Source organism: Anarrhichthys ocellatus, unplaced genomic scaffold, assembly GCF_004355925.1.
Source record: "Anarrhichthys ocellatus isolate YVR2014 unplaced genomic scaffold, GSC_Weel_1.0 scaffold97, whole genome shotgun sequence".
NCBI classification, from domain to species: domain Eukaryota; kingdom Metazoa; phylum Chordata; class Actinopteri; order Perciformes; family Anarhichadidae; genus Anarrhichthys; species Anarrhichthys ocellatus.
The window spans coordinates 357,779-472,087 of NW_022280127.1; the positions used below are offsets into that span (position 1 = coordinate 357,779).

The 114,309-nt window shown below is 41.8% G+C and overlaps 5 protein-coding genes across 15 annotated transcripts in view; 4 read left to right on the forward strand and 1 right to left on the reverse strand.

Moving 5' to 3' along the window:
* The window catches only part of LOC116399024 (multidrug resistance-associated protein 9-like), a 20,315-nt gene extending 3,034 nt beyond the window's left edge, over positions 1 to 17,281 (forward strand). Inside the window, exons 5-31 of the mRNA XM_031875853.1 lie at positions 103 to 250; positions 660 to 896; positions 3,292 to 3,465; positions 3,770 to 3,917; positions 4,375 to 4,523; positions 4,663 to 4,770; positions 5,258 to 5,452; positions 5,541 to 5,612; positions 5,845 to 5,969; positions 6,092 to 6,164; positions 6,837 to 7,040; positions 7,391 to 7,525; positions 7,813 to 7,909; positions 8,448 to 8,498; positions 8,768 to 8,860; positions 8,973 to 9,076; positions 9,667 to 9,849; positions 10,173 to 10,399; positions 10,569 to 10,706; positions 11,375 to 11,564; positions 11,669 to 11,758; positions 13,808 to 13,997; positions 14,424 to 14,583; positions 14,706 to 14,784; positions 15,367 to 15,480; positions 16,872 to 17,036; positions 17,118 to 17,281. Of these exons, the coding sequence (XP_031731713.1) occupies positions 103 to 250; positions 660 to 896; positions 3,292 to 3,465; positions 3,770 to 3,917; positions 4,375 to 4,523; positions 4,663 to 4,770; positions 5,258 to 5,452; positions 5,541 to 5,612; positions 5,845 to 5,969; positions 6,092 to 6,164; positions 6,837 to 7,040; positions 7,391 to 7,525; positions 7,813 to 7,909; positions 8,448 to 8,498; positions 8,768 to 8,860; positions 8,973 to 9,076; positions 9,667 to 9,849; positions 10,173 to 10,399; positions 10,569 to 10,706; positions 11,375 to 11,564; positions 11,669 to 11,758; positions 13,808 to 13,997; positions 14,424 to 14,583; positions 14,706 to 14,784; positions 15,367 to 15,480; positions 16,872 to 17,036; positions 17,118 to 17,210 (3,742 nt within the window). The 3' untranslated portion in view covers positions 17,211 to 17,281. The remainder of the gene's footprint in view (positions 1 to 102; positions 251 to 659; positions 897 to 3,291; positions 3,466 to 3,769; positions 3,918 to 4,374; positions 4,524 to 4,662; positions 4,771 to 5,257; positions 5,453 to 5,540; positions 5,613 to 5,844; positions 5,970 to 6,091; positions 6,165 to 6,836; positions 7,041 to 7,390; positions 7,526 to 7,812; positions 7,910 to 8,447; positions 8,499 to 8,767; positions 8,861 to 8,972; positions 9,077 to 9,666; positions 9,850 to 10,172; positions 10,400 to 10,568; positions 10,707 to 11,374; positions 11,565 to 11,668; positions 11,759 to 13,807; positions 13,998 to 14,423; positions 14,584 to 14,705; positions 14,785 to 15,366; positions 15,481 to 16,871; positions 17,037 to 17,117) is intronic.
* A 2,370-nt stretch (positions 17,282 to 19,651) lies between these two features.
* On the forward strand, positions 19,652 to 23,448 carry cyb561a3a (cytochrome b561 family, member A3a). Of its 5 annotated transcripts, none has more exons than XM_031875830.1 (7): positions 19,652 to 19,667; positions 20,216 to 20,354; positions 21,284 to 21,488; positions 22,373 to 22,581; positions 22,694 to 22,848; positions 22,943 to 23,105; positions 23,200 to 23,448. In XM_031875830.1, exons 2-7 carry the CDS (start codon positions 20,223 to 20,225, stop codon positions 23,224 to 23,226), a joined length of 891 nt encoding a protein of 296 aa, XP_031731690.1. In that variant the 5' UTR covers positions 19,652 to 19,667; positions 20,216 to 20,222; the 3' UTR covers positions 23,227 to 23,448. The 5 variants fall into 5 exon arrangements, with proteins under 5 accessions (XP_031731690.1, XP_031731688.1, XP_031731689.1 ...); XM_031875828.1 differs by lacking the exon at positions 19,652 to 19,667 and adding an exon at positions 19,679 to 20,096; XM_031875829.1 differs by lacking the exon at positions 19,652 to 19,667 and adding an exon at positions 19,679 to 20,002.
* Positions 23,449 to 28,525: 5,077 nt separating this feature from the next.
* loxl2b (lysyl oxidase-like 2b) lies at positions 28,526 to 62,280 on the forward strand. 2 transcript variants are annotated; one of them, XM_031875832.1, is made up of 14 exons: positions 28,526 to 28,607; positions 31,343 to 31,702; positions 32,609 to 32,784; positions 42,840 to 43,051; positions 46,090 to 46,306; positions 49,552 to 49,735; positions 52,101 to 52,252; positions 52,994 to 53,161; positions 55,927 to 56,092; positions 56,799 to 57,039; positions 58,925 to 59,040; positions 60,291 to 60,427; positions 60,533 to 60,644; positions 62,029 to 62,280. In XM_031875832.1, the coding sequence occupies exons 1-14, from the start codon at positions 28,544 to 28,546 to the stop codon at positions 62,097 to 62,099; spliced, it is 2,376 nt and encodes a 791-aa protein (XP_031731692.1). In that variant the 5' UTR covers positions 28,526 to 28,543; the 3' UTR covers positions 62,100 to 62,280. The 2 variants fall into 2 exon arrangements, with proteins under 2 accessions (XP_031731692.1, XP_031731693.1); XM_031875833.1 differs by lacking the exon at positions 62,029 to 62,280 and adding an exon at positions 60,857 to 61,180.
* Positions 62,281 to 75,654: 13,374 nt separating this feature from the next.
* Positions 75,655 to 92,622, reverse strand: LOC116399017 (golgin subfamily A member 7-like). Of its 6 annotated transcripts, none has more exons than XR_004213797.1 (8): positions 92,547 to 92,610; positions 92,413 to 92,466; positions 91,427 to 91,552; positions 88,226 to 88,378; positions 85,448 to 85,549; positions 83,363 to 83,415; positions 82,396 to 82,456; positions 75,655 to 77,888 (listed from the first exon to the last, which is right to left on the reverse strand). XR_004213797.1 is itself a non-coding variant. In XM_031875838.1 (7 exons), exons 1-6 carry the CDS (start codon positions 92,553 to 92,555, stop codon positions 83,374 to 83,376), a joined length of 486 nt encoding a protein of 161 aa, XP_031731698.1. In that variant the 5' UTR covers positions 92,556 to 92,610; the 3' UTR covers positions 75,656 to 77,888; positions 83,363 to 83,373. The 6 variants fall into 6 exon arrangements, 4 of the variants coding, with proteins under 4 accessions (XP_031731698.1, XP_031731699.1, XP_031731697.1 ...); XR_004213798.1 differs by having other exon boundaries at positions 83,354 to 83,415; XM_031875838.1 differs by lacking the exon at positions 82,396 to 82,456 and having other exon boundaries at positions 75,656 to 77,888.
* A 19,366-nt stretch (positions 92,623 to 111,988) lies between these two features.
* sfrp1a (secreted frizzled-related protein 1a) overlaps positions 111,989 to 114,309 on the forward strand; it is a 10,330-nt gene continuing 8,009 nt past the window's right edge. The window contains exon 1 of the mRNA XM_031875856.1: positions 111,989 to 112,811. Within this exon, the coding sequence (XP_031731716.1) occupies positions 112,289 to 112,811 (523 nt within the window). The 5' untranslated portion in view covers positions 111,989 to 112,288. The remainder of the gene's footprint in view (positions 112,812 to 114,309) is intronic.

Here is a 114,309-nt window from a genome sequence, read left to right on the forward strand (position 1 = left end):
TGTGTGTGTGTGTGTGTGTGTGTGTGTGTGTGTGTGTGTGTGTGTGTCACTGTTTTACTTGATTCATAATTTAATATGGTGAATATTGTGTGTTGTACACAGACTCCACAGACTTTGGGAGGAAGAGGTTGCAAAGGTGGGCCTGGAGAAGGCCTCTCTGGTCCGAGTAATCCTTCGCTTTCAAAGAACCAGGCTGATTCTCTCAGTCACTGTTGGTGTCCTTGCCATGGTGGCAGCATTTCTGGGCCCGGTAATTACATTTGAAGCTAAATATCAGGACCAGTACCAGTGCCTCCTCTATTGGATACCAGATCCAGGAGCCTTTTCTGAAGTTTTTCCTAATATCACATTCACTGTAAATGTGGTGGAAGAAGTATTCAGATATTTTTCTTAAGTAAAAGTGCAAGTATACCACTGTAAAATACTCCACTACAAGTAAAATAACTGCGTTCAAAACTTTACTTGGTTAAAATACCAGAAATAATCAGCTAAATTTACTTAAAGTATGAAAAGTAGAACTTCTCATTATGCAGAAAAATGGTCAAGAAATGCAATTAAAGGCTTTATGGGTGACATCACAAAGGTTTTATGACACAAATGTAATGGTTGTTCAATAATTAATGCTCTTTTGTGTGTTACAAACATCTCTGTCCTCTCAGGCTGTTCTGGTCTATGAGATCCTGAACTATAATGAGGACCCAGGGAAGTTCACAGTATCCTACGGTGTTGGTCTGTCCTTCGCTTTGTTCGCCACTGAGTTCTCCAAAGCCCTCCTGTTATCCTTGATGTGGGCGTTGAACCTGCGCACTGCAGTCAGACTGAAGGGAGCCTTCTCTTCAGTGGCCTTTCAGAAAGTCATCTCTCTGCGGGTTCACAGCGGCATTTCAATGGGAGAGGTAGGGTTCCTGCATTTCTCTAGGAAAGCGATCTCATACACCAAAATCTCTTTGCCCATCGTTTGAGAGATCTTCTTACTCTTGGTGAACTGTAGAAAGTAGTGTAAAAAAATATATATTTTCAATATACCTTATGTCTGTTTTAGATTTGTGGAGTTTAACATTTAAACTGGGGTCAGTCCAGGTCAAAAAGTTTTTTTTAATATGTATTTTTAATGTGGACATACATCAAGTGCACATGTAGTTGGTGTCACAGGGGACAACTGCATAATGCCCTTCTTGAATATATATACAGTATATATATTTCTTTTCATCTAACATTTTAGTCAATATTATTGCATTTTTAGGGTTCTAGCTCCAAAGGGATTCCCTGTGAGCTGGAAATGGCAAGAAATAGAAACTTGGCCAAAGAAATCTGACTTCGGCCACATGGTGGCGCAGTAATGTGCCAACACACAAAAAAGGCTGCGAACTTTCGCCATCAAGTCAGATTGATTTAAAATTTGACACACTCTGACCATATAAGTTCGCCCACTACATTTTTCTCCATTTGGAATTTTTGAAACATACATTTTTGTCATCTCCTCCTTAAATGTAGATCTGATTGCTACCAAATTGTCTGTGAATCAATATTGGACCAAGCTAAACAAAATGATCAAAACCTTGTTGATATATTATAAAGCTTTCAAGGTATTGACCAATGAACTTCCAGGGGTCCTGCCTCACCACATTTATATACCTAACTCAACAATTGTTTGGCCAATCATCTTGCAGGGTGTATCTACAACAGTACCTGAAATAAGTTTCAGTCGAATTGACCACTAGGTAGCGCTTCAAATACAATAGATGAGTGTGGCACAACCCAAATTGGTCTATAAATCAGAAACTGTTTGTCTAATCAATACAAAACTTGCAGGCTATGTTTCATGACAATGTTAAACCACGTGTGTGAAAATGTTTCAAAATCACTCAATAGAGGGCGAGACTAGTTTTTAACATGTGCATGGGGGCAAATTTGGTCATAAATCGAAGATAGTTAGTCCAAACATCACCAAACTTGCTGGATATTTTTGATTAACCTGTTGAAACATGGTCATGTGTAAAAAGAAAATATGGCTAGTGGGACTTTTAGTGTGAAATACTGAAAGGCTGCATACATGGTCATGATGAAACAAGTGCGTGATTGGTTTCACTTTGTCTTTAAACAAGATTAAACCAGCTGAATTGACTTTGCTCTACTTTTTGAAGCCTATTACCCAGTCCCCTGGAACCTGGAATGGCCCCTGACAATATACTGTATGTTCTGTAGCATGAGCGGGAAAGAGGGGCAGGCTCGCACCTAACACGGTGGTAAATCTGTCGGTAATCCGACCAACCTTAGTGGGTTTTAGTGTCCCACAGAGGTGTCAGAAAAATACCTTCGGCCTTTTATCTCACCCCGTAGCTGAATCGTTTGGATTTCGGAATTATTGTCTTTCTGAGAATCTTGTACGGCTGCACCCTAGGCGCTCTCAGTAGGATGCAACCCTAAAAAACCCAGTATGAATAGTTACAGTATATCGATCGTCTATACTTTACTATTGCCTATTTTAAGTTTCTCACTATTTTTGACTAACACTGCCAAGTCTTCACCCAGGGAACTTACCTTAAGTTCATAGGGTCACCTGTGTATCACACGTTTCATGGACAGGGGAAGAGGGTTAAATTATTCTAAAGAATCAGAGTACTTAGTTTGGATCCTAGTCACTTACAAATGGTAAGGCTGTGGTTTAATTAAAGTCACGTACCACAATTTGAATTCAATGAAATGGTCTCAGTGCTACAATAGCTAATGCGGACAATCCTGCTGTTTACCGGCTCTCTGTCAGCTCTCGCTGTGTTTTTTTTCATTTTTTTTCCATGCCGGCTTCTGATAGCAGAAGCATCTTCCAGTCACCCCTAAGGGTGTAAGACCTTTAAGCCTAGTGTTCTTCTAATAGAAGTGTGATCTGGTCTCTATGCTGGAACCGGCTCTTCTTCTGATAGCAGAGGCGTCTTCCAGTCACCTCTCGGGGTGAAGACTGAGTTCCCTCAGTTATGCTGCTGCTTTTATGCTGGTCTGAGACTAGTACCTCCCCTGGTTTCATACGTCACTCACACACGTGTCATCCTGTTTTAAGGGCAAACACAGGATGTAAGGATCATACAAGGCTTGAGTTTCTATTTTATATAAGGCGTCTATGCAGTTTCTATCATGAAATAAAACAGGTTATATGTTGTAATAGTTATACTTTTATGCTTTCATACTTTTCTACAATCTTCTTACAGTTCTCACCATTAGTTCAAGCAACTTGCCTTGGCAAAGTGATCTTGGCAAATGTAGATTACAGTCTCTCTCCCCTTCTCTCCCATCCAGATGATTGGTGTTTTGACCAACGATGGCCACACATTATTCGAGGCAGTAGTGTTGGGGAGCTTCATGGTGCCCATCCCAATGCTCTTTATTGTGTGTATTGTCTATGCCTGCTACATTCTGGGCTACACCGCACTGACTGGAGTCTGCACCTACCTCATCTTCATCCCAGTACAGGTCTGTACATTGGAAACCGCACAAACAGTTATTAATTCGACATTTTTTCATGAGCAGTGTAAAATAAATGGATTCAGATTTAATCGAGCCACATCACAATCGGAGCTAAAAAGAGGTACTGCAATAATCAAAGGTTATAAACAAAAATGCATTTTATCTAGTAGTTGGCAAATATTTAAAGCTTTCTAACTAATTAATTTTAACTAATTTAGCCATCAACGTGGACAACACTAACATATCTGTATTTGCTCTTTTGTGGCTTGTTTACAATTGACACAAAGATTCATATTTTTTCTGCTTTCAGTATGGCGTTGGCAAACTACTTAAAACACTCAGATTGAATACTGTACTGATAAACAACAGCCGTGTTTGCACAATGAATGAGATTATCAACAGTATCAAGCTCATCAAGATGTACGCCTGGGAAGATTCCTTTGAAAAGAAGATCACAGGTATGAAGTTAGAGAGACTTTGTCATCCGGTCAAACATGTTTTTAACCTTTCTTGAATATCAAATATCATGTTAATCATTTATACAGTCCTTTTGTATAAACACAAACCCAATCTTGAAAGTCGCGTGTGCTACTTTCCATGGAGCAAAACGGGGAAGTTCAAGGGAAATTATGTGCACCTTTTACAGTAATCTGGATCTTGTTTTGTATTCGTTTTTGATAAAAACAAATCACATAGCCATGCTGCCAGAGGCACCAGAGGCTGAAAATGAGGCTGCCACATACACTCCACCTTCTACTGATATAGAACGAGCTGCTTATATATGCAAAACAGGAATCTATGGTTGAGCTCCCATATGCCCTTGCCTCCACCTTTTGGTGTCAGCTAATATAAGTAGAAGTAAAGTTTATAAACAACTGAAATTGTTCCCCAAACATGTGATGCTGTCTCTCTTAGGCTTCCGGAAAAATGAGATGAAAGAACTGCAGAAGGTCGGTTACGTCCAGAACGCCAATATCAGCATCGTCGGCATCATCCCCACCCTGGCCACCATTCTCACCTTCATTGTACACACTTCGTTGAGCTTGAACCTCAACACAACTGATGTGAGTACTGCTGCAGTGCAGTACAACAACCATTGCCATCATGCCCATATGTGTGATTTACATGGTTGATATTGTACTGATGTATTGAAAATAAATGTCAGTGTTGTATAGTGTGATCATCATTCTTTTTAATGGACAGGCCTTCACCACCATCACCATCTTCAACTCCTTGAGGTTCTGCATGTCTCTTATGCCTATGTCTGCGAAGACCCTGGCTGAGGCTGCTGTTTCACTAAAACGACTGAGGGTAAACTCCTCTCTTTTTGTCCTGCTCAGCTGGCAACGGTATTCATTATTACTCTGATCTTGCATAAAGTCATCTTGCTGTGATGTCATCCAGCCATACGAACTGCAAGATTGTGCCTTCTGGTGATGATAGATAATGATTTGTAAATATGGCCTCCCCCACCAAAGCTCATAATCTGAAGACTAACATGACATAGTTTTTATTTTATCATTATTCATTTCAAACATTAACAGCTTGCATGGAGTTTTAACATGCACACCAACCTGCAGTGCAAACTTCACACTTGCCTTTAATCTCTAAAATATGAAAATTTGTATTGTTACCACATTGTTTTTCCATTTTCATTGTTATTGGAGCTATCTTCTTTGCTACAACTTCATTGCCAGCTTTCATTGTTTGTTGCTGTTGTGGAACAAGTTCACACTTAAAATCAAATTATTACAGTTTAAAAAAAAAAGCTTATAAATGCAATGTTTGGCTATTTCAGAAAATATTGCTGATCCACAATCCAGAGCCCTACCTGATCCAGAGAGAAGACAGTGATTCAGCCGTAGTGATGAAAAATGCAACACTTTCCTGGAACAAACGAGCCAACCAGCCAGACTCTCTACCCATCATCTCAGTTATTGGGGAGACTGAAACCTTGTCAACCCTGAAAAACATCTCCTTCACACTGCCTAAGGTGTGTTTTACGACTGGTGAGAATATATAAGGTGATCTAGATAGGGTTAAAGGTTAAACCCAAACTCTCTCTGTGTTATCTCCTGAAGGGCAACCTGCTTGGAATCTGTGGGAATGTGGGGAGTGGAAAGACGTCACTGATTTCCAGCATTTTGGAACAGGTTGGCGCCTCCTTTTGTCTTTTTTGTTCTTTATTCTCTTTTACAATCCCTGCAAGTTCCTGACATAATGTTTGACGTTTCTATCGGCTGTTGATTTTTACCATTTTATTACCACTCTGTTACAGTTATGTAAAAATGATGGTCCTTATTTACATTTCGATAAACCAGATCTAACTGATGCCATGTAACGAACAGGTTTCCGCATGGTGGTCTGCTCACTTTTATATTTTAGATGCACCTTCAGCAGGGCTCCCTCACAGCTGATGGGACGTTTGCCTACGTTGCCCAGCAGGCCTGGATATTTCATGGGACTGTTCAAGAAAACATCCTGATGGGAGAACCTCTTGACCAGTTCAAGTATGTAATCATTTAAGTTAACTGAATTAAATATTCAAATCTCATCTTTAAAATGGCTCACCTGAATACACTATACGCCGCTGTCTCTTGACATTAAGGTAACTGATTGTCTTCCTCCACAGATACAACAGAGTTGTGGATGTCTGCAGTCTCAGAGCTGACCTGGATATCCTCCCATATGGTGATCAAACTGAGGTGAGGGCCTTCTGCTGTACTTAAAACTCCCCGAGCTGAATGTTTGTTTTGCTTTTGAATGATTTCTTACAAGCTGAGTGGAACTTTTAACACTAACACCCTCTGAAGAGGGGTAGGAAACTCCTTGCGGACATTAGCATTAACAAAAGATGGAATGAGGTAAACATTAGTTGGTATCAATCAATAATTCACTTCACTTTTCTTTCTTTGAACAATTGTTTTGTACAGCATTGAATTTCCCAAAAAATTACTACAAACTGTCAAATGTTATTTTTCACTGTCTACTATTGCAATTCATTCATGAAACCGAAAATAAAACCAGATGTTCAGTGAGACAGGAACAATCATCTACTGTGCAAAGTACAGTCATTTTACAAAAAAAGTATTGCATGATGTAAATAAATGGTATGTTGAAGTCTGAGTCAGAACTAAACAATTACAAGTTGAATACTAGACCTATTCATTTAGGTTTGAGTTTAGCATATCCAAATTTGCGACACAATTTGGGATCAGTTCCAAGTCTGACGGATGTTTCTGACTTAATCTTAAACTGTGATTAGTTTTATTTCTCCTATATTGTAAGTTAGTAAAAGGGAAAAGCAGATTTTGTAATGTACCATATCGTGACGTGTTGTCGGCGATCTTATCAGCTTTCTGCTGTTTTGTTGGCAGATCGGAGAGCGAGGGCTGAATCTGTCAGGGGGGCAGAAGCAGAGGATCAGTCTAGCCAGAGCTGTCTACTCCAATAAGGACATCTTCCTCCTTGACGATCCACTATCTGCTGTTGATGCCCATGTGGGGAAACACATCTTTGAGGAATGCATTAAGAAAGAGCTCCATGGAAAATCCATCATACTGATTACACACCAGCTCCAGGTAGACACAGCTTTATTCTTTAGCAGATAGTGAATCCTAAATAGCTTAATATTAAGAATTACATTTCTCAATTCAATTTGCATACTTGTTTAAAACACATAAAAAAATGATTTGAAGATCCATCCTATTGTGGTGAACCCCAAAGTAACAGCAAATCAAACACCAGTAAGTGGTTTCTGATTTCTGATTGCAGCCATTAGTACAGCATCGTGAATTGTACACCACAAGATAAGAGCGTCTGCCAAGTGTCATATATGTCAACACGTGCTGTTTAGACTACGTTAGGTAGAACCCGGGCCACAGTGCTGAGATGGTTTGTTGACATGGTTGTCCTCACTTGTGTCTGTCAGTATCTGGAGTTCTGTGATGACATTATACTTTTGGATGATGGCGAGGTGCAGGAGGCTGGAAACCACCAGGACCTAATGAAAGCCAATGCACGCTATGCTCAGCTCATCAGCAACTACCAGATGGAACAGCCCGAGGTAAACACGGAAATCTACAGTACAAAACTTTAATGTACTATAGCTTTTTTGTCTTTCCTCCATGTTTTAATAGCTGCGAAACCTTACACCGGTTCTTTATTGGGTTTTAGCTTAAAAACATTAAACCGATGCACGTAAGCTGTAAACTAAAAGTGTCAGAGGTTTATAGGAGGCAGAACCATGTCTTCGACTAGTTAACGATTCATCATTTACTTTAGGGTGGAAGTGAGTTGTCGTCAACTTGTCCAGACTCAGCAATATCACTGCGCTTTTGCTTTGTCATTCAGACTCCGAATGAGGAGGAGGAAGTGTCTCCCCAAGACGCTGCCCAGCTGAGGGATATTGAGCTAAGAGAAAGCACTGACAGTGGGTTAGTGAACCCAGGTATGGAATCAAGAAAACATGTTTGTTTTTTTCATCTAAAATAGTTGATATGGGATCATTTTAGATGCCGCAATTCATCACTTAAGTTAAATTTTAACGAAAACAAGGCTGGAGATTATCATAGAGTTTAGTACAAAGACAACCTGGAGGTGTTGCACGTTATTGTCTGAAAGCAATTTAGAGAGCATCAGCAGTTGGGGATATTCTATACAATTCTGCTTTACTTTTAGCACAATTCATTGTGGACCAAAGTGCCATTCGTGTCAATACATAACAAGGAGGAGGTAAAAGGTAGCCAGCTGTCCATCGAGGTAACAAAGGGACCTTGGTCGACAAAAGAAAGGATAATGAACTTTGTCAAAGCTCTGTAAAACAATAGAAGACAGGGCAACAAATCTACAATCCTGACTGTTAATATACTCTATCATTGTTTTATTTGGGCATGTGTGTCCTTATTACGGTCTACAGCATAAAGATGACAGATATTTCTTCTGTCATTTTATTGATATCTCCCTTCCACATCTGTGTTCTCTTTCAGCATTTGATATGTCGCTTGAAATGGACAATGGAATGACAACTAACCAAAGATGTAAGTCTGGAAAACGTATTCAATAATAACTCTGACGTCAGTGAAGTTCAGATCCAACACATCCAGTCTCTGCAAGCATGTCGGACTCATTTGGTTCCATTTTAATGTGGGAACGTGAAAGACAAAGGATGTGTGCGTTAAGTGGCCAGAAGGGCCGGCACAGCTTCTCTCTCAAGATCGTTCTTGTTTTTCCCCATTTATTCCCATATTTCAACAATCATCACATCTCTCCCCTTCCTACAGTGGTTTTCACTTTTCTTCCTCTTAAGCACCTGTCAATGATCAGCTGGTCAGTCAGGAGTCCACCACAGAAGGTGTCGTCTCTTGGAGAGTCTACCAGCAATACTGCAAGGCAGCTGGAGGTTTGAACACCGAAAACACACACACACAAATGCATTGTCATGATATATGCAATAATACACAATTTACACATGGACAACCTGGTTGATGATGTTTGATGTGACTGTGCTGCAGGCTACACAGTAAGCTTCCTTACCATCCTCAACTACTTCCTGATGATTGGATCCACAGCCTTCAGCAACTGGTGGCTCAGCTTCTGGCTGGGGCAGGGTGACGGGGTGAGAACCATATCTCTCTCTCACATACATACATACATACATACATACACACACACCCCTGGTTTCATTTGAATGTGTTTTCAGTAAGTGTGTGACTTCCCACAGCTGGAAACAATAAAGATTATTTCATGCTCCAATGGGCATGTTTTATGGAAAGTCTGAGGGTTGTGAATAGGTCACTTCACAGAGTGTCTGTTTTACCTTTTCCAAAACCGACAATCCAACAGCCACACACTTTTTTTCACATAGTTGGTCAGATGTGCACAGATGTTGGTATTGCTGCATATCTCTGCAAATTATTTTACCTCACATAACTTCACTGTCTGTGTTTACGGCTGAACCAAACTGGCTTTGTCTATATTGGCAGCGATAGAGGCGGTGTGCTTATATTGAACAGATAGAACTTAACTGTATAACTGTAGTAAACTGTGCTAAATATGTGAAACATTTTATTTCCACATATCTGCACCAATTGTTGACGATTGTATTCACAATAGTATAAAAAACATTCAAAAAAAATATGTTGCGTTGATAAATTGTCTCTCTGGACCTGGTTTCCACTAACATCATATATTTTCTGTTTTTTTAAGTCATCCAATAACACAACCTCAAACCAAGGAGACGTCTCACAAAATCCTCACCTGCGCTTCTACCAAATTATTTATGCTGTGATGGTGGTCGTCATGGTGACACTTGCCGTCATCAAATGCTTCTCCTTAACTTGGGTGACCTTGAATGCGGCCACCAAACTCCACGACACCATGTTCAAGAAGGTACTGTTGGATGCACGATCCAGAGAGCAGAATGGATATTGGATATTTCATAACCATCGTCTGGGCCATGGATTCTTGCCCAAAACCTCAGTCAGATCAATTAGTGAGACAGACTAGACTAACATATTCAATTAAACAACCCCTCTGGCCCTGTCCTCACTCTGCTACTAGAGGATGGAGAGGAGGGATGGGAGCTTAACAAGGGGATGCATTTTGGTCATTTTATGAACAAAGGCAATGCCATCCTCCCTCATCACCCTCAAATTAACTACTCCCTATAAATATACGTTTATGATGACGTTTTTTTTGTTTTCCTTTCTCAGATCTTCTCCAGTCCCATGAGTTTCTTTGACACGACGCCAACAGGACGCATTCTCAATCGCTTCTCCAAAGATCAAGAGGAGGTGGACACAGTGCTTCCCCTCAACATAGACAATTTCTTCCAGTATACTCTGCTGGTCACCTTCACCATCATCACCATCTCAGCAGTCTTCCCCCCGATGCTGGCAGCTGTGGTTTTCATAGGAGCTTTGTTCAGCCTCATTCTTTTGTGAGTTGATACCAGTTTAAACATGAAAAAAATGATTTGTATGGGTACTTTTGGAAAATAGGATGGTAGCAATTCACAATCATTTAAATTGTTGCACGTCTTAAAAGCAGGTTCAGTACAAGAGTTCTTTAAAGGCAAACTAAATATATCACTTGTGATTCATCGACAGTATCTTCCAGAGGAGTATCCGTCAGATGAAGAGGATGGAGAATGTCAGTCGTTCTCCCTGCATCTCTCTCACCACCTCGACCCTACAGGGCCTCAGCACCATCCATGCCTACAACATAAGAGACAGACACATAAGACTGTAAGATAGCAAAGTTCCTCGACATGACTCAACTGTGTGGCTCCTCATATTGCTGTTTGCAGTGTTGTCGGGGTGACAATTTGGACACAACTTAAAATGTATCCTGATGTAATTCTTTTGATGCACAATTTTAAATCATAGTGTATTAGAATTCCCATAGTTCTAATACATTAGAGAGTTCGAGTAATGCGTTGTAAAAACTGTTATAATGCATTATAACCTGATTTTAAGTTACCCTATGAGGTCATTGTTGGCTTTCAGTAAAGTGAAGAAAATAGCATTAAATCTATGACAGAACAACAAACAAAACGTTGGGAATTTTTTCACTTACATCTCCAAAGTTTCGGGCCAAAACGCAAAGTTTGTTGTTGTAGTGCCACCTACTGATCAAATCGCACCACAATTCACACTGCATTCCCTTGGGTCCCCAGCAGTACAACCGCCAAGTTTGAAGTAGATCAAATCAACAGTTCTCGAGATAAGCAAAGGACAGTCACTCATAGAGTTTCCTTGCTTTATCGTTAGATGCAGTGCAAAAGTAGCAGGTGATGTTTCAGTCAGAGTCTCTAAACCTGGTCTGCGTTTTAAATGCTGCGTTACGGATCATTGGGGATGAGGCGGTACAGTATGAATGTTCACAAACCTGCATGTTCTTTATCACATTGTAGGTTCAAGTCACTGAATGACATCAACTCCAACCACTATTTATTGTTTTACTCTGGAACACGTTGGCTCTCCGTCTGCCTGGACTCCATGGCTTCAACCATGATCTTGTTAGTATCTCTGTTCGTAGTGCTCAGCAGTAATGACTTCATCAGTCCGTCTTTGAAAGGCTTGGCCTTGTCCTACACAATACAGGTGAATTTGTAACAGAAATTGAATGAATCTTTGGTTTATTTTTGTAAAAATACACTGAAAGCAACTGCAACGTGTGTATTTAAAGATGTTGATGTGTTGTCCAGCTGACAGGCATTGTTCAGTATACAGTGAGGCTGGCGACGGAGGTGGAGGTTAGATTCAACTCGGTGGAGCGGCTTCAGGAATACATCACGGTCAGACTCTAAACTTCTCTGCCTCTGAAAAATAATGATACCAGGGTAGGAAATTTACATATTTTTTGTCCCTGACTGAAATCCAGGGGCATTTTCAAAAAATTGGGGGACTTTTTGAAACTTGTGAAATAACATTTAACCTTTGTTCAAAATAATAAATATACTTATTTAGGCTTACAGTATATGAGCAATTGTCATAAAATGGCAATAATAAGACTATTAGCAGTAGTCTACAGATCCAAAGTGTTTTCTTAGATTTTTTTTTTAACAAAAAACAAACTTGAATCAGACAATCATATTCAATTTTATTCTTATTTCTTTGTGGTTATTTATTGTTATTATTAAATGTTTTAAACAACTATTAACAATTATTAAGTCAACGATGCCTTGATTACATATAAATCAGTCATTGTATGGAATTATTGAGAAAAAATATTTTTGTAGCACCTCAAATATTGTGATATTACCCATTTTTGTCCTGAACTTATGCATTAGTCCTTGTGTGGAATTTTTGAGAAAAACATTTTTATAGCACCTTAAAAATTTAAAAAATGTGCCATTTGAAGGTACAAATTCAGTTCAGAGTTTTTACTTAGTAAAATATCTTAATTGACTGTCAGTCAAGTATTATTCATTTCCAGCAACCCTCAAATCAAACAAAGACACTTTACACACAATTTAGGTGTATTTTCCCTTTAACTCACGAGATGCAGGTAGCATGTTTTATACTTAATGTGAATATAATTCATTTAATCTAATTTCCATTATGCAATATGTATACTTTGTTGGCATCTTATTCTGAAAACCGGATGTTCGTCTGAAGAAACCGGATGTTGTCTCACGTTAATCTTTCCGTTAACTTTCAAAGTCCTTCGCTCGCTCCCGATCTGTGCCGTTTGAATGCGTTTACCGTGGATTTCAGCATATAGGTGCACTAAAATTTAAGTGTCTGCTGAGTTGACCGCAGTCACAGGTCTGATTAAGAAGCGCTCCATTTTTTTATTTGTTTAGAAAGTTCGGGGGCATTTTTTGCCCCTCTCCTAGTGATATCAGGGGCAAAACTATATTTCTTAGGGGCAGTTTTGCCCTTTGCCCTCGTGTATTTCCGACGCTGAATGATACACATACCAGTGACGGGCCGTGCATTTTATACCTGGGCCTTCATTGCTGTCCTGCAGCTGAAACATCTCCTAATAAATCCGTTCAGCCATTGAGTGTTAAAAAAACAAAGCCAGGTAAAAAATATAAAAATCTACACCAAGCAAAATGCAAAAAAATGTCATTTCTTCCATATCTTTCAATTTGAACTCTCACTACTCCGACTAAGCTTTGCTGGCTACTTTAAGTTTCGTTTCACGATAGTCACGTGCTCGCCCACTGACCAATCACAGCACACGCTGCACCTCACTTCAGAGCTGCACCTGGAAACTGAGCTGCATGTAATGCTGACGTAGTTATAGGCCAGCTAGCAGGCTCTGACACGTCAAAGAATACGCCCAACATGTCAAACTATAGATCTGATTGGTTGAACACTCTGACAATCAACAATATCGTCCCCATTCACTTAAACTGCACATGGATTCACTTGTGAGTCTGCAGGCCTCGGGCCTCTCTTCTTACCTAGAGACACAGAGGTGAAATCTGATTGGATAAAAGCTCTACTTAAAACAAGCTGCACTGGAAGCAGAGCAACTGAGGAAGACAGTAGCTGTGCAATGAGAAAATAAGACAATGGGAAAAATATTTTTATTAATTAAAATACATTTAGTGTATTTAAGAAAAATTATTAAATTATAAAATAGCTATAACTTTGTGATTCTGTTTAGGCCAGCAGAGAAGGCCCTGACGGCCCACCACTGCTGTATACACAGGCTGCGTGACACCTACCAACAATCCATCCATTTTTTTACTGGTCTTCTTGAAACTGTCCATTAAACTACTCGAGGACAACAGTTTCTAAAGCTAATAGTTTCTCTTCTATGAAGTAAATTTTTCTCTGACACACTACCTTTCCCCTCCCTCAAAGTAATTGTTGTTTATTGTGTACAGGGTTGTACGTCTGAGGCCCCCAGGCAAATAAAGGAGGCCCAAGTCCCAGAGGATTGGCCGAAGAGCGGAACCATCACCTTCCAGGACTATAAGATGAGGTACCGAGAAAATACACCCATTGTCCTGAACGGACTCGATTTCTTCATCCGAGCTGGAGAGAAGCTGGGCATTGTGGGAAGGACAGGCTCTGGTAAAACCTTGACTCCAGCAGTTTTTACTCATAACTTTGTTTTTCATGCAGGTTGAGTTTGGTGTAAATGGACAATTCAGAAAATGTCAAGATGACTCAGACATATTCAAATGATTTGATTGAAGGAAACTATCACTAATTATCAGATTTTAATTTTGAACAGTCCTAAATTTCAATACGTCATATCATATAATAAGCAACATATATGCAATACAATAAATCACAAAACTTATAGTCTATATTGATCATAATATATCTTCTACAACGCAAATGCTGATCGCCCAGTTTAATAGCGTCTTTGGATTTAGATGTGTAAATGAAAGAACTTACTTGGATTAGAGTGTTGACTTGTAGAGACATGGCTGTAGGGTCCTAAGGGGACCTGCCTCTGTAAACCATTAGGGTTACTGTTCTTTGTTTCTGTAGGGAAGTCCTCTCTAGGCGTGGCTTTGTTCAGGCTGGTGGAGCCAGCATCAGGGACCATCCTGATAGATGGCGTGGACATTACGACCATTGGTCTGCAGGATCTGCGCAGCAAATTGTCTATCATTCCCCAGGATCCTGTGCTATTCATTGGAACGGTCAGGTAACCTAAGCTAACCCCTAACTCCATAGAGCTTTCTGTTTACACACAGGTACACACTGCTCTCACTGTGGTGGGTTAGTCACTGGCTCGCCAACTGTGATAGTGCATGTCCTTTCCTCCAGGTACAACTTAGACCCCTTCAATAACTTCAATGATGAGGAGATCTGGGCAGCGCTGGAGAAGACCTACATGAAGGACTCTGTATGTTCGCTGGACAATATGAAGCACATTAACAGTTTCATTAGAGAGTGTAATCAGTTATCCAGACTAAATCTTTTTAGCTAGCGTGCAGCGATTTCTTCTCGCATATCTTGAAGTGAAATGTTATCTGACCAGATAGTACCTGTCTCAGTGGTGTATTGATGTTATTGAACCCTTATTTTCAAATGTATTATGAACCGTAGCATTGGTGGAAAAGTATTCAATTCTTTACTTAAGTAAAAGTAGCAATACCACACTGTGAAAATACTCACAAGTAAAGTCACTGTATGTAAGATCTTACTTGAGTTTAAGTACTGAAGTGTTATGAGCTTTGTGTACTTAATGTATCAAAGTAAAAGTGCACAGTAGGAAAATGCACCGTGAGTGTTACACCATGATATCATTTGATTATTATTGCCGATGCAGTAATGTGTAAGTAGCAATTTTTAGTTGTTAGCTTTGACTATTTTACAAACTTAGGGTTTTTATATCATTATTTGATCATAGTCAGTATAGGTTACTCTTAGAGTTGGTAGAAGCAGACGTATAAGTGGTTCTATGAGTATTGTTTTGTTTCCTTAGATCTCCAGACTGGAGGGCAAACTACAGGCAACAGTGCTGGAGAATGGAGAGAACTTCTCTGTAGGAGAGAGACAACTCATATGTATGGCTAGAGCACTACTACGCAACTCCAAGGTTTGTACATTAATTTCTGTTATTCTGATTTCTTGCTACTTACACACTTCCCAACTTTTCAGCTGCTGAACAGCCACTGGATTACTACTGCCACATATCTGTCATGGTTTTGTCCCGATTAGCTGATCAGCGGGCTTTAACAGCTGTAGAGACTTCTGATGGAGTTTGTCTGCACACAGGATCACTGTACTAAGGCAAACCTATGTTTGTTTTTTTGTATGTTGACCTATTCAGACCACACTATATTCACACTAGTTCTCAATATGCAGATGTCATGTATGTGAGTTTCAAACATTTAGATATATTGAAACAAATGGATATAGTTGATGGTGCTATTATGATAAATCAAACTCCAACAACCCCCTTGAACGAGAGGCATAAATAAGACACACAGCTATCATCACTGCCAGAGCAGCAGTGTTTCCTCTCTGTAGCCTGTTGCCTGTTTGAATAACTGCATTCTGTATTTTTTTATGTCTTCTGTGTCCTGCTTATAAGCGCAGAATCGTTTTCTACAGGCAGAATGCATTTGTATATTTATTCATTATGTGCGTCTGTATTCATTGATATTCTGATCGTGAAGCGATTATCAAATAACCTAAAATATGATTATGGTGTCTCTTGAACACTGGAAAGAATTTATTGGGCCAAATGTTTCGGGGAAATTAAAAAATATGTAACTTATTAAACCTGACAATCGGTAATATCAGCCTTACACAACTGAATGAAATGAAAACAAAAGATGTAAAAAGTTTTCCTTGCTGACAGAAGGTCTCTCCTGCTCTCTGACTTCAATTGTATCCATCATAAAAGTTATTGAGGGAAATAACGGATCATAAAAAGACAAATCTTTCTAAAAAAATGAAAAAAAGTTGCTTATGGTGCTTTTGTTGTTTAGACCTACAATTAACATATATTTTAACTAGATGGTGAAAAATGAACCAAATCAAATATATGACTTGAGTTTAATCTGTGATTTCACTTGGCTATGAAATGTCAGTAATGTTAAGAAATATCAGATCAGTCCGATTGGTTGAAGCGTCCAATAAAATAACTGTTGAAAAATAAGGGGCCGTGTCGGCCCTTAAAACACTTCTGTGAAGGCTGCTCTTCCTCGCTCATGGCTCCTCAGATAACCATCCTCGCTCCTCGGTTGAAGCGAGGATTGCAGAGTGAGGAAAAGACAAATAAGACACTTAAGATGTACCAATAGTCCTGTCTTCTCATTATTGGTTGTCGTTTCGTCTTTCATTCCTTCCTTGTTGCATGGTGTACCTGTCTGCCAGACCACCTGCTTTATTTGGACTCTGAAAGCCATTTCAATAAAATCATTGAATTGTTCCCGCTGCCTCATCTGCGACTGCGTTTGGGTCCTTCCCCTGCTCCAACAGATCATTCTTTTGGATGAGGCAACAGCGTCCATCGATGCAGAGACAGACTCCTTGATCCAGACCACCATCAAAGAAGCCTTTCAGGACTGCACCATGCTCACCATCGCCCATCGTATCAACACAGTGATGCACGCAGATCGTATTCTGGTCATGGACAACGGAGAGGTTTGAAAGATTAAAAAAAAGATAAAGATAAAGTTTATGTGCTTCTAAACCTACACTAACAGTAAGTGATTTGTCCGACAGGTGGCTGAGTTTGACCATCCAGATGTGCTGAAGCAAAGACCAGACTCTCTGTTCTCCTCACTCCTCGCAGCTGCTAACACTGTGAACACCTGAACCACAGAGGCCCTGTGGCACCACTACACACTAAAAACTGTAACATAATAATATTCATTTCCCACTTTCATCAGTCCTGTCACATGTAATCTGGACCAGTCTGACTTTATGTGACTGAGCAGCAGAGAAGGGGTCCAACATTCATGGAGAAAGACACGATTTTTGTTTTTCACCTTACACACTGTGTAAATATGGATGTATTTATCTCCACTGTCTGCTGAAGCAAATGCATGGACAATCTTTTTTATAGGAGCGGATTTAAATGTATTTTTAAAACATTATTCACTTTTTTCACTGCCACTTTGCAAAGCTTCTGTGTGAAGTTTCAGTCTGCTGGGTGACTATGCACTATGCAATTTTTAATAAAATCTTTTAAAAGAATTTCACACACATGGGCATCAAAATCTAAGCAGTGTCTTATGAGGAACAGTGTTGTCTTTTCTGTGAGATGCAGTTAAGGCATGACATTTCTTTCATCTGCGGTTACTATGTTTTAATGACGAGGCCCGTCCTTAGCCTGCTTTTACAATCCCTCTATTTCTCCATTTTCACGCAAACCACTCACAATATAAATGATGAGGATGCACAATATACAGATGAAAATATATAATCTTTACACATGAAAATTCAAAAGGATGCCTCACTTAAAATCACTTCACAAGTAAGCCTCTTTCTTATTGTATAGAAATCCAATATAGGGAGAATGTTGAAGAATACTTGTGTAAAATAGCTTCAAATTGGTTTCAAGACACTTCTGCTTCTGTCTTTCACAGTTGTGTGCGATCCTTGTTGCAGGCAGGTGTGTTCTCTGCATCGTAAAACACATCAAAACTGGGATTGAATCAAATTCCCTGTTTAACTGTACTGCTGAGGACATGGAAGGACAGCCTTCACTCTGCTAGCACCCTGTGGGAGGATCTTCACTCTTCATGCAGAATTTTCGGATTGAAAAGTAGCTAATCTCGTTCTTGTCGTAGACAAATGACTGGAATCCCACAGATTTACACATTTGGCTCAAGGAGCCGCAGAGCGACATGAACTCCAACCAAGTGCTCCATTAGACTACATGTTAAATCTGCCCACTCATTTCTCAAAGAAAGCAGACGGTACCAGTTTTGCATATTGCGCTGGAGCTCATATTTTTAACACCACAAACATAAAAACACATCTCTGCGTTTGCCAGAGTCTTATCTCTCTCACAGTATCCATATTTTATTGATTAGTCTCATGGTTTTGGTATAAAGGGCTGTTTGACAGGTAGTTTTGTTGAAAATCACTGTTCACTCGAATCTCTCTTAATTAGCCTCTAACACACAGGTGCTCCAATCACCAACATGCACCCAAGCACACAGGTGTTTATATGACCTCATTAGTGATGTTGATAAACACACAGAGGCACTGACACACACGCATGATTTAGAGATATACGTGATGCAGCTCAGCCAATCAAATATGGGTATTCTGATAAGTTTCCTGATTCGAGTGACATTTACACACACCGCGACACAAGAGGGAGAGACGAGGAAAGACATCGCAGAGCAGGACAATAGTTATGTAAGCTGTAAAAGATAAAACATAAGACAATCTCCAAATGAGAAAGTTTACCAGAGAGACCAGAGTCTCTCTCTCTCTCTCTCTCTCTCTCTCTCTCTCTCTCTCTCTCTCTCTGACTTTACTATTACTACTTCTTCTACTACTACTGTTATATTAAATACTATGCCTACTACTACTTCTTCTACTTACTAATACTACTACTGCTACTACAAATATCACTACTGCTACAACTAGTACTTATTCTAATGCTACTAATACTTCCAATAATACTTCTACTACAACTACAACAAATATCACTACCACTGACATTTTTTTTAAGCTACAGAAACCGTTCGAATATCAAAATGTTCAGCTCTTTCAGGAGAGTGGTGATATGACTTCATATTTGTAATCTTTAAACTTTTTGAAATATTAAGCTTTTTGCAATTTTCTTTTGAACGGGATCTCTATGGAGGAAATCTTCAAATCCTGTTAAACTACTTTAACTTTCAAAGTCTTCTTCTCATACTTTCAGCTACAGACACTTGAGACATTTCAACTGGAAGGGTTTTCAGCAGTGCAGTTTAAATGCTTTCAGGCTTCAACATTTGTCAAACAGGTAGTCTCCCATTTCTGTACTTTCAGCAATGTTTATGCAATTAATTTCAGCTTTCAGCATTCCAATGCATTTTCAGCAGGAAATGCATTTTCTAGTTTTGATGCTTTTAATGGTTTTACGTGAAGCACTTTGAATTACCTTGTTGTTGAAATGTGCTTTACAAATAAACTTGCCTTGCCTTACATTGTTCCGTTCAAACGTAGAATCATCACGATTAGATAGCGTCGGGGGCGACGGGTGTGCTGGTGACAAATAAAACCACATTTCCCATAAGGCCTTGCGCTGTCAATAAGGAAATGGCTTAGGTAAACATCTCTTGAATTATTCCGACTGTTTGTGTACATGCTAGCAGCAGCGTTAGCTACGCAACTTGGGACGTGTACGTACGTACACCAGACTTCGTTTAAAAAACATGCTAATTAAAAATATCGCCGTATCGTGAATTACCGTCACGTTAACGTATACTGTAGCAATGACACTGTTTAATACGCTGTACTTCAGAAACGTCAGAATGTAAATTGCTGACGTTGAAATAGTTCGCTGGATACGTGAAGAATACACCAACGCTGAAGGTGTAACCTGCCCTTTGAGTCACGAGACGTCTCCCTTTGCCAGAAAGCGATTGTTTTTTTCCACTGAGGTTTTTGCTGCACTAACTTGGTCACTTTGTCACTTTTGGAAAGTCTGCAAAAAAAGTGTTCACTCCACTTTAAACTTAACAAACCTTTCATAATGTCAGTTTGTTTGGCTGGAGCAGATAATGTGTTTGTTGTTGTTTGTTTGCCGGATGCTTCTAATGACTACACCCAAACTGATAAATGGATCCCACTTTCACTCTCCATCTTATTTATAGGCAGCAGATGCAGCAGGCTGGCCCCTCATCTCCCAGCTGTTCCTCCACCTCTGACTGCTTCCCCCTCAGCAACACAGCTGAATGTGGAAGTGAGCATTCAGTAGAACCAGAGAAACACGAAGTGAGAGCAGCTGGAGCTGTGAGTATCTGTTAAACAGTAACCAGATGAAAGCCAATAACTTCTGTTCAGTAGAGTAGGAAGTCTTGTCAGTGTCAGAGCAGCGGTGGACCAGGTAAGAAGTCCAGCACTACTGCATATTTCTTATGACAATGACATGTCTGTCATATGATACAAGTGTTGGTTTGGTGTGATTATAAATAGTGTCGGTCAAAGGAAATAAGAAACTTTCAACAATTTTAAACCACTTTTATTGCAGTTTAGCGTGTTTCCAATGGATAAGTTGAGATTGTTAAAAGTAATTTAAGTACATTTTCATATTGTTTCTTATTTCTGCCATTCTTTTAACTTAGTGAACGTTCAATGATGGCAGTTAGCTGCTGCATGTGTCCATTGCAGCTGTTTAAAGAGTGAGCAAGGAGGGTTAGCGTTGGATTTGATTGAAAAGTGTTGTTCACACATATTTCCATTGTTTCAACAGCCTGACAATGTGTAAATGTGATGAAGGAATCTGTCATGTACTGAAATTGCTGTTGTAACAATGACTACATGTGACCTTGATGTCTTCAGTAAAGAAAAAGAAAGTTCAGTCTTAAAGGGATAGTTTGGATCTGTTGCATGAGGAAGGCTACTTATCTGGTCAGTAAGCCCCCAGCTTGGAGAAGAAACAATATCAGTTTACGTGTGTGCTATATTTAGAATGTTTTCACCGCTTTACCTTGCCGTCAGACAGGCATTTCCCTTCGGGGAGCTGAAACTGTAATGTCCATCTGCAGCCCTTCTTCAAAACATCCAAACTAACCCTTTAAATGGAGACATTCAGGAATCCTTTGACCTGCAAATGACCAAATCAGTGCTTTCCTGGGCGATGTCACTCTGACCGTGTAAACCGCTTCAGTGCAGCGCCACCCTATCTGTTCTGATGTTACTACTTCTTCTTCTTGGTTCAGCCGACAGGTCTCAGCAGGATGTGGTCCATCGTGAGCTTCTACATATGCTACCTGCTGTGCCTGGGCCTGAGCCTGGCCTGTGTGGTGTGCGTGTGTTTGTGGAACAGCCAGTGGCGGGGCGGCTTTGCCTGGGACAGCTCGGCGCTGCAGTTCAACTGGCACCCGGTCCTGATGGTAACGGGCCTGATTGTGCTGTACGGCAACGGTGGGTACCGTGTTTTTTTTTTTTTGTTTTACGTTTTGGATGAAACTGTTTTATTTCTGTTTCTCACTTCTATTGTACCTTGTGTGACAGTCCGCCTTTATCAAGATAATTACACACTACAGGCTTCAAAGACACCTAGTGTATAATTAAATGCATCATTTCAGTCTCATACATGTGGGCTCTTCTGCTTTAAGTGCCACACCTCAGTGATTGAAGTCACTGTTTTTGTTTCATCTAATGTTTAATTTGATGGAATGAAAGAAGACGCCTTTCAGCAATAAATCTCCACCAAGGTACATTGTATTCTAGTGATGGCTAATGTTTGTTTCTGTCTTGAGTTCTGTGAGCAATACAAGGTAGACAGTTCACACTTTTGCTCAGTGAAATCACATTAGATTTGTATCAGGGTGACTGTACAGTGCACACATAGGGCAGCGCCTCTGGATATTAAATGGTGTCGAAGGTATGTCAAAAACTGAGGCAGAAGTGATATAAATGTCAGTAAATACTTATTTACTGACATTACACACACGTCATCATGTTGGCCATGTCTGAGTCCACCAGTTCTGTTTGCAGTTTGTTTTGTTCATAAACACACAAATGACACTACAGACATTGCTTCATACAATATTAAATATTGTTAACATCAACGTTCAGTACCTGGTATGAGTTAATCTCCTAAAAACACCAGCTCCTACATCTCCCATAATGCAACAATGCCCATGTGTTTCAAACTCCATGCCTCCAGTTTGTAATACAGACGATCAAAACATTTGTCTTCAGGCCAAAAGCACGTGAACCTAAATGCCTTTATAACCAATAGACATTAACTGGAGTGTACGAATGACTTCAGCATGTTGTCTGTCGTTGCCTCCTCCCTACAGGAGCTGTGTTGTACCGCGTCCCCCTGACCTGGGGTCAGAATAAACTCCCCTGGAAACTGTTGCACGCCACAGTGATGCTCCTCGCCCTGATCCTGTCCGTCGTGGGGCTCTGTGCTGTGTTCGACTTCCACAATACCAAAAAGATCCCCAACCTCTACTCTCTGCACAGCTGGATTGGAATCGCTGCCACAGCTCTTTTCGCCATACAGGTAGACTTGACACGCAGAAACTGAAATCGTTGCATTTGTCAAGTTGATTACGGTGGGCATGGTCTTTGTTTTTGTTCACTGTATCTGTGGACGTCTGTCCCTTTCGGTCCAGTGGGTGGTGGGTATGGCGGGCTTCCTCCTGCCCTGCTCCCCCATGTCACTGCGTGCTCTCCTGAAGCCTGTCCATGTGTGGATGGGAGGCAGCATCCTGTGGCTCAGCATCGCCGCCTGCATCTCCGGAATCAATGAGAAACTCTTCTTTGTTCTGTGAGTGCCATATTTTGGAGTTACTTTTTTTAAATCAATATTTTCCCTTAAGATATAATGATAAAATTGCCCTCTTGTACGTATTTTTCCACAGCCAAGGCAGTGCAAATCAGGCTTATGCTGCCCTTCCACCGGAGGCCGTGTTTGCAAATGTATTAGGAGTTCTGATCGTAGCCTTCGGCCTGGTGGTCCTTAAGATTTTGTCCAACCATGAATGGCAGCGACCAGAATCTAGGCCCGAGGATCTGGCTTACACGGTGAGAATATCAGCAGTTGATACGCAATAAAAGAGATTAGAGGATTTATTTGAATGAAGTATTTAATAATCGTCCATATCTCCTCTCTCCACAGCCACTGCTTCAAGAAGAAAATGAGTGAAGTGAATTTTAGAAATGCTCACCGCAAACCCGTCCATGCAAAATCAGTTTAACCATCACAGGTCACAATTACCTTTAACAATCCAGAAGATCTACTTTGAATGTACAAGCAGCTGAACACTGATAATTATCTGTGTTTGTTTTGGGTGTAAATATTTATTTGAAATTATATATGAAATTGTTTTTTCTCCAAAGAGTAAAATAAAGTGTGCTTTGCCAAAACAATCTCCTCGTGCACTGTTAAATCTCTTGCTAGCCAGCTGAGAGAACCTTGAGGGTATGAAACTGAAAAATGTTTGCCACAATTGCACTCCAACTTAAAAAAACCCCCATAAATGCTTAGATTTAATTGTCATCAAATTCAATTTAATCACAGAATTTTTTTTTTTTATTACATCACAGGATGTAAAAAAGAGAGTTTAATCATTTCAATAATTTAGAAAGGAAATTTGGTTGAACTGATGTCTGATGGAGCATAAAGCAACGTTAGCGTTATAGCGATATTCAGTTGGTTGCAATCTGCAACCATGTCGCTGCTGACAAATCGCACTGAGATGGCACACTCCCTTCCTATGCTGTATTTTTTGGTGGCAGTAAAAACGTTGTTTTTGAAAGGCGAACGCCAACAAATATGGATTGAAGCAGAATATTTTGCTGGATAAAAACATGTTGTGAATTTAGGAAATGATTACATTTCTCTTTTTGGATCACACGAGTCAGACACAACCCTTTGCAAGCACCACTGGAATCTAATTCTACTAATAGTATAATACTAATAATATCAGTGTAGCCTGATCTTTATCTGTAACTGTGCAAAATACCAGGTTTAAACTAAATGAATACTGAATGATGACGTGGTATTTTTTTGTAAATATAAATTATTTGTCCGAGTTTGCAATAACAATGTGAAGTCTTACACAAATCCGGAAATTTAAAATGTATGTTGTCATTTTATGTAAAGGTTTCCATCTTTGTGCTTCAACTCAACTCTTCCATGCAGACTTCTGTTGAGACTGTAAACAATGATACCGCTGATCTCATCCTCTCAAGACGTCTTGTAGTGTTTTCCCTCAATGACACGTTTTTAACTTTTAGCTGAAGTTAAAAAGGGAACGAGACATACATAACAGTTAGCCATAGCTGTGATTTGGCTGATACTCTTCCCAGACATTCTGGTCCACCACAGAGAGGCTGGCCAAACATTGCTGTAACAGTTGACCTTCATAACAAATACCTGCTGAAGTACTTTATTTGCCAAAACCACAAAAGACAGAAGTAGAGAAACCCCCCGAGGGAAGTCCGCGGTGAATGTGTACGGCACAGGGCTCAACGAAGAGTTGTGTGAGTGAAACCGGCGAAACGCATAAGACAGAGTGACAGCAGGACACCATTGAGTGAAGACTCAGAGCTCCCATTCTAATGGGAAGCGGTGGGGAGGTCTGGTGCTCGGTTGTAACCTTGCAGGACTGAGGGTGACTTATAACCTATGTGTTGATTCTACAAATGTCTTCATTGAAGGAATAGATTGAGATTTTGTGAAATGCGCATGCTTTTTTGCAGAGTTAGACGAGAACATTTATAACACAGGAGCGTATCTGTGTTCCCAGGGTTCTATGCTGCTTGGGGGTTCCCCAGCTTAATATGACACATTTAGGATACTTTTCAAGGGATTTGATGTTGTCGGCAGTGTTTTTTCTCTAGGTCAAATGTTCAGTGTATATTTACCTAGCTCAATAAGTTAACAAAAGCCCTAGTGATGTGTTAATGCTTAAACCTGTAATCTCAAATTTGCGACGGATTTTTACCATTCAAACTGCATTTGAAACGTACATCTCCCTGAACTGAGGAAATAGCCCTTACTGTTCTATTACAGTGTATGATTATATGATAACATACGACCCTGGACACATAGTGATGACCCCGATGCCACTCTTGTGTCTGTACGGTAAATCTCAAGCTAACCCTGGTTCTGTCCAAAGATGAAAAGATAATGAGCCTTCATAGCACCACTAAATCTCATTTATTAACACATGGTATCAATTCTGTACTTGCAGTCTTGCTTTGCGCTAATGCAAATGTCAGCATGCTAACAAGCGCACAATGCTGAAGTTCAGCAGGTTTATTATTTTCCATATTCACCATTTTATGCTGAGTTCACACTATGAGCGACACAGCAACAGGCTACAAGTCATTGTTTTAAGGCCGGAGACATGAAGCTACAAACTGACGCCCAACACTTACACTGTGTGACGGGCTTGTTGCTCAACAATCAATGTTGACCAGGTCTCAACAGTGCTCCAATGAAGCGACAAAGCGTCAACCAATCATATGTTTTTGTTTAGCCCTGTTCAGCCCTGTTCATCCAAGAGAAATGTCGTTAGTGTATTTCACGACATAACGACGTCACCAAGCGCTTGCGCAAGACTTCAACGGCGACTCGCCGACAGCGTATCTGGCCACACTTGGCCCTTTTGTTGCTTTTGTTGCTCATAGTGTGAACATAGCATTAGTTTAGTGTGTTGTTAGCATGCCAACATTTCCTTATTAGAGCAGATGCTGATCTAAAGTATCAGATAAATTAAAACCACAACTTGTCTTTTTAAACTGTGTTTTTTGTACAAATTGAACAAATGTAATGAAATGTGTTCATTTGTGAACTTTAGAGATGTGTATAAATATACATACATGGAATCAGGACAACAGGCCTTTAAGTGACATTGCTAGTAATCCTGATTATAATAGCTGTGACATTGAAAGGCAAAGATGTAATTCGTATTTGTCTCACTTGTTCCCCTTGACAGTCAAAGCCGCACTCTGGGTTGTGCGACAACTCAGCTGTGCAGAAATGAAAGAGGGGAAGATGAAGTGAGTTCACGGGCCATTGATCATGATCGAGTCACTGCTCCATGTGTCGTCGTTGTCTCAGTAACGAAAGAACCGGCAGCAGCAGTGCAGTAAAGTGGAGGAGCACATGACCAGCAGATGCCACCAGCACTGCAACGACAGCTATAGATGGTCGAACCTATACCTCGTGAAAGACTCGATAAGTTTTCGAGAAGTCACACAACAAAACCAAAATGTGAGAAATGTGAGTTCAAGACACTTCACATGACTGTTTTGGAGGCCACAAATATGGTGAGAACACAGAATCCAACCGTGTCGTATCATATCAAATCTTGGAAGAGAACATAATGATGATCATTATGAGACATGAACGAATCAGATTATACATGATGTGGAACATCAGCTGACGTTTTGTTATACTTGTCAGCCACAAAGTTTGCAACATTACTGGAAGAAACAATGTCCCACAAGGTGGCAGCAGAGTAGAGTTCTGTCCAGGGAAGCGTTTCAACACTTTCAGGATTTATGCTGCACACTGATGCGTGTTGAATTATACGTCACAAACAAATTGTGTCAACGTGTGCCAAATGAAGAACAGATGAGTGGGCAAATATTCTCCAACACGTCACAGGTCAAAGTTGCCTTCATGTACTTGCGGAAATATAGTTGAGGTCAAATGCATGAGAGGGTGGTATATATAATAAAGAATACCTGCAGAGATGTGACGTAATTGCAGACAATTTGTTAATAATGTTACTATTTACTAATGTATTGCACCACATGTACAATAATTATAACAGCACATTTTCATAATTAAGCCTGAGAGACATTTTCAAGTACAGCAGAGCTCTGTGACATTAATTTCTTAAACGAGGCAGAAGCCAAAATAAGAACACACAATAATTAGTTTATTATCTTCCAGCCGTTTGGTTCCAGCCAAAAGCACTTGAGAATCCAACGGAGCACATTCAGTGTTTTATTGTGAGTTTAGCAATGCAGTGCAACAGTTTAAAGAGCACAAATCATACTCCTACTTTGTTTTCCTTGCGCGCCCCCATGTATTGTAAACTGATGACCCCGAAATGTAACCAATAATCAAATAGTTTAGGTGTTGTTTGTTGTTGTGTTTAATTTGAGGCCTGAAACTTGTCCAGCTAAACCTCAGCACACTAGACTAATATTTCAACCTGTTGCGCAGCAGAAACAAGCTGCTCTACACATTCATATGGCGCACTATTAGCATTCATTTGGAGTTGTATTCTTGACAACCTGATAAAACCTCATTTTGGGTGCCACTATTTCCTTTAGATATGTGGCTCTTTAGCTTGTTTTGTCCACCATGCTAGCTGCTAACTTTGCCTGTCGTGCTTGCTGTTGCTGGGCCGTTACTGTAACCTACAGTGGGGTTCATCGGGGCTTCTCTGCTCAAAACAGCAGCTCGCTGCAGTGGAAACCCAACTAGATTTTGTCAGTGTGTACGTAACGTTAACGCTAGTTTCTTTAGCCTTCAGGTTAATGTTGGCTGTAAGAATTCTTTGCTTCAGTTCACTGAAGCGTTTGCATGCGTTGATGGTCGTCAGAGCGGCTCCGGGCTGTCACAATATACACACGATTATCGCGGGGCAAACGATTTCACGGTAACGATATCATCACATCATAGAAAACTAATGCCCGGGCAAAATATTACATCAGATTTTCACTACATGATTGTCATGGCCTCAATATGAATGATTTACGATATTATGGCAATAGTTATATCAAATTTGATCAAATAAATAAAATAATAACATCAATGAAACTCATCTTTAACTTTGTTTATTGTATGTTTTGTCTCTTACACGTACACTCAAAATACACGTGTAGGGAGGCGGAGTCTGTTCATTACTGTACAAAAGTGGGATTCAAGAGCCTCTGGAATAGGCCTATTTACACTGTCATATGTGTATTGTTACCATGATATCAATATTTCACTTTTTTAAAACATCATGGTTATCGTGAATACCAAATAAAAGTCATTACAAGCAAATACATGAATAGTATTATTTTTGTAGTTCCACCATTTTTGTGTAAGCTAAAGAGACAACTAATGACGACCCCAAACTGGGTCGGTTTATCATACATATGCTTACATATTATCTACTGAAATCACATTCTGCCCAGTACTTTTCCATTAAATAGATGCTCTCCCATCGCCCCATTTCTTCATGGTAGTTCAACAATCGCCTCGGCGTTGTTACCAATGTTTACGACAGTCTTTGAAGGCAGCACGGTCGCCCCTCAATAAATCAGCTCATAATAATGCCATCAGAGAGTGTGTTCACGGTCGGATCCGCTATATTTCCACGTCCCGGGCCATCTGCGGTGAGGTCATCGTTAAGGTGGGCGTCAGTGGGCGGGGCCACCGCCCCTCCAGTCCCGCAGCTGCAGCTTTTGCAGGAGAAAGAGTGAAAGTTTAGAGAGAAGGGGAGAAGCAGATGACTTCAGGTTTTTGTTCTGCAGCCTGCAAAAAAAATCGCAGCCCGAGGAGGGACACGGAAAGTAAGTTCAACTAGAGCTAAAAGCACGTGAGAGTTACCTCAACAATGTACCACTCAGAGCTTAAAGCCTTTGTTTTTAAAGAATGTCTGATGGTCAGTTATCATGTTGTCCTGCGATGATGCTGCCGTTTGCATCGTGTGTGACTGTTAGTGGTTATATATATCATGCTTTAAAGTTGTGCCCTGTCTTTCTAAAGTCTGTCCTCGGTAGATCTGAGCTACAATTACAGAAACAGACTGTTTTATTTAAGTTTTTTTTACATAATTTTAGACATGTGGGTAGTTCACAGTGCATTACGTTTGATCACAGTACATAGATACTTACAGTAGCTTTTAGTCAATTAACCAATTAGTCGATTGTCAGAAAATGAATTGGAAGCTCAGACAACTTCTGAAGATGTCACCTGAGCCTCTGGAACTTTTAATGAGCTTTTTTTTTTAAATTTCATTCAATTGACTAAACGATGAAAAGATTAGTCTGAACATATCCAGGGTTAATGAAAATAATCTACATGATTGGAAAGAAACATAGGCCTCTTTTTCTACACATATCTACATGCACCTATACAATAAATATGAATCAGGCCGTTTTCTTTGTTTCTTTTAAAATGTTTTAAAAAATGACTGTCTTAAAATCCCAGCCCTGCTCTTTGTGTCTACTTGCAGTGAAGCGCTTCAGATTCTTATAAACTGACATTTTGACCTTTTAAATCGTCCCCTCCAGCAGGAGGTGGGACTCATGTTAACTGACTTCCATGAAGGTGAAAGCCGTTTGTGCATACGACCCAAAAGCCATTCTGGCCTTCCTCACAGCACGATGCCTCTGACATCAAGTCATTTTGAAAGCATTTGTTGCAAAATATCCTCATGAGCACAACTTCTTCAAAAAACATCTGGTCAGTGTTTCTTAAGAGAAAGGCAGTAGAGGTTTCAGATTTCCAGGTTCTCTGGTTCCGGGAAGATCTTGAGATTGTGTTTTGTGCAGAATGTGAAAAGGGGAGCCAGAACATCCTGGATACGTTTTCTCTGTTTAGATTCGATGTTGCTCAGCGGCTGCAGCTTTGTCCAATCCTAATGCTTTCTTTATGTCAACTCATTTCACACAAGAAAAATTATGAAAGGGATCTTTTTCTTTTTTACGATCAGAAAGTTTGGTTCTGTAAGCATCGCCTGAATGAACCTCAGTTTATATGTATACTGCCCATGTTTCCTCTAATGAAAATATCGCTGTTAGGACCGACACATTGTAAGCGGACCCAGAGGCTGTGGGCTCAGTTCCATCTGTTCATTCTGTAATGTGTGTGTGTGTGTGTGTGTGTGTGTGCGCTGTTTCCAGCTTGTGTAAGCACTGCCACGTTACTATGAGGAAAGTAGAAACCCTGCAGTTGAAGGATCATCTGTTTCCTTGCCAGATGTTTTGACACAAAAGCGCAAGATTTGGAGCTTGTGATGTTAAACATGTAGTGGTCGTGGAAACACAGCTGTTGATGAGTCTGTGGATGGTTTCAGTTGTGTTCCGAGTCACGTTTTGTCCGACCATGGGCTCGTGGTTGTGTCAGTCAGTCTGGCTTTGAATTGTGATTTACTCTTAGACGCGGGGGCCTGTAGCCATAAATCATGTGTTTTTCTGTTGGAGTTTGTCATTACGTCACCCTGCAGCTCTGTTTCAGGCTTGAGTCCAGCTCTTCTTGGACTAATTTTCTGAAGTTATCGCAGAGACAACTAACGAATGATTAGCTCTTGAGACACATTCATTCGGACACAGTCATTTTCACAGAATAGTTGTGCAGCTTTTTCCACATCGTAGCATTAATATTTAGCCACTTTATTCCATCTATTGACACATCACAATAGTAATTCAAGCCATAGCAAGTTTTGAAAATGTTTCTATTTGCTGTTGTAAAGACGAAGGTGTCCTTTGTCATGTGAAAAATCCTGTGCTGCATATGGACGTAATACCTTTAGAATTTTTATGTTTTTTGAAAAAGTATTAAAAAAGAATACCGTTCATTTGTGGACAGTGCCCTTAATTGACTGCAAAAGAAGTAATCTTATTTATTCAGTCTCCAAAACAATAATAAAAGTAAAGATAATTAATTTAAAGCTGCTATAAACACCTTTTCACCACGTGGTGGCAGTGGCTTCAGCTAAAAATGCAACATTGACATATGTGTGAAGCTGTCCAAACATGTTAGCAAACTAATGGATTTTTACACAACTAGTAGAGCAACATTAGCAACTTGGAGTTGTTTAATTAACTTCATATATTCACTCTCCTTTTAGCTCTGTGGTCTCCACCAACTTCTATGGCAAATATCTTGATTCTAAATGCTAGTTGCTAACTTCGTCGTCTGTTTGGCGCAGGGTGAGAAGCATACAGTAGGTTTATCAGAGCCTTTTCATTAAAAACAGTTGCCTGCGGAGAGAGGGAACCAAAAAAACATTTACAGGCCAAAACCAACGCAATGAGCTGATAGACGCTAAAACGGGAACAGCAGAGTCGGGTGATGATTTTTAAGGGGGGTTGTCGCTACAAGTGACCTCTTTCATCCTACACATCGACATTTAATCTGTTGTCAGTATGAAAACATGGTTTAGTGCAGCTTTAATATTCCATGTGGAACAACAACATGGCGAGAAGTCCCTTCCCATACTTATTCTTCAGTCTGATTCCTCTCTAATAAACTATTGTGAAGAACCATCTGAATTTAATGAATGCTTTTCTCTTTTCATCAGTTCCGGTCAAAATGCCGACCACCCTGTGTCCGCCCTGCTGCACTGTCGTTCTGTTAGTGCTAATACAGCTGGCTCTTGCCCAGTACGAACACCTCGGCTACCCGCCGGGCTTCCCTGACCCGGAACAGGAGCAGTACAGCGCCCCCCAGCTGACGCCGGACACGCCCAGGATCCAGCTCCGCTTGGCGGGGGACAAGAGGAAACACAACGAGGGTCGCGTGGAGGTTTTCTACAACGCTGAATGGGGCACTGTCTGTGATGACGACTTCACTATCCACGCCGCTCAGGTGGTGTGCAGGGAGCTGGGCTACCTGGAAGCCACCTCATGGTCACCTTCTTCAAAATATGGGAAAGGACAAGGTAGGTAAAGGAACACACTGTTTTGTCAATGTTTGTCCTCTTGTCGGGTTGGAAACATTCAGTGTGCAACATGTTCTACCTCCACAATCTTCAAACTCGGCAGCTTGGTCAGTGACTCTACGCTTCAAACTATGACGGTCCATGTACCCGTCTACCGTCAGTTTTGTTTGTGTCAATTTCCCCTCTTAAGATGCATGCACTGTCTTTCTAAAGAAAATTTGGTTAGGTTTATGAAAAGATAGTAGTTTGGGTTCAAACATGTTTGTTACATAGGTAAGTAGGCTATGTTGCGTAAGCTCTGTTACCTAAACAACATAATCAAGTTCTGTAATGTGCGTAACTCTAAATATGTCCATGTTGACTTTAGGTTTCACACGGGACACGGACACCTGTCTCCCGGGCTAAAGTCTGCTTGTGTTGTGTCTTTTGTAAGTGACGTGAAAACGTCACGTATCGTCAACTTAAAATAAGTCCACACTGACTTTTTGGTTTCACTTGACTTCCTGCTTTTCTCCCGCCATGACACTGGCCTCATAGAGCATCATAGTTTGATGCGTAACCTCTGACCAAGCTGCCCTATTTGAGGGGAGTGGACTGCAACATGTTACGTTCTCTAACAAATATCGTCATATTCCTCACAATAAAAATGGATACCATTACATTTTTAATACAAGGCCAACACTGACTGAACATGCAGTATATTGAAGGAACCCATATGCATCATCTTTCAATGTAGGACTCATTTGTACTGCTATGCAATGGAAACTGCTTCACAGTAAATGCCTCACCACTTGTAGAAACCAGGTTTGCCTTCAAAAGAAATCCATTTCTCCATTGTTTCCACTACCAAAGGGATGAAATTCCTCCCCATGAAAGCACCGACCGATTTCTCTTTTGTCTCTTCAGGACCCATCTGGTTCGACAATCTCCACTGCACAGGCAAAGAAAAGACCTTGGCACTGTGTCCCTCCAATGGAATCGGCGTTTCAGACTGCAAACACAGTGAAGACGTGGGCGTGGTGTGCAGCGACAAGAGAATACCGGGTTTTAAATTTGTTAACACCCTCCCCAACCATGTCGAGGTAAACTCACTCACTCCATCAATCACTTCTTTCGCTTCGAGGCTTCGTGAACCTTTTGTAAAACTTCTGTTGTTTTTCATTTACATTTACTGTCTGCCCAAAGGACATGTGTTTGTTGACACCTTAAGCTTTATTTACATGGAATGTAAATCATACATTCCATACATTACAATATATATGAACACCGGAAGTCTCATAAACCCTGTTCATACTTGGAATGCGCAACATAACTGCCTTCTTCTATCTGTTTTGGTAATGGCGTTTTGTCTTTCAGAGGGAGTCTGTTACTGTACATCAATCTTAGTTATGGCTGTATTCAGGCAGGGCCGTTATGGAAGAAGTCACAATGCACATTATATATTGAGCACCTGGTGTACAACAGGGAGCAGTGGCACAGCTGGAGAGCACCATTTTACTGCACTATTTATCAAAAAGTTTTCTCTCACAGGCTGTTATCAGTGATTGATTTCCAAACTTATTTTGCTGTTGAAGCCCAAATGAATGAACATTTACTGCATTCATCATGCATCTCATCATCTTTATAATTTATTGTAGAATTGTGCTCTCCGTGTCATATTGGTTGTGACAGACAGATTAAAACAGAATGTCCTCACCTTTAGAGACTGGTATAGGTCACGTTCCAAAACCGCTGGATGCTACGTTTCCCACGATACAACTTAACAGGGACTTTTCTAGCGTGGTCAACCAGACCCCCACTTTGTTACACTTTCTATGACAATCCCTAGACTCAAGATGACCCTGATGACATCACTCAGGATTTTCTTTCAGACTTGACAAATGTCCTCCAGAGTTTTCAGTAAACGGTATACAATTGTACAATGACTAAACCCCCTTTAAGTAATACATTACCTAGGTGTTGGCTGGAAACAGCTCCGTACACTTAAAGCCAATCACCCAAAGTGACTCTGGTTTAATAACCTTTCTGAATGGCCTGCTGTGTGTCACTGCAGGCAGTGTGTCAGTGAAAGTGAAGTTAAACTGGTAATTATTAGGTGTTGCACTCATAACTGTCAGAGTCGTCCGTCCGGACCCTTCCAAAGGGTCCGGTGAGCATCGCTCTCCGGGCCGGCCAATAAGCTCCGTCCTAATTGCCACCAAAAGCAGAGCGCTATCGCTCTGCTCGCTGTGCAGGGCTCATGGATCCACATTCCAACGTTATGAGCAAACTGCAAACCAGAACTAACTCTCTCTCTCGCTCTGACCCACTCCTCTACTTCTTTAAAAAATAATAAAGCATTTTTCATAAGGCACTCAAAACATGCGCTGACATCCTAGCAGAGTTTTTTTTTGTTCAAAAGCAACTGTTCGGATTTAGACGTTGTTCTGGTTGGCTTGAATTGAAAAACTAGCAATTGAGTCCCGGAGCTTGTCAGCTATAATCGTTCTTTCACAATAACAAGGTATCAAATGACAATGAGAAAACAATGTGGGTTTTTCATAGTGACATCACATGAATCTGCAGCGTCTCTCTACTTCACCGAGATTTATAGTGAGTTTAAGCTCGTTGCTCGTTGTTGTCTGGCACACGACTGGGCATCGAGATGCTGCTGCTATCGTCGCTGACGTCCTGGCTTTGTTGAGTCAGATATGGTGGAAACAAGCTGTCTGAGAGCACCCAGAGCTCTACCTCATATTTGTAGAGGCCCCAAAATGTACCATCATCTGTGGTTCGCCATATGTGTATCTATGGTATGAAGAATAACGTCGCTGCAGTACTCATGGCTATTCCGAGTGCTGATTGAGCAGACACAACGTTAGTCGAAGCCTTGCAGTAATCATCCAAACTTCGTTCCGAAAAACAAGCATTTTAAAAGTTGTTTGCTTGTCGTCTTGCAGCCGGAACTATCAAAGATTCCGATTTTTTTTACAAATCAGTATTATTATGTAGTTATTTCGGCATCCTTTTTATCCCTTTTTTTGCAAATTTATTTTAAATTTTAAATTACAGCAAATGCAAATTCAACCCCTGCCTGTAAATGATGTGTAAAATCTGTGGAGCTGCCCTCTAAAGCTGCATTGTGGGAGGGGATACCTCCAGCCGGCTTCCTGCACACAGGTTTACAGAGACAAATGGTAAAGATTATGATTCTCCAGGGAGCTCGACTGGAGAGGTCTAGACGTCTAGAGTCGAGCGAGAATAGTAGCTGAAAAAAAACATTTTCCATTCACTGAGAGAAGTCTGGCCTTATCAAATGGAAGTGGTAGTGACTCACCCCCACTCATTCCGGCGCGTAATAGCAGCCATGACGACATGTTGCTGTACGGCATGATTAGGACTTTCAGTGTGGTTAGGAGTCTGCACGTAGAGGCACCGCTGCCCTCTCAGGTGATGGCGACCTCAGTACAACAGCCAGCCAGTCCACCACAGAGGAAATACCCGGAGGGTGAGCTAAGAGGGAGGTGAAACATGAACCTCTTGCAGGCACGTGTTGCTGACCTTTGACATGTGTGTTCAGATTCCTCTCTGTGACTGCTTTGTCTTCTCACATTGTTGAAATGTCGAGTTTTTTTTTACCGACTTGTAAACTTTCAGGAAACAAACATCTCATTCCATGAATTCGTTCGGTTGTGTTTAAAGGGGTTCATGTGTTTTGCATGGACTCCAGCGACTGCATATTCAGCATCGCGTCTGTTGGCTGCACAGCAAACAGCGTTCAGTGCTGCGTCTCTGGAATACTGACAGTCACATCTCTCCACTGTTTATTTGTGTGTTCCTGTAAGGGCTCGAGGAAGTCTGCCGCCTCGCCTCAACATTTCGGTTTACGCAGAAATGGCTACAGAGGTCCGACCTGTTATCGTGCACATGCATTACATTCCATTACATTCCACTTCAAACCAATTTCAACATGAAGAAACTCAGGGCTCGTGAAATGTGATGTTTGGCAGTGCCCGTGTCCTCGCTGGTCCTGCAGGCCGCCGCATTTATCCAAATTATGTGAAAAGCGATGCAGTCAGATTTCTCAACCTGATTTATTCAAGTCCACTACTCAGAAAGGGACAAAAACAGCAGTTAGAAATGTCTGCGAAGCGGCCTGTGAAAGAGGAAGATTCGTAGTCATTTGACTTTATGTGGAAATGTTAACTGGTGTGGAGACTGACTTCACAAGGGAGCATTATAGAACTGTCTGTCGGCCGTGGAGAAAGGCTGGAGAGTTGTAATTAGGGCTCAGTATTGTAATCTTTCTAGCTTTTTTTTGGTGCAAACGTCCTCAATTATAAATCATCAAAAGCTTTTGAAAATGGGACGTAATGTTGGGCTCTCACACAGTCTTCTCACTTTATAAAGACATCTGCACTGTGAAATACTGTTTATTAGTAACTTTCACACATTAGTTTGACTTTCACTGGGGAAAACTTCTATTTTTTAACAGTGTCCTCTTATTGTCCAGCTGACATGATTATTCATCAACTGCTTTTATAATCAAATAATCGTTAGCAAACGAGCGTTACCTGGCTCTGGCGTCCGATCGGCATCGATATTCTTGTCTTTGTCTTATATCGTAATGAACTGAATACCTTTATGTTTTTTTATTGGACAAAACAAACGATTTTGATGCCTTCACCTCGGGCTGTAGGACCTTGCGTAGCATAGCATCATTAACATGTTTCCACTTTTTAATGATCAAAAAGATCGAGAAAGAAATTGCAGGATTATTTCAAAAGGAAAAAAAATTGTCAATAGTTACAGCCTTTCATATGAGAGTAACCTTCAGTTATTACTGTGCACTAATATATTACAGCCATATTATTAGGGCTAAAGCTGCTTATTTAATTTTGTATTCGTCCCTCGCAAGGCGTAAGATAATGCGTTCGGTTGTGTGTCTGTGTCTGTCCACAGCTTATCTTGCACACTACTTGACCTATCAAGCCTAATAGATTTTGTGCACATTTATGAATATGCTCAAGGACTTCTCTAGGATGCGTTGATTCAATTTTTAAATTACCAATTTTATTGTTTTATACCGTCATCGACTGAGGACGCAAGTGATCAACAACTGCTTCACTAGCAAAAAAGCATTTCCTGAAAACATGACCTGCCTAGTCTGTTGCCGGCCACATTTTCTGCCTTTGTAGTGGTTCAAAGACTGACATTGATGGAAAAGTTTGGTCTCATTTTGAACCCGGACGACCAGATTAGTTCCATACCCGATATGTTATGATCCACTTAAGTTATAGGCTTGAAACAAGATGAATAAATCCCCATTATTGTTGTCTTGGCTGCCAAGAGTAGCAATTTGGTGAGATTCAAGTGTTTTGGAAGGGAGAGACTCACCTGGCTGAGATCTGCACTCTATTGATTCCGCTTTTTGATTTTTATATTGTTATTTGTGGCCAGAGTTGTAAATACAATGTTATTTAATTATCCTTTTTATTAATGTATTTCTTTCATTTCTGGGTCATTGCATCAATACTGCAAACATTTCGTCCACATTTGTAAGATGGCACAAAGACCGGTTCATTACAATCATTTGCGAGGTTGATAGATACATAGAGTCCCCACTTCTAGACTAGATCCGGAACTCTCCTCTCTTTTTGCATTTTTCATCTTCACTTTTTTCTTCTTTTCTTCTCTCATGCTCCCTCCTTCCTCTCTCTCTGCTGCTCGCCCTCTCATAAGTAGATTACAAGCAGCCATGAAATCACCCCAAGCAGAGTTTACAGCTCCCATTTTCCCCTCTTTAGTCATTTTTTCCCTCCGAGGCCTTAAGGTCAAATCTTTCACTTTCCTCCCTGTACATCTCCAACGATGTTGCGGTAGGGTGCCGTAAATTGCCTTGTCAGCCCGTCATCACATTCACGCTATGAACGTGGATTAATACACGTCTTCCCTTTGTGTCACAACCTTACAATGGTTTTAACTGTTTAATTGTTTCACACATACTGTAGCTGTTGATGCTTCTGCGGCTATGTAAAAGCTTTCGCCCCCAGGCATCACATTCCCACAGTGCAACGCGGGCGGATGTTTAGCCTCTGGAGACTCTAAAATGAAGTGCTCCGTCTGACTTTAGTGTGAGTGGAGGATCTCTCTCCGGGCAGAGCAATTGCTTTCACAGACAATATCATTATTTTATGTTTAAGACAAACAGGCATCAATGTCATAGGAAGTATGCCTTTAATTATTCTGTCTGTTAATGTTTTTCTAGCCATGTGCAGAAGGGATTCGTCTAATTTAATCGGCTGTGTTGTTGAAGCTATGTCGTCTGCTAGTTCTTTCTTTGGCTCTTCTCCACAGCTGTTCCTTTCTTCTCTCTGTCACAATGTGTAACATGTGTCACATGTGCTGACAGAAAATAACACTTGTTATCTGGCCAGTGTTTACGGTTCAACTCAATTTTAAAACTAAGCATGAAAGTTTATTCTTGACCTTAGAAATAGGATTTTGACAAAACAATCCCAACTCAAGGACAACTCACAAGCTTTTTGTGGAGCTTTCAAACATCACATGGTCATTATAAAGACCAGACCAACTAGAGAACTTAGCAAACTCCATCCGAAGAAGGTTGTGTTGTATGGTTATACGCTATGTGCAAAAAGTTAGTAAGTGGACATTGAGAGAGGTTTTTTTAGCTGCTAGTGAGGCTCTAGTAGTGGTAATGTCAGTTGGTCCATACTGAAATATTTCATTCACTTTTGAATTCATTGCATAGATTTTTTTGTACAGACAGTCATGTTCCCTAAAGACTTGACTTTTCCTCTTTTGTCAGCATGAAATTGACATTTGTAAGTTTGACTGTAATGTTTCGTCGACCGTTGGATGGATTGCCATGACATTTGGAAAAGACGTGTATGTGCCCCTGTTTTAATTTTTCCACTTTTCATTTTGCGTAATTGTTTTGCGTAAGACTTAGATTTGTCCAATACCCTGGTTTACAACAAAGTACCTGCAAAACTTCTAATTAGCAAGTGTTAGCATGCTAACAAGCTAAAACTAACAGTGTGAATGTCATGTTGTTCTTATACATCAGTGCCAACTGTGTGTGCACAAGGGTTTTGTGTTTCTGCTCTGTATGGACCAACTGAAAACCTTCCGCATATCTCACCTGCTATAACTTTACATACAGTACAGAGGAGCAAATGACCAATGAGTCTAAACTGCTGTTGTGTATTTAATAGGTTTGTCACCCTGTCATCTTTGTCGGCTCTAATAATGATTTACTTTGTCAACAGACAAAAGTGCAAAGAATGTTTACTTTGAAATACAAAATGAGACTAGCAGTACCGCCAGCCAGATCCCTGAATCCACTCCCAAGTGTGTCTTTGATTTCCACAAGTTTTTTTGTCACTTCAGCTTCAATGCCAGATGAAAGTAGTTTATTTCCATTCAATCATTGTCCTTGTAATTTACGCTCCAGTTCGGGGTTTTTAATGACTTTGTGAAACATCTGCTTTCAGTTTGTTGACAAAAGCTCTTTTAATGGATTTTAAAGGAGGAACTGCACACTACGGACATCCTGCATTCTCTAAACACTATCTCTGAAAACATGTTATCCTCAATTTGCATTGCAGCTGGTCTGTTTTCCCTTCTTGAAGTCCAGATAGGGACAGCAGACGTGCCTGAAAAAGGCTGCGGCTCATTGGAACTCTCAGAAAGAGACGTGCAACTAAATATCACACTGCATGTGAACCCAGCGTCGTGGTATTTTGCTGTGGATGTGAGGTGATTTCTGCTGGCAGAGAGACTTGTTCAGGTCCTCTATTGGAACCATATGTTCCATGCACTTTATTTGTTCTGGCAAACGCAGTCTTGACTCCGCTGTGGACTGTAGAGGAAACGCGTACTATCTCACTAAAAACTATGGCATACTGGGTTTACTCTTCTTCTAGTAGTCACAGATGACTGTGGGCAATATAAAGTAACTGAAACAATAGTCCATAACTATGCAGGGTATTTGAATATTGTTTTTGTGAATTATGTCGTGGTTTTTATCCCAAGTGACTTGTTGGGAGTGAGAAACAAATGACTGGGACTTATTATTATTGTTATTGGGCCTTTGGCCATCCCCCTTTTTCAGAGACTTTTCAGCCCCCTTTGTCAGAGACCTCTAACAACAGTATGAGTATAATGGAAAAGGGTTTCTTTTAAGGTGTAAAACAAACCCTTTTATAATTCCAACTGAGAGGAAACATGAATAGTCAAAGAAACAATGTGCTGTAGAAGATAATCCACATTGTCAATGGAGACCACGGTGCAGTAACTATTTTCTGTTAAAGAAATACTAACTTCAGCTAACTACAAGCCAATGACGACAGCTCAAGGACTTAGCAAATAGCCAATAAAATTGCTGCGGGGCAACAGGCGTCAGCCCACTTGGTATCAAATACAAATATAAATAATAACAGCAGCAACCAAAGATCTTTTTATGTCTTGCATTAATCCAGAATTGTATTAATTTCCAAGTGCTACTGAAACCACACCTTTTCTGCTTCCCTGCAGCAGGTCGGGCTTTGCCCCACTTGGCCCCAACTGACCTGTCGCCTCTAATTACATGACCATGAGTGTAGTGGTGTAATTAGTCTTCCAAATCGAGGAATTTAGGCTTAAAGCATTGGTAATAGAAAAATATGTATCACAACCTCAAAGTAGCCTCTGTAAAAAGGAAACTGAGTTTGAGATTGAGGCCCCTTAACCACTCCGGTCCAACTCATCCCACTAATGGCTTTTCCATCTCTGCCACTTTTCCTCCTGGACAAGCAAAGACTCAGGAAGGGCCCCCTATCCCGGAGTGTGCCGAAACAAGGCACACATGTTAGAAATCTCTTTTTTTTTCTGCAGTCAAAGGGCCGTTTTTGTCCATGTGATGAATATCTCATCTCTGAAAAGTCAGGGGAGGGAAAGGGACAAGTTGGATCTCGAAATAAATTAGAAAAGCTGTTTTTCAGACTCTTATATAAGTTCTGTTACATGCACAGACAAGGGTTTGGCATGGATTTTGTTTATCTCACCAAGATTTAGGGTCAATCCGTTTGAGGGAGAGGGTATTTTGTTTCTCTGTTTACAGACATTCAATCTTGATGTTTAAGGACCAGCATGCCCACAGCAATCTGCGTCAGTACCCCATTGTCCTGTTTGGTTGGATCTTCAGTCAGTCTGGATTTCCTTACTGACCCAACTCAAAACGTTCGTCTGCCACTGAGTCGTGTACTGTACATCCAGTAAACTTAGACAAGGTCACCATCGCCACATTTCCAGTCATTATCATGTTCCATGATTTCAGCCTCTATCCAGTTTCATACCCTCTGCAGTCCAGACCTCGTTGCCTCTGACCAGAATGATTAATGTGGTTATCTTTGGGAGAAAAAAGTAGAGGGTAGCAAGACTAATGGTTTGTACCTTTCGCTCTGGTGGCCTCTGCCCTTCCCCGGAGGCAAATGCCAATTTAGGAAACCCTACTTTGTCATTATTTGATGTCTAGGTTCTTCTTGGCTGTATATGAGAGGAGTATTAACTGGCCCCCCTGCTGCCAAACTAAGCTCCCTCCCCTCTGCCTGCACTGTCACGTAGCACAAGAATGTGGGTTTGGTCTGTTGGAGGGGAAAATGTTTATCTAATCCCTGCAAATAGTCTGAGAGGAAAGGCTCTGAGCTGATTTTTGGCGGCCTCACACTGCCTGCGAGCTAACAGGCCACTGAGCGAGTCTTGCTTCGATGCTCAGAGGACTGTCTTCTACGCTTACACTGATAAACACACACCATTCTTCAAAGTTACAAACAAAGATGGAAAACTGTTGAGTTGATCAATGTTCCTAATCAAAACATAGACACAAAAATGATCCATGTGTCTCGAGGAGACTGATGCGTAGTACAATATCAAATCAGATAGAGTTTTTTGTTTACATTTTCGATTGTGTTCAAACCGTATGTGTATGCTATATGAGGCCATGGAATTAAGTTCTGTAAAATGTCTTGAAGAATGTCGACATTTTCACCCACCAAAAAAGGGTCTGAGGCGGGAAGCCGTTTTTAGCTTCCAATATCTTCAAAATCTCCCACAGAAACATGAAATTTTCTACAAACACTTGTTGTGTTTTGCTGCAGGAAATAGGAATCATAACAGGAGTAAGAGTGAACGAAAAAAAACACTTGAGTTGAAAGATGCTGAAACGGCCAATAGAACTGAGGGTAACTGCATAGTTGGGTTGATAATAAACTGTGGATACGTCATTACAAGCCACCCCTCACTCACATTAAATATATACTGTATATCCAATCCATTGTGAATACAAAAATATTGACCAGATCTCAAAGTAGGCAGTTTACATGGGTTTAGTGTAAACTCGGGCTGCTCGTTGCTCAACGGGGATGTTGGGCAACTGGGCTAGTGAAAGTAAAACCTTTAGGGACACCGACACAAACCAACTGGTGTTCTTGCGTAGTAGTATGGGACGGTCCGTTGCCTCTTCTACTCAAGTCTGTTGGTGATGGTGTAGAGGTAGTGCGTTGGAAAGAAAAGGCAGTCACTTTAACTGCCTCCTACTGCATGTGTATACTCACAATGCTGAGTTTGTTCATTTTTTCTCTTCCGACTGACGCTTTCCACGTGTTGCACATGTTGCAATGGAATACTTTCGGCTTTTAAAGACAAACACAGTTGCAGGGCAGCTGGTGGGGTGTTAAGCATCAATAAGGTGATTCGCCGTAAAAATGTTTGAGCAATCTGGAGAAGATTTGCAAGCAGCGCTCACAGGGCTGAGCAGCTGTGATTGCAGTGTGGACCTGGGGTTCAGAGTCAGGAAATGCTGTTTCGAGACAGATGTATAGCCTGTTTGTATCACATCAGATCACAGAGGTCTGTCTAGCCAGAAAATGAAAACATAACACTTCGTGGCTCTTAAATTGACATAAATGAACATGTACTATACAGAAATGGACCAAAGCGTGTTTGTTATTGGATTACACATAAACACTGTACATACTTTGACAAATAACATGTCAGTAAGAACAACAGAAATAATTTGTCGTTAGAAAAAAAGGGTTTTATATGTTTATGTCTGTGATTAAAGCAAGTTTCTTGCTCATTTTATTTTTGTCCACAGAACCTTGATATTCAAGTGGAGGACGCGCGCATACGAGCCATCCTGTCGTCCTACCGTAAGCGGATCCCTGTGACAGAAGGCTACGTGGAGGTCAAGGATGGCGGTAAATGGAAGCAGATCTGTAACACAGAGTGGACGCAGCATAACGGCAGAGTCATCTGCGGCATGTTTGGCTTCCCCGGGGAGAGGAAGTACAACGCCAGAGTTTACAAGTGAGTACTCCACTACTGTAGGTGTGGCCCTGGAGCAGAGGAGGATTTAGGGGCAGGGATACTCAACTTTTGAGGGCCACTATTGCAAAGTAATAGCCAGGGGCCAGATAATAAACATACATTAATAATATTAATAAAATATATATTAATTCTTTTTTTATTCACTCTGACACCTTACTTACATTAATAGTAAAACAAAAAATATTTTCATTACCAATTTGGACATTCTGCACCCTATTGCTAACCAGATTTTGCCCGTTGGACGTAGTTTAGTATCGCTGATTTAGGACATTTGGGTGCATTTGGGGTCGGATGTCTGGGGAACCTGGGGTGGGTACCTGCTTTGTACATTTCGCAATCCACCCTTAGTTAACAGCCTGTCCTGTAGGGATCAGTCTCCATACCTTCTAGCAGTCCAACGGTGTGATCAATTTGTAAAAACTAATGATGAAACATTGTCCAATTGTTGTCATTCAAGAACACTACCACCAGAAGTCATTGTTAAAGAGTTAGAACACATTGAAGTAACTCCAATTTCTACATGTTCCAATGTGTGGATCAAATGTTACATCACAAGCCTTAATACAGCACATTGAAACTCAACCTGACTCTTGCATATTCAACATTAGTGCATTCCACGAAGCTGTAGCGATGTGTGAGCGACTCCCGAGGGATCTAAATCTTGCTTACACAAGGAAGCTTGCAGCCAAGCGGCCACAGGTTAATCACGGCTTACCATAACACATCCAACACTCAAGTTATCCTTGAATTTACTGCTGGAAGTTTCCTCCGCGTTAGGTAACCACAGCAGAGCACAGCAGCTCCCTATTTTCCCATCTACGTGTCAGCCTACTCCCGCTTCAGCCCCGTGAAACATCTGCTTTTTCAGGCTGTCGCTTGAAACAGCAGTAACGTCATCCTGATTCGGTTCCTGTGCCGATGCTCCCGTGTGGTTTTATCCAGGGTCACTTTGAGAATGCCAGATTTAAATTCAAATGTCTAAATAAAGACGTGAACAAGATGTGGGCCCTTGTAATGTGTGTGCGCTGTAGATTTTTCTAAATTGTAAATGATCAGTTTCATGCTTGTTGATATTACCGCTGGCACACGTGTTCACAAAATAGCCTTTTTCCACACGTCTTTACGACTCAACTATTTTCCTTTTGATGCAACAACAACAACTGTGGTGCAAATGCAACCCATTGCACCCAGTTACAAGCCCCTCCCCCTTCAACCCGTGTCTTGTGCTCCTCATTGGTTTTAGCTCCCCCGACAGACCCAGATATTTAGCCTGCTAGGTATCAGCGTCTGCAAAGCATCGGCCAGCCTTTTAGTGTGCGATAAAATTCCCAGTAAGACAACCTCCAACACGTTAACATAATGAATCACTGCTGGAATTCATATTCATTCGATTGCTGTATTTCAAGTTGTAATACCTTGCACAACGTATTACTGAAAATTAGATACCGCTGTTTTACCCTTGCACTTAATATGGGTAAAGCTCCAAAACACTGCTACACTTCCCATATGCAATGGTATGGAGTCATTTGAAAAACTTTACCCTGCCTGGTAAATATTCCTATCTTTCACAATCCATGCCGAGACTTTCTGTTATAGATTTTCAGTCTCAAGCCCCAAGCCGAGCTGACTCAGGTGGTGTCACTCGAGCTCTTTCAGAGCCACAGAAGTCATTAAACAACCGTTTTCATGGTTGAGTAAACTTTACAAATATATTGATATTTAATATCAATGGAGTTATTCTGCATTTAAAGGCCCACATTGTTGTGCATTACCATTAACTGCAGCTATACAGTTAGTTACATTTATCAAAGTATTGAAAAACTTTGACTATGAATGTGGAAAAATATTTTAAGCTTGGGTTGAGATTTTGGATGAGAAGTCAACTTTCACAGCCTCAGGACCAAAAGTTTATTCAATCATCGCTCAATTTGAACAGCACTGATATGCATCACAGCTGTGGTTGAATTGCATTTGAGAGCATTAGTTTTGGATAGCTTACAGTCTGTAGCTTCATGTGGCCAGCTCCCACATGAAAAACAAATGCAGCTCGGCCTATTTTAATCAATTTTTTTTCATGCACACCTCAGACATAAGATACAAGGATAGGACGTGCCGCTCTGCCAATGATGCTCATTAAATACATCATTTGGGCTCACTAATAAGTGGGGAGGAAGAGATTAGCACCCCACCAGGCCTGAAAGAGTGTCATTAACCCCAGTTTGTTCAAGTTCATATGGAAGAGTGTGAACTCTCCAGCTGTTAACTAACCTTTCACTTTTGGTGTTAATTATACAATGTGCTAATAGCATTGCCCTTGTCTAGTTTTGTGGCGTCAAGAGAAAGCATTGTGATGAGTTTCATAATTTAACTCAATGTTCCGAACAGTAGATCTAGAATTTCAACTGCAGGTGAATTGAGAAAAGAGTGCCGACATAAACCATCATGTGTATTTTGCCACTTGGTCGCAGAACTGCATGAATAGGTAAACATCACACACTTCATTGACAAGGTACCTTACGAATCACTATGCTAACGTGTTAGCAAAACAGTTGATTATTTACACATCTCGCAGACAAAAGTGCAATATTCACTCTCTTTTCGCTCAGTTTTTGGTCTCCACCAACGCCTGAGGGTAATATCTGGCTCTTAAGCAACGCTGTCCTTTGTTCACAAGCTAGCAGCTATCTTGTGAATCAGCTTTTTTGCCAAAGGAGCTGCCTGCTGCAGCTGAAAGCGAGGATGAGTTGAACTTATAGATAGTTAAAGACTCAGAGTCTAGTGATCATTTTTCCGTGGATTTATTACTACTAGCAACATCTCACACATTACATTATGGTCATTCGCCCATTGTCATATGAAAAATATTGATGAGTGCAGCTTTAATTGCTAGCTGTTTCTAATGGTAGTTGTTTCATTAAAATAAAAATACCTGTTTATGTGTTTGATACGTATACCCAGTTGAAAATAAAAACCGCTGAAAGATTTGTTTAACCTCCTTTCCTTCTCCGTCTGTCCAGGATGTTTGCTCGCCGGAGAAAGCCCATGTACTGGGACTACGCTGTGAACTGCACTGGCAATGAAGCCCATTTGTCCAGCTGTAAACTGGGCCAGGTTACATCAATGAAGTCCAATGAGACCTGTCCTGAAGGGTTGCCTGTGGTGGTGAGCTGCGTGCCCGGCAAAGACTTTGCCCCGACGCCCATGACGGGATTCAGGAAGGCCTTCAGACAAGAGGTAAGGTCCATTCTTACGTTCATCTAAAATACCACGCTATTGAGATGTTGTTGTTTTACACAAGCAAGTCCACAGTCTTAAAGATCTACTTGCTTTTCCAGTTCTTGCTCAGACATAAAAAATATTTGAACTTTCAGTACACTCATTTATGAAAAGATATTTATCCATGTATAATGAGCCACTGTCACAGTAAGTTCTTACTGTCTTCTGTCAGTGGCAAATGAAATGTGAGATGTCTATGGACAGTGTCAACAAACTGAAGTGGTAAACAAAGCTGTTTTTAGAAATAGCTGCACTGGTTCAGCTCAATTCACTGACTATGTAAAGGCCAACGCTGGCCTTTGCTATTCCCGGTCACTTCGTGTGCTGCATCTGGAGCTGATGTGGACAATTCGTTCCCATCAAAATTAATTATCGTCATCTTGGGGTTTCAAAGATGACACGATGTAGTGAAATTCTTGGCACAGGGCAAGGAAAAACAGCTCAGTGTGAGCTAACTTTTACTCTTCTCAAATGTTAATGAGCATGAAACTAGGGTCCGGAGTCAGAAAAGCTGCATCAGTACTGCAGTTTTTACACATTTACACTTAAAAAGCTGCTGCTTTTTGATTTCCTCACCAAAAAAAAAAAATCTGGAAAATCAAGATATGGTGCAAACAAGCCCTCCAAAACATAGTTTATAGCTCAGATTGGGTTCATGAATTCAGTTATTTGTATAGGTGCTGTGCCAGTTGCCAGTGTCTGCTATTTTTACATTTAAATTAATACACTATGTGGCCAGGAGTGTGTGGACAACCACACACGTTTGTGCACTGAGTTTATTAGAGGCACGGCTTTTCAGTCGGATGCCTTTGTCAGACATCATCTTATGATAATATTTTCAGCCTTTCTTCCTCATAATTTAATTTGCAGCTGTTCATCAGGTGTGCATTAGGTAACAGTTTGGTCTCGGGAGGTTGGTGATGTTGCGGACAAGAAAACCTCATTACAAGATAAGAGGAAGCTTGATATTTGAAACAAATATTGTGCTTCCGACTTTTTGGCAGCACTTTTGATAGTTCTTTTTAGCTGCTGCAACATGACAATAGCCCCAGAAAGTTTGGAACCCCATCACACTTGAGTGGACTGATGTCTGTGCCATCATGACATCAAACACAAACCCAAAGCTGTATAGGTTTTGATTTTGTGTTAAAGAAACTTTTCATTGGCACATACCGTTAGTAAGTCTTCACTTGACATCCTACTGGTTCCACAGGTGCTGTTGTCTTCCTGATTCTGACCTTTGACCTCCCCAGTGGGTAAAAGAGGGATTTCTTTCTTACTCATGCCCTTTGCAGATAAAAAATAGGCATTCTTTTTTCTTAAGGTTTCAGTGGATGTAAAACTCACTTAGTCTGTAAACAATCGCAGCAACTTTCAAATAAGAACCTTCTAAGCTGACAAGATTTCTGTGTGTGTGACTCCATCCACATTCCAATGTGAGGTTTGAGCTTGCCTGCTCTCTGTCACGTTCCACAGCTGAGTGCCGGGCTGGGAGCGGCGTGCCTGACGTCACATTAGAAATCTTCCAACACAGTCAACAGGTCTGACGAAACGGAATTTTATTCTAAAACCAGATATTTACCTAAAAGGACTTCTCCAACGTGCGGCAATTATACAACTGAAAGCAAGGAAATACCCCGGCCTCAATGATGACATCGATTCTTTTGTGAAATATTGCTTCAGGAATCATATAAAAAAGATATATTTTAACAAATAGAACTATTTTAGTCGATATGTGTTTGAAGTCATAAACAGAAACATAAATCAAACATCACTCCAGGAATGAAATAAAAACTGTATTCTAATATGTGAAATGATTGAAGGTTCAGATGATTTTGTAGCTGGAATGTGTTAGTAGGCATGAGATGTGGACCAGGGTATATAAGTCACATTGTATCATATCTATTTGTCTTTTAATCATTCCCTCATCTCCTGTTTCTTAGTTCTTCTTAATTCTTGCATTACATTTACTTTGCTGAGTCTTCATATATAATGTTTTTTATGTATTTTCCTTTCGTGTTCATTAAGTTTATGAACATTTATTTGTGGGACAACTAAAGATTATTTTCAGAATCTGTTGAGCTGTCCATAATTCTTTTAATTGCGGCAAGGAAGCATAAAAAGGCTTTTGAGAAAAATGTAATTTGCAATATGAATTGCATTTGTAAAATGGATGCGAACACATTAAAAGCTCAGCTACCACAAACTTTGACCAGTGCACAACCAGAAGACCTGAGGTCCTGGTACACCTATTGGGCCTCTTGGTGCTCAGCATCTCACTTTATGTATTGGGTTGGGAATTGATATGGTTTTATTGATACCTATGCCATTATCGACTCTGCGATCAATTTTCTGTGTAGAAAACAATTCCGATGGATCATGTGGAACTGGTTCCCATCCCGACTGGGATAGGTGGAAGACTTAATTAGAAGGATTTTGATTTCAATCCTAAACAAGAATCCTTAACAGAAAGCCAGAGATTTAGCAAAGCCAGCAACAGGGTTAAGACTTTGATTTAATCAGGAATATGGCACCAGTCAGGACGAGAGGAGATGCGAGGATGGACGATTTGTTCAAAATGGACTTAATAACTTCAGGACTTGAGCTGGTTGCCAAGGAAATGCAAAATATGTGAAACTATTGTTAATAGAAGTAATAAAGTAGTAAAAGATGCTCATTACAACGGTGATTTGTCTTCCTTGTTTTCCACAAAAATATGTTACATTCAATAATAATGATTGTTTTATGAAAGCCAGACTAACATCAAATTTGAAAAGTTGGAATCAGACATATTTGGACATTTTTGGTCAAAACATGACAATTGATATTTTTTGGATTAATGTAGCACATTTAAGGATGATGAATTCTTTACATTCATTTGATTGTTAATGCCAGTAGGTGGAGGATTTTATTACAGAGCGCACACATTAAGACTTTACTTTGTGTCAGATTAAACTGGGACTAATGTGTTTACTTGTAAAACTAAACACTTCCAGTTTGTCTAAACAGTTATTGGGAGAACCGCATTTATAGCACGTTCTATAAACATGAAGCCACCCAGTCTGCTGCCTCAGCAAGTTGAGGTTCCAAACTTCCACTTGAGGCTGATCTCTGAAAGAACCAGAATAAAAAAAATATATATGTGGTTTTACAATTTGAACATTTCAGCTTTTACAGTGATGTTCTGTGTTTTTCCTCTTCAGCAACCGCTGGTTCGTCTTCGTGGTGGGGCCATCGTAGGCGAGGGTCGAGTGGAGGTGTTGAAAAATGGAGAGTGGGGCACCATATGTGATGATAACTGGAACTTGCAGTCTGCCACTGTGGTGTGTCGAGAGCTGGGCTTCGGTACGGCCATAGAGTCTCTGTCCGGAGGTCGCCTGGGACAAGGTATACCGGTTTTACATTCTTACTGTTATTTGTGCTGAAAAAGTTCATGTAAAGACTCGTTTTCCAGCCTCTCCTTGCTGCACATTCAGATTTACGGGCAAAACATAAGGAAAGGAGAAACGGAAAAGGGCTTTTTGACTGAAACTACAGCATTAGAATATGCCTAATGTAAGCTAGACTGCTGCATAAAGGGAAAAGCATAAAAAAGTAGATTGTGAGCAGCAACAGCCTGGAATAAGTACACAGTCGCCCTAAACCGTCCCATGCCAATGAGCTCAGAATGACTGTCTTTATTGTTGGAACAACTGTGCACGTATATTTCCTTCATGGAACGGAATGGAAGGTTATGACTGTGTGGCAAACCCCACATATCCCAAACATTTCAGGCAGTAATTCTATCCTATCCTTTAAGCGATCCTCCTCCTATCACCCCTGCATGCTGCTGAGCAGAGTATCATGAACTCACAGACCTGATGGCGAAAGTGATTGAGCTCGCTGGAACAGGATTAGTTACATTGAGCAGGTCTGTGAGGACGAGAATCCGTCTCTGAGCTGCTATGAACTCGGATATCTTTCTGGAAGGATTTATTGAGATTCACGTGTATTCAACTTGGAATTAACTCGGCGAGGAAAATAAGTGATAAGGCGAGCCTATAGCTCAGCTGGACTCTGAACAGACCCTATGGAGAACAGTGTCTGTACCAGAACTTTAACTCATTTTCACTCTGGGCCACATCAGCGTCATGGTTTCCCTCAAAGGGCCGGTTGTAAACGTAAGACTGTGTAAATGTAACCACTCCTAACATATTGGTAAATAACTGTCTCTGCATTTGATTATTGTTTATTGAAGTGTAAAAATACTGTACATGCAGTTATATAAATGTAAAAATATATTTAAGCACATTTCTGTTATTGTAACTTAAATCCTTTTAATTTAGGGTTAAGAAACCCACATTACTCTATCAAAGATCAAACTATTAAAGAAAATAGCAAAGACAAATATCAAACACAAGTTATTACAATAACTTTGTTCAAAGCTTAAAATCCTTTCAAGGGTGCGTTTGCACAATCCCATGTGAAGTACTTCATGTGTTGTAAAGCCACGTTTAAAGTATCTTCAATGTACTCACAATACATTTCCATGTCAAGTGTACAGCAACCAGCCAAAGAGCTGCTTCTATGACTGCTATACTTTTTTTTTTTACTGTAAAAAAAAATTTTGCTGGCGGATTCGCGGGCCACATAAAATGACGTGGCGGGCCGGATTCGGAGTCAAATAAATCTTATAATGAAATAATGTTTTTGCAGCTTTAGCACTACATTGTAAGCTAACAGAGACGTATACTCTGACTACATATAAATCCCTCCCTTTTCCACCCTGCTTCAGTATGAAATCTGTGCTTGTAGATAAATTAAAAAAGAATAATATGATAAGAAACTAGGATAAGTCTGTTTTCTCACATTTTGGGTCTTGTACGTTTCAGCAGTGATTAAGTATACCACTCGTGTTCCCTCCCTCCTAGTGTTTCCTCCCTCCTAATGGAGGCCTTCACTCGAGCAGTCTCACTTTATGGTCTCTTTCCAGACGGCACCTGCAGGGTGCTAACATCGGCTGCATGGAGAGTTTTACAGCAGGTTTGGAAGTTGGGACCAGCCCCCCACCCACCCAATAACAATGTGCCACTGACACACTTCTAAATTACACACTCAGCAGATATCCACCCTGTGCTATACAGTGTTTTAAAGCCTTAGCTTTAGCTCCAGGATATACTATGAAAAAAAACATGTAGGTGTTTCCTTTTTCAAAAATGCAGGACACGCAGTACATTCCAGTAACATTAGACATGGAAAATGTTGAAACAGAGAGTTCCTTTTCCCAAAACCATTTTCCATCATGATTTCTCATCAGTGGCTCTCCTTCCATGGAGAAAAACAAAACTCAAATGGAAATAATAACATGAAATATCTTATTAGCACACAGTAGATATGAAGCATTTATCGGAGCTGTTTTGAATGTGTACTCATCTGCTGCTGTAGTACTTGTGGGGCTCTCTTAGTAACTGACTTCTTGTTCTAATGTACAGTATGTATCAGCTTCTCTCTTCATTTACATTCTACTGTTATTGCTATTTTACTTTACCCTTCCCTTAATTGCCAATATTGGCTATAAACTTCATAACTATTTTTGTCATCCTGATTAGTTTACCTTTTTAAAGGAATTTGGGGAAATACGCTTGATGAGAGCAACATCACTCTCATGTTTGTACACGGAATATTAGCAGGCTTATTTAAAAATGTTTGTTGTTCTCTCCCAGTTTCAGTGGGAAACGGTTTCAAAACGGTTCCTCCTGTCTGTGTGTTCCAGGTATGGGCCCGGTCCATATGAACGAGGTGGAGTGCTCTGGATTTGAGAAGTCCATCACAGAGTGTTTCTTCAACAAGGAGGCTCTCGGTTGCAGCCATGAGGAGGATGCAGCCATCAGATGTAATGTTCCTGCTATGGGCTTCCAACAGTCGGTGAGCCTCAAGAGATACTACAGCAACATAGAAACGCGATTGTTTAGTTTGAACCAATTATAAGTTAACGGGAGGCTGGATTAGTCTTTCCAAGTCTTTTATGAATATAGATGACTTGCAGATGTTAACATATGTGAGTTTATTTTGCACATCATATTTTTACATATCACAATCATCAATGGACTGTTGAGCTTCAACTGTTTCACAGTTTCTCACTGCATATCTGCATTTGTCATGCCGGTGTGCCGTCATGTTTTCCGGTTGTCTGTCCGTCCCATTGTCGTTAACTCGATACCTCAGGAATGCCTGAAGGGAACTTCATTACATCTGATGCAACCGTCCAATTGGACTCAAGGATGAACGGATTAGAATTCGGTTGTCAAAGGTCAAAACTCGAGAATTCATATGCTAATTATCACATGAATGTCTAAAAGGATAAAATGATGAAGCGATGACATTTTGGACTGACATGGACACTTGATTGGTTGGCGGAGGCTTACCTGGAGAGGCTGGAGAGGCGGTAATTCTAGTTTTAGGTAATTTTCTTCATCCGTAGTGCTCCAAGTCATAAGTAGTAGTAGTATTTGTTATACCGATTATGCATATATTACCTTTCCAAAACCGTAGAATCATTGGTTGCATTAAATGTTTCCTCGACAGTCAAACATCACTTATTCACACAACAGTGTGGGTTCAGCCTCTAAGTCGGCCCCTCGGTTGTGTTTTTTTGTGCCCATGTAGCTGCGTCTGAGCGGAGGCCGTAACCCCTATGAGGGCCGCGTGGAGGTGCTGGTGGAGAGGAACGGTTCTCTGGTGTGGGGGACGGTGTGCAGTGACAGCTGGGGAACCATGGAGGCCATGGTGGTCTGCAGGCAGCTGGGCCTGGGCTTCGCCAGCAGCGCTTTCCAGGTACGCAGCAGCCATGGGGTCAGAATCGGTCTGTTTGCGTTTGTTCTGAAAGAAACAGTATTTTTCCCCCCTTCAGTTTAAATGTCACAACCTTAAAGTAAATATCTGAAAAGAATAAAACTAACAAATGGTGTATATTGTGTTGGATGATCTTCCAGTCGATCAAACCAAGAGCACAAATCTGAACACAGGATCTTCCAGTTTAACCCTGATTATTATGTCAAATTAGTACTTTCTTTTGCTACATCTAGATCTCCAACGTCATGATCAATGTATTGCTGTGTACACACTTTCTCACAAATCACTGAAATAACTTTTAACAATAGTGAAAATAGAGACAGTTAATTGAGTTTAGTTAGTTATATTAAGTGTATGAGCAGCTGTTGATTTTGTTAAAACACGTCTTTTTTGAAAGCTAATCAATTATTGATTTACTTTCCAATGACTGTTGTGAACTTAAGCCAATGATTGCACATGATTTATATAGCTACATATCAGTTCAAGCCCTTTTGCAATTGAATTGTGTCCTGATTTGAAGCTCATTTCTGTTGAAAACGAAATGGAAATTACCTTAATGATGGTCATTTTTATGGTGGCTGACCTTTGTTCTGTTGTGAAAATGTTTCTGTGCTTTGTAAAAGTACACTAAAATCGTTTGTCAGTCTTACTTTGAAAGTGTTTGCAGAGTTTTAGGAGGGGAAATTGTAAAATAATGGTTTCTGTATGATTATAGGATGTCAGGTTTACCTTTGAGGCAGAAGTGAGAAGGACTGTCTCTTGTAATTGGGGTGCATTTACTTTGTTATGGTGGTTACGGCTCATTTCTTTCTCTGGCAGCACAAATGATTATATTCATCACGTTGTAAAAAAACAAACAACAAAAGAGTACCATTATATATATACTGTATATATCAATGCAGTGAGGATATAAAAGGATAGGGTGTGCCCTCTAGTGGTCAATGTAGAATATTGTCTTTTCTTCACAATGATTCATGGTATTACTGTGAACATGTCTATTGGTTTCCTCAAAACGAGGACCGAATAGTTCCCTGGCATCATTACACTGAATGTTCAGTGGGACTACAGTGAGCGTGTCTTGGTATCAGACAGCTCTGCGGTTAGTTTTGGCATCTATGGTATTTCAAAACTCATCTTCTTTGTAAAGTAGTGGTGGAAATACACTGGTACTGCTTGACAGTGTCAAGCCATATGTGTTTCAGTTGTTCTCATATTTCTGAAATGAAACATCCATCCATCCATCCATTTTCCTCCGCTTATCCGGGGTCGGGTCGCGGTGGCAGCAGGCTAAGCAGGCCGACCCAGACCTCCCTCTCACCGGCAACATGTTCCAGCTCATTCTGGGGGATCCCGAGGTGTTCCCAGGCCAGCTGGGAGATGTAATCCCTCCAGCGTGTTCTGGGTCTTCCCCGGGGTCTCTTCCCAGTTGGACGTGCCTGGAAAACCTCCAGTGGGAGGCGTCCAGGAGGCATCCTAATTAGATGCCCGAACCACCTCAGCTGACTCCTTTCGACGCGAAGGAGTAGCGGCTCCCTCCTGATGACCGAGCTCCTTACCCTATCTCTAAGGCTGAGCCCGGCCACCCTACGGAGGAAACTCATTTCGGCCGCTTGTAGCCGCGACCTTGGCCTTTCGGTCACGACCCAGAAATGAAACAGTTTCTTGAAATCCGTTATTATTAACATGTCCGCGACGTTTTCTTTCTTCCATTCGTTTTGTTTAAAGCAGAATATGGACCATCGTTTACTCTTCAGTAAGAGCCAAACTGGTGACATTGGAGATTTGTGATGTACTACTAAATTAACTGTGTACATTTACTCAAGTAGTTTACTGAACACTCATCCACGTATTGAACATAGAGAGACAACTGTCTGGCAGCCCTTGGACTCCAAGAATAAAGCAAAATGTTATTTCTTCTTAAAACATTATTAATTATGTCATTAATGTAATCAGGGAGAAACAAACAAACTGATTATTATTATTTTAGGAACGTAACAGTTAATATTGTAAATTTAAATACATATCTATGTCTTCTTCAAAAGTAAATAGTAACCTTGGTCTCAGTTTGGCCCCCTGTCAAAATAATGGTTGAATAAATGTTATTTAAAGTCTGTGTCTGGCTCCTTTAAAATGGCGGAGCCCTTAACCCCCCCAATGATGTGTTGCTATAGATTAAACTCAAAAGTTTAATCTATAAACTTCCAAAAGTGACCCTCAAAGGTTTAGTGTGATGAGGACATTTACCTTTGTTACTGAGGGTCCACGGACACAGGAAGTCGTATGTTGTACAGGTTTTAAAGCCCTCTGAGGCAAATTTGTGATTTGTGATATGAATTATGCCGATAATACCTCTATTCTTTTGCTGGAGTCAAATTTTAAACGCAGGACTTTTCACTTATAATGGTGTAATTTTAGATGAAAGAATTACTACTTATATTGAAATATTTCTGCCAACACTGCTGGAGAAATAGCGAATAAATACGCATGGTGCTTAAAGAAGGTTTCACTGCAGGCTTTTGCAAACTGAGTTAAAACCTCCATTAGTGTTGACTTCTAACAAACGAAAAAGGTTTTGCTGAGCTGGGATCAGTGATGGATGGAAAGTTGCATTACAATTTAGCTGAAGGGCTTTCATTTGAACCAGTTCTACAAGTACATGATCAATCAAAGTGTATTGTACCAGAAGTGGATGACATATAGATGCCCCCCCTGTCAACTGTGAACCATGTGTCCTGTTCTCTCAACAGGAGACTTGGTATTGGCCGGGAGAGGTGAGTGCCGACTCTGTGGTAATGAGTGGCGTTCGCTGCTCTGGTACGGAGATGTCTCTGTCCCACTGCCTGCACCATGGGGCTCACCTCAGCTGCGCTAAAGGAGGCGGACGCAACGGCGCCGGAGTTTCCTGCTCTGAGAGTAAGAATCCCAAATGAATACAATGGTTGGTGGTGAATGCTTTTGAGAGGTAACTGTGAGAAAATGTGGCCAGGAATCAGTCATATTTGTCTCCTGCCCCTCGAGGGGCAACTGTGGCTCAGTGGAGTGTATGAATAGATGCGAATGGTTAGTTAGAATCCTGATGGGCAGGTGGCACCTTGCATGGTAGACCCTGTCATCAGTGTATGAATGGGTGAATGATGACAAGTAGTGTTGAAGCTCTTTGAGTGGTCGGAAGAATAGAAAAGCGCTATACAAGTACAAGTCCATTTACTATTCATGATCCTGCAGTTTGTAGGGTCATGAATGAAAGAGTACAGAAAAGAAAGAAATAATAAAAGACATTTCCACGTTGAAGTATATTTCAACTAGAGCCTTTGCCATTCAATTTGTCAGCTCACACTAAACAGCTTTGACTCTTTTGCTCTTCACATTGAGTTTTAATTCAGAAAATAAAATGATTTCTGCCTCTGGAGAAGCTCTACCTGGGAGAAATGTTTGCATAACTGAAACTCAAATATCCCTCAGGAATCTCCAGAGGGCTCTTCAGTTTGACACAGAAACAACTCATTTACATTACGTGCTGGAGCTTTTCCGTTTCTTTTTGCCTTTTTCTCAATGTGTCTATTTATGTTTTGTCTCCGTCTGCTTCTCTGTGGTTTCTCTTTCATCCGCCCGTCCACAGCGGCTCCTGACCTGGTGTTGAACCCTCAGGTGGTGGAGCAGACCACCTACATGGAGGACAGGCCCATGTTCATGCTGCAGTGTGCGTATGAGGAGAACTGTCTCTCCTCCACCTCCAGCCAGGCGCCGGCCAACACCTACCGCCGCCTGCTTCGCTTCTCCTCCCAGATCCACAACAACGGCCACTCTGACTTCCGGCCCAAAGCTGGCAGACATTCCTGGGTGTGGCACGACTGTCACAGGTCAGTTTCAAAGGACTATCTTTTATGTCCTTGGATTTCTTCCCTGAATTCATCAGAAGATGATTCCACAGTAGCACGCTTTTACTAATTTACTGGACACCAGAGACAAACCACTTGTTCGCTAATGCAAGGTGTTGAAATTGTCTGTTTCATTCTGTTAAACCTCCGAATAGTCTTCACTTTGCTTCAGGAATAGTTCACCATTTTGGGAAATATGGTAATGGAAATAGGTGTCTTTGTTTTCTGCCCGAGAATGGGATGATGAATCTATACAGAGCTGGATCCGGTAGGCGATTAGCATAGCTTAGCATAAAGGTCCTGGCTGTCTCCAAAGTTACAAAATACGGCGTATAACACGTTATACCTTGTTAGTTTAATCAGTACATGAACAGAAATGCATAAATGACAGCTTTAGAGGGAGTTACATCCTGGAACGTTTTCTTGACAAACAACAGCTGGGCCCAGTGACCCAGAAGTGCCGGGTGTTGTTCAACAGGAATATTTGCAGCATGTAACTAAAGCACCAATGTTATTTTTAAATGTTCTGTTAGTTTACGGATCAAACAAACAAGAAACTAAATGTTAATCGTTGAACTATAGAGGTGTCGGTAGAAGTATTTCTTAACTTTAACCTTTTAAGTAGCCAGGCTAGCAATTTCCCCTAGCTTGCAGTCTTTATGCTAAGCTAGGCTAATCACCTCCTGGCTCCATCTCTGTACTTAACACACAGCCTTAAGATGGATAGTGATATTTTTATCCAACTCGCAGAAAGAAAGCAAATAGGTGTATTTCCCAGATTCTTTTCTTCAATAAGCTGCAGTCCAGCTCAAAGAAATTCTGTTTCAGAATCTTTTTCTCCCCTCACAAGAAGAAAATCTGGTGATTTGGTGGAATATTAACTAAATGTTTATATCATACTTGGAGTGACTTGATAAAATCCTATAGTGCACTAGTGGAATCCTTACTTCCTTACAGAACAATGATCCCACTGAAATGCATGTGACATTTATCATACAATATAATTAGTGGAAGCAACTGTAACCAGTCTCTATTCCAGGAGCATATAAATTGCATCTTAATTATAAAACACAAGCATAAAGTTATTTGTAAACCACATAGCAGAGGAGGACATTTGAATGATTCAGAAATGACGTCTCAAATTAGACTTCATTCAGAGAGAGAGAAATGACTCGGCCCCGATCTAGTTTCTCGAGCAGTTTTTTTCCCTTCCATACGTTCTGCTGCCCTGTAATTGGACGAGTGCTGTAAGCTATAGCTTCTGTACAAAAAGTCCCACATTTTGTGGTGACTGTTGGCTGGAGGAACTGTTGGCAGCTTCACACAGCTACCAGCTTTCCACATGTCAAACCTTTGGCACCTTTGTGTGGTAGAACTTGACGTAGCGTATCAGACCATTTAAAAGAAATGGATTGCAGATGGCAAGTTGTAATTTTCTTTTTTTGGCTCCGTGCTGGCGACAGATTTCAGGTTGTCAGACCGTCGGGTACATTCTCGTGAACACGATATCTCAGGAACGCTTTTTTTTTGGTACAAACGTCCACCTGGTCTGAAGGATGGACTGATTAGAATTTGGTGGTCAAAGGTCAAGGTCGCTGTGACCTCACATAACACATTGGTCACAACTCACTTGATATGCTAATTGTGACAATTTCACACAAATGTCTAATAGAATAAAATTATGAAGTGATAACATTTTGGATCGACATGGATGTAAACTGCAACTTGACTGTTTGGTGAAGGCATACAACCATAAGGCGGTAATGATAGTTTGACCTCTGTTGACAACAAGAAGTACCATTCTTGTACTTGTAGCATTTTGAGCCTTACTGGGTCTGTAAAACTATATTTCTGTCTGTGTGTGTAGGCATTATCACAGCATGGAGGTGTTTACACTCTATGACCTGTTCACCCTCAATGGAACCAAAGTGGCAGAAGGACACAAAGCAAGTTTTTGCCTGGAGGACTCAGAGTGTGATGAAGGTGAGGACCAAAAGAGACATCCCTATTTTGATATTTTTATTTCAAGATGTGAATATGCTTTAATTTTTCAGAAATGTGGCTGACAAATCCCCTTTTCACGGTCAATAATGGGCTTTTAATTAAAGTAAATGGTACATTTATGGTACATTCATTCAGCTCTGATGGAAGGTGCCACCTTCCATCAACACTAGTTAACCATTCACACACTGATGGCACAGCCTGTCTTGCCCAAGGACACGTCGACACACACTGGAGAAGCCAGGTATCGAACCGCCGATCTTCTGATTGGAGGACAACTTGGTCTAACATTGATCCACAGCCGCCAAAGCTGCACCTATGTATTTATGCATGCGAGGACGACAGTCGTGGCTCGACCATCATGTTTTTCGGATCGTCCGTCCGATTATCGTGAACGCGATATCTCAGGAACACCTGGAGGGAACTTTCTTCAAATTCGGCACAAACGTCCACTTCGACTCAAGGATAAACTGATCAGATTTGAGTGGTCAAAGGTCAAGGTCGCTATGATCTAACATCTGACCCATTCTTGTGATGTAAAGTGACGGGAAGTTCTTCAAATTTGGCACCAATTGGCAATAATTCTGTTAATTTTAAGAATCAATTAAATGACTAAGTGTAATGTGAAAGGGATCACTTGTAGAAAACGATCACCCTGGTCTGTAGTTGCCCTCATATCTAGAGAGCTTTTTAGCATCTCGCGTTCATGGTTTTGGTTTTTACAGCGAGCAGCTTTACTGTTTTGGTTCACTCTTTGGTCCACTGCTCTCCTCAACCTCGTTTTTCAGCAAAACAGTTCAGATAAACCCAGCACCAAACAGCAGACAGACAGCTCCTAAATGCACTGCTTTGTTTACCTACGTCTAGCGGGTCAGCATAGGGGAGCATTTAACAGCTAAAAAGATGAATATTTCTCTCAGAAGCTGGTGGAGACCAAATCAGAGCTAAAAGGAGAGACTATTGAACTTAAACTCATCAGTTGGTCAGAAACACGATTACAGATAAATGCTAATGTTGGAGTTGTGTCTGCAGGGTGTCTAAATGGGCAACTGTACGCTAACCCTTTCATTATAACAACTTCATAATATGATAAGTCAATACTGTGTTTACTGCTTGTTTTACTGCCCACAAGTGGCCAGAAAAAATAAATCCATGCTGCTTTGGCATTTTTAAATGATTCTCAGAGGGTTTATTTGCCAATATTTTCTTCATTTTGTAATGTCTTGTTACAGGTATTGAAAAGAGGTATGAGTGTGCTAACTTTGGAGAGCAGGGTATCACTGTGGGCTGCTGGGATACCTACAGGCACGACATCGACTGCCAGTGGATCGACATAACTGAACTCAAACCTGGAGATTACATTTTCCAGGTAATGTTTCCCATGTACCATTGATCTTTTTATCCAAATCCAGAGTTAAATTATTTACAGCACTGGCCTCTCACAGGAATCCCATACATGTTCTTCCTCTCACAGATAGTAATTAATCCAAACTATGAGGTACCAGAGTCAGACTACACCAACAACATCATGAAATGCAGATGTCGATATGATGGCCATCGTGTGTGGATGTACAGCTGCCATAATGGTAAGACCTCTCAGTTATTTTGATAAATATCCGTAACATCTACTATGGATAGTAGATGTATTTCATGGATCTATGAAATGTTGATGATCAAAGAATTTAAAGGTGCAATGTATAAGATCTGGCCAGAATTAAAATTTAAAACATTCAAAACATTATCAACAGGACGTGAAGAGGTTACAGTGTGTCAAAGACATCTATGTTTTGTGTTGCAGAGATATTAATGAACTGACCATGATAACCAGCTAGCCCAGGCCCGTCCCGTCTTGTTACACCACTTGTGCCCCAAGAGGTGATGAGTCACTGTCCTCAGTCCAACCTGAGAGGACTTAGAAATAGAGATGCTCCGAGAGCTGGTCAATCACGTGGAAAGTACAGCGTGTGTGTACGTTTCAATAGTTTGGTTATTGGATTAAATCGAAAGTGGCAGAAACAACAAAATGTCTCGTATTTTGTGTGTTCGTCCTCCCCTAAATTTAGATTATATGGAGTCAGTAGTAGAGGTGAAATGCTGCCCCCTATTTGTTTTGAGCATGTGGCCAGATATTGCACAGTGCACCTGTTATGCATATTCTACTGTTAAATCATGAATGTAACATACATGTCAGTGATAAGCACATGTAGTAGCTACATTGATTTTGATGTTACTAAATGCAATTTTGGTGCATTACAGTCATGTGGAATTAATTTACATTCATAAAATGTATAACATTTGAGTTTTAAAAACACAAAATACATGCCATGGCTTTGGCTATGATTCCTTTCAGTAGGAATAAATATTATTCTGTCCAATTTAATCACTTCATCACACGTCATGTGTTACTGATCACTATTGATTTTACTAAGTTATTTAAAATTATATAATTTGACAAAAGACATTTTACTCAAGGTCCACACACTTGCTTTTTCTGAAGCTTCTCAAACCCATATCATGGTCTTCATCAGCAGATGGGAGTTTGCTCAGTTATCATGGAGTCAGTTCAGCTGTCATCACATGACCTGTATGAAAGTTTGGTCATGTGAGAGAAACGAGGTGGTGGAAAGGAGATAGTAAACCCTGAATTAGTGTGAGTGAAGACTGTGAAATGCAGCTGAAAGCTCTGGATAAAGTAGACCTTGAGTGTCACCATTAAACTTACGCTCTAGTATTATATATATATATATATATATATATATATATATATATATATATATGCGAGATAGTATAAAATTCACTTGATTTTCTGATTTATATCACATACACTCATTAAGCTAATTGAAGACTAGTCCAAGCAATTAGCAGTGCAGACATCCTCCACATGTATCACTGGAGGTGATTAAAACTGTTCGTATCCGATGTGAAACAAGGACTAAGAGTGGAGGTGGTAACTCTCTCTGTCTCTGCTAGGTGGCTCATTAAGCACTGAAACAGAACAGACGTTGCCAGGCCTCCTCAACAACCAGGTGACCCACAGGTAAAGACAAAGCAGTGCAGACGGACCATCTGCAGCCCAGCAACCACTACACATCTCCATCCGTAGTGGATTCCCCCAGCAGGCCCTGCCCCGGATAAACTATCTTTTTTATGTTCTCCGACATCCATGAGGCAGCTGCTTTCTTCGACCCTCCAGTCTCCTTTACCTCCCAAACGAAAGAATATTTTACCCCCCCCCCCCCCCCCCCTTCCTCAAACAGAGGCAGCTACAGCCTTACGGACACTTCCAACCTTTGCAGGTTGGAAGTGCAAAGTTGCAGGTATTTCACTCAAAGTGCAGCATTGGGGAATGTCATGAAGAATGTGTCGTCTTTGAAGTGCAGCACTTTACCAGAACCCTGCTGCAACACTTTTTGTTCAAAGCTCACCCTGGAGAGGTGGGATGTCAGCGCCAGGTGAGTGAGGATTGAGGATTGTGAGGAATCATCGGTAACAACAGCTGTGGTCTGTCTTTGGAAAAAAATGCAGTATTCTTCCACTTTTCAAGAGTTTCATAAAGTGCCTTTTACACACTCCACATACACTGATTCATGTTCCACGGGCGGACTGACTATTTATTCTGTATGTCAGTTATTTATGCTGAAGTGTCGCATCTTCATTGAGGAGTTTATGCAAATCAAGCTGTGGCACAAGCAAGCGACTCCTCAAAAAGCAAACAGCCCACTCATCGCAAATTACAAGGGCTAATTGCCCAATTCAGTCGTAAAAATGAATCCTCCAAGGCTGAAATATCAAATGCTGAAGAGCCCCAAAGCCCTCTTTAAATAACTGGAGCATATATTCTCTGAAATTGCTCTGAAAACGTCTTGGACAAGACTGTGGTCTGAATTAGTCACAGTTTAAATTAGGTCACATTTCAAAGCACAATTGCACTACAATCCCTTGTGGGCATCAATGTCGCAATGTGTCTTGAAATCAAATATAAAAATGTTTTAGAATTTATTTTCTCTCTAAATATATATATATATACACTAGAGAGCAGTTTCATGCCCCCAGGAGAAGTGGCGGGCTTTGAAGCAACTTTACCTATTGGCCAACCATTGGAATTACAACCTCAGGGGCCGTCATGTGACGCCATTGGACCCAAAAAGACATTTTCCCATAGACTTACATTGAAAAAGAGACGCCTGTAAATCAGTGGAGGTAAATCCACTTCCCAGTATGAACACTTGAATAGCCCTTATTTAAAACAGTAGGTCCTAAAAGGTGTCCAGACTTATTCTACTTCCTCAGTTCATGTGAATGAGCCCGAGAGCGAGGCTGGACTGATGGCTGGGAGGCGGGGTTAAAGGAAACGCCAGTGCGCTTGCTCTTTGGACCTATTGATGTGGAATATCGCTTCAAGATCCGGGATGCAATTTATCTGAATTGTGTACTCTGAGGTCACACTTATTTTTTGCTTGATGCCCCACTGAGCAACTTGCCCCGCCTCCACTGCTGTACCACTTCTCTGTAAACATCCATGGGCAGTTTGCAGGGTAGATAGCTAATTAGCTGGTCAGCTGTCGCACATTGTACCACTGCTAACAAACTGCTGTCTGACGATCTTGTCCATACTCTTGTCAGCTCAGCTGTCAATCAAACACCCGCTCACAGGCATTTCTGATGTTACTCCAAAGAGCTTTTTTCTTCCTCTTATTTGAATTATAAAAATATTATCGATACATTGAAAAAGTGAATGGTTCTTTAAGATATTTCAGCTGATGTGTAACTAAAGTATGTTTTAAGTCTTCCACACCCAGTGGCAAGAAGACAAGAGCTCAGATATCTTTTCAGAGGAAGCTCATGGAATAGCATTTCTCCCCATTCAGACAGAGTTGCAGATATTAGCTACTTACTGTTGTTTTTTGTCTTTTTTTAGTTTTATTCCTTGTTTTAAAGAATAACATTGCGTACAATAATGTGTGTGTGAATCCTATTTTATTGTGCCTTTCATAATGGTGCTATCAAACTGGTCCTCTGTTTTCTGAGGGTGCAGTAGGCTACATGTTGAACAGCCACATTGTGTAAACTGACAGCATACTTGAACAGAGCGCAAGAAACAATTTGCTCTGTGTGTTAAACTATAATAAAGGAGTTATGGAGCAACCAAATTGTTGCTATCAGTTTTGTTTGTATTCCTTTTTTTCTTCATTGTCATTATTTTTTTGTGCATGAATTCATTTTTCAGCATCACTCTGTCCCATATAGTTTTTTATTATAAGAACTATTAATCACAGCTACTGTTTGCTACAAATGGTTGTATTTATGCGTGTGCACATCTCTGAATAGTTTATTTTACAAACCTATTGTGCTTAGTTGTGTAATTTTTAATTATAAAATGTAAACTGCAGTAACAGTCCCTAAATACCCTGAAAAGACAACAACCCATGTCCATTTACAGCACCTTTCATCAGAAGCATAAAATGGGGCAGCACTGACCACTTGTGGCTCAAATCAAACATCACATTTGTTTTTCTCTGAAGAAGTACGTTAAAGAGAACTGTTAGTTGTGACCCATTCTTAGTCTAGAGTTATAGGGGATTCCCCTGTTGACCTGAATGAACCACAACCTCAATATATACAGTACGTGCCGACAATGTTTTTGTTCTCTAGGTGTACAGTCTCCCACCCTAGAGTCCACTACCAGATGCACCAGAAGACCTGGTTACCTTAAATACTCTGCATTTGTCATTGAGACTTTAACATGTTAGGACAAAGGCATGTAACTAGGTGGAGTAGCTCAAACAACCCAAAGCTCATTGCAGATTCACATCTGTACTATGGTGCACAAAAACCTGTTTTAACTTTAAGAAGGTGTCGCCCTGCTACAGTGGCAGAAAACTTCCCAGAGCAACTCTAAACTAAACTTACCTTTAGTGAGGTGTGGTTGAACCCGTTTCTCAGTATGGACTTCTTTTAAAGAGGTGGTTGGTTTATGCAATAATAAATTAATGGGGGGGGGGGGGAATGTCTCCGCTTTGTGCAGGTCTTTAAGTAGTGCTGTTGGTTGGCATGAGAAAACCCTTTCATTTATCCAGTTGGATCCAGGATCTTGTCTTAACTGTAATGGGAATTTTTTTCTGGTAGTTTTGTAATTCTAAACATTTTGGCAAAAAGGAGCAACTGTTTGTATTGGGAAGCTGTAAGAATACAGCTGCAGGGTCCTGAAGCTGCTAGGTTGAAGGTTTTAGACTGAAATGTAATCAAACCAAGTTATTGGTTGTGACTTATGCATATGGGAAAAGTTGTAAAGCCTTTTGTGGCTGCAGAGGAAGCTGTGCCAAAATCTGAAATCATTTACAAGACCGCCGACTCAGTGCTGTCTGAGGTAGAGTTGCATTAAATTATCTAGACTCCAGGTTTTGATGAATCTGTGGAATAAAAATAAAAAAAATAGATGTGTGCAGTAACAGGTCTACCTCACTAGCCAGCTTTAATCTTTCACCCAAATCTAATAATCCTTACAACCCTATCAGTTTGTCAATTTACATATTGGTGTTTGACAACTTCCTGTGTCTAAATGTATGTCTGTAGAAGTTGGACAAGTATTTAACAGACAAATGATTTAAGAAAACAGCTTTATTAAATTAAAAAAAAATTTCCATTTAAAAATTACACTTCCTTCAAATTAGGGCAGGATTTACTTTGCTCGGATCCTTGTGCGCCTGTGAAGAGAGGGCAAGACATTAAACATTTTTAACATAGTGACACCATCCATCCATCCATTTTCCACCGCTTATCCAGGGTCGGGTCGCGGTGGCAGCAGGTCAAGCAGGCCGACCCAGACCTCCCTCTCACCGGCAACATGTTCCAGCTCATTCTGGGGGATCCCGAGGCGTTCCCAGGCCAGCTGGGAGATGTAATCTCTCCAGCGTGTTCTGGGTCTTCCCCGGGGTCTCTTCCCAGTTGGACGTGCCTGGAAAACCTCCAGTGGGAGGCGTCCAGGAGGCATCCTAATTAGATGCCCGAACCACCTCAGCTGACTCCTTTCGACGCGAAGGAGTAGCGGCTCTACTCCAAGCTCCCTCCTGATGACCGAGCTCCTTACCCTATCTCTAAGGCTGAGCCCGGCCACCCTACGGAGGAAACTCATTTCGGCCGCTTGTAGCCGCGACCTTGTCCTTTCGGTCACGACCCAGAGTTCGTGACCATAGGTGAGGGTAGGAACGTAGACCAAGTGGTAAATTGAGAGCTTTGCCTTCCGGCTCAGCTCCCTCTTCACCAAGACGGTCCGGTGCAGCGCCTGCTTTACTGCTGCAGCTGCACCGATCCGTCTGTCGATCTCCCGCTCCATCTTACCCTCACTCGTGAACAAGAGCCCGAGATACTTGAACTCCTTCGCTTGAGGTAGGCACTCCGTCCCCACCTGGAGGGAGCAATCCACCGGTTTCCGGCAGAGAACCATGGCCTCAGATTTGGAGGTGCTAACTCTCATCCCCGCCGCTTCACACTCGGCTGCAAACCGCCCCAGTGAATGCTGGAGGTCACGATCCGAGGAGGCTAACAGGACCACATCATCTGCAAATAGCAGAGAAGCGATCCCGAGACCCCCGAGACTGACGTTCTCCGCCCCCAGGCTGCGCCTAGATATCCTGTCCATGAAAATCACGAACAGGACCGGTGACAAAGGGCAGCCCTGGCGGAGGCCAACACCCACCGGGAACGTGTCTGACTTATTGCCGAGAATGCGGACACAGCTCCTACTGCAGTCGTACAGAGACCGGATCGCCCGTTGTAACGGGTCCGGCACCCCATACTCCCGCAGCACCCCCCACAAGACCCCCCGAGGGACCCGGTCGAAAGCCTTCTCCAAGTCCACAAAGCACATGTAGACTGGTTGGGCAAACCCCCAGAACCCCTCCAGTAGTCTTGCGAGGGTAAAGAGCTGGTCCACTGTTCCACGGCCGGGACGGAATCCGCATTGCTCCTCTTGAATCCGAGGTTCGACAAGCGGTCGGAGCCTCCTTTCCAGCACCCTGGCATAAGCCTTCCCCGGGAGGCTGAGTAGTGTGATACCCCGGTAATTCGAGCACACTCTCCGGTCCCCCTTTTTGAAGATGGGAACCACCACCCCGGTCTGCCATTCCATGGGCACTGATCCCGACCATGCGACATTGAAGAGGCGTGTCAGCCAGGACAGCCCAACTATGTCCAGCGCCTTCAGCATCTCAGGGCGGATCTCATCCACCCCCGGCGCCTTGCCACCAAGGAGCTTTTTAACTACCTCAGCGACCTCTGCCAGGGATATGGGTGAGCCTCCCCCTAGGTCCTCAGGCGCTGCCTCCTCTGCAGAGGACATGTTGGTCGGGTTTAGAAGTTCCTCAAAGTGCTCTTTCCACCGCCCAACGATGTCCTCCGTCCGGGTTAGCAGTTCCCCCCCCCTGCTGAGAACAGCCTGGGGTAAGCCCTGCTTTCCCTTCCTGAGCCGTCGGATGGTTTGCCAGAACTTCCTTGAGGCCAACCGAAAGTCCTTCTCCATGGCCTCCCTGAACTCCTCCCATGCCCGAGTTTTAGCATTCGCGACCACCGCAGCTGCAGCCCTTCTGGCCTGCCGGTACCTGTCAGCTGCTTCAGGAGACCCCTGGGCCAACCAGGCCTTGAAGGTCTCCTTCTTCAGCTTGACGGCTTCCCTCACCTCCGGTGTCCACCACCGGGTTCTCGGGTTGCCGCCACGACAGGCACCGATGACCTTCCGGCCACAGCTCCTAGCGGCCGCGTCCACAATAGAGGCTTTGAACATGGTCCACTCGGATTCCGTGTCCCCAACCTCCCTCGGGATGTGTGAGAAGTTCTTCCGGAGGTGGGAGTTAAAGACCTCCCGGACAGGGTCCTCCGCCAGACGTTCCCAGTTCACCCTCACTACACGTTTTGGCTTGCCGGGCCTTTCCAACCGGTTCCCCTGCCATCTGATCCAACTCACCACCAGGTGGTGATCAGTTGACAGCTCTGCTCCTCTCTTCACCCGAGTGTCCAAGACATACGGCCGCAAATCAAATGATACGATTACAAAGTCGATCATTGATCTCCGGCCTAAGGTGTTCTGGTACCAGGTACCATAGCTCAGTAATAGAGGTTTTAAACAATAAAAAGTTCTCACTTTCTCTTCAACACACTGGCAAGTTTGTGAAAACTAGGAACTTCGATGTAGCGAGTAGAGGGGTGGTCAGCATGCATGCGCGAGACAGCTGGACTAGCAAGTGTGGTTTGAAGCGCTGCAGTGGGCTTGATGGTGAAACTCTGCATATCTACAGCACAGAAAGATGAGAAATGAGCCAAATCCAAAATGAGTGATAACTATCATTTCCCAGACAAGTGAACAAGCTACTGTACCCGATATGGGCCGTGCAGTGCGGATGATGCTGCCGATACCAGCTGTGTCAGACTCAAACCTAAACGTTGTGAAGAGGCGATGAAGACAAGCCAGGGGATATGTGCACTGTACCATCACCCTGTAAGAGAGAGAACAATTAAATACCCCTCTTCTTGTGCTGTACAGCATTTCTTTACAATTTAACACTGTATTACGACACATACCTCTCAACAGCGTCGGAGTGTACCTCACTGCTCCCGTTATAGAAAATCTCATTTTGATAAATCACATTTCCCATGCTGAGCTAAAAAGAAAAGGATGCAAATAGTGACACATCATGACATTTAGATTTGTCATCCGTTTGGTCCAATAGCAACGTTTGTTTTAAATCTATAGCAGCAGTACCTCGATGGTGGTTCCACAGGTGTTGATTGGAAAAGAGAACAGAGACCTTGTGCCGTTCTTCTCTCTGGCTCCACAGAATTTGTCGACCAGGTTGAATCTTGCAGGAAGTCCTCCGCTTGGGATGGCCAGAGACATGTCGGACACCACAGTCAACCTCCCTAGAGTCGAACACACTAGAGAAGGTGTTCGAGAATTTTATCAGCTATACAGAGACCCCCACCTGCTCTCAAAGTAAGTAACAGGATGTCCTTACAAATGAGTTCATTAGTAGAGAACGGACAACTCTTGATAGTTGAGCTCTTGACCTCTGATGTCTCATGATCCCGCATGAGGATCTTGAAGGTGCCATAGAAGCCCTTCAAAGTAACTCCCTTTAAAAAAAACCAAAAAAAAACAAACGCATGCGGCTTAGTCATTCATCGCCATGTTCAAGTCAACTAAAGGACACAAGAAGATGCGTTTAATGAGTCAACTCACGTTGTACTTGTAGCCGTGAGAGAAGAGCGGCACCATTAGCCGTAGACTAATGGTGTCAGCTCTGGTGTCAGCAGGTCTGGTGTCAGCAGGTCTGGTGTCAGCAGGTCCAATACAGACCCAATGGTAATCCAGACAACACATTTTCCTAACCGCACCTGTAATGTGAAACTAAATGGAAAAAAGCACAGTCACCTTTTCTTTTTTTTTTTAATCAGGTAATGCTTTGTGTGCATTTGCTGGGGTGATTCACCTCATGGTCATGTGGAATACAGTGAATTGGTGTATTAATACATTTGATAAATGAATCATATCAAGGATGATTTATGAAACTGTCACATTTTCTTCGTGGCAAAAGCACGGATTGGGGACAGAAATATAAATGGCACTTTTTTTAATTCTCCGGTTTGGTTCTATTTACACAATAACCACAGAGGGAGGGAGAAACTCATCTGAAACTTCACTGTCAGCTGATCAGAATTTGGGGTTTTAAGGGTTTGTAAGTCAAATAAAACGCATAGGCAGTAAAAGACACACACACACACACACAAATACATAAGAAGAAAAACCTTATGAAAGTGGTGCAAAGATCATGAGGAACATAATCACCATTAAGATGCTGCCCGTAACACTTTGGTGATAAATGTCGCATTCTCTGTAACACGAAGTGTGAAAGTTCATTCTTCCCCTTGAATAGTCGTTTAAAAAACCAATATAAACTCTTAACAGAGCACTTCCTAGCTTTCTCTGTGGTTCACTAATATTCACTAGAGTTGAAAGTCAACACATTTGTGCAGTTAAATTATTTGACAGACATTATGCTGTGTAAACCATATCATTTTGAAATAAACGTTTTTTTTTCCTGACAAATTATTAATGGAGAAATGTATGATATACAGGTGCTGGTCATATACGGTAATTAGAATATCATGAAAAAGTTGATTTATTTCACTAATTCCATTCAAAAAGTGAAAGTTGTCTATTATATTCATTCATTACACACAGACTGATATATTTCAAATGTTTATTTCTTTTAATTTTGATGATTATAACTGACAACTAAGGAAAATCCCAAATTCAGTATCTCAGAAAATTAGAATATTGTGAAAAGGTTCAACATTGAAGACACCTGGTGCCACACTCTAATCAGCTAATTAACTCAAAACACCTGCAAAGGCCTTTAAATGGTCTCTCAGTCTAGCTCTGTAGGATACACAATCATGGGGAAGACTGCTGACTTGACAGTTGTCCAAAAGACGACCATTGACACCTTGCACAAGGAGGGCAAGACACAAAAGGTCATTGCAAAAGAGGCTGGCTGTTCACAGAGCTCTGTGTCCAAGCACATTAATAGAGAGGCGAAGGGAAGGAAAAGATGTGGTAGAAAAAAGTGTCCAAGCAATAGGGATAACCGCACCCTGGAGAGGATTGTGAAACAAAACCGATTCAGAAAGAGTGGACTGCAGCTGGAGTCAGTGCTTCAAGAACCAATACGCACAGACGTATGCAAGACATGGGTTTCAGCTGTCGCATTCCTTGTGTCAAGCCACTCTTGAACAACAGACAGCGTCAGAAGCGTCTCACCTGGGCTAAAGACAAAAAGGACTGGACTGCTGCTGAGTGGTCCAAAGTTATGTTCTCTGATGAATGTAAATTTTGCATTTCCTTTGGAAATCAGGGTCCCAGAGTCTGGAGGAAGAGAGGAGAGACACACAATCCACGTTGCTTGAGGTCCAGTGTAAAGTTTCCACAGTCAGTGATGGTTTGGGGTGCCATGTCATCTGCTGGTGTTGGTCCACTGTGTTTTCTGAGGTCCAAGGTCAATGCAGCCGTATACCAGGAAGTTTTAGAGCACTTCATGCTTCCTGCTGCTGACCAACTTTATGGAGATGCAGATTTCATTTTCCAACAGGACTTGGCACCTGCACACAGTGCCAAAGCAACCAGTACCGGTTTAAGGACCATGGTGTCCCTGTTCTTAATTGGCCAGCAAACTCGCCTGACCTTAACCCCATAGAGAATCTATGGGGTATTGTGAAGAGGATGATGCGAAATGCCAGACCCAACAATGCAGAAGAGCTGAAGGCCACTATCAGAGCAACCTGGGCTCTCATAACACCTGAGCAGTGCCACAGACTGATCGACTCCATGCCACGCCGTATTGCTGCAGTAATTCAGGCAAAAGGAGCCCCAACTAAGTATTGAGTGCTGTACATGCTCATATTTTTCATGTTCATACTTTTCAGTTGGCCAAGATTTCTAAAAATCCTTTCTTTGTATTGGTCTTAAGTAATATTCTAATTTTCTGAGATACTCAATTTGGGATTTTCCTTAGTTGTCAGTTATAATCATCAAAATTAAAAGAAATAAACATTTGAAATATATCAGTCTGTGTGTAATGAATGAATATAATATACAAGTTTCACTTTTTGAATGGAATTAGTGAAATAAATCAACTTTTTGATGATATTCTAATTATATGACCAGCACCTGTATATGCACAGAGCCTCACCAGGAGGCATCATATTGTGTATATTTTGTGTAAAGGAGGTCATGGGCTCCATGTGTCTAATATATACAGATAAGCAATTAGTCAAATAACAGCAAACTTTTTGCTACACATACACCTGGGGCCTTGCGGCCCGGGAGGGTGTGGGGTCCTGGGGCAGTTGCACATTCCTTGTGGGTAATTCAGCCGTGTATGAAGTAAATATGCCTCAAGTGTACTGTGATCTCTATAGGAGAGGAGCAGTTTGAGGCAAAGCAACTCATCACAGAAAGAAAGACAGATTGAAGGGATGGATGGATAGATATATGGATAAGATAGTGTGGCATCACAAGGGGCCAGGTATTGGAGGGGTGCTACATTCCCTTTGTAGATCAGCAGCCACACCATAAAAATGGCCGCCGATCTACATACTACAGCTCCCAGAATGCCTCAACACCCACCCAGGTGTGGGTGTTTAAGCCACCTAATTGAGGCAGGACTAAAGAGCTGCAGAGGAGAGAAGGAGAGAGCACACGGCTGGAAGGAGCTCCGAGAACAAACTCGGACTGGAGAACTGGATAAAGTCCAGTACAGAAGCAGACTGAGAAGGATGGAAAGAAAGAAGACCCGCTAGCCTGTGAAACCGAGGACATTCTAAATTGAGTTTCTTTCTAATACTGTTCAGTTTAACGAACCATTATCCCCACTTGAACGCTTTTGTTTGTTTTGGACTTTTGATTTAGATAAAGAGTTACCTGATTTGCCTAGTAACAGAAGAATAAAACTTCACCTTTTTCTAGGAACCTTTGATTTTTGTCTGTTTTTGTTAATTACCTTGCACCACCCCACCCTAGCCTGCCCTAGTGACTTCTCATGACATCACAGTAGACAGAGGGATAGAAAGGATGGATGGACTCTCCGAAAACTGGTTTCAGCTCTCCCATTTAGTTTACTCTTGTTCAGTAATTTTACACAGTTGAACACAGTTGACAGTTTTTCCCTTATTCAATTCAATTTATTTTTGTACAGCCCAAAATTACAAATTTGCCTCAGAGGTCTTTACAATCAGTACACATGCGACATCCTCTGTCCCGGAACCCTCACATCGGAACAGGAAAAACCCTTTAACGGGGAGAAAAGAGGGAGAGCAACAGAGGAGGGATCCCTCTCCCAGGATGGACAGAAGTGCAATAGATGTCATGTGTACAGAATGAACAGCATAACAGAGTTACAACACACATGACAGAACCACGGCAGGAGGCAAGAACATAGTCCAGGTATAACCAGGATCCACGGAAACCTGCGAGGCGAGAAAGTACAGAGACTCCGGGGAAGAAGCAAAGTTAGTAATGTGTGTTAAAGGTATCGTGTCAGACAGAGAGTCAGTAAGACTCATAGACAGACAGCGTCAGAGAGACAGTCACACAAAGTCAGGCAGACCGTAAGTCATTAAGACAGACAGAAAGTCAGACGGACAGAGAGTGGGTGTAAGAATGATGCGTTAATGCTGGTGGTCAGGGAGTAAGTAAAGAGAGATTGTAATCATTGGGCCGTTTATCAAACAGTTACAAACGTCCTCTTTATCCGATCCTACCCCCACCAGAGGCTCATAGAAGGTTATCCAGGGACTTAATAGGGAGTCATATGCAACCCTTTATCAACTATCAATCTCTCCTTCATGGTATGAATAAAGAGTCAGGCAGAAAGTCAGGCAGATAGAAAAGAGAGAGAATGAAAGAGAGATAGACGGATAGATAGTCAAATATATTATTACATAAAAATGTCATTAAAATACATTTAATATATTTGTGCAACATTTCAACTGTTTTTATCCTTCCCGATTGCATTCAATCAATCTTCCAAATCTTGTGTGCCGAGTAGTCTTTAACAATAACATACTGTGGCGCTAGCACAGAATGTCATGACGTCTCATATCAGAGTAATGATAAAATCCCTTCTCTTCTACCTCTAACTAACTAAATCAGTATATTTGTTGCACAGTTGGTAGATGACGCGATTCTAAACACTGTATTGGTTGCAGGAGTCTCTCTGCACAATCAACTCATCACAGAATTCACTTCCTCCTCCAAACACTAGATGGTGGGCACGACTTACTCAGTAGTGTCAAAACTTCCATGGCTTTATATTCAGACAAGTACAGACCCAACTTGTGACACACACTCTTAACGCACTGAGAATGTGCACTCAGCTGGGGTGCAATGTGCCCTGGAGTCTTCACCGGTCCGCTGGCAGTTTCTGGAGGATCTGCATAACGTCCAGGTTAAATGCTGGCCGGTTGACACGGCAACCCGTCAACTTTGACGATCAAAAGATGAAGGTGAACTTGGCTGTCCCAGACATTTAAGTTCCTGTGTTCCCATTGAGCAACGATCAAAGTTAGTGGCGAGAAAAGCAACAAAGAAATGCATTAAGGTTAGAATTCCAATGTTAACCTAAAGAAAAAGTGTCAATTCCTGCACACAAATTATTAGCTCTGCAATTGAATTATTGAAGTAATGATGTTTTGGACACAAAGGCCTTTTTGAAGACAGACCCACCACAAATGACTCAGTGATGTACAGTCCTAATCTAAGAATTATCCACCATAGGCTGCCATTAGAAATGGCCCATCATCAGCCATGTCCTGAGGGACACAAGACACAAGACCTGCTGTCTCTGAAAACCACAGCAGGTCAACTGCTTCATTTATCCCCATTAATGAATAAGCTATCAAATGCATTCAAATCATAATTAGAGAATTAGTGATCTCAACAAGGTTAATTAAGCAGCTGCTCCTAGAGAATAAATGTAATTCCTTGATTCAGGTGTATACTGTATGTATTTCAGCATTGCCCGTAAATCGCAGTATAATAGGGTTTCTGTTAGTTTTTCTACACCAACCTGCTCTGATAGTCTGTGTACTGACTGCAGTCGGCTTCATTGTGAACATCGACAAAAAAATCTTAACAGGTTCCTTCCAAGATCACAAATGTCTTGTCATACAAGATGCTATGCTACACTCTCGACATTTTAGCTTGCAGACCACAGAAGCTACTATATCCAAAATACGCGCATATTAATTTTATTTTAAGTGTCAAATACATTTTGATGTTTCCCCCCCCCCCCCTCTACAGCAGTACATTACTTTTCTTACCTGCCGGTACTCCTGTCTGCTTCTCCAAACTGGAGTCGTGAAGATCTGGATCGTCTGGATCTCCTCCATGTGTTGAAGATGAGCAGTTGTGTCTCTATCCCTTTGTCTCAGTGGAAAAAAGTGGTTCTCTCCCGTAATGGTGCATCTCTATCCAAAGGTTGTTTGGTTATGGCTAAAGACACAGAGATTGTGATGAATGCTGATGGAACCAGAACACAGAACATTCTGAATAGAATCTCTGGGTCACCTCATGGAACCTTCCTAACTCACTGACATCACTGATCCTCCTGTCAATGTACACAACAACAATAGAGGCTTATTAAATCTTCAACATGAACGACAGTACTCTTTGAAACATTAATAACCAGAGTGCAGAACAACAACAGCAGTGTTCTGCAGAATACAAGGCTGATGCTTCACTCAACTCAACTTTTTCAGAAATCTATTTGTTAATATAGTAAATCATTTCTGATTTTAGGAACTATTAATGATATGCTCATTGATATTGATTAAAAAAGTATAAGCACCTTTCATTGATGTCCATCCAAGAGCAGTGCTCGACTACCAAATGGCCACACAGCGCAGACTTAGTCGGCCCTGTTGTTGCCTTTTAAAATAAGTTCATCCGAAATGTTTGTTTGTAAAACACACTAGAATCAACCAGAAGAGACTAATGCAGCCTGCAATGAATATTGTTTTCATTAGCCAAACTATAAATATATATAAAGTAAATATATAAAGTTCAATTTAAAAGAAAAAGGCTCAATAGAAAGGGGGTTTGTTCAGTGGGAAACAGGCTTAAGAGACGACACAAAATATCGCCCTTAAAATCTGAAAGTAGAAAGGTGCAGTCAGCTGAGAGCAGATCTTCTCCAGGTGTGTCTACAACAACCGCTGCTGGGTTGTGTGATTGAATGAACACAACCAGCTTCATTTAAAGCCTTTATTTAGGCTTTAAGTCAATTTTCGTCAATACTTGTGTTAACGCGAGGTTGATGTCCAATAAAAAGGTAAAAGAGCAACCGTGTGTGTAGCTCCGTTAGCTGTTAGCCAAACACAACGTCCACATAGATAAAACTGGGCGAACAGTTTCCCCCATAGACACACAGTTAATGGTTCCCCCCTACTGTGTGTCTCTGGTCAGCGGCTGGGCTTCAGCTGTGTTAACACTAGCGGCCCGTTCAGAGTCATGAGTGAGGATCAGCAGGCAGTCAATGGCCGCATAAAAGGTGCAATAAGAGAAGCCAGCAGGATGTAAAATATGTACACATTTTATTTGTTAGCATACAAGTTTTAGATTAATAACATGTTGGATTTCAACTGAAAAACAGAACATAGAAAAGTCTAATTAACAGAAGTCCAGATAAATAAAGTATGAGCTAAATCAAAACATTATGAATACAATTATATTTACATATTTAGAAATCAAGATATTTGTTCTAACAACTATGCCATTCAGAAATCTATACTTGTACATGTAGTTATTTCATAATTCACCAGCCATACGCACTACAGTTGTTTCTTCAAACTTTGTTAAGGTTTCAATGACATTAAATCATCATCTCAGGTTTAAGATGCTTTTTTAGCAATAAGTGAACAAAGCCACATTGTGACTGACATGATTTCACAGTTTAGGTTTGGTCACTCCAGAAAGAGGTGCAGTGAAACTAATCTGTGCATTTATGCAAAGTGTTTGTTTTTAGAACCTAGCTAACGTAGCTCCAGTGACTATAACCGCAGGGCTAGCTGGGGCAGTGCCGCAGAGCAACACTCTGGAGCTAACCCCACCGGCTGGAGATTTTCCCTCTCCTGCTCTGTTGATTCCCCCCCCCCCTAGCTAACGGGATAATAACTCCACACAGTTTATTCAAAGGACATATTTGCACCATTGACTCCGGTCTCTTTACTGTCTGCAAACCATTGTTCTTTTGTGGAACCGCTTATACTTGGACAGAGCAGGTTAAACTAAATTTGATGGTGCAAATCCACTGCGAGCGGAAAAAAATTCCATTGGAATGAATTAAGATCTGTGGAAAACTCTGGGGTGACCAGCCCTTTAGACTTTGACAAAGGCAACATTCAAAACCATCACAGGCACTGTCAACTAACAAGAGCACTTTGATTACTTCGATCGAAGGCAACCTCACAATATAGGAATTTATGCTTATTCAACACGAGTCAAAAAATGAACAGTAGTCACCAAAACACTATGCATAGCACAGTTTACAGAAAAACAACAACTTGAGAAGTAGCATTAATAATATTACATGCTTAATACAGAGCGAGCACAGCTTTTGGCTTTTCTTTTATAAATAAAAGAAGTACGTTACGGTCAGAGTCTGTTTGATTGGAATGTTTGGATCCTGACAAAGCGATGTCAGTTAAGGTCAAACGCTGCAAAGTACACATGCAGGAAAGATGATAAACTACCAAACTCCCCTGCAAGAATACACAAATAAGAATAAAGCAAATAAACCGTAACAACCAGACTTCTATTTCTTGATGAAATGATATCTTCAGTACAGCTAAGACAATCACTTAAAGCATGGGTGTGGATGAATTCCATATAAAAAATAAGTTACCCTGTCAGTTCACTTAATTATTCAAAAAGGAGTGTCCAAAAATAAATGTTAAAAAGTTGTTTTCAGTCCAAATTAAAGGATATAATAACTCATGGCTAGAAGATTGTCAATAAATTGTGTACGTGAATTAGTTTTTCTCCAACCTAATAACGACCCTCATAATGTACGGGGAAAGTCATGTCACAAATAATGACACAATAATAGTTACCGTAAATAAGTGAACTTGGACACAAAGGATGCTCCTCTGAATGATAGTTAGTGGAATGGGCTAGATTGTAGAGACGCAGTATTAAGGGTGCAGGTCTGGGGGGTGTCCTCTGGGAGGTGGGTACTGGTGCTGGGCTGCTGTGGACCTGGTAGCTCTGCTCAGACAAACAGCTGAAACAGAAACAGATAGATCAGTACAACAAACATTCTCTTCATATCAATGCAGTCATTGATAACGTTATTACGTATAATCTTAGACACACTGGAACTGATCTTTTCTGCTTGCTGGCTCACCACAAGCAGAGCACTGCAGAGTGGCCTGGCTCACACGACCAGTCAAACTAAGAGATGTGTAGCACACGTACACAGACACACTGCATGGGAGAGCATCAGTATTTGGTACTAATAACAAAGCAGGTATAGTTCTGTCAGGTATTTATAAAGAATGAGTGAATATATGTCCACCAAAGTGCTGTACAATCCTCAGAATCTTTATCGGATGTTAAAACATTTAGTTTGTACTGTAGGCAGGTAGGAAAAAAAGTATTTACAGACAAGTAAAAGAACAACAAACTAACGATGAACACCATATTTGCCTTGTCCGACATTCCCCACTGACACTAAATGCTCTCATGTGTGCGGCGTAATTCACGACTTTGTTTTTTAGGGTTTATTTTAGCGTGCTGTGGCTAAGCAGCGAGTTTGTACGCGGAGCCAAACAAACACCTCGTCAGGAGCAGCACACGACACGGCGCCTTCTGCATCTGAACAAACGCTCGGCAGTCAGGAGCCGTCCGGGCCAAGTCTGGTTTTCCTACAGTGCAGTCGTCCCACTAGAGGCTGATCCACCATGCTGTTCAGCCCTCCACCTGAGAGGCTCCCAGCCAAACAAAAACAAAAAAAACGGATTTAAGCCAGCTAGGCCTTCAGCCACAATGGGGAAGGAAAGCTCAACAGACACGTGATGATGGCTTTAAAAAAAAGAAAAAAAGAAATAGTAGCTCATTCAACTAAAACAACATAAATAATTTGGAGGGGAAAAAATGCAAATCTGTGCAAATATTCTTTAACTGACATCGGTGCACAGCAGGGACGCTGATCACTGGGACTGACTTTGAGATGGAGAGGCCTTACATGCGAGGTCACGGAGAGCTTCAGCAGAAAGGCAGTAGTTTTAATGCTAGTACAGTTTTTGTCGGTATAAAGACGATCTGATGACGCCGAGGACCTTTAACACACTTTAAGATGTCTTCCTGACACGTGCGTCATTAGTGTGTAGCAGCGCGTCGTCACTGCACTGGATCAAAACAAGAGTGGCCCGGGAAAGGCGAGGTGAGCTGGAACACTGGTCCCGGTTGGTCACCTTCACGATGGAAACAACAGCCAATCAGATTTCAACAAAAACAAAGATCAGTCCAAATTAGGAGGGGGACGCTTGTAACCCCCCCTCAATATTGAGAGTAATTGAGAGTATTAGATCGGCCGAGTGTAAAAAGTCAGCGTTGTGCCCGGTGCTGTCTGTGGTGGCGAGGGGATGGCCGAGGACCGTACAGTAGCTACCGACTTCAGAAAGTGAAACAATAAAAACCCAGATCCTGGATTAGAAATAAAAATGGCAGGCCTGGTTAACTTCAAAGTACGCACAGGACATCGTTGGTTTTCACAAACCAGTCTTGGTTTAATATTACATTAGCTTAATGAGCTGGCTCTCCAATGTTTTTCCCTCTCACTTCAGTGGTGCACTGAGGTAATAGCTCTGCCGGAAAAAAACTGAAAGTGAAACCTCGTTCCAGGTGGACATTGTTCCCATGTGCAACTTTCAGATGGCTTTTTCCTTTCTTTATATTATATACTTCTTTCTGTTTTTTGAATAGTTATACTGTTTTAGTTTAGCAGTTGTGTAAATAAAAATACTGATTCTAGCCAATTAAAAAAAACAAACATACTTCTGAACTATAGGTTTCCTTGTAGTAGAGACAGGGAGGTTTCACTGCAGATTTGTTACAGGCCTGATGTTGGTGAACTGGCAGAGGGGGAAGCTGTTATATGATTATGATGGAGCTTAAAGATGCAATGTGTAAGATCTGCCCAGAAAATATGTTGTTTTCTCGTTTCTGCCACTTTGGAATATGGCTATTTTAACTATAGTCTGAGATAGCATTGTTATTTTGATCGGCTCTGAGATATACTAGTGTGGTACTATATTGCGTATTGGTATTTTGCGTTGGCTGCGAACTGTCTGTGTGGAGCATGTTACACCCTCTAATCAGACTGGAAATTAAACTATCAGCTAGCTTTCCAACACTGTGACAAGAGTGTGTAGATGAAGCCTTAAGTTGAATTCTTCTCATTTAGGGGCTGGCTGGTTAGCTAGCTAACGTTAGCTTCCTGATTCCGCCATATTTTCTTGCTAACTGGTTACAGAACAACGCTGGGCCCCTGCTCCATGACGTTACATCTGTGAGAACAAAGCTACATTTGGAGTTGCTGTGGCGGTCCGTATTGGAAGCTGTCAACAGCTCGCCTCTGAGCAAGGTGGTCTTCCAGCTGTGGGGAGGGAGGCAGAGGGTCCGCGGGGGGTCGTGTTGTCTCGTTGTGATTGATAAACAGTAATTTAATCAAATTCAGCGCCTCGCATTGCTATTATCCAAGCTACTGTAGCCGTCATGTTTGACAACGCTGCATCGAAGCCTTCGCCAACGAAAGTGGGCGTGGTTAAATCTCTCAGCTCCTCCTTGCCCATTTTTCCAAAAATGATGCAGTGGGTGGACTAAGGCTCAGAGGTGAGGTTACACATAAATTGGGACTTATTGGCCGAATATGATTTTTAATAAAAGGCTCATGTCTGTTTGATACTCAGGTGTATCAGTGTGAGCCTGCATGAGACAGAGAAGAAGAGACCATGGCAGGATAGAGAGGCTTAAACTCTGGGAAGGATGGATACACTCTCTGCTCGCTGGCTGTGGTTTATCCCGTCTTTATGGCAAAGCTCCAACACACTTTTCTTTCAACAGCTACTTATAAAAGTCCTGGGTTTACATTCCTCAATAGGACATGTTTATGTGTCCAGGCGCTCAGCAGGAATTTCAAATGGGAAGATAAATCCCTATATGCTTCTGTACGGTAATAGGCCAATGGGTTATCCATCCACAGGGGTGGATGGTCTCAAATCACTTGCCAAACACAACATTCCCCACAGGTGAAATATTCATGGCGTATGTCTTACTCTGCCTGACGGTAGCATCTACGCTACAGTGCAGACTGGGCCCCGTCCAGCGTCTATGCAAAGTACTTTTCAGTATGACTTTGGGCCCAGCACATCCCAGAATGACACCATGAAAACAAACTTCCTCTCAGTGCACTGCTGGAAAAAGAAGGGATTTAATGTGACACAGATTGAAACAATTTATGGGAGATGAGCCGTGCTCTTGAGGCAATGACCGTGAAAGATCTGCAGGTATATCAAAGCCATCTGTGGACACTGTCCTGCCTATTATATCACAATGCAGATACAGTATCTCTAGGAATTAAAAGCCTTTGCATTGGGAACCTCTTACATTTAGAAAGCAGAAATAAAAGCCAGTACACTGCTAATGCTGCTGTAGACAGACTTTAGTAAGATAAGATAAGATAATCCTTTATTAGTAGACTGCATGACAGCCTGCAAACAGCAAAGTAAAAAAAAAAACACTAGACGTCATTTTCTCTGCGCCGTTAATTAAGCCAAGCTGTCGCACAGTTAAAACGTGCAAGATCAACGTGGGCTGGTGGTCCATCCATAATAAGTAACGACATGCATTTCTGTGATAAATACTGAAAGCTATTTTATTGCGTTGCCTCTTAGCGAAATGCTGAGAGTGCATTTAAGTTCCGCCCGGTAAGCGGCGATGTAGCGTACATTTCTATGGCTTTTATTGTGAAAGGTAGAAACGGAAGGAAGTTTAAGTGCCGCCAGTGCCAACGTGAAGGGCTATAAACGGATTTTCCCAAATGAATACCTACAAAGTACTTTGTTGCCGTTTGTCTTGTGAAGTTCTGCTCACGTTATATTTTCATGCCACAACTCTCAATTTGTCTCACTCTTGCTGCCGTCTCTCCTCTCGTCCGTCTGCATTGCATTCTATATTTCTCTGATCTCATGGGATCTGTAGTTGTTTTGCTGCTGTTGCTTTCTTTAGCTCCCTAGCAGAGTCAGTCGCATCAACAATACAAAATATGCAAAAAGAGAGAAGTATCTGCTACAGTTTGTGTTCGGTTGATGGAGACACAAATACAAGTATCTCACTAGTGAGCAATGCTTTCAAACTAAGGGCCTACTCTCCCACTTCCACCCACAGGGCTTCAATGTGGCAGAACCCTGGCGGCCAGCAAACTAAACAATGTGATAGTTTGATTCGAGCTTCTTTAAAGACATGTACGGCATCGTTCAAACTGTCAGCTCAGATCACTTTTCTGGCATGGACTTGGTAAATGGACTTGCGTGTACACAGCGCCTTTCTAGTCTTTCGACCGCTCAAGGAGCTGTGCACGTCATGTCAACATGAAGGTGCCACCTGTCCATCAGGATCTAAAGGGATGCACATTCAAGCACAGCCTTTGAGAGCAATTTGGGGTTCAGTATCTTGCCCAAGGACACTTCAACATGCAGGCTTGAGGGGCTGGGGATTGAACCACTGACCTTCTGTTAAGGGGACGACTCCCTCTACCTCTGAGCCACAGATTGATTGATTTTAGAAAGTCTGGACAGTAAAAAAAAAAAAAAAAAAACACATGAAAAGTGATTTTTGCAAATCGGATCCAAACCACATTTGGAGAACAGTCTGTGGACAGACGCCGAAATAAATTGTCTGCTGGCATTTTCTTTTTCACTCTGATCTCACTTTCTGCTGCTTCCCCCCTCACAATTTATACCAGCCGCTCTGCTCCGTGACTTGACAGCACGTTTGTTTTCTAGGGCGAATGCTTCCTGGTTAGAAAGGCGCATCATCAGCGTAGCTACGTAATTTCTCACGCCTACGTCGTTACCACCCTATAAAGATAAGTTGCTGATGTCTGCACACACAAACACCATCCAATTACTTTGTCTCAAGATCTGATTTGAGAAATAAATCAGAATTGCTGGTGTGTGCCGTGCTCAAAGAACGCCTGATCACTGTTTGGGTTCAGCTGCTGCTTGGCTTGTTCATGTGCTCTGGACAGCAGCACTCCGACAGTGGTCCATGTGCATATTTTATAGCCTTCAGTGAGGCAAATGACACAGAGTTCTATGCAACGTAAAGTCATAAAGTAAGCAGAAATCCTTTAAATGCTTTATGAAACAGCTATCCTGACTGTAAAGCAGTTAACCACTATTACTCACAGATGAAGAGGCTTTAAACTTTGATGTGGGATTTTGCTTTAAATGCAGAGGAGGCATTCTGCATGAAAGCAATGGTACACAAAGAGTGAGCCCTCTTTTATTACCGCTCTTTGACTCCAGCACTTTTTCTTTGCGCTGAATGTGACTCATAATTAGAAAAAAAGTATTTGTGCGCTTTTAAAAATGTGTGCGTGTTTGTGTAAATACTCAACAGCCCAGCAACAAATCTGTACTCGACAGAAAGTGTTAAAGTCGTTATACATAGAATATTATTTACCAGACTCACCGTGGCAGCTTTTATCTCGTCAGGCTTCTCTCTTCAAACACGGTAACCTCAATCTGAACAGGATTCAGTCAAGGAAGCACATTTAAAGCAAGGTCGGACTCATTTTACATTCAATGAAAGCCAACTGAATAGTCTTCAAGAAAATACAAACTCAAAGGTACAGCAGCTATTGATTCATCAACAGAGCATGAAGCAGAGTTTGGCCGTGTTTGTGGTAACAGCATCTTACCTTCAAGCCTTTCTGTGGTTGTTGCTTGTGGCAGTAGCTGACTTACATTTTGCTAGACTTGGCTAGATTGTTGGCATGACTTTCTTCAAGCTGAAATCGGGCTTCACCATCACAAGCATATTTAGAGTTTGTGTTTAACATGAGGAGGAAGGATCATGGATGAATGAAGAAAACTCAACACAGCGTTGGAGGCAAAGCTCCATTCCTATGAAAGTTGCTCAGTGGCGCACGAAGCAAAAAGAAAGTCAGACTTCCAAGTATAAGATTACCCCATGATTGCTCCAAAATACATTCTCCGTGCATCAAACAGAAGCACGTGGCTAATAATTATGTAAATTGATGTAAGAAGTCTACGACGAAAGCATGACCCGCCCCACTCTGCCTCTGGTTGGCTAACCCTGATATTCCTACCCGAAACCTAACTAATCTCACTCCTCATGCCTAAACCTAAGCACCCCCACCAATGAAGGCAGAAGGTAACTCAGCAATACAGTCAATACATTGGGGAGCAGTGGGGCAAAGTGTTTTTGGGGCCAAAGGCATCACCGGACGGACCCGGAAGTTTCCAAAGATTGCCCACTATGTTACATTTGATTCACCTCCCGGGGGCTTGGAAAGGACTTCAACCCCTCAAGCTGGGTTCATACTCGCGTTAGTGAAGCCGGCCCAAGGTTGAAACTTGCCACATCTCGGCTTGCGCGTCCAGCACGAAGGCTGCTCGGCTGCGAACCTCTGACTTTTGTGCCATCTGTGGAGGCTCGCGCCACGCCTAAGTACAAACAAAGCTTCAGTCTTAAAGGGAATGTAAATACTCAGATGGTATTATTGAGCAGTCACTTCGGTTCAGGTGAGACATTCCTGTCAATCTGCCGGCGCTCCTGTGCCAAAGTCAGCACAGCAGCCCGACAGTGTCTGAGAAATAATCCAGATCACTGCCAACGCTACAGAGTCCTGGGCGAGAGAAGGAACAAAGCTCAGCTGTGAACAATTTCAGTCATATTTTGTTATCCCTAATCCCTCATTGCCGCCCAGTTACAATTGAGATGTTGAGTCACCCCACACACACACACACTCGCTGGCACAGCCAGGATGTTGGTGCACCCGCTGACACAGATGCTATGGATTACATAGTAACTTTTATCTGGTGTTTTTACAGGGTATCCCTACATAGCGTTGGATTTCCTGTAAGCTGCTCGGACTGCTGCTTTCCATTTTCAACCAGCAGTTAGAGGGTAAGACGTGATGGGGGCAGAAGGCCCGTAAATCACTTCATCTATTAGGTCATTGTGAAAGCTCCTTGTTGAAGCTGTGGTGGGATTCCATTCACATTTCCTGATCTCAGGGTTTAAGTTACCACAAATATTCAACTTATCATTCCTCTTTGCCAGACACCCTCAGTCAAGATTTTTTTTGGTTTATTGTAAAAAACATTGTTGCTTTAAACCTCGACTGTGTGAGTAATTTGTTTGTATGATTGCCAATCTGAGTTTGAGTCAGATAAATGCCTGAACATTTCGGTAATTCAGGACCATTCAGACAGAAAAACCTTTCTTTTAAGTTTAAAGTCAAACACCAAATGAGTGCTCATGCAAGCGGAACACAAACTATGAACTGTACGCTTCCTAATAGTTAATAGTGCCCACACGCGCACAGGGCGGGAAAAAAGCGAGGCGGTCAGTAACGTAACGGCCACTAAAAACAATCACAAAAAGCCGCAACAGGCTGCTAAAACACGCTCCGTCTGACCTGTAAAGTTACACATGGCTCAACAGTTAAGGTTGAGGAAAAATACCAGCTGAGTGAAGAGAACAAAGTGTTTCCCGGCTACAGCACTACGACACTTTTTGGTAGGATACGACTCGCAGGCCTCTCTCGATGGGATCGGTGAGCAGGAGGCCTCGCGGTGCGTAGATCTTGTCATTCTGCTCCTGTATGTACTTTGCGATCTTCTTCAAAACCTAAAAGGGCACAGCAATCACAGTTTCACATACGTGTCTTCAAATGGATGGCAAACCTGGAATAAGTGACTACGTTTACAAAAGATTATGTTTGCAAGTGCCTTCGCTAATTACAGATGCTTGCTAACACATAGCTAACATTAGCGTGCTAACCTTGTCATCATCATCCTCCATCATCATTTTAGTTACCAATGCCACCCCTGGTAGACATGGGGTGCTGCGATCTCATGCTTTTAGGTAGCTACAGCTCATTTGTTTGCGTTTCAGGCCTCGGTTGCATATTGTGGATGCTGATTGTTTTCCTTTCCTGTGGCCGTGGTTTTCAGAAGCGCTGTGCTCCGTCTCTACTCTGTCTTCCATTGCAAGCTTTGTTGAGCGTGCTTCTCGGACAGACAGGACTGTGAAACTGCATTGGAAAGGTTCAACACACGTGTTTGCTTAGTTTCATTTAGTAAGGCTAAATAAAGTTTTTAAAAGATATACACTTTGCAGGAATAATTAAAAAATTGCATGTCACCTTATCTTTGTTTTTCCTTGTCTTTGGCCATGCATAATTTCATTCATTTTAGGGTACTGTTACGCTACCTGAAGGCCACCCTAGTTCTCCGACACGCTTGGAAAGGGAGGGGTGAGCGGAGGTGTTCAGCTGGATGCAATCTGCAACTTTACCACTAGATGCCACTAAATCCTACACACAGCTCCTTTAGGGAACTGACTTAAAGGGAAAATCTAGAACAATTTCAAACCAATATGGACAACAACAGGACAACTACATAATGAACAGCCATGTCACCAATAAAGATCAATCTCACAACATAAATCAGGCGATAATACTTCTCCTGTTGCTCCTCACTTTAAAGAAAACAATCATATTGTTTCCCAACTCAGGTGTGGAGGTGTAGAAAAAGTGATCCACCGCTTACTACAGCTTCACTGTGAAGCTCAGTGGGTTTCTATGTTGTATGACATGACTCAAGGTCATTTAAATGAGGAATGTCTCCTGTAACAGCTTGTAGAACATTTACACTTTTCTTACACCACAATTTGTCTTGTACTACAGTGATTCAGAATATTTGAATCGTAGTGTACCATAGACTGTTCATTATGTAGTGGTTACAAATTGTTTCCAGAAATGCCCACATGGCTCACATTAATATGTTACCATCTGTTTGCTTGTATAATCTGTATATAGTTCTGTTGATGTATGTGTCAATTTTGCTTTTGGTTGATTCATGGGCTTTCATGTTAGGAGAGGGCCCTCTGATTTGTTTCAGAGAGGCAGGTTTGAAGACGCCTCTAACTACGGCAATAAGGTGATTGACACTCATTGTTATTAAACCTTGTGTCGTCTTAGGGGTCAAAAATGACCCGTCACTATGTTTAACAGCATAGGAAACCCCTTTAATGATCTTTTTTCAACTTGAAATTCAATGACTTGTCCTAGAATGACCCCAACATGAAAAAAAGTTAAACATTGCCTTTGTTCATATTTCCATAAAAGCTGTACACCAACAGTGTACACATCTTGTCTTAGGGGTCATTTTTGACCCGGTAGTTATAAAATCATTCCATCATACTACAGAAAACCACAGAAACCATAAAAAACACACCACAACACACACACATACACACACACACAAAATTGAGATTACATGTGCTCCTGATTAAACTCAGGGAACACAAAAACTTTCTCGCGAATATGCAGCATGTCCCCTCCACGACCCCACACCTGGCTGAAGTTCACAGACATAATACAAACAAGATCAGAGAGAATAAACATTTCCTGAAAGCATTGTTTACTAATGGGGAATGCAGTCAGAGGCTATAGAGGTGCTGCAGATGACAGCACCCCCAGACAATTGGAAATGGATGGATGAGATTGACCTGCTTGGGCTGCTATTCTTAGCAGGTGTATATAGGTCCCGAGGCGAGGCTGCATCTAGTCTTTGGGATGCAGAGAGTGGAAGGGCGATTTTCCGTGCAATGATGTCACTGAAAGTCTTTCATACTTTATCAAAAACGATACGATTTGATAATCGTGAGTCAAGACCTGCAAGGCGTGTGACAGACAAACTTGCGGCTGGGAGTTTGTCTGTCACACAATAAGAGAGGTCTGGGAGAAGTGGATTCCACTGATTAAACACAGTCTTTCTGCACTGTGAAGAGGAAAAACTTAGATATTCACAAAGTTTGTGATGAATGACAAGTTGTTTCTTAAGCAAAATAGATTTGGGATTTAAAATGCAATCAAGCTGTTTTATTTTAGGGGTTTAGTGAAGGCGGGTCATTTTTGACCCTTAGGACAAGTAGTGTATACAGAAAGTGAAGACAACACAAGGGTTAAATAGTTCAAAAGAATCACGAGGCTCCAGAGAGCGACCACTCTGGTTGCAAACGCAAGCAGAAATCTGTCAATTGCAACTAAGTAAACCACACCCTGTTCTCCTTCCTATACCGGTAATTCTAAATGAAGAGAACTATCGGTCAGGTAAAATGCTCCGAAAAGGCCCAGCCCAGACCCGACATCATCGGAGTAGGCAGCCGGTTCACACGGATAGTACTGCGAGCATCAAAGCTTGCATTTCGTAGCATTTTACACGCCGTTTTCTTCATTTGCTCTCGTCGGTGATGCGGGACAAGGGGCGTAAAGTGCTCCACAGGTGCAACATCTCTCGCCTTCTCGTAGTGAGTCTCCATACACAGGAAGATGATGTACGCCGTGAGGCAGGCCAGACAGCCTTCAATGTACGACTGGCTTCCCAGCTTCTCCGCTTCGGCGTACAGGTTGTTCAGCGTCCGCACCGTCTCCTCAAACTGCTGCTTGTCGATCTGAAACACATGAAACATGAAGAAAGATCAAAGGGTCAAAACCTTTAGGCACAGAGCCAAATGTAGACTTGGACTGGAAGTGTCTGAGAGCTTTCTGTCTCTGTTGGGATATCCGAGTGGAAACTCGTCTAGCACCAGATTGTTTCCTTCCATTCGATCCATCTCTAGATAAATGAGGAGGTGTATTTTCTTGGGCTGGTCATGCATCATGGGATTGCTGGGCCACCTTCCCGTACTGGAACACCCCCTGGAATTACTGGGATGCCTTGGCAAAATGCTCTGTGAATGTTCTCACTTAAGAACTGACAGGACAAACGTGCTGAAAGCAGGACACACACACAGTGACAATCCAGAAAGGAATGTTGATCCTTGGCACAGGCACACCTGGACTAAGATAAAGACATATCTCTGATGTTCTGCAGACTGCAGACAGCTTCCAACTGTAGCCAAGACTGGCTGATAATCAAATCAGTGTTTCTCACAAATTCCTTCAAACTGAGGCTTGCTGCGGGGAAGACGGATGGAGGGTGAAGAGCTGCTGGACTCGGAGACCGTTTGGACTCCAGAGTGGATCTGGTGATGATACTGAGGGGGGAAAAAGAAGGAGCCTCCAGACCAGAAGTGGAGCATGTGAGGGCCTCCTGAGCCTCTGTAAACCCTCCAATGTTCTGCTCCCTGTGACCGAGGAATGCAACAACGAGCTCCAACATGTCAGTGGTCTAAGGCATGTTTGATTACCGCCATTGGGAGCCTTTGTTCTCCTTCTAATTTTCCGATTCAAAGGCTCCGATTCAAACCACATTTCGCCGTCTGAACGTCTTTCCACTATGTCTAGCGTTCCAAAAATGTTAAGATGGGATTGCACGGCTGAACAGGGCTTACACACTCAAGTGAGGATGAGGGATTTATCTTAAAGCTAGGGAAGGATACATTGGAGAAACCAGAAAGAGCAAGCTAGATTAAAAAAACAAGGATTCAAGAGAAAAACCCAGCCCAGTGTTGCTAACTCTTTTCCAATGAAAGTAACTGCAGCATTAGCTCCAAAAGTTGCTAAATCCCTCCAAACCCTAATAACTGAAAGTCTCTTGAACGGTTTGGCGATCTAGTTGCCAAATGCATTAAGAACACTGAGTGCTTTCCCAGTTCTTTGGTGCAATTCTCCAAAAAGCATTAAAACAGGAACGAACTACCAAAAATAACATAGTCCGCTGCCTTAGATAGTTACGTGCAAGAATGATGATGTTACAGCAAATCAAGAGCTGAACTGCATGGTAAAACCAAGCACAGGCTGAAAGGAACTGGAGCGATATTTCAACATGAGGTTCTGCAAACATCGTACAAAGAGACATAAATGAAAAATGGAAGCCACTGAACAGCTTGGCATAACACTGCATATTTCTTAAAGTAGGATTACAGTAAAACATTCAAAAATATACGTGGGAAGTCATTTTGATCCCAGAGGAGGGAGCATTCTTTATTTGTCCGGCAGTTCAGTGTGTCTGTGTGAACTGAATCCTACCGGAAAACATGGGAGACCACCCAATCAAGAGGGAAGTGCCAATAAACCACCAGCGAGCGGTTTAAGTGTTCTGAGGCTGCTCCTTTCATGTGGTGCACACATTTAAAAACTGAACCCTTCTGTCCTGCGAACTCTGAACAGTATTTTTGGCTGGCACCTTCTTTAATGTGACATTAGGGGCTGTTGGGTCTCAGCGACCTGCTCTTCCTCCTCCACATCACTGCCGGTGCCTGCTCCTAAGAAAAGTGACACCCACAGAGCATGAGTAAAGCAGACAGGGGTCCGTGTTTCAAGACGAGTTGGCGACAGCGGCGCAGGTTGAGGACACCGGAGAGAGAGAGAGTGCAGCGAGCACTAAGTGTGGAGCGGTGCTGTAAACCACCGTGACCCCCCCCAACCCCAGGCCTTTAGAAGCCAACCTAGAGCCGGTTGTGGCATACTGCCACTGAGGAAATATAGTGGACGAGGGCCAGGAAGAGGTCCCACGAGGGGATCCTCCCACACCGAGCGACCGTCCCTGACCCGCTGAGCTGAATCCCCCAGACAGACTGTGCGAACCCCACTTTCTCTTTTGTCTGACAAAATGGACATCACCACCTCTTTGGCTGGACTTCCTTCACTTCATAATTCCTATGGCTACAGTATGAAAAGTAAAGTTTAATTTCTTTGAGATGTCTCGCAGTAGGACTGGCTACCTCATACATGCAGTAATACAATTCTTAATGCTGAAGGTCTTTCCATTGGTCGGGATGTTAAGAGACTGGACTGAAACTGACTGGCCTGAAGTCACATGACCACATCCCTGCGTGGGTGCCCCATTGGCTGATATGTACGTGTGTGTGTTTGGTTGTCTTTTATAGATTAAAATTTTTGGAACGTTTTTTATGACGACCCTGATGAAGGCTGCAATTCATATGCATGGCAATACTGCTGTAGCACCTGTTCCATGACTGTGTGTGAGGCAGAGTGTGTGTGTGTGTGTGTGTGTGTGTGCTTGTTTGTTGTGAGGTACATCACTATTGTATTTGGCAGTTGTAGTCTACAGAGCGATTATAATGCGTGTTCCCGGCTGCGTAGAGTCCATAAATCTATCTTTGCCATCACAGTAACAGAAGAAGTGTCAAAGGGAAAGTTCTATAAGAGACTGCAAAGAGAGGAGGAAGGAGTGAGGTGGCGCCCGGACGCGGCCGACTGATGTGACACGAGGCCAGATTATCGTTTTATTTCATAAAAATGCAGCCCAGCGACGTTTAAGACATTTCTCTCGAGTTTCAAGTTGTCAAATTGTACCTGCCAGCTCTATTTTATAATCAAGAGCTGGAACCAAATCACACACCACAGTGTCAGTGCACAGCAGCAGTAACAGCAGCAGCCTCATGTGGTAGATGACTGGATTGTACTCTCTCCAAAAGTCTGTATGGATTCAGTGGGACACCAAATATCCTCAATGTTTTCATGCCCGATATAATCTTCATCACAAGGAATCTATACAAGTCATGTCTGAAGATCAGTGAGGAGGTGCGTCCTACCCGGGACTCCAGCTCAGAGGGGAACTTGGTCTGGAAGTGGCACACGGTGCCGTTGGTGTAATCTCTCTGAATGAAGACTTTGGCAGCAACGGCTGCCTGCTGCCTCATGTCCTGCAAGCTGTGGGTCTGTGAGTACAGGAGACGACAATTAGTATTATTATACATTGATACAACACCCCTCTGTCTGTTCATCACCGAGCAGGTTTCATTAACGGTAACTTTATGTTTGTATCACGTAGAGTCAAGCTGAAAGAATACAAACAGTTGAAAGTTCATACTCTTTATTAATTAAATGAAAACATGGTGTTTTCATGGGGTGGGGGGGGGACACCTAAGGTAGTGAGACATTATTTTTCACAGAAGACACCTGATATGTCACAGGAGGAAAACCATTTCATTTGTTGTCATAATGTCTGATCTTCACAAAGGCCTACTTTAAGATTACATACATACATTTAATTATGTATTGATTATATGAGTGTCTATTCATTTTCTGGCATCGATTAGGGGAATTGATTTGTCTTCTAGTCCTCTCTGCACTAGACCAACATCTGATGCAGAATGAGCACGTAAACGCTGCTTAGCTCTACTGTGTGAACTGCTGTGAGCTAACGTTGGCGTTTAGCAGATAAATGGCAGTGAAGGACTACTGTCATCGCTCACTAGCGTTGCCATCTTTACACTGTCACGAGGCAAAGTTTCTATGATGTCTCGCTACTCCCTGGAGCCAGTGTGTTGCCCTGTGGTCCAGTTGTGTTGCCAGATGTGCAATTAGCACGCTGCCAATTAACGTAGCGTCACTTCTCAAATCCAGCTAACTAAGCGGTTATAACTACCGCTACGCAGCTTCGCTCCTCGTAAAAAAAATTAATAAAAACATGTTAGCGACAATGTCGCTAGCTTGTTAATAACAATGATACAACTACTAAGGCTAGTAGTCACGATACACATGATGCTAACGTTAACCCGTCAAGTTACCTACTGACCAGAGAGCTGTCACTGTTCAGCTTTTTAATCAGACGCACGTCCAGAAAACAGGCCTGAAATCAGACATTAGGAAAGAGTTGTTCACACACCACTGACGTGCGAAAAAAATATGGTTTCATCAACGTTAGTTTACCTCTGCCATGTTGATCAAGATGTCTGTTTACCTTCCGCTAGAAGCTACTAGCATGTACTACAAGATAACCTTTCCGGGATGGAACGTTTGTGTAATAACAAAGGTTCCGGTTGTAGAGGACCGTTCAAACAAGAAAGTCCTTAAAACAATTAATATAATTACATTTAGATTAAGAATTTAAAAAAGTATAAAATAATAAAATGCAATACACTGCCCAACATCATATAAACAAGATACAATATAAACATGTTAATGCCACAGTAGTAACAATCTAATGATATAATATGTAATAAAATACTTCTGACAGAGGGCATTTTGCCTGCATAGTGGGTACTTTGAATTCTATACTGAAAGGAAATCGTTAACATGATACTTCTGTTTTTTTTAATGTCAGTACCGTTTTTAATGCAGTAAATGATCTGATACTTCCTTCAGTGTGTTACATAGATCACTGTAGATGGTAATGCAGAGTTCATTCTATACTTGTGACTGAATGATCATGCATCAATGCAAATGTTACTGTGTAACAACGTGTAGATTATAGTTTTACAGTTTTGCAAGTTGACTGAAGTGGAAGTCATTGAAACGAATGAACACCGATGGAATATACAGCATCTTTTTAAAATGGTTACACAGGCCAAAGTATTGCAGCAAAACACTGGTGTTTTCCTTTAAATAAGACATGAATTCATCATACGACTCAGAAGTTTTTGTTTTGTTTGTTTGATAATGAAGTCTGAGAACAACACTGACCTCATTTTGGGTTTCTGTTTCAACAACAGCATTAAGCCTTTATACCCGAGAGAGGCAGATGTTTCTGTCCTCAGACAATCACAGACCCCAACAGCTGTGGTTGTGCAACTAGATACACTTTCAAATTTTTGTATATAAAGGGATCCGAGCCTAGAAACAAATAGGCTTCCGGTGTTTGAGAAAAAACAGAAGACCATGCAAAATATTGCTATTACTTGAATATTTGGAAGACATATTGTGACCATCCAGAGGGGTTTGTTGTTTGAGAATCAGCCAGCCACTAAAGCTCTCTAAAAACACCATGTAGTGTAATTAGTTCGACAGCGAGCAGCAGACAAATGACCCTCGCTGCATGCCTCTTAGGGAATTAGAGAAAAAGTATAACAACTTTGGCAAAGTCAAGACAGATTTTGACAGCCTGTTGGTGTTCACTTTTGAGATGTGAGTGCATTGCCTGTGAGGAATGCTTCTTTTCACAGCCTGACATCCCATGCATCACAAGGCCTGATCCCGCCTTTCAGTGGGTAATTAGTGGATCTGTATAAATGTAAAAATGCAACTATTGCTCCTGCACTGGACCTGTTTTGTCCCCTGGCATGGGGCTGGGCCTTTTAAGCCCCTCTCCTATGCGGTGGCTGGTGTGGGAGAGACCACTAATGAGCACCATTTGGGCCATTCATTTACAACACATGCTGGTTAACAGCCCGCGACAATAGTTTTACTGCTGCTCAGGCCGCTCTGGCTGAAGTGGCTCTCTAATAGAAACACTATACATCCTCCCTAGAACCGCAGCTGGATCATTCAGCTCAGTAAATGTCACTTTTAGAGGGACACTATGCACAATGCACAACCCCCCCCCCCCCTCCCCCCCTCCCCCCTCCCCAAAAAAAACATGCACTCTCATACTGCAAAGTGGAAAGAAAAAATTGGCCATCAAACAGCATTGTTGTGAACATGAGAGGTAGAAGGGAAATCTGCACAATTACGTTTTTATGTTTTTTTTCTGGTAATTTTTAGTTTTGATGACTTTGCCTGAAGCGCTTGTGTTTAACCACAATCACTCACATCTTGACTCAAGCACTGAGCATTTAAAGCCAAAGGTAGAGACAAATTAAAAAGACTCACACCGAAGATAAAAAAAAAGGGGATTTTAGCATCAGCGTTTTAAAGAGCACCCCGTGTCCAGACTCCAGACAGTATCCAAAGATCAAATCACTTCTTGACACAATTTATCTGTCGGTGTTGCAATATAACTAAGTATGTCTTTCAGAACCATACTTAAGTACACTTTTGAGGTACTTGTACTAAAGTACTTTAGAGGGAAATGCTGTACTTTCTACTACATTTATCTGAAAGGTATTATTTAAGTTAGCTGGTTTCTAAACCGGTTGTAAATTAGGAAATTTTCGTCCTTCAACAGATGAATCTGAAAACAGCCGTCTTGTGTAAAAAACTCAAACATCCAAGTCATGGAACAATAAGCAAAATACTTTCTTTTTTCCCCTGAGGAATGCAGGACTTTTACGTGTTATGGAATAGTTTTCTGTTGTGGTTTTGGAACATTTACTGAAGTAAAGGATGTCAATACTTCTTCCACCACTAAGCATGTGACTGGCCTCCGTATTCCGTCTCCTCATTCTGAAGCGGTGCACCTCTCGGTGAGGCCTTTCATGCCTTGGCCGGAGATCCACACATGCAGGAGTTCATCCAGACACAAGCTGGTTCCTTTCACTGAGATTTATATTCAATTGACTGACAACTAAGTATCTACAAGTGCAATGCGTTGCCAAATTCACGTCCTTGACAGAAAGTTGCTTCTTGTGCTGCTATTTGAAATCCTTTTACCCCTTAATGTACCCTCGAGCCCCAAAGCTCCAGGCTGCTGTGAACATGAACCGACAGCCAAGCAGCACAGCAGTGCTGAGCTGTTTCTGATGTCTGATCTCGGTATTTTATGTTCACGTTATAAACAGGTATCCAGCAGTCCGCTCCTTTTAGTGACCTCTATTGGCAGCTTGTAGGAGCTGCGGCAATTTCAATAGATCTGGCACATGTTGGCGAGTGAGAAATCAGAACAGAGATTATAAGTATTCTGCTTTGAGAGAAAGGCTTTTAAACCATGGATCACTCAGGAAGGACTAAAGATACATAAATAATAAAAATAAAAAAATAGAATTGTTGAAATTCTGATAAGGGTTAGGTTTAGGGTTATCAATGCAGAAATAATCAAATAAACGTGGTAATAATTAATAATACATAATTCTATATTAATAATAAATGCTGAAATTAAATTCAATGCATAAATAAATACATATTAGTAATTGATCAGATGTCAATTTCTACATATATATCTATTTATTCATGTATTTCTATGGCTCTAGATTGAGGTAAGTACAACCTAACTTATTACACAAATACAAAAACAATACATACTTTGTTTTCGTGCATTTAATTATGATTTATGTCTCAACACATATCATTTTATTAATTAATGCCCATTTATTTATTTATTTGTTTATTTATTGATGATTAGGCCATTTCCTATCCTTCATATAGAGCCTCTACTGCTGAGCAGCTGAAGATGCCAGCATGCGAAGGAGTGTGCTGAAATTCCAGCAAGTGTGGACTTCTTGTTGCAAATCCGGCTGGTAAATGAAAGCCAGAAAATCTCAGCACCTGCCCACATAATTATTTAGTCATTTGGCATTCATCAACAACCACATTAACCACCATAGACAATAGGCAAATTAACTCTTGGTTAATCATTTAATCTTTTAATTTAGCCTTTTAAAATTGAGTATAAAGAGCTGGGATATTCTTTAAAGCTACGTATAAATGACAGAATTGATCATTTGACTGTATTTCATGCATGAATGCCTCGGTCACACATGGGCTTATGTGTACCAGGAGTCCCTCATGCCACCCCAAATTGCCAGTCTAATGGCATGACGTTATTATCTCACCTCCACATGACTCACTTGCATCAGTTGTGGTCGACAGTATGCATTCAACAGACCGTGGAAATTCAAACAATCACTTTCCTCAAGATGCCTGCAGGATTTAAAGGGAAACATACATGCCTCTAAATGTTTATTAGCTGTTTAATATCCTGTTTAGGGTGTCTTTTATCATTTTAGTGTTGTTAAGTCCCTCTGTTAAGTTACCGTTTCCTGTATAGGTACCAGTGTTCCCCTCAAGCCACTCTGTTTCACTGGCCCTTGGTGAAGATATATACAAGTGATCAAATTCAGAGTCCACATGGCCTGTTATGTGCTGACACACACAACCTTTGCACCCAAAAGTAATATTATACACTTTGGTTTTTTTCTGACAGAAAATGCAATCTTTATTTTGTGGCGCAAATTGAGACGCACAATGACAAAGGCTCCCTCATTCATTGTAGCAGGATGTGGGTTGCCCTCATGTTGGGCATGTTTTGACTGGGAATGGGGAGTCGGATTACCTCATATTTCATTCTGCAGTCTGAGAGGCATTAATCATCCCGTTAAATCCAGACAGTTTTATAGTGTTGTGTGTGAGAGTGCTTATAACCCACATAACTCTGCTGCTCATTTAAGACCTATACCCAAATGTCCAACTTAACAAGCACACATCTTTGCAGCTGGCCATTCCTTCACAGTTCCAATGACCAAAACCTTCCTCCACTAAAACAGTGGCCAAAACATTCACAGTAAACAAAAAGTCATTTCAATCCTTTTGTTTTTCGTTGGCCTATCTGTTGTTGTTTGTTGAATAGAAAGACAATAGTGAAGTGCTTAAAAGTATAGAACAGAGAAGTAAAAGTGTTAGCTGCTGACTCCATCTGCTAACTGCAGAACCATACTGTATGTACTGTCAGAACAAAACCTTGTTTCCAATGAATGCAGCATTTACTGGTGAAATGCATTCAACTATATGAACATTCATCCAAAGTCATTCAGAATTGAGACCATATTTGTCAGGAAAAATAATGTTTTCTTTATTAAAACTTCTTAGAAAATTTGCATGATCGTAAAATAAAGCCTTTCTGGAATAATGCATATATTCGTAGTAATAATAACATAAACTGTACATATTCATAAAAAATAATTATTATTTAGGTCATTTCAGGGATATTCCAATTTCCCCTGTAATTAGTGCTGAATGACATCTTACAGGATAAATCTCAGAGGAAATGATTAGGAAATCAAGAACCCATAAAATAATGCTTTACCACAGTAGTGACTGAATGACTTGGGTTCAAAGTGAGCTCTTTTCCTTGTGCCAAATTGCATAATTTCTTTCAAGTAACTTAATAGAATTATAAGGAAATGATCTGCCAGATGCCAGATGAATTGAACATAAAAACTATTTTTTATCCTAAAAAACAATTACTGAATTCCTTAGTTATTAAGCAAATCTGCTTCGGAAGACCACTAGATATGGTTGAAAGCTCCAATAAAAGCTAGTAAGTGGACCTTGAAGAACAAATGAGTTGTTTATTTATTAATTTCTCAAACAATGGGCTTCATGGTATGTGTTGCAGTAGCTTGAACGGCTTTTATTTAAAGCTCATGCAGGTTTTAAGCTCTGCCGTTTTGCTAAGCTAATCTTCTAACGCATTGGAAATATACCATACAGACATATTGTTCGACATTTAAGAGTTTTTGGTCTGATCACATGCGAACAATATAGATACTGCATTTGAAGTTTACAGTACACAAATGTGCTGCGGGACAGAACTCATGTGACAGTAGACGTACTATTGCAATTAGTTGAAGAGAGTCGGCAGAAATGAGAAGCTCGGCAGGGTATCTCAAGGAAGAGACCAAACAACCATGCAGTGCTGATTGGTTAGATACACACAGATGTTGTACATAAATGTTGTCGTCTATGGCAACATACCCATCCCATTAAACAAAGCAGACTTTGTGCAAAAACTGATTCCACTATGAAGAACACACCCTGAATCATAATTTACCATTTGCATTAAATGTTTGATGAGCAACACAAATGTCTCTTTCACTTTCATTTAAAATGTCCATCTGTTCCCTGCAGCAGGTAATGGGACTGACTCGCAGACTGTAACTGCCACATCCTGTCCTGTTTCAGTCCAACATTATTATTATGTCTTTGTTGTGAGGCTTAAGCAATCTTTGTGCTAGCTCTTTATGGTCAGGTTGCTGTAACAGGGCCTTATCGTGGAGACAGCATTGAAAGGGAGGAGCTCTCGGTATGGTCCACGCATAGACCCGTGCTGCATTGCCTCTGATGTGCCTGTTCGCACCAGGCGGGCAACCTCCGGCTTTGAAGAGTGAAGCCAATGCGGAAGTGTTTTAAATGTGCATTATTTTCATTGGTTGCAAAAAGAAATCAGATTGTATGGAAGTCTATGGGAAAATGGCTCTACTTCTCACTTGATTTATTCCCTCCCTTATTCCCTTCCCTCCCTTATTCCCTCATGTAAACATGAGTTTATGGTCTCAATCTCTAGTTTCATGTCTTCTTCAATACAGCATGATGTTCATTTAGTAAATTATGTTCCTTTTAGAGTCAAATAGACCATAAAACAGGATGTGCTTTAGGGCGGCGTCTTTACGTCACTCCTCCGCAGTCCAAATATGGTGACTTCCGTTCATTGGTCGCAAAAAGCCACGATGGCCACGGCCAAAATCCAAGATTGCGACGGTCAAACCGCTAAACTCGAGTCTTCAAATCGTCAGTCCACAAACCAATGAGTGACATCACGACGTCCTATATACAATCAATGGTGCACACACATTGCCATCCTTAGAGCCACACTGCTAGCAGGACCAAAATATAAATTATTAGAACACAGAAAAGCATTTCCAGAGAATCTTGATTTTGTCTTGTTTACAGCAAGTGAAAAGGCTTTAGCTTTTGTGTCCCAGTCTAAAAAAAATATTTTTTTATCTGTATTGTTCTTTAAATCAACTAGGATTATTTTTGCCATTTTGTTTGTAGAAGCACAAGTTCAATCTGCCCTAGTTTACCCTCAATACCCCAATGCTTTAACCACTCGTGCTTTATTCTTGTCCCCTCATTATGTCGTGACGGACTGAGAATATTCAGCCAGCACAGTAAGACCTGTTGCACAATTTGAAATACCACAGGCGAATAAATGCATTGTACTGTTTGCACTTCTCATTGCTCTGTTTCTACTCGTACCAACTGCCAGCACTCGCAAAAATTCTCACCCCTCTCAGAGAGAGAAAATTAGACCGATCCAAGCAAACCACAGTCTCTGTGCGGATCTCCCTCCCAACACTGTCGTAACTATGAGCTTCATAAGAGAGATGATAGACAAGCCCAATGAGTGACTTGCACAAACCGAGCTGTCTAGAAGATCGATCGTGTTTATCCTTCATAAAACCACGTCATGGTCCAAGATTGAATCGTCTGCTCGCTCCTCTGGCTTTCATTACCTCGTCTCGGGAACTCTTGCGTCTTCTGTGGGGAAATGGTGCATTCCATGTAATTTGAATGCAGTGATTGCCAAACAATAAGGTGCTGGGAAGAGCTATGCTATTGTTATAAATGACCCTGCCTTCAAAAAGCCCCTCTGTATCTTGTAATATCAGGAGTTCTCTCAAAGAGTACTCAAAGAGCATATTTCTCAAGAGGCCTATTGGATCTAATAAACTCTAGCTGGTGATTTTGAGGTGCAGCCATGTTTCCAATATATTTACTGCCACAAGATGAAATTGAAAGTGCTCAAATTTGATGACTAAATCTTAAATAAAAACCAATGGTGCAGTCATAATTTCATGAGAAAGTGTAGAAAACCCACTGGAGGGATATTGAATGTAATCATCCTATCAGGGATGAGTCAAAGGGTTTAAAGGATTGTATTCTGTTTCGTCTTAACAATACTCACATGCCATGTATGTGCGTGAGAGAGCAATTAGTGGTTGGGATCACTGTCCCATACTGAAGTGATCCCTTGTTGGTGGGACTTCACTGTAACGCCTAACATGACGCCATATGTTGTGAATTGAAACTTGAAATACTTGCTGCCCACCACTGCTCAAGAACAGAAGTGCCCAGGAGCATGATGTGCGGAAATTAAGAAAGGTTCAACGTCTCCTGACACGTCGCAATGACAATCACTGTTGTTTTCACCCTCTATAAGTGAAACAGAAGTACTTTACCAACATTAAATAAAAGCAGATGAATGAATAAGACAAACTCTCTGCAAATGAACCCCTTCCTTGTGCACCAGTGTAGTGGCAACGTGAAAAAAAAACAACTTTTCAATAAGAGCTGAGTATGTAAATGATATGCTGAGCACAAACACACCCACAAGACGCTCCAGGCTGGTAGTGCTGCATTCATATCATTCAGACTGCAATTATGAGCAACAAAGTGGGGAAGAATGGTACACATCAGCCACCGAGTTGTTATCCAGAGTCAGTGATACCTAGAATTTCTCACAGCTCTGGTATCTCCCGAATGGTGAAAAGAACTACAGGAATACAACCGTGTTTTAGGGCCATTGTGGGTGAAAAAACTAGAATTACAGAGCTGGGAGACGGTGGTCAAATTCCCCAAAAACACTCAGTTGTAAATATGGAGAAAAACACATCACAAATTTAGAAAAAACATTAACATCAGTATATTTTTTTCTTCTAATTATGCCCAGTTCACCGCTATCTCTCTTGAAAGGTTCTGGGCTAAAATTTCGAGTATTTCCTTTTTACAACGTGTAATTTGGCAAGAGATGGAGTAATGAGGTTATCCAACCTTGCAAAAAGAAGTGATGTGGTTCCTTCACAAACATGTTGTCTCACAATTTAATATTCAAGTTTGTTTTCTCAGAACTTTATTTATTTTTTTGTGAATTTACTACTTTAATCTGAGAGACTCTCCGAGTATTTTTCATGTAAATGTACAACTTTAATCAAAGAGATTTCAAGTATTTTTCTCAGAATATTGCCCAACTCCCCAGGCTCCCTAATTATGTTTTTTATGCATATAATGGATCTATGCCATTCTACAGAAGTGTAAAAACAAACTGCATAAACATGGCTGTGAAGCCTCTATTGCTGCCAGCTAAATAATACCCAATGTTACCACTAGTATAATGACGACAGGTCATTTAAAATACGATCATTTGTTTGCATCCACATACTTGATATCTAATTGCTACAAATATATAACACAAAAAAGTAGCTAATTTAGGCTGTTTAAAAGGTGTGACTACAAGGCTAGCAGTTGGGGTAATCATTTTGCAATAAAGCTCAAACACTCCCAATTTGGAATAATTGAAAGCTGTTTGTCCAATTCTGCTGATATCACAAGAAACTGCATGCTTTAAGGATCTCTGTGTGTGTGTGTGTGTGTGTGTGTGTGTGTGTGTGTGTGTGTGTGTGTGTGTGTGTGTGTGTGTGTGTGTGTGTGAACGCTCAATAAGAAGTTGTAGGAAAATCCAGAGTGCTCAATACTTTCAGGAATGCATGATGAAGTCTCGCCAAAGTTAATATGAGGCTTCAGCAGTCTAAGTTTGCCAAATAAGGTTATCTTCCAAAGATAGTCTTTTAGTATGAGATTCCCTCTTTGTGTTGCCATCCAGCAACGAAACACTGTTTTGGGAAACACAAAGAGGGAATTCCAAACATAAAAGAGTGGACCTTTGAAAATAAACCACTTGATTTAGCTTTTTCAGACATGCATTTGTGTCCATAACAAGAACTGAGGAGTTTTTTTCTTTTTCTTTCTTTTTCCTATTTAACAAATAAATCCCAAAAATGGAAATGTCTTCAGTTTGCTGACATACTGGAGGTCAAGGTCAGCTACATAATGGTGGCCTCTTGCTCAAGGGCACTGCAGCAGGGTGGGCGCCGGCACGCCTGCAGTCACATGGTTTCAAACACTAAACCTCTGTTTGTGCACTACTCCGATTCAACTTCTCAAACAAAGCATAATGTATTCTTCAGCGTCAAAGTTCATTGTTGACCTTGATGAAGACGAGTTCCACTTGCTAACTTTCAGCCGCATCGTATGCTTTTCATCAGTGGTCAAGGAGATGGCCCAGTTGGTATCACTTGTCATACTTCCATACTCTGGTCAGATGATGACAGCCTCCTCCTTAACAAATGGCAAAACTACTCCTGCTGATGAAGATCGTAAAATCCATTTGCAATTGCCCAAAGTGAATTGTATCAGCCGCAAAACACCAAACCAAAGTAGTTGAGCGTGGGGGTAACAGTAGACCCGTACCTTGTAGGGAGCAGTTAAAAAGCACCTCAGTGGTCCACGGGAATGAGAAAAGTCTCATTGATTGGTGAATGGTTATAGAAATGCCATGTACAATGACCCTGAGATCAGCCACCCTCAAGCCCCTAAACAAATCCATTGGGTCTGACTATGGGGAGCTGGGTGGAAGGCAGGGGGAGCAGAGGAGGAGGGGGGTTATATCCATGTGAAACCAGCCCAAACAAAGACTCCCTGTTTCTGGGGCCAGACAACCCCCACCTCTCCGAGCAAGATAAATAAATAAATACAAATGGAAAAGAAACCATATACGCCCACTGAAAAGGCCTGCAAGAGAGTGACTGACAGACAATTGAAAAGACAAATTGTTGCATTGTCTTTGGGTGGGGGTGGCCAAGGGGTTGATGCGCAAAGGTAATTACGAGGAGATGTGGACCGGGGGGTCAGAGGTCAGAGTATGTGTCTGACCCCCAAGATTTAGGCCATCACTGGGGAAGAAAGAAGCTCTGAATTGGGCCAATGTCTCTCTTAACCCTTTAGCTAACTCCTGCAATGGTCACCCGCTGACAAAAATGTCTCAGCTCTCTTTCGGAGGGTTCTCTTTTTCACTTTCAATACACTTCCTTTCAATACCCCTTCTCAAGAAAAAGAAGAAGAAGAAAAAACAAGACAACACCAGCTTTTCTCTGGCTGAGCTGAAAAACGCTGACGAGGCATTTGTCCTGCAGCTACTCACCCATGTTTGATTTAATTGCTTTTCCACCCCTCTGTGCCACAGCTCTCAGCAGCAACAGCTCTGACGGACAGTGCTGGAAGCCGGAGGGGAAGGTACTGTTATTTTGACAGTCAGGCAAGGAGACAAGGTTGACCTGACCCGCACTCACTTGGCTGGCTTTCCCATGGTGCACAAGGGGCTGGGAACTGGATGGCTTGGGAATAGCTCCAGTCCCCCCCATGTCTCTGCCTCTGGTACTTGGATTTTTTTAAAAGGGTCTCCTTATAGGTTAAAGGGAAGCTTGGGTTAAGGCAAGAGTGCGTCAACATTAAGATTCCTCATTCATTCACGTCTCTCTGTTTCAACACTCCATCCTGGAGCTAATGCGTGAACCATTACTTGTGTGGAGGAACTTATTGTTATTAGTTCATTGTTAGGTCATTATTAAATGCGTTGGGTGATAATTCTCTGTGGGTTCATCATTATGGTATCTTTCATATGATATGTATTCATTTCATCTATTGTTAAAATTAATTTAAAAAAATATTGACTTGAGCAGCTTGAATGCAAACAAACAAAATGTTTGGGGCTGATGCACTGATGGGAAATTTGCGCGTGTGATGAAAGGCGAAGAGTTGTACTTTTAATGGACATGCACAAGCACTTCCTGTGATTGATTGAAACATTCGGCTAGCAAAGCCCTAGACCTGGCAGCTTCTTTAAACGCTATATTCTTACCGAAAACCGAGACAACAGATGCACTCCAGCACAAGTGTGTGTTACGTGAAATAGTAATGAGATTGCAGGAGCTTTGAATAGGTGGGTAACGAGGGAAAGGGGGGGGGTGTTCAAATGAGTTATGAATTTCCAAACAGCAGGGTAATAAGGGGAATGGGTGGAGCGGTGCAGAGAATCTCCAGTTGTGGATGATGGCTGAACTCGGGGCAACATGCTTTCCTGATTAACTGCAGTGGGTTCCTGTTGAACCCACACTGGGGTCGGTTTTAGGGGTGGGGGGTGGGGTGGGGGGTGGGGGGGTGGGGGGACTACTGGAAAGATTCCCATTTGGTTATTCTAAGTCAAGAATGATGCATTTGGCCCCGCATCACCCCAGCTTTGGGCAACAGCTGACAATAGAATGCAGTTAAACCCGCTGGCACATCGGCACTGTCTCTGTTTAATGCTCACTTACCTCTGCTGACTCCTGTTTTTTAATGCTGCAACAACCGAACGGATCATTTAACATCAATTGAATCTAATATGTCGCTGAAATTGCAATTTGTGGCTTTTCAGACACGTGATCGTTTTACATGAATCATCTGCTGCCAGCATGTGTGCCGGAGCACCAGCAGTAATGATGTAGAGCTTTTTTGCATTTGAAAAGCTGTTGGCTATTCTCAGTCACCACAGTACGGGCAGTTTCCATTTCTTCAGTTGGAGTGAGAAGAAGAAAAGGCCCCACACAGTCTCTATTTGGGTAGCAGAGCCACCAGTGTGTGTGTGTGTGTGTGAGTGAGGAGGGGGAGTGCAGCTGGGATTGTTTATCGTTGCACATTTTAGTTGCAGCGTTAGTCTCAAGGTGAGGGAGAGGCCATAATCGATCACATGAAAAATGTCTCTAAATCTGTTAACGAGGCGGCGGGTTGGGGGGGGGGGCATTATAACTTGTGCCGTCACAAAGGCTCATTAATTGTGATGTTTATGCCTGTTAATGTTAGCCAGAACACCATGTGAGCCCTGCTTTGTGTCAAACGGATGGCACGCATCAATGGGAGAGCCTGGAGGGCCCGTGTGTGGATGTATGGGAGAGCTGGGGGCCACGGAGCCCGTCTCTCAGTGTCCACAGCGCACCGTGCCCAGTGCATTGGAGAGGTCCTCGACTGCTTTCACTCAACTGGTTTACCTACACTGGGAGAGTGCTGCAAAGATGGAAAGTTGCTAAAAGGGCCCCCATTAGGCTCCTCCAGACCGCCATCCATCTCGGCTGTAAACTGCTTTTCTTGAGTCACAATGTTTAGACGTCAAGTCAATGTGGGACACATTGTGGTAGAATAAAATGGAAAACGTGTTAAAGCTTTATTTAACATGTAAAAATAAACCCATTCTACCTGTTCTATAAGCCTACATCACCACCTATAGAAACCAAGTCACACTGACTGTAATGGGGCTAGTGTGCTTCAAACAAAGTGCTTGCTTGGTTGTCAAGCAGTGCCTGAAAAACCCTCCCCCAACACTTTTCCAATGTTGGAATTGAGGAGGCTATTCTGTCAAATTTTGTAACTTTGTAACTAAAGCCAACAAAGCCCCTCCTCTCAGGCTCTTTTATTCATTCTTTTCACAACTGCTTTTTATGTGTTGCAACTTTTAGAAGACACAGTACAGAGGTACAGCTACAGTTGATACGTTGGAGGTTTGGGGCGAACGGACTGCACAAGTGGTGGAGGTAAGAATTAGCTTAATTCAATCATCGATTATCATACGATTGCAAGGCAAGCCGCGGTGACTCCAGGAAGTCACTGCTCCCAGCCAAGACACAGTGCAGCGCATAACCCCAGTAAAATAACGATTAACAGTTACAGGACACTTTTGTTTTCTCATCTAAACATATTTTTCTAGGCTGGGGCTTTGCTCAAAACCAGTAAGATTTTCTGTCTGCTTGTGTTTCTCGCCCCAACAGACTTATTTTAGTGATGTCGCCATCTATAAAAGTAATAACTGACAAAATAATGGACAAAAATACAAATATAAGAGCCACCATGACTAATGAATAACCTTTACATACACCCTTGTTGGCCAAATGAAATTTTGCCATCAACATATTTCTCCACCAACAGGAGCTAACACGAGTGCAAACCATCTCGCAATGCAGACAACAGAAAATGGCACGGCAAAATTCATTCTCACAAAATACATGTTGCCATTGCTTTTGACTTGTTTCAGTGGTACGACACGGCTTAACATACTAGCCTTCTCAATTTTCGGATATTCCCTCCAAGGTCGGCACCGTTGCATGATGTCTTATTGATTAACAGTGCAATTCGAAGTTGAACTCAAAGCCAAAGCACCAGAACTGGAGAGTATTTCTTCAGTGAAAGAAGAGCAAAGAACATCACTGAATGCTTCTCCGTGGAAACGATCTTTTCGCTCCTCTCCCGACTGCGAGAGCTTGATTGACAGGCGGTTCATCCAATCGCCCGCCAAGTGTTTTTTGAAAGCGGCGGCCCTTTTCCAAAACACTTTCACAATGACGGCTTATAACACAGAAGAAAGAAAGATTCACAGGCCAGACTGAGATGTGAGAAGACATCTGATGTCACTTTGGCACATTTCTGATGATCCCATTTCCACAGCAGTTTCCTCTAAATGCCATTTAAGTCCACCAAAGTGGAAAAGTCACCAAATGCAGCTTAAAAACATTGAATACAAAATCCTGGTTGATTAGGACTCATGCTGAGTAAGTCGAAGACAATTACCCAATTGTAAATTAATGCCATAAATTATGATGATGAATGGAGCTTTGCTGGAGCTGAAATCAAGTCCATGTCATTTTTGCACAGATGGATGACTTTAAGCGAAAGTCCCCCTCTCCTAACCACATGCACTCAGTCTGGACTTCCTTCACCGTGATGTCTCAGTTTTTAGTATATACTCAGTGTCTGTCAAGACGATTATTCATGATGGGTTACTCATGTTCTCATGGAATCTTGGCAGGTTTGGAAGCACAAATAGAATCACGATGAAGCCCTTTCATCGGTCGTCGATACAGCTTCATAACTGCAGTGGAAATGGCCGCCATCTGAAGAGGAACGCTGGCTCACAATGTAGATATCTGCAAACAGAAGAAGGGATGCACATAATCAAAGTCTGATGGCCAGGTCCGCATTCGGAGTATTGTGGTTTGGCAGAATTGCAGATAAGTGATGTTTGCACGCACCAGTTTAATAAAGTACAGAGGAAACCTTGTATGTTCCACACGTGTGTGTGTGTGTGTGTGTGTGTGTGTGTGTGTGTGTACAAATACATTTCTCATCAATCCTCTGCTAAAGGAGCAACACATATTGTGCAACACAAGAGATTTCCTCCGTTTCTTTTATTTATTCTATAGTCATGCTATGAATCAGGGGGTATTGCCACAAAAAACTTCCCATTTTCCACTCCAAATTCTTACTTGAACAACATATGAGCACACGGACTGAGCAAAAGTACATCCTCAAATCAAGTATGAAAGCGTTTAGCCGCTAACTTTCAGTATCGTGACATTCTGAAGCCTACAATGAGATGTGGGCAATGAGTGGGACTCTCGGACTCTCCGTAGGCCAGATAAGCATTGACTCTGCCCCCTGCCGAGCGGTAATGCTGCCTCCACAGCACGACGTATGAGTTATGTGAGAGGTATTTTGGCCTCGGTCTTCAAGCGCGCAGAAGCACCATGAAGCTGAAGTAACTGCAGTGTGTTTTCTTCTTCTCGCTTCTCTCCTCGCTTTTTCTTCTCCTCCTCGCCTGCAACCAAATGTCACAAATTGCCTGCATTAGTCACGGCGAGGGCCGTGCATCCAGGCAAGTCATCATAGGCAGCCGAGCACTGTGGCTCACCGGCTTGTGAAAACTCCCTTTGAAGAGTATGTGATGCTCCTTAATTATCAGAACTAGCTGGACAGAAAAACGTGAGGCATTTGGTGAAGCTGAATGTTTTTAAATGCGAACAAAACCAAGGCTTTCTCTTGACAACTTTTTATATGTGCTTATTATTCTAAACCTACAGCAAGGCAAAAAAAAAGTTGACTGAAAGTGTTGATTTATTTTTTTCCTGGCTGATATTTTTCAGAAATGTGTATGTAACTATATTTATACCTTGCAGTGTTTATGTGGAGGCAACACGGAGACAGAGTTCATGTGAAGCACAACACACAATAATACCAACTATAATTTATTTTATTATCAAGGTCAATTGTGATTATATAGTATAGGACAATGGTTCTTTTTTAAATGAACAATCCATCAATGCCCTGTATGTCTGTGGGGCCAATATCATATCATTTGATCCCACTACCAAATATTAATATGGGTCAAGCTACGAAACACTCAATCCTACATTAAACTGCCATGTTAAAACTCTCCACAACCAAGCCCAGATAAGCCCCTGATGACATCACAAGGGGTTCTTTTCCTCAGACTTAAAGGGTAACTTTGGTATTTTAGGACCCTATTTTTCCATGTTTTTGTGTCTGAGTGAGTCAATATTTTTTTTAACTGGCCCAGTATTGAGGCAGAGCACCGCAGTCGCAAAATGGGCTGCGATGTAATCACTCGGGGCACCGTCAGGGTTCTCCAACCCCAATTACAGAAAGGTTTGCTGTTTTTACCAGCTATAATGAATATTCTATACTAACAATGTATCAAATTAGAATGTAAAAACAATGTGACAATATGAATGGTGCCTCTGGGAGTGATGAACCCAGAATCGGCAGCTCCTCTCGGCTCCATAGTGAGTTTCAGCTCATTGATTGGCTGTGGGCCGAACAGATAAGGAACTCTTTTGTTTCACTCTCACAGCTCTCGTAGTGTCATTATCAGACACAGCAGGCAGCTGTACACTACCTGCTCATCAGCAAACAGCAGACAGACACCGTCAGAGACCAGCTGGTGAACACAGCGGAGCATTTAGCTGCTAAAGGGACGGATACATTTCCCTCAGCCGGTAGAGAGATCAAAAACAGCGAAAAGAGAGCAAATATGGGATTAACGTTTCATTCATCAGGTGTCCAGCAACACGACTCCACATGATTGATGGGGTTGCTACGTAACCGCTGGATGTGTATAAGCAATTGTTTGGTGATGATATGACATTGGAAAAGGTTCAAACACCATGCAACCCGACAAGCACTTTGTTTTAAACGTAGTGACACCATTAGGAGAGCTCAAAGGTCAATTAGCGTCAGGAGGAACGCTCTGAAAACGAAATAAGTCATTAGTCAAAGGAAAGTTCCCCAGATTGAAGTTTCAACACATTTAAATGTTAAGCATCATGCCGTTTGAGACAAGCCTGTTGTCAATCAGCCACAATGTAGCAATTATGGGTTTTCCATGACAACCCCTCTTCCAAAGCTGCTGGTGGAAAGTCAAGTCAAGTCAAGTACACATCTCTTCATTATGAAGCTCAGGATACTCGAGAGAAAACAAAATGTCACTGAGTGAAACAATGTCATACAGTACTAGAATATAACTCTGCTGGTGTTACCCGACATAAAGCAGGCAAGCTTGTTATTTCTACATTTTAGCATCCGCCATGTGCACGCACCTCGCCGGTCTGCGGCTGACGTCGCCGTGCTCTAAAGCAGGACCAGTGTTTCAGCCAGTGCCCGCTGATGACAGATGCTTTAATGACACACATGTTCGTTCTGCGTGGGCCCAAAATGCCTTTTTATGGCAACGCATGCACAGATACATGCGAGATTGCGACTTTAAACACGAGTGAATAAAGACGGATCGCCGGTCTTTGGAAGCACTCCGTCCTCCCAGAGGCCCGAAAGTCCAAATATTTAGCCGTTCTATTGTTAGTCACACTCTGTTAAAGCACAGAGTTTGGGAGAGGGAACATGGTCGTGATAACAGTGATATCCACACCTAAATAATCATATCTGCTTTTGGTTGCAGAAGATTTTTTTTTCATTTCTTTGCCGTACACTCACATGGAAAGTAAAATGCAAACCTCAACGCTCGCAGCATTTTCTTTGTCTCACAGAGATTTTGGCTTGTCGCTGTCGCGCTGATGGTTTTCAGCAGGCCTATTGCTCCTGACAGGAGGCTTCCTCATGCATGTGAGCAAAGCCAGGTCTAGTCTGGAGGGGGAAAAAACAAACCGTAGCAACCATCTATGTACAAACTGTTGTTGGATGCCATCAGCCCATAAAGCTGTCTGTGTGTCATTGCCAAAAAAACACAGCCACCCTTATTAAACCATCAGCGTTTATTTGAAATGTTACCGGAGGTGTCGTCTTTAAAGTGCTTTGGGGAATCAGCTGGCCTTCTTCTCTGCACACATCACCCCTTTGGCATACAGATCTCTATGTGGAGGTATCAGTCAATAGGTCGTCTTACCAATGAGCAATCTAAGCATTTCATGTTGTTGATTATAGCTCAATAATGATTCAGAGCAATTTTCTGACACTTCGACTTTTCACGCCTGACCCTTTTTGTCAACCAGCAAACTTTTGATTACGGTGCCATCTGTCACCATCCATCCATGCTGCATAATGCATTTAACATTCCGCACGCTGTTGCAGAGTGTTTTTTCTTCTTCTCCCAGGCCTCCGTTCAAGAAGCGGAGGAAGACGAAGGTGAGCGGCGTTCCCCTGCGGTACGCAGAGACAGCTGCAGAACACATTAATTTGATGAATAACCTCAGCAAAGCTATTTCTCTAAACGCATCCACGCTTCAAATCAAATTAAGTGCCGTGTGTTTTTTCTGCTGCTCCGCGAGAACTCTTACCAACACAATGGAATGCAAATTGGCCTTCATTTAAATAGAGGGAATTCACACCTTCGGCTGGGAGGAGATGGACACCCGGGGCTCAGCAAATTGACTCTAGCCTGTGTAGCGTGGAGGCCGGATAAGGAAGCGCTTCTCCAACGTTTGCATGGCCAACGAGCACAAACAGAGCTGTATTAGATCACCAACCCCCGCTAAAAAGATAGGATAATGTGCACAACATCTCCTCAAGACAACTGTTTATTGTTAGATAAGACTTGGCTCCGAGCTTCAAAACTTTATCGCAAAGTAAAAACAAATGAATTTGATCTATTACGTTCTCTTGCAGGAACAGTTATTTTAATAAAAAGTAGAAATACTATTTCCTCCTTTTGTTTGTCTCTCTTTCAATATCCACAGGGCCTCACTGTGTTCCTGCAACACATTTTAGGAACCACTGGAAAGAAATGAAGCCCATGACCCAGTTTGAGACTCTAATGTGTTATCATTATCCAAGCATCACATTCTCTAAAGATAAATACCGTGCAATTAGAAAAACAAACAGAGGGTGTATATGCACTGTAGTAAGTGTAGCACGCTAAATCTTGAGGTATTAGAATCCTCTTCTAAAAAATTTAAATAAAAGTATGTTAGCCAGAAATGACTTATATTCTTAGACATTGATATTGTTAAAAGTTGTTACTTTTACATCTTATTATATATATATTAAAACAAAAGAGCAAGGTGATAATTAAATATGCAACTTGAGAAAAGAGTTCAAATCTTTTTTTCGAAGATAAAAAAAATTCTCCTTAAGTTTTGTTAAACAAGTTCTGTGACTCAATAACATGAGAACACAGAGGGGGGGCACCAACTGAGGCTTCTCATTATCATCATTAATCAAATTAGCCTTAATTAACTGGAGTGAACTTCCTTAGTCTTCACCAGAGACTCACGTTGTTCCCTGCACCACATTTTGGGACTGGGCACTTTTATTCTGTGCACTTTACATGAGAACTAATGTATAAACCGCAATCCCAGGTGCCATTGTGTGTGCGTCTATATGTGTGCCTCCATTTACCATTCTGATTTTTCTCTTTTCTGTATTTGGTTTTTGACAAAAGAAGTAGAAGCAGGGGAGTAAAAAGGACGGGTAGGGAGGCTCCTGGAGAGTTTTTTTTTTACACACTGTGTAATTAAGCGTTTTGACTGACAGCAGAGTGCCAAAAGGCGCAGACGCATTCCGATTGGCTGGAGCGGAACTTTACAATCCGCTCTTGTCTCTAACCTCCGCACAGGCAAGAGCGCTGTACCTCCCCGAACTCTCGCAGGGAGCCAGACGCACCAGAGGAGCGCGACGGTGGCTGCAACCAGAAGGAGAGTGCGTGTGGACTTCACTCAAACCAGAAAATTCAACACGCTTTACGCGCGTCGATCAGCAGAGCTCAGCCTCTTTTTCCCCCCCAACTTTGTTTCTACTCTAAATTTGTTCATGAAGTAAGTGTTGTCCGAGCCGCGCTGAGTTGCATTCATTTGATTGCTGCTGCTGCTTTTGCTGCAAAACCAAAAACCAAAAAAACCACAAAACAAACCATGAGGTCTGCCTCTGAATCGTTCTGGAGGATGATCCGACTGGCCGCGACAGTGGCGCTCGTGTCGGCGTGCAGAGCGTCAGAGTACGAGTACCTCAGCTGGAAGTCGGACGTGTACACCGGCGGGCGCAGCTACGGCAAGGCTCCCCAGTGCGTGGACATCCCGGAGGACCTGCGGCTCTGTCACAACGTGGGCTACCACCAGATGCTGCTGCCCAACCTGCTGGAGCACGAGACCATGGCGGAGGTGAAGCAGCAGGCCAGCAGCTGGGTGCCCCTGGTGCACAAGAACTGCCACCCGGGCACGCAGCTCCTCCTCTGCTCGCTCTTCGCGCCCGTGTGCCTGGAGCGGCCCACCTACCCGTGCCGCTGGCTGTGCGAGGCCGTGCGGGACGGCTGCATCCCCATCATGGAGGCATTCGGCTTCCCCTGGCCGGAGATGCTCGCGTGCGACAAGTTTCCCCAAGGCGACTTGTGCATCGCCATGACGCAGCCCAATTCGACCGAGGCCACCAAGCCGACAGGTAATCCACACTTGACAAGTGTTAATTATTACCCCACTATCAAGCAACATGCAAAAAACACCCATCGCATACATGTTACCAGTGTTGAGTTGGGACATATGCGGGTTTTAATGCCTGGCTCAAGAGCACGTTAGTGGTAGCTAATGGAGGTGGGGGGGTATTTTTGGTCAGAAGCCTTCTTTTCTGTACTTTGGGTTAAAAAAAAAGAAAAGTGGTGGTAGTCTAACTGGTACGGGCATAATTGTTTTTACTATGACTGCAACTAATTGTTTGATTCATAATGGATTCAACTGCCGCTGCTCAGACTTTGTTGCCATGAATTGATTCCTTTTTTTGGGTTTATAAAATCCCAGAAAATAGTGACAAATAAACCGCCACACGTTGCCTACGCCAGGGCTGTAACCGGGTTTTAAAAAGGTCATGAGCAAGTTTTCCTGACACATAATACTCCCCTCCCCAGAAAATGACCAGACACTAAATTGAGATTTTGATGTTTTCGATAATGTTTTGTGTAAATTTTATTTCCCTACATCGAGGTCTAAATTACATTTCAAAGCCTTCTCCACACTGCCACGACTTCAAAGTGGCCTCAAAGTAGTCACATTTAGATATATTATATCGCCTAAAACAGAGAGAAGCAGCACATTCTCACTTTCAAAAAGACAATGGGAGCAGCAAGCATGCAGCATTTCTTGCTTGATAAATGACTAACAATTTATCAGTTAAAAAAAATTACTACCGATTACTTAGCCGTCAATTGGTCACAATGCGGCCATTTGTGATTCCTTAATATAACCAAAGATTGACCATCTAAGCTCAGAGTGACTACCTCACTGAGAAAACAAACAGCCACCACTTTGGCCCTCTGTAAAAGCCGACACCCGAGCACTTAAATGGGCCTGAGAATGTTGTTACAGGGCTGAAGGTGTGCTTGCAGATGCAAATCCCAACACAAACAAACCGCATACAACCTTTTAGGGGGGAAATCAGCTGTGACACCCTGGATTTGATTTCACTTTAACAATGCCCCCCCCCCCCCCCCACACACTGCTCCTTATAGAAAGTCTCATGCGGTTACATTTTCTTTTTCTATCTCTAAACTGCCAAACTCCGGCTTCCTTGTGAACGTGAAGTTGCTCGCTATCGACTTGGAGTCATATATTGAAAAAGCTCTAACAGATGGTAGTGATTTATTCCAAGGTGTTTGTTGAGCTGGAGTATAATGCTGGGAGGAAGTCCAGCAGCGAATACCTGCATCCAATAATTCCCATTTTCTACCGCAGCATCACTGTTAAAACTGCCGAAAGATGGAAAAGCATAATTCGAAAAACATAGTGTCCAAACAATACGCGTTAAAATCCAGTCTGGAGGCCATCACTAATGGCTCCTTGGCTGCAAATTCCTGAAATCTGTTGGCACTGTGTGTGTGTGTGTGTGTGTTGGTATGAAACAGAGTCAGACACTTCGTGCAGCATCAGTAAAGGAGGGGGGGGGGGGG

Bases quoted from the DNA above. Each gene is read 5' to 3' on its own strand.
- LOC116399017 (XM_031875837.1), bottom strand. The intron at 91,553-92,412 runs GTCAGTAGGTAA...CTGTACTCACAG, and splicing joins TGAACAGTGACAGCTCTCTG to ACCCACAGCTTGCAGGACAT. The intron at 88,379-91,426 runs GTAGGACGCACC...CATGTGTTTCAG, and splicing joins CCTCTGAGCTGGAGTCCCGG to ATCGACAAGCAGCAGTTTGA.
- loxl2b (XM_031875832.1), top strand. From the start codon at position 28,544: ATGACTTCAGGTTTTTGTTCTGCAGCCTGCAAAAAAAATCGCAGCCCG. The intron at 53,162-55,926 runs GTACGCAGCAGC...TTCTCTCAACAG, and splicing joins TCGCCAGCAGCGCTTTCCAG to GAGACTTGGTATTGGCCGGG. The intron at 59,041-60,290 runs GTGAGGACCAAA...GTCTTGTTACAG, and splicing joins GGACTCAGAGTGTGATGAAG to GTATTGAAAAGAGGTATGAG.
- cyb561a3a (XM_031875826.1), top strand. From the start codon at position 20,181: ATGGATCCCACTTTCACTCTCCATCTTATTTATAGGCAGCAGATGCAG. The intron at 21,489-22,372 runs GTGGGTACCGTG...TCCTCCCTACAG, and splicing joins GATTGTGCTGTACGGCAACG to GAGCTGTGTTGTACCGCGTC. The intron at 23,106-23,199 runs GTGAGAATATCA...CTCTCTCCACAG, and splicing joins CCGAGGATCTGGCTTACACG to CCACTGCTTCAAGAAGAAAA.